At 36.3% G+C, this 138,669-nt stretch overlaps 1 protein-coding gene across 1 annotated transcript; it reads right to left on the minus strand.

The window, feature by feature from the left end:
- Window positions 1–10,462: 10,462 nt before the first annotated feature.
- Window positions 10,463–120,779, minus strand: ZBBX (zinc finger B-box domain containing). Its single transcript, XM_081235840.1, has 20 exons — window positions 120,744–120,779; window positions 113,523–113,639; window positions 109,390–109,503; window positions 106,664–106,754; window positions 100,310–100,358; window positions 99,331–99,440; window positions 92,543–92,638; window positions 60,587–60,739; window positions 55,103–55,277; window positions 47,429–47,549; window positions 38,316–38,425; window positions 37,835–37,935; window positions 36,377–36,456; window positions 34,605–34,744; window positions 29,291–29,598; window positions 25,694–25,847; window positions 24,855–24,968; window positions 21,108–21,365; window positions 12,511–12,649; window positions 10,463–10,746 (listed from the first exon to the last, which is right to left on the minus strand). Exons 2-20 carry the CDS (start codon window positions 113,588–113,590, stop codon window positions 10,620–10,622), a joined length of 2,508 nt encoding a protein of 835 aa, XP_081091966.1. The 5' UTR covers window positions 113,591–113,639; window positions 120,744–120,779; the 3' UTR covers window positions 10,463–10,619.
- Window positions 120,780–138,669: the final 17,890 nt, after the last annotated feature.

Genomic DNA, 138,669 nt, shown 5'->3' on the forward strand with positions numbered 1-138,669 from the left:
CGGAATTAACAGTAATATTTACCATGCATTGTTGTTGTGAAGCCATGAAAATGTTTACAATACATTACGAAGCTCAATGTGTTAGGAAGTTGCTATAGAAGGTTTCTCCTATCAACTTCCTTCTCTACAGATCTTTGCAAAGAAAAAAAATTTTATTCAATCAATAGTCACTAATGAATGATAATATTCACTAATTAATGCTCTTTGTGCCAGATACACGCTGATGACATGATTATGAATGAGACAGCTTTCAGGGAAATTATATTCTGAGGACATGGGTAAAAAGGTGAGCCAATGCTCTGGTAATAGTGAGAAGAAATTTAATGTACAAGGAGATAGAGTGAAGAGGTATATGGCTCCTTTGTATACAGAGACCAGTGAAACTTCTCTAAGAGATATTTGAGGTGAGATCTGAACCTGAAGAGGGAGCTTTGCAAGGATCTAAGGGGAGAGTGTTACAGAAGGGAGAGTGAGTATAATGGTCCTAAAGCTAGAACCTTCTTAAGTTCAAAAAACAGCAATCAGATTGGTGTGGTCAGAGCATGGGGAGCTCAAGGAAGAAGGGCGGGCAGTGAGGTCCTCAAGTGAGGCAGGGGACTGATCATATGAAGCCTTGGTGGACACTGGGAAACTCTGGCTTTAGTTCTAACTGTAATGCGAGGAAGAATTTGAACTGGGGAGGAATGTGATCTTGTCTTCATTTTTGAAAAATAATTCTGGCTGTTTTGTGAAGTAGAGATTTTGGCTCAAGTGTGAGAGGAGTGAATGGGATGGGAGTGGTGGAAGCAGTTGGATGGGGTCATTTTCAGGGTATATTTCAAGACAGAGTTAACAGAAATTACTGCAGAATAGGTATTCACCTGCAAGGAAAAGGAAGACTGAAAGGTAAAACTCCTAATATCTTTGACCCAAACAATTAAGTAAACAGTGCTGTCACTGAAAAATAAATGAAGAAGACCAAAGGAGGAGCCAGTTTGCAAAGAAAATTCAACAGTTCTGTTTTGGACCTACCAGTATCCTAATCTGGAGTTAAGGGGTGATTTTTTTTTTTTTTTTTTTTTTTTGCAGTACGCAGGTCTCCACTGTTGTGGCCTCTCCCGTTGCGGAGCACAGGCTCCAGACATGCAGGCTCAGTGGCCATGGCTCATGGGCCCAGCCGCTCCGCGGCACGTAGGATCTTCCCTGACCGGGGCACGAACCCACGTCGCCTGCATGGGCAGGCGGACTCTCAACCACTGCGCCACCAGGGAAGCCCTAAGGGGTGATTTTTAAGGTGAAATTATGAATTTCGAGTTAGAAAGTATCACTTAGGGAGAGTATCGATATAGGAGGGCACAAGATTGTTCCCTGAGCACATCGATATTCAGAAACTGAGAAAAGGAGAAGGAATTTCAGACAACACTGTAAAGCTGCAGTCTGAAAAGAAAAATCATGAGAATGTTGTGTCCCCAAGGATATGTGAAGAAGAGTTTCATAGAGGTTGGAGGAGTCAACCACATCAAACGGTGCTGAGAGGCTAAGGTGAGCTCTGAGAGATATGGAGGTTGCTATGGACAAGAACACTATGATCAGATGGTGAGAACAAGAGCCTAATTTCCTGGGTCAAAGAGAACACAGGGCGTGAGGAAATGGAAGTGTGTACAGATATATCTCTCGAGAAATTTTACTACAGAGGCAGCAAAAGTGATTGTGAGGGGAATGGTTAATGAGGATATGGGTTCAAAGAAATCTATTTTTCAACGGAACTCACAACAATATGCTGTCCTCTCTCTAAAAAGAACTTTTTGGGGCTTCCTTGGTGGCGCAGTGGTTGAAAGTCCGCCTGCCGATGCAGGGGAGACGGGTTCATGCCCCGGTCCGGGAGGATCCCACATGCCGCGCAGCGGCTGGGCCAGTGAGCCATGGCTGCTGAGCCTGCGCGTCCGGAGCCTGTGCTCCACAACGGGAGAGGCCACAGCAGTGAGAGGCCCGCGTACTGCAAAAAAAATAAATAAATAAAAATAAAAATAACTTTTTGGATTGAGCAAGAGATGGGATGAATTCTATCTCCTTTATTAACAAATCTCACACCAAATCTGTGGTGGGTATTGAAAAGGGTATTCACTCCAAAAAAAAAAAAAAGATAGATGCTTAAACTGGATTTAAACTTTGTACAGTTGGGATTCCATGAAGACAATGCAAAAACACTTCTTCTGAAGTATAATTTATGTTGACTGGTGTTGTATAATCAAGTAGAATAATTTCTCTAAATCTAATTGAAAAACTGAAACACTTCTATTTCTAGACCAGAAAATACCATACAGTGAAAAATTGACCATTTGGTATGATTGTAATCTATCGTTCTTGTTTATAGAAAAATAAAATATAATTTTATCTATTCAAAGAAGTCTCAGTGAGTCAGATACTTTAATTTATGAAAAGATAGGAAATATTTTTTGGAAATATGAAAAATTAAATTGAGACCTTTTTAACTAGCTTTATGTCAAATTTGACTTTTACATAACAGTGCAATGAACCGTTTCACTAATACCAACTAAATATGTTTTTAATGATGTTATAATAAACCTAAAATCTTGAGAGGAGAGTGATGCTGTCAAAGTATAATTGTCTCAAATTTGGAAAATAAACCATTTACCCCTAGTGCAATGTTTATTTGTGGATAAATGGCTCGTTTTCACCTTGGTATTTAGCTGATAGCAGGAAGAGACATATCCTTGCTAAAAGTTCTGTCATCATTATTCCTTATTTTAATCACAAGCATCTGGTTGAGGTTTCATTCCTCCTCTATAAAGAAGAAAATGGGGCCATTTAAAAAACCAATAAAGGGGAATCTGTGTGAGACAGGCTGTCAGACTCATCTGGCCCTGGATGGCAAGCAAGCCAAGGTGAGGCACCTGCCACATTTGTACCATTGCTTTTGAGAGTCCGCTGGGACCTCCAGAGAATACTCTGCCCCAAGGGGAATTTGGTGTGAAATTTCCTTTCATATTTGTCAAGTAGATCAGTCCTGGAAATGAAAAAGTGTCTGTGATGAGGACATTAGGGAACAAAATTAGAATGAGGCTCCAGGTTACTCATTTCCAGCAATGGCTTGTTGAGAATAGAGTAATATTTACACTCCAGTCATGTGTGGGAGGATGGCCTGGAGGAAGTCTAGTAAGAGCACCTGCACTTCAGGTTGATGCTGTCTGAGACGAGGTACCACCTGCACTGTCCCCATACATCAGGGTGATCCTGACATGCCACCAGCCCTTCATACCCTCTCCTTTACTGTCCTTCTCCTCACACCCACCCCAACTTTTTACAGCTCGGTCCTACAAACCTCCTCTCCTTGACTTTGTGTTCCTCCCCTGTGGGTCTTTCAGGGAGGTCTGTGGCCTACCAGACCCACTTCACTTTTTAAAACTGCCTTAAATCATAGCCCTGGGCCTGTTGAGATGCAAAGGCCATGTAACAAGTTGCCCTTCCCTCTCTCCACTCCCTCACCATGGCCTGGCAACAATTGTTTGAGCCTGACCCAGCACTGGGCCCTCCTTAGGCAACCACGTTACCTGGTTTGCAAATATAAACTGGACCAATCTAGCTTCTCTCTCTAGAATTGGAACTGAAAAACCAACTCAAGAGACTGAGACTGTTAGCTGTCTGAGTAGTGCTGAGAGGGAGGCTGTGAGCAGGTTGAGAGGCCTGCATGAACATTAATAAATTAAATCCCTGGGCATAAGCAGAAAGGCCAAGTGAAGGTAAGAAGTCAGTCAGTAGGGAGAAACAGAACTAACGTGCCCCCGAAAATCAAGGATCCATGTGTGTCCATGACCATCCGGGTGGAGAACTGTCTCAGGTCCAGGAACCGTAAATCCCTGTGAGGCCAACTCTTCTGTAGTTCCTGTTCTTGGATTACCATACAATTCCACTTCTCATTAAAATAAGCCCACTTTAAGTATTTTGAGTGGGTTTCCATACATGAGGAAAAAATTCTAACTAGAAGTCAGTTGGCAATACAGGCAGCTAAGGTTGGATAATGTTTGGATACCTTCCAAAGAACTGAGGAGGAGAAACTATCTTCTCTGTGGTTCTCTGGAGTCTGGTCTTAAACCAAAGATATAAAAATCCAGTCACATATCTAACAACATTTAACATTCTGTGACAACATAAATCTCAGAATACCAGACTGAGGGCCCAGAGACCTTCTAGGACACTAGGCCAAGGATCTCTAACTTTTCTCACAGAATTCTTTCTTCAGTTTTACAAAGAACCTCTTTATATAAAGAAAAATATCCAACTACAGATGCTTTTGTTGGGCATCCCCTTGATACTCCCCCACCAGATCAAGAAATGCTAACAGTCCCCAGAACTCAGTTTGAAAGCAATTAACCTCTCATTTTATATGTGGACTATAAAGGATTTAAGCACCGCCCTATGGGAACATAACCACAAGGCTTTACCTCTGAAACCATCTGTAATCTCTGGCTCTACTGTACAAATATTCAGCAGTCCTATAAGAAGAAATTATTTTATATTTGTTCTCTATGTGTTCTTTTGAAAATTTCCAACATCATAGGTTTCAAAATAGGCTAATATTGGAACATTCATCTGAGACAAATATTTCCTACCACAGTATTTTTAACAGAATGCACTGAAAGTCTTTGCTAAAGCAGATTGGATTTGGGTACCAGCCCAAAGACTGAACTTTTAAGAGACGTGGAATGTGTTTCAAGAAGTCCTAAGGTGAAAACTTGAAGCTGAACAATAATGACGTCTCTGTTTTGTGTAACTCAAGTATGTCTTTCAGACTAAAAAAGAGGTACGGTTCCTGTAAGAAATTGAATGCTATAAGCATAGTAGTGTCTCTTAAATTTGACTTATTTAAATCTCAAAAAGTGGTTTCTACCACATATTTCAAACCACATTAACTTCAAAATCCATATATTCTGAAAGTAAGAAGCTGTGGATCAGTGATGAGAATAACATTCTCTAACAGAGAGGCCAGTTGCCCCAGTATCTACTCTCCCCATCTTCCCTAGCAACACAGCCCCAGTTTTATTCTGAGCAGCAATGTGACCACTTAAGCAGCTAGAGTTCCAAGCTCCCTTGCGTCTAGACGTGGCTAAGTTCTGGCCAATAAGATGTAAGCAGAAGTGTTGTGTGAGATTTCCAGAAAGGCTGGTTTCAAGCAAGCTGCCTCAGCGAGGAGGTGCCTATCTTTCTCTCCCCACTGACGGCCCTCTCGGTGCCTCAAACTCAGATTGTGATGGCCAAAGATCTACAACCTTCTCCTATGACGAGGGGACCTTGAGGATGGGAACAACATAGTGAGATGTACTGCCCGAGGAGCTCTTGAGTGCCTAATTCCACACTTGACATACAAGGGGAACACCCCATGTTATTCCACTGTTCTTTGATGTTTCCTATAATATAAAATTAAACCAAATCCTAATTGATCCAGTAGTCTAACTTACAAGATATTCTTCCAGGGCTACAGCATAGGAGGTCAGAGGAGAAAGTAGATGTGATGATTACTTTTGAAGAATAAAATGTGCATCTGTTTATCTCATGCCTCCACTTGCAGCTCCCTTCTTTTAAGTACAGAAGCTGTTTAAGAACTCTGCTATCGTTTGAATAAACAACAAAACGTTATCCTATAAAAGTATTACAATTACCCAAATAATGTGAAATTATATCCAAAGTCACCTTAAAACATCTCTTTCATACTTAACTAATTTTGAATATATAAGGTTTAGTTAATTGTAAATAGGGATAAAATACATTTCCCCTCTTAGAAATCTTTCTAAGCACTTGTATGTTGAATAATGCGTATTTGTTTTCTGGATAGAAAACAATTCACATATTGCTTCCTTCTGGGAGAAATAGGGGCGTATAGAAAGCACTTTCACACCGATGTTTCCATAACTGTTATTGTATAGTATATGTATCTGAAAAAAAAAAAACCCACAAGATAATCCCATCAATCAATTCTTTTCATTTTAAACATAACTGTCACCTCGTGGAGAATATTAAGAAGATTCTCTCCTTTTTCTTAACTATGAAAGACATTTGCATTAAAAGAAGAGGATCTTTATTTCCTTAGAGTTCATCTATGCCTGCTGGTTATTCCCCAGCTAAAGCCATAATCCTGTTTTCAACATCATAATCATTTACCCAGCAAACAATCAGGGTGTCACTAACAAAGAATTATGACTTTAGGTAGGGGATAAACTACAGGCACAGATGAACTCTGAGGAAATAAAGATTGTTTTCATGCAAATGTGGCTAGTAATAAATAACAGGGATGAAAATAATGATGAAACAGAATACTCTATAAAAACAGATTTGAGGAGGTATAAATAGTATGTTTTTTTAAATTTCTCCTTTCTGGAAGTATGATGCACAGGGTGTTTATAAAGTACCAGTGCAATTATAATACTCAAAAACTCTGAATTTGCATGATAGAAGAAATCTATAAACACAGGGAAATAATGTTTCAGAAAGATTTTTAACAAAATTAGATATTTAGATTTTAACAAAAACACCAGTTTTATACAATATTCAATCTAATTGTCCAACTCACTGAATGCATCCTTCACTTTTGATAGTGAGTGATTTTTATGGATCATTTATGTCAACTTGGTTCTAAATTCACTAATCCATCCTTTAATTTGTCTGTATATTCCATGATTGTAGGGTAAACTCATGAGAAATGATGATAATAAGCATGGCAGAGCCCTTTACAGTTCCCAAAGGGATTTTGCACTCGTTACTGCATTTTATACTCACACCATCTTTTTTTTTTTTTTTTTTTTTTTTTTTTATCTGTGCCACGCGGCATGTGGAAGCCTAGTTTTCTGACCGGGAATCGAACCTGTGCCCCCTGCAATGGAAGCACGGACTCTTAACCACTGGACTGCCAGGGAATTCCCCACACCACCTTTTGAGCTAAGTCAAGACAGTTTTTTTCTCCAATTCATGAAGAAACACATTCAAATAAGTGATCTGCCGTCTAGTAAACAGTGTAACCTGATAACCTGTGTTTCTCGCACTACATATATCATGCTGTCTCCCCTCAGGAAAAGTTAGGGACTGAGACAGCTTATCAGTTGGATCCTGCACATTCATTCATTCGTTCACTCGTTACTAATGACCACCCAATCTCAGCCAGGCACATGATAGGGGCTAAGCTAATAGAGTGGTGAACAAAACAGATGTAATCCATGTTCTATAGAAGTGTATCATCTAGTTGAGAGACATACATAAAAAAAACCCCACACAAATAAATTAATAATTATAAGTGCTACAAGGAAAAAGTAGGATGCTGTGAGAAAGAATAAAAGGAACAAGGGAAATTAATTTAGATAGACGTTAGAGAGTCTCTTGAGAAGGTACATTCTGAGACCTTGGAGGCGAGAAATTGCACGTGCCCAAAACCAAGATGAGCTAATCATTGCTCGAGATCTTTCCAACAACTGAATCATAGGGACAAAGAGAACTAGTTTTTCTGAATCAAGGCATGATTTAAAATATTTGAGCACCTTATTTCAGAGATGGAGCCATTGTGTAACATTCATGTGTTTAAGAAAAAATTTCGGTGTACCTCACATATAAAACACAGAATTAGGTGGTCTTAAGGGTGGGGTGTGCCACTGGCCTGTGTTGTGTGACACACTCAGAGTGCACCAGATGTGAATGACTTCAATGAATATCAAACAACATATTAAAACTATCAAATATAATTTAATTTCAATTTGTTTCCATCATGTGTATGGCCAGAGTTATAAAATTACAGAATTTCCTATGGCTATACACCAGAGACAAATCTGCATATAAACTGCTAAATCCTAACATGCATGTAAAATCATATGATTATTTGTCCAATAGTTGCTAGAAGCACACTATACTAACTCTAGAATTAGGAATGTGGTTGTGATTCTTCTAGAATGTCTGTCACTCTCTCAATTCCACAGTCAGAACTAGGTGCATGCCTTTCACAATGATTTTTAAGCTTGATCTCCAAGATGAGAGAGCACATTGAAGCTGCTTCGGGCAAAGTCCCTAATCTTATTTAGTTTTTACTTCCTCATTAGACTAATGGCAAATGAATTAAGGAACTTTTCTAAATGTCTGGTTATGGGAAGCAAATAAAGGCAGAAGGGGGTCTGCTCTGTCCCAGAGGACCCTCATGTTTAATTTCAATGTTGTATTAAAAGTCAAATGACAAAGTCATTGGTACACTCCCTATTTCAAATTCTGGCCAGAAATGTACTGACGACAACCAATTACCAGCTTAATTTTTATTTCAAAATTCTTATATTGTAAAAGGTAATGGCATCTTATAAAATCTCCTTCTGAGCTAGTTTATAAAAAGACTCAAGCTATGGCCAAATACACAGAAGGAATAGTAGTGGTTCTACTTTCCTAATGAGAATAAGACAACATCTCCTGTCATTTTGTCTGAGAAAAAAACATTGGAGTTTTATAAATTGCACCCAGAGGAACAATTTTCTTTTCCATCAAAAGGGAAAAGGAAGATGTCTTAGAACAAAGGAGGAGAGGGAAAGCCAAGAAACTTTAAACCTGAGCAGACATGGTAAAAAGAAAAACAGTATCTTTTCCTTTCTGAACAGATGAAAAGGAAATCTCCATTTAAACTTAGATAGTAAAATTCAGAAAGCTAGCAGCCTCAGGGTAAGAGGCCAGAAGGGCTTTTGACACAAATGGCAAAGATTCAAGGGTGACTCACTGCTGTCTTTCTATGGGATTGCAGTAGAATTACTAAGAGAACAGTAACAATTACAGAGGAGTCACGCTCTTAATTTTAAGATATTTCTGCTGAAAAATTTTAGTCTGATACTATGATTGGCTTCCCTGATTACTTATTGTTCACTTATGTTAATCACTTTTAATAAATGGCATTTTTATGCTAAAAGACATAGAAAGGGCTATAGGTTCTCTTCACCATCATTTTCTATCCTGTCAGTAGATGATGTTTGTGAATGCCAGTACAATTTTTTGATGCTGTGAAAAAAGTATCCAAGATCGATTTACACTAAACAAGCATCAGTCTTGTGTCAGGGGTTTCTACCCAGAATCTCAGAATTTAGAATCTTGGAGTACTACTCAGAAGGGTTTGAACCCTGACATATGACTATGCTGTGGTGATAGCATAACCAACCTGTAGGGATGTTCTTCTGATAGGTCAACAAACTCCTTAAGGGGAAAGTGTCCTAAAGTGTCACAAAGAGACATCCATAAAACTATCCTCCCATGTCGTCTTCTGCTCTTTTTAAAGCCCTTGCGTTATAAAATTACGTAAAACCTTGAACACCTACCAACCCCGAGATCCACTACCACTCAAGACTAGCAAAACACTTCCAAATGTGTTATTTTCTTTGGCTACCACAACAGTCCTTCAAACTGACTATGTTTGAATTAGTCAGTGTTCGCCAGAGAAACAGAACTAACTGTGATGGCTAGCAAATTCAAAATCCATAGGGCAGGCCGGCAGGCTGGAGGCCAGGGAAGAGTTGATGTTGCACCTTGAACCTGAAGTTGGTCTGAAGGCAGAATTCTCTCTTCCTTAGAGGACTTCAGTCTTCTTTCTCTTAAGACTTTCGAATGATTGGGTGAGACCCACACACACTATGGATGGTAACCTGCTTTACTCAAAATCTATTGATTTAAATGTTAATCTCATCTAAAAAATACCTTCATAGAAACATCTAAAATAAAGTGTGACTAAATATCTGAGTACCTTAGCCTGGTCAAGTTGACACAAAAAATTAACCATCACACTGACCCTCCCCAAATAAGATACTTAGGGGATCTTTTCTGTGTTTTACTAGAACAGAGAATGGCAAGTATTATGTCCACTTTATTTTAGGTCCCTTTTTTCTCTTCCAGCAGAAACTTTTGATGTTATCAGAACTTCTATAAATGTCAAAGACACCAAAAGAAAAAAAAAAAAAAAAGGTGTAATCACCAAAGTAAAAAATGGATTCCAGGCTCAATTAATGATACTGCCAAGTATAACTTGGCCATCAAATGTACATTGATGACATAATTATTTAAAATGTAATTTAAAAATTAGTGTTACTTTAAAGATAATCATGTACTAATTTATATAATATTATACATCAAATGTACTTCAATAAAATTAAGTTAATTAATTTAAAAAAGATAATCATGTACTATCTTATGATAAGTTCTTAGAGACATAGCTATAACTTACTTTTTATCAATTTCCTTTTTTTAATTTAATTTTATTTATTTTTTTATACAGCAGGTTCTTATTAGTTATCTATTTTATATATATTAGTGTATATATGTCAACCCCAATCTCCCAATTCATCACACCACCACCACCACCCCCGCCACTTACTTTTTAAATTTCACTAAATTTTACTAATATGATCTGCAATATAGATTAGTATTTGACATACAATATACCGTTTGGAAGAAAAAGCCCTTAAACTTGTAATTTCACTAACTTTTATTAGTCTCCAAACCTTGAAGTATCAGAGACAATAATCAAAATCTCCAGCACCTGGACACATAATCACTTGATTACTTTTTTCAGTTATTCGATTTATTCTGGGAACAAAATGGAAACAGTAATGAACAAATGATCATTAGGTACTCTTTGACCACGGGAGTGTAATGACATGTTGCTCGTCAAGAAAATCTTCTTCCTCCTCATCCGTACTGCTTTCAGAAACTGTCAGCCAGGACTGGGTTTCAGTATCTCTTTCAGAAGAGCTGGAAATACATTAAAAGATCAATACACAATATACAGAACCAGGTTTCAACTCTTCATTTATCTTCTCATCAATACTACACACGCTGAAGTCATCGAAGGCAGGCAGACGTGAGGGGGCCGTCTTAGACTGAGACCATAATTTTCAATGTGCCCAATACACCAAGCCTCCTTGTAGTGAGAGATCCCCATCATTCTCCCTGTCCCAAGAAATAAAGCCACAGTGGAACCAAGGAGAGATTTTATGGTCTCTTGTGTCGTTCACTGATGATTCAGAAGGTAGTTCACAAACTTACAGAGCCTCCGGGTCATCGTTAAGAACATTCATCATTACATTGGCTCTTTAACAGAATCCCGGTGAATAGACTGCCAGATAAATCACCTCTTTTGTGTACAGTAAATTAGGACTATGTGGATAGCCAGTCAAGATATGCCAAAGCCAAAATTCAGAACAGCAATTTTATAGTTATTTTGTTGCATTTTAAGGTGGAAAGGAACTCGTGGAAACTCTAGTGTGTTGCTGTCTGAGATTTGGGGAAAGATGTAGAATGGGGGAACAGAGAGGAGCCTGCATAGTTCAGATATTTTGGTCCAAGTTATCCAGAATTTCAGCCGATGTATGCTATTAAATAATATCCAATAGCTCACCCTGTGACAGATAGAACTCTTCTTTGGATTTTATGCCCAACACAGGCTAAACCAGCATTTCCTAAACTGTTGTCGGTAGACCAGTTCATATCTAACTATGATTAAAAAAAAAAAAAAAAAGTTTTCACTGGTCTGAGAAAAGAAGGACAAGGTAATAACTTTTTCATGAAATTTTTAATTTTAAAGAACTGTGCTTTATTCTATTAGTATATTCTCTTTATATTTAGTACTAAATGTCTTTCCTTTTATGAAATGATGGTGAGAGCATGAAGTTGGTTTAGTTACTTTGTTCCTAATGACTTTTTTAGGGAAAAAAATAGCAACTTTATATTGATCCCTTAAAAAAAATATTCGTGGTGTTAGAAATGCAAAAATCCTCAGACCACAGCTAAATGATTTCCTCCTTCAGAAAGACAAAGTAATGGACTCTTGATTCCCTTTTACTGTAATATTAGACTTCAACCAATCAAAGGAATTTACAATTCAAGGGACTTTTATTCTACATTTATCTCAGTCTTTTTAGAAGAATCCCTCTTCCTTTTTCAGGGAATTCCAGTATGTCAAAAGTAGCCTGACATGATAGATTACTTTTCTGAAGATTTATTAGTATAACCCATGTTCCTTATAAACAGATCACATCTCTAAATAAATGTTCTTATGTAAGGAAACAATGAAGTTATACAGATTAAAATATGCTACCATTAATGATCTAGGCTTGATTTCAAGGAGACTTCTCAATATTCTATTCTATACATTGAGAAAGAGGCTATTAATGCAAAGTGTTGAAATTCAGTAAGTTAATGAATGCAAGCAAGGCAATTGTTTTTCAATATAAGAAGAAATGCTGAAGGATTATTAAATTCCAAATGTTTTTTCATTTTCCTGACACACATTGTGCAGCAGAGAATTATCTCTTCACGTTAAAGTAAGAACTTCATAAGCCTTTCACTAAATCCTGATAATAGGTCAGCAAAGGACCTAAACATTTTACAAAGAATGGCCATATAAAGTACACACATGAGGACAACCTTTCTTTTTGTTGTAAAGATAACTAGTTGGGGCTTGTCAAAAATTTTATTATGCACTGTCTGTACATATAAGCTGCAGATTTAACCTACCTCTGTTCCTCAACTCCACATGGGCCCCTCACACGTGAGCTTTTACAGAAATTCCAGGTAGTCTGACTTGTATTCAGCGAATGGTTGTTGAAGGCTGGTAACTCTTCTGAGGTTAGGCTGTAAAGTTTTTCTGAAGGATCTGAAATATTTTATTTCATGCATTGTCAACACATAAATTCAAGAAACAAATGTACAGCATATGGTGCTGGAAGTTTACTCAAAGTAAACTACAAGCAGTACAAAGATGGTCAGTACAGATTTTCAATCATCTCAATTTTTTAGTGTTGGTGGGGTGGGCTGAATGTGAGGTACGTTTGATCTGAGATTCCAAATGAGGGCATGGGTATTGTCACTTTAATCACACTGATTTATTTTTAGCAAATTCTCCAATTTTTTCAGCTTTGTTGAGATACAATTGACATGTAACATTGTGTAAGTTTAAGGTATACAATGTGTTGATTAGAGACACATATATTGTAAAATGATTACCACCATAGTGTTAGTTTATACCTCCATCATTCCACATAACTACCATTTCTTTTTTGTGGTGAGAACATTTAAGATCTTCTCTCCTAGCAACTTTCAAGTATACAATACAGTATTACTAAATATAATCACTATGCTGTATATTAGATCCCCAGAAGTTATTCATCTTATAACTTATTCATCTTATAAGTTTATACTGTTTGACTAACATCTCCCCATTTCTCCCACTCTCCTCTCCTGGTAACCACCACTTTTCTCTGTTTCTATGATTTTGGCCTTTTCAGAGTCCCCATAGAAGTGATATTTGTATAGTACTTGTATAGTGTAGTATAGACAGTATTTGTCTTCCTCTATCTGACTTACTTTACCCAGCCACACTGATTTTTTAGTATACGAATTTTGATTTTTTGACATTTTAAGTGTCAAATGCCCTGAAAATTCCCAAAATTCCAAAGAAAATCAAGTGAGCCTCTTTAAAGTTACAATAGTGGGCAACTCCTAAACTTGCCTGAATGTTAAATACTTTATCATATCTTTTTATCTTCTAAGAATTAAAAGGTTTGCCCACACACAGTCTGAGGCAATGGTTAGTCTTGGAAAAGCTACCCTTTCTTTTTAGACTTCCTTGCTTTGTTTGGGTAGGTAATAGCCATGTGTATGTGAAAGGGGTGAAGCCTTAAATCTTCTTCCTTTTCATGAATCTGGCCGGTGATTCAGCCTGAGTAAGGACAAATAGTGCAAGCTAAATAAACAAACGTATAAGCAAACACATCTTTATATGAACTACCAAAAAGTCAAGTATAGAAATAAATACAATTGCTATGTTAGGTCATAATGCCCTCGTTTTGTCATTGATAAAGTTGTAAGAGCCATCTAACTTATACATGAGGTTATGTTATGCAGACTTTTAAACTGTTAAAACTACTGGCTGCTGTTCCTCCCTTCACTCTTATGAAAGCGCCAAGATCAGAAGGACCAAACACCAAATTGCGAGTATTATACACTTGACAAAAGATACTTTTGTGGTGGGGGGCTGGTTAGAAATAACTTGAAGTTTTTAAGCAAGCAGAGCTTCCCCTACAGAAGGTAACTTAGATTATTCCTCCTTCAAGATAGAGCTCAATACATTTACGACTGGAAGTGTCCTTAAAATCCCAGTGACTTCTAAATTACGATACGTGGAGAAATTCAGTAGGCTGAGGGATAAGGCTGCGGCTCCCACCACCCCCCCAAAGCAAGCCCGACAGCTTTCCCTGGTCTCGTTTATGTTTGGGAACTCTCTATTTGATTAATTTTGAGAAAAACAAAAGATTCCTCAGCTAAAATTTTTGTCCCATCCCCACTTGCTGGAGATTAGGAAATTGAGGGCCCTCCGGGGATTGATAACTTATTCAGAGTCATGTAACTACATAACAGAAGAACTGGAACTCAAACTAAGCTCTTTTAGCTCATCGAAATAATAAATCACTATGTTCCAGAATCTAATTCTTTAGCATTAGGCTACTATCTTCTCTCCTGTTTTTCCACAAGATGAAAGAAAACAGGCAGGCAAGGTCCCTTCACATACTCCAGTGATAGAGAATGTTACCCGTGGGAAAGCAGTCAATTCAGAATTTGGAATTGGTAGAACCACAGTGCTAAAACCCAATGGTGATACTTAGATCTAAGGAATCCCACCAGGAGAGATATTCAACCTCTGTTAGGCATTTGAGTCCTAACTGAATGAGTGCAGAGCTAATTCAAATTGTGAAAATAGGATGAGACTATTTTTGTAAAATTATTCATTCTCACAATTATATTTCAGAATACCTTGTGAAGTTGGCAGGAACAAAGGTGACATCACTTGACTTTCAAGGCAGAGAAAAATAAAACTGCTAACAAAAACCCTACTGCAGGTTAGCATTAAAACCTAAGAGGTCAACCGTACAAAAACCTAAGTCTTCTGATTTTCCTCATACAGGACCAAGGAAGACTGCATTGATGTTTACATTGGAGATTTTACTTTATAACTGTCAAGTCAGCTGATTGCTGAGGAGTGGACTGAAATTAAATCTTTTCTATCCCTGGAGTAAGAGTGTATGTTCTCTGATCACTGAAGAATCTCTTAAATGCAATAATAAAGAATGGCCAAGGAGGAAAATTGACTAAATACAAAGTTCTACAGTGTATTTCTAAAACTCAGGTCATTTAAAACATGTCCATAAAACTTTATTCTACGGGGAAATAAACACATATGAATATGGGGATATATGTATACATATAGCTGATTCACTTTGTTATACAGCAGCAACTAACACAACAATGTAAAGCAATTATACTGCAATAAAGCTGTTAAAACAAAAAAAGAAATGAAGTAAAGAAGAAAGGCAGGACCAAAGAAACAGGTTAAAAACTTCAAAGAACAAAAACAAAGCAGACAGGCTATTTCCCAATAAGGAATTCATCACCAACAACAAAAACAAGAACTAGATACACATACAAAGGGCACCCCAATGTTCGGGAGGTGTGACACCCAGGACCCTCGCCCTGTAACCTGTGAGCCTGTGTCCAGCCTGCCAGCGTCTTCCTCCTCACCCACTGTCTTGCCTTCTTTATCCTCCATCCCTTCTCTCCTTTGCCTTCACTCTGCCCACACCCTCTCCCTCTCAAGTCATCACAATAGTGATTTGAAGGAAGGATTTCACACTGTTTAAGTGGCACTGTGGTCTGGTGGTAAGACAAAGGAATGTGGGGCAGACTTGCCTGGGTTTGTGCCTGGGGACTTCTGAGCACCCAGGGGAGGCAGTTATTGCACCATCCAGAGCCTCAGTTACTGTAGCCACACAGGGGGGACTAAAAGCAGCACCGGCCCCATCTACCTCATGCCCCATCTACCTCACGGGGTAGCTGTGAAGATCAAATGGAGCAACATTTCATGGAAGAATAAACAGTGATTATTACTACCCACAGAATGGTTTCATATTCCTTACATCAGAATGTATTTAATATGTTGACTTTCACTTTTATGTGTCAATTTTTTTTTCCCAAAATTCAGATGCCCTAAAGCAAACAGATTGCCATTCTAACCCAACTTAACCTGACTGTCTTTACAAGGGTTATCTAGTTAATTAGCTAACTATAAATCCTGATTAGCCCCTTTACAGTTTAATATCTTACTTGATGGTCAACCTTCTAATTACTCAGGAAACTACTGCCTCACTCTTTTACTTCACAGGCAGTATGGCTACATCTGCTAGTATCAGGTAGACTTTTATTCTTTCTTGTTTAAGAAAAAGTCTTTTCCTCTCTTTAATTACTTGCCTCAGTACCTTTGGGCTCATACAAGTATAAGATTGCCATGGAAATGTAAGCACCACAAAAACTCTTAAACCACAAATCAGAATGAGTTTAAAACAAATGAATCATTTTTAACTATTTAAAAGATGAATGCTTTACTGTGTATTATTACTGATACTTTCTCGTAATGCATATCTTCTGATATTTCCAAATTCTTCAGGCTATAACAATATCCAAAAACTGAAAAAGTGCCTTGGTAAGTAAATTATACTGATATATTGAGTTCATTAAGGGAGTGACTATAGTTTTATTTACAAAGATATTTGTGGAGGGAGTAAAAATACGGCCTGAGCTATAGCTAACTATAATCCTCAAAGTGCCCAGAAAAAAACATAGTTCTAGAACAGAAACAGCTTTTATATGTTTTTGACTAAAAATTGGACTTGTCAAGTGCACCATACCTTACTGTATGTCAAAAGCACCACCCATTGGTTTCTTATATAATTTAACAGTATTTTCAGGACAGACTACGTGCTGGGCACTTAAATGTTAAAATGCATGTGTGTGTGCATGTGTGTGTGTGGAGAGAGAACATTTTTATAAATATAATATTTGATATATACCTGTACTCAAATTCAATCATTGAACAATTTTATGATAGGGCCTATTATCATCTTTCATACATGGAAACTGATGCAGCGTGAGTTTAAGAAAGTAATTTGCCCAATGTCAAGAAGGTAGGAATTGGTGGTTCTAAGTTTCAGAGCTGGACCCCTGGCCCCAGAGCCTGATTCTCAACCACCCTGCCTTGTTGCCTCTTGTCTCCTGATTCAGCAGGAAGTTGTATCTGCAACCTGCATACATGCACGCGCGCACATCCCTAGCCCCCTGCCAGCCCCACCTCCTTTTGAAATGGCTCTACTGTCAGCTTCAGCAATCAGAGTCAAAGGAGAAACTACTCAATGTATTATAGTTATTTTCTGTTTTTTCTTCTCCAGGCTCCTTGGCTCTTTTCCTAGAGCTTAGAGGAAGCTGATGTATCTATCCTAGAGCTAACAGAAAACAAGCCAGAAGGTTTGCTGCTCACAAAAAGGCAGGTTTCACAGGGATGCGAACTCATATATATTTGCTTAAGAGTCCAATTGTGTAGCTGTGTCTGTGTGAGACCAGACCTCATGAAGTTTTTCCAGAATGCACCATGAGTAGTGACATGTAGGCAGAATTTTTCTGCCCAGTGATGCTGAACAGAACACAAAAGCCTGTGCTGAATCAGTGAATTTTCTAGAATAAGGGCTGATTGCACCCTAGCATCTGTCCCCTCACTGACTGTTGGGACGATTCAGCTGATGTGCTGTCTTCTTCCTTCCTCAGCTCCAGGTGAGTGTCTCCAAAGCTGTGCACTCATCCAAGGCCAATCTTCCCAGATAGAAAGAGAGCTGTTCCTGGGTAGAGTATGTATAAGTGATTGCATTCTGCTCCTGAACTATCAGAAAGGCCTGGCAGTTCACAGGCTACATAGTGGGTGCTTGCTTTTATATATGAAAAGTTATGTATTCTAGTGAAAATATTGGTGTTGGAGTACGAGGAAATAAGTGACATGGAGAAAAAGTGAAGCATGTAAGGACAAACCTGACAGAGGAAATGGAAAAGCTGAGAGGTTAGAAACAAAAAAAGACTACTGTTTATAAAATACTTCATTTGTAAATAATGGAACTTATCAATTTATCAAAATAAAAAACCTTTCACCTTCTGATTTAAAATTGTATGATTATTCTTTTGATCCAGTTCAGACCTGACATGCTTCATTTTAGAATTGGCTTTTAATGTGAGAATTACCTCCAAGGATATTTCCATTTGATTTTTAGTAATGTGGAGTCAGGCAAATGAATGACGGGTAAAGATGGATCACAATCTCTCCTCCCCCAATCCCTAATGAAATGAATGGAAAAAGCAGAAAAATAAAAAATAAAATAAAATCATAAAAAGAACCAAAGAAAGAGGTGCAAGTTCACATAATAAACTTTGACAAGGGACAACCAAAGGAATAAACAGAAGATTCATTAAGGTATAGCTGGGGGCTACTGCTGTCCACCCCCTCCCCTCCCCACCCAGTAAGCACACAAACTAGTAACAGGAAAAGGAGAGTCATCTAAGGTGCTGACAAGTCTCACCAATACCACACGAATTTAGAGAAATGTGTGTGAAGGGGAAGTAAGGAGAAAACATTATAAATATTTTTAAGCCCTAAAACATCCACCAGAAGATCTCAGCAGAGGCAAGAAAATTGCAAACTCGCAGGTGTCCCCCCAGGGACAGAACACAATTAAAATCAGGTCCAGTAAAATTTGGTGTTTAATAAAATCCAGAAAAAAAGACAAAAGAGCCCAGATCCTCCAACAAAAGAGGTTAAACTCCCCAGTCCTTCATGTATCCTTCCTGTGCCTTTGAGCCAGCAGGATACAGAAAAGAGTGCAACAGTCAACCCCCAAATAATAGCTCCAAAGAGAAGATTAACACATCTCAGTACAAGTGGAGAGAGTTTCAGGGAGAATGCGGTCTCACTATATCAGAAAAGACAGAAGATATGAGCAAAGACACCCACAATGCATGTGAGCAAGTAAGATACATGGAACTGACAGCAACTAATTATGCAAACAAACTGGAATCCAAGAATCCATAGCACACAAAGAATGATTAAATGAAAGACCAATCTGATAGATAACAGATCAAGACTATAACAAAATTCCCCCGTAAGTCCTTGGGCTACAGAAGAAATAATGAAAATGACATTTTTAAAAAGAATAAAACTAATATCAAAGATCAAACAACAGCATGTCAGACATCAAAAAGGATAATAAATTAAATGATCAGTTTTTCCTGGACTGTATCTTGCACCAGAAAAAAACAAGCTATAATGAACATCACTGAGACGATTTAAAAAAATTAGATATGCACTGTGGATTAGAGAATTATAGTGTATCATTGTTAAATTTCCTGATTTTGATCATTGTACCATGGTTATATAAGAAAATGCTATTGTTTGTGGAAAATACACTGAAGTATTTTTTGGAAAAGGGTCATGATGTTTATAACTTCTTCTCAAATGGTTCAGAAAAAGTGTTGTGTTTGTGTGTGTGTGTGTGTACATATATGCAAATGAGGTAAAAGACAAACAGGTGGTGAACTGGGTAAAGTGTATATGGCAGTTCCTTGTACTATCCTTGCGTTCTTGCAAATTATCTGTAAATCTGAAATTATATCAAAGTAAAAATTACCCAAAAAAGTCAAAGCAATACCTGTAAAGGGCTAATTTATTAAGTCAATCAATAAAGAATGGACTAAAACCAGCTGAAAATTGAAATTCTGACATAGAAGATGTCAGTAAATGCAAAGGAAGATAAAAACAGGTTAAAACAGTTGAAGAAAATGTAAGAAGATCCAACATAAACAAAACAGGTCTCAGCAGGAGAAAGCCAAATGGAACAGAAAAGCAACTCAAATATACAATAGCAGACAATTTCTCTGAAAATAAGGAGGAACTTAAGTGCTTTAAGAATGCTGAATTACTGACACTGAAACATAATCCTGGTCCAGTAACTAAATTTCAAAGATTAAGAAAAAAATTCTTCTAACATCCAGTCAGGAAAGAAGCAAGTCACATGCAAGAGAGAGGGTGAAGTAAAAAATTGGAGACCTCAGACTATTTCACAGCAAATTCAGACCCAGGAGACAATGAACCAGTATGTTCAAGGTTGAAGAGAAAAGTGACCCAAGGAAATTACCCTCAGTCAATTTGCCATTCAAATACAAAGGTAGCAGGCATTCTCAAACATGACAGGACTCCAGTAATAGAGCTACCATGAGCTCTACCTGAGGGACAGAAGTATTTGACAATTAAATTCAACCAAACAAAAGTTAAATGGAAAAACCACACCAAAGGACTAAATAGCACCATATCGAGGGACAGAGGACACTGGAGAAATGTCTACTGAGTGCAGAGGAGAAAAGCTGTGATCCACTAAATTAATCTAGCTAACTTGCCAATTGACCATAAAGATAAAACTCAGACATTCTCCAGAATGCCACAATCAAAACTTCTAGAAATGAATCAAAATAAAAGGTTCAAAATTGGGAAGTCTTATAAAAATGCAGAATCTCAGGCCCCATCCCAGACATAAGAATCAGAATCTGCATTTTAACAAGACCCCTGGGGGATCTGCGTACACATTGAAACTTGAGAAACATTGCTTCAAAAGATCAAACCAGGGCTTCCCTGGTGGCGCAGCGGTTTAGAGTCTGCCTGCCGATGCAGGGGACGTGGGTTGGTGCCCCGGTCCGGGAGGATCCCACATGCCGTGGAGCGGCTGGGCCTGTGAGCCGTGGCCGCTAAGCCTGCGCATCCGGAGCCTGTGCTCCGCAACGGGAGAGGCCACAGCAGTGAGAGGCCCGCGTACCGAAAAAAAAAAAAAAAAAAGATCAAACAGCTCACTTCTCAAAGTGTGTTGGGCAATGGCTTTTATAAAGCAACAGAGATTAGCCACTCACTGAGTTTGTAGGAAGGAGAAAAAAAAAATTTTTTTTCTGTCCGCATGAAGGATGAAGGTCCTTAAGCCACAATTTAACTGTGTATTATGTGAGCTAAGGGGACCTCTGATATGGCTGGGCACCCACATGTTTTATAACATTTTCAGGGTGACATCGGGGGATAGTCAAGAAAACAGACACAAAGCTTGATGGTTAAAAGAGAAGGGAAAGGCTTGTTTTCTTGGAGCATGATATGAAGAATCAGGTAGAAGGCAGAGTTAATGTTGTCTAGGGTGAAAAAATAGCATTACCTGCAGGATTTCTCAGTGCATTTAATTCTTTTTCCAAACTGTCTAAGTTTTGTTGATCAGCAGTGTCATCTAAGAAAGGCTCGTCATGGTCAGTATCATCAATATATTCAATTTCTGAAATTTCAGAAGCAGCTCTAGAGAGTGATCGAGCAGCTGTATTTCTTGACTGGGGATGAGAAGAAGAAAGGCGGCTGGAACTTCTTTTCACAGAGTTGCAAAGTGGTAAATTTGCTCTTGAAGTTCTCTGTGATGTCCAGTCTAAAATTAAAAAAAAAAAAATTTTAAATCAACTGTTTTTAAAATTCTGAATGAGTGCTTAAAGACATAAAAGACCAGTCCCCTGAACTTAGAACAGTTAAATTCATGCAACAGAGTTTATGAGAAAATGAACTTTAGATTATCACCCATTTTGGTTTACCTCAATTTGTGAATCCCAAATTACTTTCCCTATGTCATAGAGAACACTTCTGGGTTATTCTTCCCTAATTTTTTCTACATTCAGAGAAAGACAAGCTAATTTTAATATTAACTAAAACAAAACATCTGTAAACCCAGTCAATTCCACAACAATTCAACACCCCAATCTTATCATGTACCCCATAGCCAACCACTGTGCCCTGTATCTTAAATTCTAGGACAATGCCACACTGTGATTTGTAAGAGGATAGGATAAACAAGGTACCTAGTGAACCAATTTTATTTGATGGTGTGTAACATTCTTCTATTAAAACAGATATGGAGACAAAATAGACCAGTATGCAAAATCTTTTAGAAAAACACAGGCTTTAAAGAAATTGAGAGCACATCTCTAATTTTGCTAAATATGAGTTCACTCTCAGCCACTTTATAGGGCGCTTCAGTGGAAAAGTTCCAGAAGCACAGATCTGAGTCAGGTTATCACTTTGTTCCAGTAGGGCAGTGACCACTTTATCTTGACCTATTTCAAAGGTTGACTTAGTTGGTTTCTTCAATATGTGTGTTACTTTCATAGTAGGAAAATATAATCCGTTCAAAACATACTAACAGAACATAACTATATATATCATTTGGTACTGCTCACAAGCTTCTTTAAAAAAGGCCAAGGGAATGAATATTCAAGGCATAAATTTGGAAATGCATAGTGCAGGTATATTTTTAATATCCTGAATCATAGTTCTGATTTAGATAAATATATATTAAATGTAAATAATTTATAAGATAATCTTGCATTCTCTTAATATAAATTGCCTTTGTGTAAAATATTGGATTCTTTAAAGAAGTGCTATTGTCATTATCATAAAAGTCATGATTTGACTTAACATATGCCATATAACATTATGCCCACTCTATTGACTCAAAGGAAAATGTAAGATTTAGAAGGGTGGCTACAGGCAATTGTCATGTATTAAACGGTTAATGATTATTGAGTCTGTTTTTTATTTTTAACTTAAAAGATCTATTTTGAAGGTAGCTAGTACCCTAAGAAGAATCTTAATGCAGTATGTAATTATTTAAGCAATTAAAACTGACTAAGGTAAGTCCCAAAGGGCACCAATTTTAATGAACATTTCAGAAATCAATTTTGAAAACAATTTTTGTGGGAGTGAAATTGTGAATAAATTAAGATTCTGACCTTTTTGAGTCTGTGCTCAGAGACAATTCTGAAGAAACATAACTGACAAAAACGTGCCTATGTTTTTTAAAAAAATAAATGTAAATATCCCTAAGATTTGTTTTAATGACTAGAATTTGGAAATGATTTTACCTGTAATATGTAAGGAATCAATATTTTATTTATAGCCATCAAGAAAAGCAAACTTGCCATTCCCAAGAGTGAAGTAGTAGTAGGAACAGTAAGGGTGGAAGTAAAGGTCAGAGAGTATAACAGTAATTCAGCTATATAAATAGAAACTTCTAGATCTATGGAGAAAACCACACCCTTCTATTTGTATTGTGCTATGTCTCAGTCAAAATTAAAAGGAATTTAAAACTCGTTAAAATAAACAAACAAGGACACCAAGGGGGGAAATCGGCGGGGGGGATGGTGGTGGGATGAATTGGGAGATTGGGATTGACATGTATACACTGATGTGAATAACATGGATGACTAATAAGAAAAAAATAAATAAATATTAAAAAATTAAAAAATAAACAAACAAAAGAAGTTATTAGGAAGAACTGGACTTCTGCCAACACAGGCAAACATGAGGTGAGAAAAATTTAACACAGAGTACAAACGCTTGTTGATAAAATAAATGCAAATTCCTGGACCTTATCTCAGCCTTAATGAATCAGAATCTCTAAGAGTGACAATGAAAAATCCTCATTGCAACAGGTTTCCCAGGTGATTATGCTCATGCTCACATTCGAGAGCCTTTGAACTGGACTCTAAGCTCTCAGGCTTCTGGGAAGAAGGCTTAATTTATATCACCAGCACCAGGCCTCAAGCAGGTGCTCCTTCAAATGTTTTTTATAGTGAATTATTGACTTCAACAGATCACTCTAAGTTTATACTTAAAGGCATTTGGCTACTTACATATAAAGATTTGTCTTAGTAACAAATTCTCATAGCATGCATGTGAACTTGTTTTTAATCAATATATAGTGACTTTAAAAGTATCTTTTACTGCCTCAGAAGGAAGCAGCCAGAGTATTTAAAGCTGCCCTAGACGTTGATGTGAGAATAGGTATCTAATTATAGAGCCAAAAAACATTTATCATAAATGAATGGATTTTCCACTAAAAAAAAAAAACCTTTAATAATCTGACAGGTTTTCAACATAAATGAACATGGAAAGAATCTCAGCTAGCCAAGTAGTTTTAATCACAGGATTTAGGGCAAGAGAGACATATAAACCTTACATATTTGGGCAAATCATATGTAATTAAATTTCTAGCTTGAAGGTGGCCTTCAGACGAAGGCAAACAGTCCCCTTTGTCAAGTGTTTCTCCTAAACCATGGGCTCCCCAAGATCAGGGAACGTACCTTATGCAACCATTTTCTCCCAGGGCCCGGCACAGTACTGTCATACTCAACACGTGTATTGAATTGCCTTAATTCCTCAGTCATCTATTACAACTTCATATGAAATTCAGCACAAAGCAAACCTACTTCAGAAGGTATTTTAGGATAACAATAATGATCTAATAATAGTATTGATTTAAATCATGCCAAAATTCTCTGCATACCCTCACTAGGAAAATACTGCAATGAGCATGCAGTATGTCGAAAGAGTTATCTTATAGAAAATCTTGAAATTATTTTGGCTAGAAAATAGAGTTAATGAACTGAAATCAAGATTCCAGGGCCAAAATATTAAGCATCAGGTTTAAAGCAGAGGTTTCTTAACCACAGCAGCAAGTAGCAATCTTATGGCTTTGTGTGATCATAATACGAATCAAGAAGAGGAGTATGCAAAATCTAGTATAGATATACTCTTTCCTGAAAGTGTAATGAAACCCAGCATGTATTTTATAAGCGTTGTTCAAAATATATGCCATATCCTGAGCTACATTTTAAAAATATTATTCTCTAATACACTGTTACAGAAAGGAGCTAAGACTGTAAAATTTATGTTTTTGAGAAGAATAAAGACTACTCTTGGTTTTTTGGTTTTGTAAGAAAAGTCCAGGACAGTTTAAATGAGTAAGTTTAAATTAAGTAACTGCAAAAAACTAATTTTCAGGTGCCTAGTAGACTGCTAAGAGACAAACTAATAAATGAAGTGAGCCACCAATATGGCACTGCAGTCTTACAGCCAATCTTACCAGTCTTTTGCTGTGTTCTCCTTGATGGGTTCTGGGCTCTCTTCAGAACACCCAAGGCAACTGCATTATCAGCATAGGCACTTATGCTATGGTCTGGGATCCATTCTCTGTCTCCTAAAAATGGAAAAATGGTAAAATTATATAAAGTTGAAAAAGAGGAGACATCCATATTGTTGCTTTATTATACGTATTGCCTTACTGGATAATATTTAGCTAAATAAAAAACATTTTTAACAGTGAGGTATATATTATGAAAGAAAACAAAAGGACTAAATTCTAAATTGCAAAGATATTGCACACACACACACATACAAGTTTGAACAGAAACAAATATTTTAAAAAGTATACAGCAATATAACATAAAATATAATCATTTGTATGTGAAAAAATATATTTGAATACATAGGAAATTTAAGAATACAGGAGACACCAAGACATGGCTTTAAAAGGAAATTATGGATATGTCTCAGAAATCTCACAGATCCTAAGATTTTAAGATGGCATTTAAGAATTATCGTACAATACTTAACATTGATTGATTGCTGGTCAATCAAGTGAGTTGAAGAATTACTATTAATTTATTAAGGGCCACACTTCTAAAATACAAAAATAATCTCTCTCAGTCTCATTATAGCCATGTCTTCTGACAATAGCCTTAAATATAAATATATGGCAACTCAAACAGGGTTAATAATTCCAGCCAGAAAAGAAAAAAATGATTTATTTGTTGAACAGAATTGCCCAATAGTTCCTAAGATGTTGACAAACTGTTTTAAAAAAAGGTGTCAGAAAACTGTTAGCTTGGTCCACAGGCCGTCTGATTTTATGTCTGAATTTACCTGCAATTGTAATCCTAGTACTGGAGTAGCTGCATTCTAAGCTATGAGAAGGAAGTAAGTTGAGTCTTTCATTTTTATCACAAACAAAGAATCTTTCAAGTCCTTGATATTTTTCAGTTATGGGCTTACTTCTGAGGGCTATTTCTTGTAATAACTAGGAAGCAAAATATTCAACAAAGTTAAGTTTATTTTATCTCATCCACACAAACCAGCATGTTCATTCACTGAGCATCTACTATGTTCTTGGCATGGATTCTACCCACATCAAGTTTAGGTTCTAGTTGTGGAGACATAAGTAATCACACAACATTTATATAGAGTAAATTCGGAAAAATGCATAAACCACAATTACAGTAATAATCTGAAAGTTGCCATCAAATCTAAGGAGGTCAGAAGTTCATGAAAAAAAAAGTAAAGTTTTCCTATCTCTTTCCTTTCCTTTATTTTCTTCCCTCAGTGTCTTTGCACATAAATTACTCTGGAAAATAGAGTCTCTCTCATATGCTGTGCTTTTGTACTAGTAGTGTCTTTGTCTATACATAAAATAAATTCAGAGAAAAAGTAAAATACTGATGGAAACAAATCTGATCTGGTCATGGTCACAGAGAAAGTCCAAGTTAACAAAACATTCACCATGAATAAAATACACAAGTAGGAAACTGAGGCAAGGGTGAGCTAAGTAATTTGTGAAGTTTATACAGGTAGAAACTAGCAGACCTAGATTTTGAATATATAGATCTGGCTGATCTGAAGCCTAGGCTTACTCAACCACCCTATGAATTCATATTTTGATATGCTTTCATCCTAGGGAAGAATATAAATATGGGATTAAAAAAGTACATGGGTCTAGTAGGAAACAAATTAGAGATGTACCAGTGAGAGCTCTGGATGGACTTAAAATATAATCAGAGTGGCTATCAGTATTTAACAGTTCCCTAAAGCATCTAACTAATGCCCAGATGCAGTCTGTTTCAAGGTGGTAATCACACAAAGAAAATTACGATAACTCTATTCAAATGTATAAATCATATAAATGATATTACAAAACCAAGCTAGTGACCAATAAAACACTTCCTTCAAAGACAAGTCCAAGTCCACCCTACTCATGACGTCTTCACTGGCTCTCCCAGACACTGATCAAAAATTCACAGGACCCCTTCAGCTCTAGTGGAGCTCATATTTGGATCAGACAATTGAAAATATGGAAGTTTCTTTTAGAGCCTAGGCTAACAGAGAACAACGAGAGTGAATTTGCTTGTTTGCCCAATGTCACCAAGTTAACTATTGGAAGTTTCAGATTCAAAACAAAGAGCCCCTGCCTAGTCCATGTTCTTCCTGGCACATGCCCCTACCTCACTGCTGCTGCTTTACAACTTAGTACTCAATTCCACACCTTTATGAAGAACTCAATTTCTGGAAACTAAAGTGCAAAATGTACTGTCTTATACTCCATTTTGAAGTCAAGTAATGCCATTGCTTAAAATTGCCCCTACTGTCCACTCCTGAATTTTCTACTGGAGCATAACTGATTTCTAAATAGTTTCTGCTCAGGGAATGGTTTCTACTAGGGCAGGGGAAGAGTAAAAGCAGTTCATGTAGAGTCATTAGGGATGAAAAGAAAGTAGATTCTACCACTAAGTGTAAAGCACTGTGGTTCTAGGATATAATCATTTACCACTTATTTTTTTTACAATAGTAGTATAAGAGATCAAAATTAGTAGTTTTTTAACATTTCAATTTTAATGATGAAATACTTTAAATATATAGATGTGTACAACACATAATATAACTTTCTCACACAATATCAGTAATCTAAAAGACTTGCTTCATATATCGATACCAAAAATATATATATTAGACTTTATAAGTAGAATTTATTGTATTATTGTATTGAAGTTTACATACACTATTACAATGTAAGTTTTTGACTATTATTTCATCTGAGTGTACCCATAAAAAGTTCCAATTATCTTAAATGTTTCCAAAAATGCTATCAGACTTATATATACCCTATGTATCCTTTCATATTTAAATTTTAACATCACATTTTTGAGATGTATCCACGTTAATAAAAGTAGCTATGTTTCATTCATTTTAATTGTTACATTGCTTTCCATTAAGTGAATTACCACAAATTATGTACCTGTGAGTTTTGCCAAATGTCTTTTATTAGGTTACAGAAAATAATGTCCCCCCCAGGGCAGAGGTCAGGCAGGCTGACACCCAGTATAAAAGAATTGGGCTCTATATGCTCAGAATTCCTCTCTTATAACACAGCACACAGCATGTGCAGGTGTCACCTAGCCCTCCGCATGATGCCCTGTGGAAACTGGAAAATCAGAGTCCTTGTTTGTTCTGTTTGCAGAAATTCATTCTATGATTAATTGTTTTCTTCATTGGGGGAAAGGGAGAAGCTCAGCTGCCGTGGGCATTGATTTGGGGAATCTGTTATTGGCTAAATTGTGGGAATGTCTTCCTAGAAGGGATTGGGGTTTACTTTTGCTAGATACATCAGGGCATCAATAGACATGGATCAACATTAGTGTTAATTTATTGGCTTGCAGATTCCAAGTAAGGAACGTACATTCAAACTCTAAACCAAAGCTGGATTAAAGTCCAAGATTTCCATTTTTCAGATAAGATATTTATTGACTTGGGCCAGATCCCCTGCAAAAATCAGTTTCCTTTCATCTTGTTGTACCTGTGAATATGTCTCCTTGTGTACTCCTTCAGAGACTGAGCAGACTTTTAGGGACCTAAGGTTTTTGCAGAGGTCTCGATTCTAATTTCTCACTTTGAAAAGGAAAAAGACCTGTCACTAAGTGGGCATAGAAATCCAAACCCCTAAGCAGAAGTAGTAGCAACTCAATATTCATTCTTCAACTTTTTGGTACCTCCTTCAGTTTAGGCACCATGGAGATTCATTACAAATGACTGTAAAGTCTTGTTAAAGTGTTTGACTTCCTCAGTTTCCAAATAATTTAACATTTGACTTGTCCAATTTCTAAATAACTTATTATTAATAATCATAATTACTTAAGATTTTTAGTACATAGAACAGAGATTCAAATATAGTTTTTAAATTTGGCAATAATGCAATAATGAACCGCTTTATCTTTTTTTCTCTAAGAAGAAACAAAAACTACACCCTTATTTCTTTATTAGCCATATTCCTGAAGAATTACCTTTTCAACCTTATATTTACATTAAGGCACAAAAACTGGTTTTATCTACAAAACCGCATTTATTTTTTCATTTTAACCAGTGACTATAGAGTAGAAAGCTAGAAAGGATTTATTACAGTAAATTATTCATAATAATGAATTTCATTTAGAAAAGTAGCAGCACTCTTACTATAGTGCATGAGGTGGGCCTTAAATTATCTGTCATAGAAAATCATTTCTTATAATGGCATTTACCATATTAGAATTTGTTCTGCAAGTCATTTATATTCTTTCTCATGTGAGTTACTCTTCAACTATAATGTCGCACACTTTAAATTCAATAGGAAGTAACATTTAAGAATATATTGTGTCAATATGAATTTTTTATGTTTATTTTAAATTTTTTAATACAATAAACATAATTGATATTTACCAGTGGTGACTCTGTAGTTTTAGAATCTTCAGAGTTTGGCCTCTCGTGGAGATTGCTAAATTCCAAGGATTCCTTGTCCTCTTGAGATAATTTCCCTTTAATGGAGGCTTTTTCTAAATCTGTACTTGGCAAAGAATCCTTGCTCTCAAGTGATATGCAGGAATCATCATACTTTTGACTACTTTCTATATCTATGCTGTCTTCTTTGAAATTTCTCTCAAAAAAGCTGTTTTCCTCTAATTTTTCAACAGCAGGAGAGTAAGCATCAGGATTCACAATGTCACCAAAATCTGCACTTGAAGTTCCTGCTGTTGAAAACACATATTTACAAAAGTTAAATAAATAAATATAAACAAATAAATTGATTAAACTGTTCACTAACCAAAAGTTCTGTGCTATAAACTTTTATCATTAAACACTATTTTTTTAACCAATGCTTCTTTACTGAGTTCTCAGTGTTAAAATACTTTTACATGACTCATGTTCATAAATGATAATTATATATATATATTCAAGCCTAAATTATTTAGAGTAATGGAGGGAGACAAGATATTGTTTTGTAATGCAGTCTTGAAATTGATGCAAATTTTCATTTCAGCCTGTGGTTCAATTCCCACTTTCCTACTCTCTCTCCCACTCAAGTTTTATATCAGCAATTTATGAGAAATAATACAGAGGAAACCTTATTTCCCACATTTTACCTCTTTTGCTTAGCATGACTAGTGATGAGGAGAGGGCAAAGGGAAATCTGTCAGATGAAAGAACAGCAGCATTTAGGGGCACAGAAATGTTTAAGCTGGGACACCTGCCTCTGAAAAACTACAAAATGAGCAAAATTATATTAGTCACCCACCTCATTATGTCTGCTTTAAAAAATCACTTGGTTTAGATCACTGGTTTTCAACCTGGCTGCACAATGGAATCATCTGAAGGTACTCTTTAAAACTGTCAGCGTATGGGCCTGACCCCAAACCTATTAAATCAAACACTGACAGTGGGACTTAAGCACTGTTTTTTGTTTTTTTCTCCCTCCACCAAGTTCTCCAGGTGATTATAATGTGCAACCAGGATTATGAAACATTGTTCTAGATTTTCTTAAGAATAAAAATTCTTTAAAAAGCTTTGTACTATACTGCTTTCATTATCTCTCTCTCTCTCACACACACACACATGCACACACACACATGCACACACACACACATATTTATCCAGACTGAATATAGCTTCATCTGATTATCCCTTATTCTCTTTCCAATATACATGTCTTATCTCTATAAATAGACTGTGAAAATAGTAGAGGCTACGACTAAAATAGTCTCCAGTGATACAAACTCTGCCTTACAGCCCAAAGGACTTACTTGTTGAAATCAAATGTTTATACAATTCAGCAATTACACACAGTACTTAGAACTTCCACTTCCAATATCACCTCTTAAATTGCACAACTACTGTGAGAAATGCAATAAGTTGTATGTCAGAGAAATATTTTATAGAAAAACTTTATAAAAGCTATTCAATTTAATGAAACTTTAATGCTGTACTTTCCTACTAAACTTGAAAAGAAATTATATGAATCTAATATTTTTGCGGATAGAGCTGCCATTTCCTAGGTACAAATGTCTACAACGAACCTCTACAATATTTGTGCAAGACTGTAAAATTCCATTATTAGGATTTATTGCTGCTAAGAAGGTGAGAACACAGCCTCTTAATAACGTTTAAAATGCAATACAGAAAGTACAGATATGATTTAATTTAGTCTCATTAGAAGCCCTTTTAAGTCATAAAAAATAGATGTCTTGGTTCAACATTCAAAAATCAATTATTCTAACCTGTCACATCAACAGGATAAAGAAGAAAAATCACAGGATCATATCGATAGATGCAGAAAAAGCATTCAACAAAATCCAACACTCATTCATGATAAAAACTCTCAGCATACTATAAATAAAGGGGAATTTCCTCAACTTAATAAAGATTACCTAAAAAAAAACTACAGTTAATATTATAATTAATGATAAGAAACTAAAAGCTTTATCTCTAATATCAGGAATGAGATAAAGATGTCCACTCTTACCACTTCTTTTCAACATTGTACTGGAAGCCCTAGCTAATTCAATAAGACAAGAAAAGGAAGTCAAAGGTGTACAGGTTGGGAAGGAAGAAATAAATATGATTTTGTTCACAGATTAGATGATTGTCTATGTATAGATCCAAAAGAGTTGACCAAAAACTTCTGGAATTACTAAGTGATTATTGAATGGTTGCAGGATATAAGGTCAACATACAAAAGTCAATTGCTTTCCTACACACCAATATGGACAAGTGGAATTTAAAATTAATAACACAATACCATTTACATTAGCACACAAAAAATTGAAATACTTAGGTATAAATTTTTTTAAAAATGTAAGAGCTACATGAGGAAAACTAGAAATCTCTGATGAAAGAAATCAAAAAACTAAATAAGTGAAGGGCTAGTTCATATTCATGGATAAGAAGATTCAATTTGTCAAGATGTCAGTTCTTCCCAATTTCATCTAAAGATTCAATGCAATCCCAATCAAAATCCCAGCAAGTTATTTTGTATATATTGACAAAGTGATTTTAAAATTTATATGGAGAGGCAAAAGACCCAGAATAGGCAACACAATATTGAAGGATTGACACTATACAACTTTGAAAATTATCACACAGCTATAGTAATCAAGACAAAGTGGTATTAGCAAAAATATAAAAATAGATCAATGGAACAGAATGGAGAATCCATAAATAGATTCACTTAAATATAGGCAACTGATCCTTGACAAAAGAGTAAAAGCAATACAGTGGAGAAAAGATAGTCTTTTCAACAAATGGTGTTCAACACCATTTCAACAAGTGGACATCCACACGTCCCCAAATAAATCTGGACACAGACCTTACACTCTTCACAAAAATTAACTCAAAATGAATGATAAACCTAAATGTAAAATGCAAAACTATAAAACTCCTAGAAGATAGGAGAAAATCCAGATAATCTTGGTTATGGTAATGACATTTTAAAATACAACACAAAAGGCAGGATCCATGGAAGAAATAATTGATAAGCTGGACTTCATTAAAATCAAAGACTTCTGTGAAAGACACTGCTAAGAGAATGAGAAGACAAGCCAAATATTTGGAGAAAATATTTGCAAAACACATACGTAAAATACTATTATCCAAAATATACAAAAGAACTCTAAAATTTTCAACAGTAAGAAAACAGACAACCCAATTAAAAAATGGGCAAAAGGCCTTAACAGACACCTCATCAAATAAGATATATATGGCAAATAAGCATATGCAAAGATGCTCAACATCATACATCATTAGAGAATTTCAAATTAAAACAAGATATCACTATACAATTATTAGGTTGGCAAAAATCCAAAACACTGACAATGCCAAATATTGGCAAGGGTTTGAAAAACAGGAAGACTCATTCACTGTTGGTGGGAATGAAAAGTGGTAAAGTCAATTTGAAAGACAGTTTGGTGGTTTCTTAAAAAATTAAACATACTCTTACCAACAATTGTGCTCCTTGGTATTTATCGAAATGAGTTAAAAACTTATGTCCAAACAAAAACTCAAACATGGATTTTTATAACAGCTTTATTCATAATTGCCAAAACTTGAAAGCAACCATGATGTCCTTTAATAAGTGAATGTATAAATAAATTGTGGTACATTTAGACAATGGAATATTATTTAGCACTAAAAAGAAGTGAGCTATCCAAGCCATGAAAACACATGGGGGCACCTTTAAATACATATTATTAAGTAAAAGAAGCCAATCTGAAAAGACTATTGTATGATTTCAGCTATATGACATTCTGGAAAAGGCAAAACTGGAGACAGTAAAAAGATCGGTGGTTGCCAAGGGTTAGCAGGGAAGTTTGTGTGAAAAGACAGAGCACAGAGGATTTTTCGGACACTGAAACTACTTTGTATTATTCTATAATGTTGGATACAAGTCATTATACATTTGTCCAAACCCAGAGAATGTACAGCACCAAGAGTGAACCCTAATGTAAACTGTGGACTCTGGGTAAAAATGATGTGTCTATGTTCATTGATTTTAACAAAGTATTGTTAAGTAATTTGTACTACTCTGGTTTGGGATGCTGATAGTGGAAGAAGCTATGAGTTTGTGGAGTATGAGGGTATATGGGAACTCTGTACTTTATGCTTAATTTTCCTATGAACCTAAAACTGCTCTAAAAAATATAGTCTATTCAAATAAACTAAGTATCTTTAAAGTAACACTTAATGGGCATTTGTATTCAGCATTTTCCCAAAGGCAATTGGAACTCCTTGCTCCCGGTAGGTTAAAAATACCTTCTGGCTTAGACCTGGAGCCTTGTAAAGTCCTAAATTCCCATGTGGGTATAGTTCATTGTCATATGATTTAGAGGCTTGTAGCTGAAAATGTTAAAACCAGCATGATTACTACAAATCATTGTTCTCTACCATCTGTTTCCCAATGAAAAGGTAATCATCAGTTTTACAACTAGTCACTTTAAATAATGATCTCTGGCATTTCTCAAATTCTTCACGTAAGATATATTTATTGGTTTTTCTGAAAATCCTAAGTAGATAAAATAAAATCCTAAGTAGGTAAAAGCAGATTAGAAATAATCTAGTTCCCATATTTTAGTTTCGGAAAGTGAGATCTAAGAAAGGAAGTGACATGTTCAAGGTCACACAGCAATTTAAGGCAGAAATGAAAAAAAAAATCTGACTCGCAGGCCAGGATACTTTGCTATGACTGTCTTTAAATGGTGATCTCAGCATCTAGAAATTAAAACCAGACATTAGCACATGGTATTCTAATCTATAGATCCCAAGGGTACTACTAGTAATAACAATGTAGATATATAAACAGATGATTTGCTTTGGTTTTATCACTAATGTAAACTTTACACAAACTTAAATATTTTAGGAAAAGATTTAGTGCAAGGGAGGGAGGACAAAAGAGTGTCAATCAGACTTTTGTCACTAAAAGCCCATCTATGCAATCCTTTAAATGCTAGCTCAGTCCGTAACTTTTAGAGTAGTCCTATACTGGTTGCTTTTTCCTCTGAATACAAATACCATTGTCCATTGACCAAAAAGCGTATTTGATAGAAAATTATATATTTTCAACCAATTTTCTCCTGAGGACTAAATCTTCTGGGTTTAAAATGAACAGCAAAATAGGCAAAGCTTTTATATACTGCAATATCTATTGGTTTTATTAAGTTACTAACATTCACCATTAATAATATTAAGCAACAACAAAAAAAGTTACCTTTTGAGTTATCTTTACAATAAGAAGTGTTGTTGCTCAGATGAAGATGTAAGACGTGTGTTTTTCCCTTGGTGAAAATATGATGTTGATGGATGTCATTTTCATATAGAAAAGTATTCTGATAATCATGAAATGTGCAACTTTCATGTTTAGGGACAAGCAAAAGAATAGAGTTGAAAGAAATTATATATAAAAAAGTTAAAAGACCCAGCTTATTAAAATAAATACAATAAAACCTTAAGGGAATAGGGTTATTCACATTAATTTAGTATTTGCTTCAATGTACTGTGGACAATTCTAAACTACAAGTAACTAAACAGTATTATGAATTTAAAGGAAATAGGCAACTGGGACAAACCTGATTTAACTACAAATTTTTAATTGACAGTTTCTTGTTAAAAATATTCTGAAATAAGTTTGGTTTCTCATGGTCTTTCTTCTAAAAATGGAGTTATCTTTCAATCTCATCAAGCTCATGAAATCAAGGTTTTATTGCTTAAATAAACTTTTTATTTGTTCATCATGAACTATATGAGTTCAAAAGCCTTATGTGGTATTTATATCTCAATTTTAATGAAGATTACCATGTACAAGCATAATTACAATTGAATAACATTTTCTATGAATGGAATAATATATTTAATAATACTTGATATTTATGTAAGCTCTACATAGTACCACATAAAAACTCATGGATTATACTTAACCAAAAAGGTCGTCTTGTGTCACTTATGATGCTTTATGACTCTTAGAAAAGAAGCTCTATGGGCACCTCCAAACCCAAGATGCAAAACTATTGCCAAACTGTAATCAGAAACTTTCTCTGCCTTGTCTAACATGGAGGTCAAAGCAAAGACTTGTGATAAGATATATAAAAGAATCAAGTTAGAGAGTAGAAATCCATTTCCTTAGGGATATAGTAGTGCATATAAACCTCTTATATACTGACCAGAAGTTTGTCTCCTGCCAAAAGCACATTTGCTGCTAAATATCTGGGTCTATGTGTCCAAACGTGGGGCTTTTCGGGTCTGAGGGCATCACTTAGGCCCACTGCTGCTCCAAAATGCTGACAGGGGCCTAAGGTGATCTGAACATATAAACAAAGAATCGGTGTAGGGGCTACTTAATAGGAACTTCATTCTGCTGTTTACCCAACTTAATGCTTTGTAGTCAAAACATGAAATCCTAGCTAAAGTTTCAACAGCAAAGAGGACTTAGAATAATTTTTAGCATTACTAACAGATACAGCTAGATATTATTTTTATTTGGAAATGACAAAATTCTAAAAAAAATTTACAAGCTGAATCATTATAATTCATTATTTAATTTACCACACAGTAGAATCTACCTAGGAAGTAATCTATAGTTTGGGGGTTTTTCTTGTCTCTCAACTTATTAATGTACCTGTTTTTATTTAGGGTTCATAACAAACTGAAGAAAAATCCAAAGAGTATCTTTGGAGAAAGTAAGGAAGTTCATATGAAATATATGACTTGGGAGGCTATTTCAAATAATAACAATTCCTAAATTCAGAAGCATCTATTAAATAATCCAGATATTAGGTAAGAGTATAAACATATCATTATAGATAATTTTCTAATTACTGAATGCTGATAAATATTAGCAATATTGAACCCAAATTTAAACATGGCTTAAATAAAATATATTCTAACATTAAAGTCACATTTTTTTTATGTTGTGAATTTCTCAAGAGAGAGTTAATTTTTTGTGAGTTTTTAATAAGTATCAAAAGTGAATTAGAAAGATCTTACCTTTGTTGACTGTCTGCATCTGCTAACTCAACTTTATAAGGCACGACATTTCCCGGTTCTTCAAATTCTACTTCATCAGTCTTATTAAACACATGTTGTATAATATTAGTATGTTCAACAAATTTATAATACATTAACCAGCTAATTTGTGCATAATATTTAGAGAATTTTTTTTCTCTCAAAGAAATATCATGAGCTCTCTGACTATATGCCATAGAGCATTAGTTCTAGGAGAACTAAACAAATTCAACAGATATTTGCTGAGGGTTTTTGCTGTGTCAGTACAGTTATCACTACTATCACACCCAGAACCAAATATAACAACTTAGGTTTTATTTTGCAACTACTAAGTGCCAAGTAGATCAGTGACTAAGATGTTTTTCATTCTCTGGCCAGCATGTCATACCATATGCATCAACAATTTAATGAAGAGCACACACAAATACACATGCATGTACGTATTTATTTGTTCAGAATCTTCAATTTATCCAGAGCAGAGATAAAAATGTTGCCAGGCATACACACACACACACACACACACAGCAGAAGCTATTAACCTCAAGAAGAAAGTAGTACTTAAAAAGGTACTTCCTCATTGTAGTCCTTCTCTGTGACAACCATAGTAAGAGGAACATTGAGGACAGTGGGTATACTCAGCTACTAGAGGACTAGAAAGTCAGAAATTCACTGAGTTTATCACAACTTAACCCTTCAGCCTGGAGCTCTAGCTCTGACTGGCTCTAGCTCCAGCTTATGCTACCTGGTGTCTTCTAGAGGTTTGTATTCAATTTATTATTATACTAAATCCCTTAAATCTCTTTTTTTGTGGTGGGCGGGGGTGTATGTGGGCCTCTCACTGGTGTGGCCTCTCCCGCTGCGGAGCACAGGCTCCGGACGTGCAGGCTCTGCAGCCATGGCTCACGAGCCCAGCCGCTCTGCGGCATGTGGGATCTTCCCAGACCCGCGTCCCGTGCATCGGCAGGTGGACTCTCAACCACTGCGCCACCAAGGAAGCCCAGTCCCTTAAATCTTAATACTATTTTTCCTTTAAATAGAAAATATTAAATGACATTCAACAAACTAAATTTATACAAATTTTATTAAATAAATATCATATAATGAGAATAGTCTTTGCTAAAAAGCCTGATAACACAGAGAACTAAATAAAACAAACACTAAACTACATTTCTACAAGTTAAAAGAGTGAAATGTTTTCTCATCTCCCATACTATGACACAATATCAATTTAGCTCACAAATTTACTGTCTACATTAAAATAATAGTCTGCTGTATTCCTGTCAGCATATTTAAATTCAAATACTTGTAAATTTATAATACTTGTTATATACTTGTAAATTTATTGCAACAAGAAATCTTGTTGAAAATAACATGTAGTTGTAACTGTATGTTATGAATTTCCTGTTTGTTAAGTAATATGAGTGGTCATTATGAACTTACATCATCCAGTTCGACTATTTTTAGAGATGGTTCAGGTCTCTCTATGTTTAATTCTTCTACTGGCAGAAAAAGAGCTGGGGGTTGTATTTTGATATCTTCAACTAGAAAATAAGATTAAAAATAATATCATCAAAGCATATACCTTACCTGATAATTCATCTTCAAATAACATAGGCAACAATAGAAGAAGAATGTTCTCCTGTGCATCCACACAAAGGAATAAATACTGTCAATTTTCCCAGTTCAAGTAAAATACACATTTACTTAACATTCGATTTTTAAATGAAACTATTTAAACTAAGGCAAAGTAAATCTAGAGAATGGCAAGGAGAGTGTGCATGATTTTGATCTGGAGGTAAAGTGTACACAGTGCAGTTGAGAATGATACAGTAAGGAAAATGAAAAGCAGATGCTGATTAATGCTCAGTGTATATAATTTGAAATAGTAAATTTGAAAATATCTAATTAAGGCTGAACTAACCATCACTATCTTCATCATTTTCATTCTGAGAACACTGTGCCTCACTACTGGTTTTACACTGAGGTATAAAGGTGTCCAGTAGCATGTTTTGAAGTTGCTCCTGTGGAGTTCTACAAAACAAGAAAGAAGCAATTAAAAGCCTAAAGTACATTATCTGAAATTTCTCCACACAAGATCTTGCTTTATTTCACAAACAAGTGAGTCTAAAAAATTAATAATGAAAACCATAGCCATACCTCTAATTCACAGAAGAAAGGTACAACTGTATAACATAATCTTAATCCACTAAAATAATTTTGTAAAACAAATTAACATCACACAAGGTTTTTAATTTCATATCTTATTGTTTTTCCTTTAGGATGAAAATCAAAGTTATGATAGAATTCGGTATTTTTGCAAAAAACCACATGGAATCCATGAAACATATCACACTGTTTAAAAAGCTAATTTACAAATGTGTGTTGTATCTCACAGACTTGGCATTATGTTGATAAGAGAACTGAAGACATTTTTCTGAACTTCCACCAAGCCAGTTGGGTAATAAAATAGGCTTCCACAATAAGAATGTAAGGTGTTCCGGCTGTAGCATCTATTATCTAATTAACAATGAGGTCTGATGTGGCCTGTCTCACATACAAGGCAATGAAGCACAGGAATTCTTAGAGGTCTTGTGCATTTGGTTCCAAAGGATAGTCCCGAACAATGGGGAAGGGAGTCACTTTTTAACTGCCCTTAAACCGCACAGCTCTTCTAGATTATGCATGCTCACTGAGTGCCCATATAAAAGTCAGGGCCTTCTTAATAATATTAACTGGTGACAATAATACAAAAAATGTACCAGGCTATGTTCTAAACAATTTGGGGTACTGAATCTTAACAGGAATATTAAATAGGTGCTAATATTATCTAAGTTTGATGAGAAAATTAAAGCACAAAGAAGTAAACCAATTTATTCAGTCATTCAGGTAGTAAATGCAGCAACGACAATTTGAACTCAAGCAGTCTGCCTCCCTAAGCCCATGTTCTTAATCATTACTCTATATTGCCTCTCTCACAATTTGCAAAGGTACTAAAAATTTAATGATCTCCTGGCAAACTGTGACTATGTGCATTTCCCCAGTATATGTAATGTATATATCAGAACATTCCAAAATATTTACATATTATCCAGCTTTGAAGAGCATGTCATCTTACATCCATAATTTAATTAAATGATAGAAAATATTAACGAGTAAAGGTCAAAGACAAACTGGCATCTGGTCACCAGAAACCTCTTTCCAGTTTGACATAGATATACTGTACTAAAAATTTAATCACTGATACACATAAATGTACTAATATCCAGATACTCCTTCATGAAGTGAAAACTTACCTAATTTTAGGAGGAAAGCCCTGAACCAAAGACTTAGAGAGTCCAGTTAATAGAGCACTGGAGCTGAAGGGGTCCCTTAGATTATTTATTCCAAACTCAATGTTTTTCAGGTGATAAAATTTGGACCAAGTGAATTAAAGTGATTTGCCCACGAACAAACAACTAGTTAGTCAATAAACTAACTCTACATTCTGGATTGGGACCCTAACACAATTGCTTTGTCAAAAGATCATGCCACATAAATAAAAGATGACATATGCTTTAGAATAGGATTACCTCACCAGATTTTCCTCTTTTAAAATTTAAACAAATATGTATTGAGCATTGACCAATTCATCTGGGGAAACCAAATTGACCAAATCATTCCTGTGATGAGTGGTTCTAACACTGTGAATCAGTGTTAGGCTGTTTGCATCAGAATCACCAGAGAAGATCTTTTTGAATGCAGAGTCTCATACCCATCCTTAGAAACACTGATTTTTAGGTCTGTCTGGGGCCGGGAGGAGAAATCAGCATTCTAAAAACCTCCCCCCATGCTTCTGATGATCAGCTAGAACTGAGAAGTACATATAATAACAAAGAGTAGGGGAACTGCAGTAGAAATACCAGCTAATTTTTAATATCCACCCTTAAAATACTCTAAATCCAAATTGTATGATTTCTTTCATGAAACTTTCCTAGCATTTAAAAGATCCACTAGAAACAAAAGAGAAAATAAACCAGTGGGACTACATCAAACTAAAAAGCATCTGCACAGCAAAGGAGACCATCAACAAAATGAAAAGACAGCCTACCAAATGAGAAGATATTTGCAAATCATATATTTAATAAGGAACTAATATCTAAGTAATATCTAAGATATATAAATCAACAACAAAAAACCTAAAGAACCCAAATAAAAATCGGCAGAGGATCTGAATAGACATTTTTCCAAAGACGACATACAGATGGCCAACAGGCACATGAAAAGATGTTCAACATCACTAATCATCAAGGAAATGCAAATGAAAACCACAATGAGATATCACCTCACACCTGCTAGAATGGTTATCATCACAAAGATAAGAAATAGCAAATGTTGGAGAAGATATGGAGAAAAGGGAACTTTATACACTGTTGGTGGGAATGTAATTTGGTGTAGCCACTATGGAAAACAGTATGGAGATTCCTCAAAAAATTAAGAATAGAACTACCATATGATCTAGCTATTCCATTTCTGGGTATTTATCTGAAGAAAATGAAAATAATAATTTGAAAAGATATATGTACCCCTTTGCAGCTTTATTTACAGTAGCCAGGATATGGAAAAAACCTAAGTGCCCAGCAAAGATGAATGGATAAAAATGTGGTTACACACACACACACACACACACACACACACACTATGGAATACTACTTAGCTATAAGCAAACATAAAATCTTGACATTTGTGACAACATAGATAGACCTTGATAGTATAAGTGAAAAATGTCAGAGAAAGACAAACGATTTCACTCATAAGTGAAATATAAAAAAATCAAAAATAAACAAAACAAAACAAAAACAACCACATTAATACAGAGAACAGATTAGTGGTTACCAGACGGGAAGGGGAGTAGACAAGGGCGAAATGAGTAAAGGTGGTCAACTTCACAGTAACAAATGGAAACTAAACTTTTGGTCGTGAGCAGGTTGCAGTGTATACGTGAGCAGGTTGCAGTGTGAAATATAATCTGCACACATGAAACAGATATATAATGTTATAAACCAATGTTATCTCAACTACAACAAAAAGAACCACTGGAGATATTAAGATTGCTATTAAGGTCTATCAACACTTATATACTGGCAGGTAAAATACAAAAATCATTACTATCCAAATCAGAAAAGTGATATAAAAACAAACGCAATAGAACATATATTCATAAGCCTGTTAAGCCTTTTATAAAATATGACAATTATAGGCAGAAATGAAGTCAGTCATTTAACATTTAACAAAAGTGTTCTTCTTTTACTGTATAGGAAACTCAGTGTGAAGGGCCTTGAAAGGCAGCCACTAAAAAAGATAAGTGACCTTGGGATTACTTTTACATACTAATTCCTAAGCTAGAAAGAGGCAATTGACAGATATACACTACTAAGTTTCACACCTGAAAGACTGTTATGGACATAATTCTTTAAAAGAGATATAGACAACTTGGACAATAGTTACATAGGAATAACCAGAATAGTCTATGTATGAACTTAAAATGCTGCCACGTAAACCACAATGGGATGTAACTACACACCTATTAAAACAACCATCAAAAGAAAAAATAACCTGAGAATACCAGGCACTGGCAAGGATGTGGAGCAACTGGAACTCTCACACATTGCAGAAAAAAATGCAAAACTATTCAGTCACTCTGGAAACAGTTTGGCGGTTTCTCATCAAGATAAACATATATTTACCATATAACTCAGCCATCCTGGTCCAGGTATTTACCCAGGGAATTAAAAACTTATATTCAAACAAAAACCTATATGCAAATGTTTATAATAGATTTAGTCATAATTGCCCAAAACTAGAAACCAGCAGGATGTTGTTTAACAGATGAATGGATAAAATATATACCATGATTATGAAATACTACTCTACCATAAAAAGGAACAGACTTTGATTCACTCAAGAACATGGTTGAATCTTAAATGCATTTTGCTAAATGAAGGATGCAAAAAGCTACATATTTTATGATTTAATTTACATGACATTCAGAAAAAGGCCAATGTATAAGGATGGAAACAGACCAATAGTTGCCATGGGTTGAGGAAGAAGGGTTGACTAAAGAAAGAGGAAGCATGAGAGATTATGGGGTGATGGAACTGTATTCTTCAGTACTGTGGTGAACACATGGCTCTAGGCATTGGCAAAAGCCCATAGAACTGTACACAAGTTTATTCAAATTTTAAAAAGTACTCAGGATATGGGCATACCCCAAAGAATGGTAGAACCACTCTAAAGGAGATGGGAAAGTAATGAGTGCCATGGCCTAAGCAACTCTGGAAAACAAGATTTTAACTGGATACTGTAGAAAGCACTATACACAGTGTACTCTAATTGGTAAATTTGTTTCTCACAGTGATATTAGTTAGAGATTCTGAAACTGCTTTACACATATATTAAGGGTGATAAATTAATAAATATAGATACTGAGAGCCAGGATTCTCACTGCAGGTGAAAGAAACCACAAATAAGCGAAGGGAGAATGTAAATGAACCAGTTGATGTTGGTTTGGATGTATGAATATGAACTCATGTTTACTTTAATAGATATCCAGGTAGACAGGTACAGAAGTAAATTTAGTTGTGTGTGTATCCTGGGTTAGTATATATACATGTATCTCCTAGATGTTCTCTGAGAAAACCTAGGATCTGTGACTCCTGAGTAGCAAGGTGCACACCTAAGTTGAGATCTTGGTTTCTGAATAACAGTCTCCAGTAAAAGGAATCAGGTTTCCTTGGAAAAATGATTCCCGGGTTAGGATAGGAAAATTAATCTCAGGAGCTAGAAAAATAAAGAGATGTTCAATGCAAACCAACCAACAAACCAAAAATGGCAAGAACGTATTGAAAGGAGCAAGAAGTCAACCCGAAAGAGCTCTCAATGATCAAAGCAGGAACTTGAGTCAAAAAATAAATGACAATCGTATTGGCTATTAATCCACAATAAAATAAATATCCATGAGTCCACATAAATAAACAATTGAATAAATAAACCAAAGTGGGAAAAGAGATATTCTTCCTTGAAGAATTCCAATTAATAAATGTAGAAGGAATAGAGGAAATAGAAAATCCCCACTAGAGCAGCAGAGTAATAACTGCTACAGGCAAAATCCACTGACAAATGCTAAAATTAGTAGATGAAAGTTTAAATAAAAACAGAATTTTGCATCATCTCAAAGTATCTCCCCTAAAATATTTATTACTATGATGTGATTAAGTCCCCCCCCACCCAATTCATATGTTAAAATTCTAACACTCAGTGTGATGGTATTAAGAGATGAGGCCTTTGGGAGGTGATCAGGTCATGAAGGCAGAGTTCCCACATGGGATTAGCACCTTTATAGAAGAGGCCCACGAGAACCCTGTGAAGACACCATGAAAAGATTTCTCCTACAAACCAGGAAGCAGGCCATCACCAAACTCTGAATCTGCTGGTATCTTGATCTGGGACTTCCTAACCGCAGGAACACTGAGAAATAAATGTTTGTTTTTTATAAGCCGCCCAGTCTATGGTATTCTGTTATAACATCCCAAATGGACAAAGACAGAAATGGGTACCAGAAGTGGGGTGCTGCTATAAAATTCCTTAAAATGTGAAAGCAGCTTTGGAGCTGGCTAATTAGTAAAGGCTGGAAGAGGTCTGAAGTTCATGCTAGGAAAAGGCTACATTGCTATTAATAGACCTTTAAAGACAATTCTGGTAAGGGATCAAAAAAAAGAGAGAGCTGTAGAAAAAGTTTCAATAGTCTTAAAGAATACCAAAGTAATCCTGAATAGAATGTCAGTAGTAATATGGATGGTAAATGCCATTTTGATGAGGTATTAGATGGAAGTAAGGAACAATTTATCATACAGTGGAGGAAAGGCAATCCTTGCTAATAAAGTGGCAAAGAGCTTAGCTGAATTGCATTCATGTCCTAGTGTTTTATGGAAGGTAGAACTTGTGAGTAATGAAATTAGACATATGGCTGAGGCAATTTCTAAGCAAAGTGTTGAAGGAGAGGCCTGGTTTCTCATGACTGCTCATAACAAAATGCAAGGAAGAGAGAAATGAATTAAAGACAGAATTAATCAAAAGAGAAGCAAAACTTAAAGATTTGGAACATTCTCAGCCTATTTATATTTATATTGAAAAGTATGACACAACCTATACAGGAGAGAATAGGAAGTATATGGCCAAAGGATCATCTCACAGAGAGATCAGTTAGCCATCTAAACAGAAGATATGACCTATTATCCAAGACAATGGAAGAATGATCCTGAAGGCAATTCAGAAATCATCAGGGCTATCTCTCCCATCACAGAGAGCCCCCATTAGAGCAACAGCCCAGTAAATCCCTGGGGGCAAGGCTGCCCTTGTGACCCCACACTAGAACAGCCACACAATTCAAGCCCAGGGGAGTCACAGGCATGTCACCGAGTTCAGAGTCATCTTAGGAATGGGGCCACTCAAAGCCACAGGGCAGAACCAACCAGAGCCTTGGGGGCCCAGCCCCTGCCAGGCAAAGCTCAGGGCAGAACTGCTGCCTCAGTGTGTCCAGAAGTGGGGCTTCTATCCCAGTGGGTCTGGACAGCAGAGGATACTCTCAAGATTTAAGGTCTAATAGCATTTGCCTCATTAGTTTCAGACTTGCTCAGGACCTGTTATTTCTTTTTTATTTCCAATGTCTCCCTTTTAGAATGGGAATATCTATCCTATGGCTGTCCCACTTTTGTATTTTGGAAGCACAGAACATGTTTGATTTCATACATTCACAGTTAGAGAGCAATTTGTCTCAGAATGAATCATACATTGAATCTCACCCATATCTGATTTAGATGATACTTAGATAAGACTTTAGAATTAAGACTTTAGAATTTTGAGTTGACGATGGAAGGAGTTAAGACTTTTGGAGCTATTGGGATAGAATGAACATATTTTGCATGTGAGCAGCACATAAACTGGTGGAGGGTAAGGAGCAGAAAGCTCTCTTCTGAATGTTTGTGTCCCCACAAAATTCATATGTTGAAATTCTAACCTCCAAGCTGATGGTATTAGGTGGTGAGCCTTTGGGAGGTGATTAGATCAAGAGGGTAGCACCCCCATGAATGGGATTAGTCTCTCCCCAAGAGAGAACTCTAACCCCTTCTGCCCTGTGAGGACACAGTGAGAAGACAGCCCTCTATAAACCAGGATGCTGGGTCTCTCCAGTCACCAAGTCTGCTGGCACCTTGATCTTGGACTTCCCACCCCTAAGAACTGTGAAAAATAAATGTGTGTTGTTTATAAGCCACCCAGTCTATGGTACTCTGACAGCTTGAACAGACCACAATGTTAATTATGAAAGGAAAAGAGTGGTTTTGCAGCAGGGAACCTTGGTGAGTACCACATTAACCATGTGTTCAAGGTTAACATCCAGGTGATGAGATATACTGATAGTATGATCGGGTGATATCATGAGAAGGGTACATCCTCTCTGTGGCATTCTTCCTCAAAATGCACAACCTCAATCTAATTATGAAAAAACACCAGATAGACCCACACTGAGTATATTCTATGAAATACCCAGCAAGTACTCATGTCCAGGTCATGAAGACAAGGGAAGACTGAGGAATTGCAATGGATAAGAAGATAGGACAAAACTGCAATGTGAGATCCTGAATTGAATCCTGAAACAGAATAAGGACATTAGTGACAAAAACTGGTGAAATCCAAATAAAGTGTGTAGTTTAGTGATTTATATTGTACTAATGTTAATTTCTTGGTGTTGATACACGCACTATGATTATATAAGATGTTACCATTAGAAAAGCTGAATGAATGGCAAGTGGAAATTCTTCATGTTGTTTTGCAACTCTTGATTGCATGTCTTATTTCAAAATTAAAAAAAAAATTAAAAGAAAAGAAATCTGCCCATGAAAAACAGTTGAAGGGGTGTGGGGGCAGATGGTAACCTGTCAAACAGAAGCTTCAAGGGAGTCATGAGGGTGATTTTTAAAAATATGAAGGGATACCATGAAGAGAAGAAATTCAATTTGCTCAGTATTGGTTTAATTGGTAGAATTAGGACCAAGTTAGCAATTAGTCAGAAAAAATTACAGCTCACTAGGAGATATCATAGGAAGCAGAATGTTCCAAGGATGGAGTGGGCCATCTCGGGAGATGGTTTTGTACGGAACCATACTGGAAGTGAAGCAAGGGCTCAAAAACCACTCCTCAGGTACATTCTAGACAGGTTTTGTAACACCCTGCTCCTCAAAACGTGGTTCAGAGACTAGCATTATGCACGGCAGTATCACATGGGAGCTATCAGAAATTCAGAAATGCAAGATCTCAGGCTCTACCCATACCTACTGAAGAAGAATCTGTATTTTGCCATAGTCTCTAGCTGATTCATAGGCACAATGAAGTGTGAGTAGCACTGCTGTAGGGCAAACTGAGCCCATGGCCTTTAAAGGTGCCTCCCAATGTGGTTCTTATATTATGGTAAAATTATGAATGACTCCAACATGTACTCAGTCATCATTTTGGTTTGATATTCAACTTTTAAACCATTTACGAAATGCTACATCTAATGATATGGTCTTTGAATAAAATATATTTGAATACTATTAATAAAACTATAAAATCAAAGGTCTGCTTAACTTAAAAGTAACTTAAGAAGTAACTTAAAAGTTTCTGAAGAGTACAGCCTCAAAAATTATCTCTCCAAAGTAAGCTTTCATTTATCACGTTATTTTTGCTATTATTTTTAAATTCTTTACCATATTTGTGCCTTGTTTCCCACGTACACATTTCCATTTCTCAAGGCAAACCCTAAATCAATCACACATTACATACATAAATAGAATTAAAATTCTTATCAGAATGGTAGAAGCTTCACAGGGGTTTAATATTGCTTTAAAATTATTTATGCAAATGTGAAGTGCATAAATAACATTGCTACAAAAAAGCATGTCACACACGGATCGTAAATAGCTTTTACATTTCTTATTAATAATGCAAAAAATCAGAAAATACCTTCTGTATTTTTTAAGCCATAATTTTTCCATGTAGGATAGACTGTCTTCTTTAAATTCAATCCTAAGTGGTTCTGTCCAAATTCTCAGATTAGTTTGTACTTCACATTCTTCTAATGACTCTATAAAAATAAACATAATATGCATAATTAAGGTAACCTAGTCTACAAATTACCACATCTTCTCTCAAGATATAGAACTCACCATTTTGGAGGCAAATGTGCTTTGACATTTGTCTGTATAATCAATAGTTCTAAGCTTAAATGATGCAAAAGTGTTAAATATTGATGATTTATTATATTACTGTATAGATAGTTTTCTTCAATAATTTCTTGAAATGAAAAACATCTTATGATTCACAAGGTTGTTTAAAGCAACTAATTATTTTACACGATAAAGATAAATACAAATAGATTCATTATATATTCCATAAACGCACACACACATAAAGGTATGTGTTAGAGCCACTGACAATAATATTTACACATTATGGGAAACAGAAAATAAATAACTCAAAATGGCACCTGGAGGAGACAACTGTCCTCATGAATTTATATCTACATGGCAACTTACTTCCAGATGCTTAAGATGTTTCTGAAGTACTACTAAATTAAAACCACCATTCAAAGATATTTAAAACTGATGGAGATTTCTGGGAAAGAAAGCAGCATAAATAGAGTTACTAGTCTCTCCACCCTCCTAGATATTAGCCCTCTCTCCATAGTGACCACAACAGGAGGAAAAATGTGGGAGAAGATAGAGAAGTAGTGAAGAGGGGAACAATTATTTTTTTATAGACGGAAACTAGAGAATAATCCCAAGCTCATACTGCAGCCTTTAATAAATAGCTTTTAGAAACAGCCAAATGCCAGCAATAGAAATAAACCAAAAGAATGTAAGTCATCCACTCCTATTCTTCCCAAAGTGTACAGCAGTGTTGAAGAAAGCAACTGGAGGATGTTCTGAGAACCACCATCAGATCGCATGAACTGAAAGAGTAGGAGTCAAGGACAAGAGCAAGTCATAGAAAAAAGGAGAGCCCTCCACTGTGAGTCCTCCTTTTCATAAGAAAACAAAATATTTCTCGGCAGGGAAACTGAAAGAGAAAAAAAATGAGCACTCACTTTTTTTTCTGTCCAGGTCATGGAGAAGAGTCACTTGGCTTGAGAGATAACCCCCAAGTCTAGAAGAGTGATGAGGAGGAAGGAGATGAAGCAGCTGACCTGTGACCCACTCTTCTCCCATCACCAATGGCACGTTCCCAGGAAATAAAGATGGCAGGTGGCCTGGGTTAACGTGCTTGTGAATATGCTAATAACTAGACTTTCTGGCAAATAGATTAATGATATTTTCTAGAACGAGAGTCTTTAGCTACATAATTCATTCAGCAGGATAACCTTTGTTTCAAATTGCTTACATAAAACAAATAGAACATGTGGATTCATGAGTCATGTCTCCCTGAACAATGCCACACAAGCTATGGAACTGAGGTTTTGGTTTGCTCCCTTGTTTAATGGTTCCCTAGCTACCTTTTGTGTGAAGTTGTGTAAGACGTCCCATTGTTCATATTGAAGGGATGATGGGTATTTTCCTTAATAGACAATGCTTTTAAAAGTCTTAAGGTAAATTTGCCCAAGGTATTTAAGGAACAGCCAGGAGGCCAGTGTGGCTGAAACAGAACAAGCCAGGGAGAGAGTAATAGGAAGTTAGATCACAGAGACAGGGACTTCAGATTACATTGAACCTTCTAGGCCATTGTAAGTATTTGCCTTTCACACTGAAGGAAATGAAATTTTACAGTTCACTAAAATGTAATCAAGTTAGAAATCAATAACAGAAATCACTAGAACACTTGAAGATTCAAAGCTAATGGCCAAGAAACACAGGAAAACATACTCAATGTCATTTGTAATGAGGTACACAAATGAAATATACAATTTCATCTCTATCAGACCAGCAAAAATTTTTAAAAACTGACAGTTAAAGTGTTGGTGATAATGGGAAGCAGCCAAACCATTTATATACTGCAGAGAGGAGTATAAAGTAACACAAATACTTTGGTAAAAAAATTCAGGTTTACCTAGTATAGTTAAAGACACAGACACCCTATGACCCAGCTATTCTGCTCCCAGGAAGAGACACCTAGAAATGTGTACATATGTGTATTAGGAGACCTGTGCAAGAATATTCAAAACAGCAGTGTTTGCTGGGTAGGGTTAAGAGAATAAGTGATGTTGAAGCACTCAGAAACTAAAACTAATGGAATGCTGTTACCAACCCTAGGCTTGAGAGGACCAAGTAGAAGAAATTTGTAAGAAGTCATTGAAAGCAAGGGCTGTGGATGAAAGGTCATCTAAGTGCTGCTCTGTAACATAAGTAGAAAATGCAGTCACTGCAAAATCTCAGCACATCAAGGAAAGGAAAAGTAAGTACCTCTACCTCTTTCTTGCCCCAAATGGGAGTCAACCTAAACAAACATCAATATTTAAACAGGTAAACAGTGGTGTAGTCATATAAAGAAGACTTTTAAGCATAAGACACTTAAGCAGGGAAAATGAATGAAATACAACTATGCACATCTTTATGGGTAAATCTCAGTAAATTATGTTGAATAAGTTAAACAGGTTGAAAAAGAGTACATATACTAGTTTTCCATTTACACAATGTTTAAATACATGCAAATTTAACAATATATTGTTTAGAGATACACACATGCAGTAAACTGCAAGGAAATCAAGGGAATGAAAAAATACAAATCCAGGCTAGTGATAATCACTTAGAGGGGAGGGAAGAGGAAGAGAACAGGTTCTTATTGTTTTGTTTTTCTCCATAAGGTATGTAAATTTTATAAATGTTCTTTTTATCTACTTAATATCTTAGGGGAAGGAAAATATTTACGAACACATACATATAATATACACGCACATAAACAATCACATTTATAATACTCTGAGGCAAAATAAAATCACATATTATAACAGAAGTCCTCATCTTAATGATTTCTCCATGGCAACCACACTGTTGACCTCATTTCTTTACTTAAAAACACTGTCCTCCATGGGTTTTTATGATAATACACTTCACCAACTTTCCTCCTATATCTATGCCACTCTTTGTCTTGTTTGTAGCCTTGTCTTTCCAAGCCACTAAATGTAATTCCTCTCTAGATTGTTGTGCTACAACCTTGCTCTCTGAGGTCCAGCCATGCACATCTACCTTCAGTTCCATTAACACAATATGCTCTCTTCATCATGGAGCCTTTGTACATTCTAATTTGTCTCCACTCTCCAGCTCATTTTCTAGACTTCAATTTGAATCTTGGCTTCTTAGAAATCCCTTTTTAATTATCAATCAGGGTACTGACAGGAAAGAAAAAACTCAAAGGGGTAATTTGAAGAAGATCAAATGAAGGAACTAACTTATAATCATGTTAAGGTTAAGGGAACAAGTGATGTTGAAGCACTCAGAGACTAAAAATAGTGGAGAGCTGTTACTAACCCTAGGCTTGAGAGGACAAAGTAAGGCAAGTGTTGTAAGTAGTCATGGAAAGCAATGGCTGTGGATGAAAGGTCATCTGAGTGGAGCTAATGATATATGCAGACAAAGCAGTAACTGCAAAATCTCAGCACATAAAGGAGAGGGAGAGTGAATACCTCTACCTCTTTCTTCTCACCCTTCAGTGTTCTGCTAGTGTCTCCAACTGGTCAAACCCAGCCAGAAGCCAGAAAACAAGGGAGTTCACGTGATGCAGCCTCTAAGGATCAACCTCTAGGGGCACAGAGTAGGGCAGAAATGGGAAAGAACGGATCTGGAGAGACAGAGTCTTCTTAGTTTGCATCTAAGCATCCATTTGTCTGTCTGTCTCTTCCTCTGAAAACCAAACCAAACCAAACAAAACTAACTCATGTCTGAAGCACAGGGAACACAAAGTTCTAGAGCCACTATGTATCACAGGGAGATTTCAATTTAGTGATACTCCCAACTAAATTTAAATGTTAGATACCAGTAGTATGTGTCATATTATGTATCAGGAAAAAGAGAGGTGAAAAAAACCCCAATTACTCATAAATAAATAAAACTTAGCTGCCATGGTTCTTCATTTTGTAGTTGGTTTTGAAGCCTACCTTGATTTGTTTACCATAGTTTCCTTCTCTCACCACCCATTCTGTTTACCTTACTGTCTGCCAACCCCTTTTACCTGGTAGAGTGACTAAAATCTTCATTCTCAAAAGATTCAAGACCATAGAAGCCCTCTTTTCATTGTCTTGCCACATTTTTCCAATGAACATTATTACTGGACACAGAAAAATTAAGTATGCCACTGAATGGTTTGCAGATGAAGTCTATCTTTTCTTTATTGTATGATAACAATCTAATTGTTCCTTCATACTTGTGCTCAAACAACATGGTCAGTACAGTGACCCTTCCTGGCTATTAACTCAGTGCTGATGAGCCCCAAATGGCAGTGGGTAGTCTCAGCTTCCTGTTTAATGGAAGTTTTGCCAGAGTTTCATGTAATATAGAGCCCCTTGTAGGAAAAGCACCCCAAACTCACAAGATGTTGTTTCTCAGCTGGAACCCATACTGAACCTTCAGCAGGCCATTCCACAAAACTATCAAGCTAGCTGGATAGTGCTGCACATGGTAAGATGAGTGAATTCCATGAGTATGAGCCTATTCCTATACCTTTTTCATAATAAAATGAGTGTCTTGATCTAAGACACTCATTGTGTAAGACATCACAGTGACAAATAAAGCTTCTGCTGGCAGATACACTACAGGAAGAGAAGGCAAATCCTTTTCTGAAATATGTAGCTTTTCCCATGAGGAAAAATTACTGCCCTACCCATGATGGAAAGGGTCCAATATAATCATTCTGTAACAGATACTCCCTGTTCACAAAATCCACTTAGCATCATGCCATCAATCTAATGGGCAAACATTATCTTCTGTGCAATAGCAAGACAATCAAGGTTCTTTGGGACTATATAATGCTAGAAAGCTGGAGAGTTAATGTAGGTCTGAAGCAAGACTGTGAAGGTATACTATAACCTCTGCCATATGATATCAAACTATCTCTGACTATATTTATTAATAGAAATAGAAAAGAATAAATTTGTCAAGGAGCAGTAAACTATAGCCCTTGGGCCAAATCTGGCCTACTGCTTTTGTATGGCTTTCAAGCTACATATTTTAATGGCTGAAAAAAAAATCAAAAGAAGGATAATATATTGTGACATGTGAAAATTATGTAAAATTCAAATTTGTATCCATAAACAGGGTTTTATTCGAAAATAGTCACACTCGTTTGTTTATATATTGTCTTTCATGATACAGTGGCAGAGTTGTATGGCTCTTCTGAATAGCCCTCAAAGCTTAAAATATTTACTATCTGTCACTTTACAGAAAAATCAACCCCTAGGCTAGGTCAATAGCTGTCTCCATCCTCCAACCATGGAGAATGTGTTGGTTTTCTCCAGCAAAGACACTACATCCAGAAAAGCAACTGTGACCTGTATCATCATCGGATCAAGTTTACTCTAATCTGTAGTTATTTTCCAAAATCATTGGCTTTTGTACCAAATAACTAAGTTAAATGGAAATATAATAAAAAGCAGTATTCCTGCATCTTTCAGGTCTTTGATGCTGGCATTAATCTTTGCAATCCCCAGGTATTGTTTCTGGCATGGTATTTTATTAGCATGGACATTGCAAGGGAGGGAGACAGTTCTAGGGTCTTCTACTTACGTACTACCATAACAACCTTCATGCCACAGGTCAGACCATCAACATAGGCATTATTCCTGTTACTAAGTATATCTGTTCCCAAGAATCAAGACTGGGAAAATAACCACATAATGGTCCCACAGTCCCAATGCACTATGAGACAGAATAAAGACAAGATTCTATCTATCATTCCACTTCCATAAATCTCTAAGACTGACTGGTGGATTATGGTGGTACTTAGGGTCTCCAGGGTCTCTAACTGTCAGTTCAGACCCAGAATCTAATAACCCCTCTGAAGGTCTGGGCATTGCCTTTCCTCAGTGCATGTTTATCCTGGTAAATAGCCATAAGTTCTGTAGTGAAAGTTTAGAGGAAGATTCATAGTGTACCCTGTGACCACACTACAAAATCCTGCAAAGGGACCCAGACTCTACCTCAAGGGGCTTCAGATTTGTGGTCTGGCTTAGGGCTGAGAACTTTATAATAAACTCTGAATCCCCAGTATGGTAGCTCAAGTTGGGTCTCTGTGCATCAGGATGGAAATTTTCTACTCAGATAGGAAAAACAGGAGTCTACACAAACTTTTTAATTCTTATATACTCCAATTAGCACCACAGATCTCTGTGAATTGAAACAATTTAATTACTAGCCTTCCTTGCCCCTTATTTTGGTAATTTTTCCACTATAACTTTGATAATTATATGCCAACATCTGGCCTCTACTATTCCAGGTTTCCATGATTCCTTTGAAATCAGGCAGTTCAATTCCATTTAAGCATCTTTATCCACAATCTTCAGCCTATAGAGGAAAGCTACAACATATCAGTTCTTCTATTATTTTTAAATACTATGTCTTCAAAGTGGACAATCAAAAAGGTATTTCTATAGAAGACTTAATCCTTTTCAGTGTAAAAAAGTAAAAAATACATCAAAATGTGAAAGCACAAATAAAAGAGCACATAAAATAACATAGTCAATGAGAGTTATGTTGATGTACATGCTAATACAGGGTATACAAATAAAGTCTTGGAAGTATTAACAAAATTGATGTATCATGAACAAATGTAGGAAAAATATTTGAAAGAAAGAACATTATTTAGTAAAAAATCAGATTTTAATTGGGAATAAGGTGTGTGATATCTTGACATTAGGAATTACACTATGTTACAAAAGAGGACTAATCAGGAGAGGTCCTTCACTGGGAAAAAATGAAATAAAAATCATAAAATTGAATGCTGTTAACTAAGTTACATGATTTAAGTTTATTATCTAATATTTTATTTTTAATGAAAAAAAATTGTAAGCCTCAACAAGATTCTGAGTAATAAATTAATAAATTGAATACTTCTAAAGGTATGATTTCCCTCAAAAGGTACTGGGAAACAAAGAAAAGATACTGTACACTTCGGTCATCCAGATCTTCAATGTCTAGAATATGGGTGTGAAAATTACCAAGGAAAAATAAAAACAAATATTTCTTCAAAAAGAAAGAAAAACAAAAGACAAATTAATTATCCCCCTGAACTTCACAGCAGTCCCTGAAATATATTTCTCAAGACACATACAGGAAAATTCTCTATTCCTCTCATCTCAGAGATCCTCCTGTTTTATGTGTTGTAATTACAGTTCAATAAAGGAATAGTTGTTCTGACAAAACTTTCTGCTAGAAGAGGAGCAGAGAGTCTAATTCTCTATTCATTTGATAGCCTGAATTTACGTAGGAAACAAAGGCAAATATATCCCCAATGCCCAATTCAGGAGGTTATAAATATTAAACCACTAAACCAATGGTCATAGAGTGACTACTCCTTTGAAGAGTTATATCAAACTACTATCCCAATGTTTCAGTGTTTCTGAACACTGCATTTATATTCACGGAGAATGGAGATAAAATAAATTCAGCTTTATTTTAAAGCATTCATTTTATTATAAAAAAAAAAAAGCGGTACCTGGTTTTGCTGCATGTAACTTCTGTTTCTCATTGTCATCATTATGCCCAGTTCTCCACTGATTTAGAACTTCTTGAAAGGATTGGGCAGAAGCTTCTTCAACAAATGGCCCTTCACACAAGAGCCTGTCTCTTGGATTTGCACATTCTTCTTTTTTTGTTGTTGAAAGTTCTACCTAAAACAATTAATAGTGTATCTAAGTATGCTATACTAAATGTTCTGTATCTTACAATACAGGTAGCATTAATTACTGAGCATTGTGAATCACACATTATTTTTAAACTTAGAATAGAATGTTTTTAAGTTGTACTTATTTATGTGCTTTACTGATTTCTTTAAAACTATAGACAGTTTTAAACGGTCTCTTCAGAAAGTACTAAAACTAGAGCCTACAGGACTGAGGGTTTAGCATTATGTTATCCACCAGTGTTTTCCCTGGAAAGCAGTGATAGCCTTGTATCTAATCCTACTTCTCCAGTCGCCTGTTCCCTGCAACCTCCCCACAGCAGAAAGAACAGTTTCTTAACATGTAAATCTGATGTCACTTCTCTGCTCCAAACCCTCCAATGACTCTCTGTGAAACCCTCTGTTCCTACTAGGACTTACAAGGCTGTACACAACCTTGTACCCCCCCTGCCTTTCACTTCACTTCCTTTAATTCTCCCCTTCATTCAATCTGCTCCAGCTAAACTTATCTTCTTTCAGTTCTAGGAACCCATCAAGCATATTCCACTCGAGGGCCTTGTGCTAGCTATATCCAATGCCTGGAATGGTCCCTCTTCATATCTTCACACAGCCATTCCACTCATTTAATTCGGCCTTGGCTCAAACGTCACCTACTCAGAGAATAGGTGATGACGCTACTGATGACCCTAAAAACAAAGTCCCTTTCTCCCCAACTTTCCAATCCCTTATCTGTTTTATTTTTCTCTCAATAACTTATCTCCATGGGAATTTACTCTACATGTTTGTTTATTGCTGGTCTCTCCCCATTAGAATGTAATAGGATCAGGAATGTTGTCTGTTTCCTCAGTGCCAAGAGTAGCGCCTGGCACAAAGTAGGTGCTCATTAAAAGTTAGCTGAATGAATGGACAAATTAATGAATGCAGATGAAAAACTGCCTGCTTCTCAATGTAATGACGGGGGGAAAGGACGAATTCCATACAAAATATAGATCCACTGTGAACACACAGAAGAAAATAAAGGTAGGATTTGGCAGTTATCCAGTGAATCAGAGAAAACTGCCAAATTAGGAAACTAAAGCAAAATAAGTTCCGCATCAATGCTGAATTATCAAATGTGGATTACCTACACTGATAAAATTGCTAAATCTCCATTGTGTATCTTCTAGATACAACAGTAGAATCCTCTACGTTCAGCCCTTAATTGCAAATAACCAGGCAGATTGTCAGAGGACAACTGAGAGAAAATCGTTAAATATATGCATATATAAAATTCAGTATAAACAAAAAGCATCTGGAACCTACAGACACTATGCTAGTCGTTGACACAGAAACACAGAAATAGAAATAGGAGAAAAGAGCAGGAATTTAACTCAGATAAACAAGAATCCTATGGACAAAAAGTGGCAGGGGCAGTATTCCGGAGTGAGAGAATGGTATATATGTTAAGGCATGGAGTTAAAGAACACAGTGGCATGGAACTGTATGCAGTTGTGTTGCTATAGCAAAAAGTGGGATATGAGAAAATATAAAGGGTGGAAAGACAAGTAGGGGCAGATTGTAAAGGATCCTGCCTGCCACCCAGAGAAAATTACACTTAAACATGTTGGAAATGCAGACCTACTTAAGAGTCCCACACAGTAGTGTGGGAGAGAAAGAAATTGGAGAACAGTGAGTTTGGATGCAAGGAAACCAATTAAAATTTACATCCATTTCTCAATATCTATCAAAATTACAAATGCAAAACCCTCTTCACCTAAGAATTTTAGGATTTTATCATATGGATATACTCATATATATGCAAAACAATATTTTTCAAAATTATTTTTTATACTATAGTTTATACTGGCAAAAGATTAAAACAGTATAAATGCTGATCAGAGAAAACATAGTTTAAAAGTTATTTTAGGGCTTCCCTGGTGGATCAGTGGTTGAGAGTCCGCCTGCCGATGCAGGGGACACGGGTTCGTGTTCCGGTCTGGGAAGATCCCGCATGCCGCGGCGCGGCTAGGCCCGCGAGCCATGTCCACTGAGCCTGCGCGTCTGGAGCCTGTGCTCCGCAATGGGAGAGGCCACAACAGTGAGAAGCCCGCGTACCGCAGAAAAAAAAAAAAAAGTTATTTTATATCCAATACATGGAATATTTTACAACCACTATATAGTATGAGAAGGCTGTGGAATACACTTATATGGATAACAAAACTACTGTTTAGTGTAAAAAGCATGTTTGCAGAGTAGTATGCAACATACTAATATTTGTGTTAAGAAATACATACATACAAAAGTAGAATAATTATTAACTTCTAGAAGGGGAGAGAAGAAAATGCACTTTAAGCAAAACCTAATTTCAGTATTTGGAATAGCAATAAGAATAGAAGTGACCAAATGTTCATGAGTTTTCAGATAGTTTTAAGATGAGATGTGGTAACTGATTGGATATGCAAAGGAGAAAGAGAAATGACTATAGAAAATAAATGTTCCTGGGCTTCCCTGGTGGCGCAGTGGTTGAGAGTTCGCCTGCTGATGCAGGGGACACGGGTTCATGCCCCGGTCCATGAAGATCCCACATGCCGCAGAGCGGCTAGGCCCGTGAGCCATGGCCGCTGAGCCTGTGCGTCCGGAGCCTATGCTCCACAATGGGAGAGGCCACAACAGTGAGAGGCCCGCGTACCGCAAAAAATAATAATAATAAATGTTCCTGCTGGCTTGGAAAGCTAGAAGAGAGGCTGCCACCAACAGTAACATCCATAGGTTTTGGAGAAGACATGATGAATCTCGTTTGGAAATACTGAGTCTTAGAAGTATGTGGGGAGGTATTTACAGGTATTCAGTAAGCAATATGTGAATGCGTGGGTATATGTATGCTGCACTCATGAAGATGCACTGAAAACTCAGTGCTTAATACAAAATGAGTCAAGTATTCCGGTGATTCTAGCAGCTTTCCAGGGCAGCTCCTTTCTAAGCAATGAATCAGAGACATAAGACATTTGCATTTTACAGCTGTGTCTATGGAATACTTGGCTTCCATGCAGCAGTGGCAAGATAGGAAAAAGCCAGAGGATAGTACATTGGCTCTTAAATGTTTCAGCTCAGAACTGTCACATGTCACTTCCACTCAGAGTACATCAGGACCCTGCCCGATTCTACAGGGGCTAGGAAATTTGAAGAAGCACATGGAATCCAATGCTGTGCATCCATTACCCCTCTAGGCTACATGATACCCCACAAAATACGTTTTAATATCCCCACTTTCCAGAAAAGGAAACAGAGAATCAAAAGGCTAAAGTAAACTGCCCGATGTTACAAAGCTAGAAAACCAGAGTCAGGATTTCAAACCCAGGTTTCAGTCTCTAAAATGAAAGTTCTTTCATGAACTGCACCCATTTCCATGGATATCCACTGGCTTGAATCCATAAGAAAAGTCCTAAGACAGATATCAGGCTTTAGCACCATTTTGACTCTTCCAGGCATTCAAATTGCTTGGTAAGCCAATTAAAAATCAGATTCCTGGGCCCAACCTAGATGTAAAAAAAATCGAAGTTTGAGTGGCGGGCCAGGAATGCACATTTTTTACAAACTTACCCAGTGATTCTGATGCTTATTGCAGTTGGAGAACCTCTGCTCTTCAGCACAGAGTAGTACCAAGCATATGAGGGGGATACTTCTTTAGTGTGTGCACTGTGTACAGGTGCACACCTGAGGGTCGACAGGAGGGATGCCCAACCAGGACTACTCACCAGAATGACTGAGCAGGTGTTAAAACCACATGTCTGGACCCACCCAGAGAGATGCTAAACTCAGTCATGTGTGTTTCTCTAATGTTTCTCCAGTTGATTATAATGTGCATTCCTGGATGAAACCACTGAATTAATGGCTTTAAATTAAGACCAGGGGTGGAGGGTCTATACAGCATACACAGTTACCAATGGGGACAAGAGGCAGCATTTATTTTAGGGATTAAAAGAGCAGGCAAAAGAGTAGCTCTATAGCTTTCTAGTAGAGCTAGTTACTTAAATCCTCTCTGGCTTTCTCATCTGTTAAGTGAGATAAAAATAATGTAAAACTTATATGGTTATTTTGATTATTGGATAAGATAAAGCAATTAAAGGATTAAGCCTAGCATACAGTGTTTAATAAATGTTAGCTGTTGATTTATCACTATCTTTATTGGTAGGATAAATTAGATAAAATGGCAGGCATGAAGGAGAAACCCTTAAAACCACAGCCTCTGGGTAATGGTTAAAAGCAGGTAGTTTGGGGTCATAAGGCCTGGGTTCAAACTGAAGTTCCACTATCAATGATATCTTGGGCAATTTTAAAAAACTGCTTTGCCACTATTTTCTCATCTGAAAAAAAGAAAAAATTTTAAAGGGTAAAAAGAAATAATACACGTAAAATATGTAGGATGGTGTCTGGCACATAGTCGGTCCTCAGTACATTATTATTCTAATAAGACTGTAACTCACTCAGTGATTATTCACAAGCACCCTTGGCAGGTCTATTAGTGAAATTCATGCCAAACTGCTAACCTTCCTGGACAATTCAAGTATAGTTTCTCCGCTGTAAAGAGGTCCTACTACCATAGAGCATGTTTTCTTTTATGTTCTCTGATCAAGGGTTAGGAACTCACAGGACTGAAGTTCAAGTCTGATTCTGTCACAAAGTAACAAGCTGTGTGACTCTGGCCAAGTTACTACTTCTGAACTACAGTGAAAAGGCAAGTGGCATCTAAAAGAATGAGGATTATTAATTACAAGGATCAAAATTTGAGGAAGTTTCTTTCTTGCTAAAGAATCAATACAACAAGTCTATTATTAAAACACAAACATGAGCTGATGAAAGCTTACCTAGTACATCATAGGATCAGTAATCAATCTGAATGATCACACAATTTGGTATAAATCTGATTTTAAATAACTGTGAAATTGCCTGTCACCTAAAACACTTGGCAAGGTTTTGTATTTTTAGCCTCTCTGAGATCCTGATTAATATAAAATTGTTATATTGCACTGTGGTTTTTTTTTAATTCTCCCAAATATTCATTTCCTGATGTGGTGAAAATGCCTGGAAAGCAATATGATCAAAGGATCATTCATCAAAAAACTAGTAGCCAGAGAAATCAATCTCTTTAAAAGGATTTTTACAGTGAAAGTGTTTCTGATTAATAAAAAAACAAATTCATATTAACCAACAATGTGATCAAATAATCTCCAAAACTCTACAGCTCTAGTTGAGTATATGAATGACAGTTTCCATGATCAAGTATGACAGAAAATGTCTACTGTATTTTCCTCAGCTTACCTCAGAGCTGCTCCCCTGAAGAAGAAATTTGGTTTTATGCTGACTTTTACTAATCTCTTCTGTAGAATGATTCTCCCCTTTGGGTTCATCCAGACTAACTTTCTTTATAAACTGATGGGCAACATCCAATACACTGGATAATTGAGATTTTGCCTATAAATAAACAAAATAGGAATAAAAAGCCTAATATGTCAGCTTAAGTAATTTAGATATATTAAATCATGTTTTCATTATTCTATGACTAATAAAATTCAATGCATTTTATTTAATATTTAAAAATACAAATTGCCATTTACATCAACCATATAATAGTGACAGTTGCCATCTACTGAAGGGCTAGTTTGAGCTCATACTATCCTAAGTATCTTAAAAACATGTCATTTAATCCTCAACTCTAAAGCATAACTATTTTTATCATTGTTTTAGGGATAAAGAAAGGAAAGTTTTGAGGGTTTAAATAACTTGCCCTTGGTCACATGGTGAGTGGGTGGCAGAGCTGGGAAGTGACCCCAGATGTGTATAATTCTAATGACTCCTAGCCCTTCCATCATATCGACCCTAAATAGGTAGGTGTGCTGTTTTGCACACATCATGGCTAAAGAACTAAATATAATCTAGAGGGAGCCTGAATAAGCAGTAATCAGTATTTTGTTGGTGATAAAACATCTTTAGAAGGTATCAACTACTCAAAAGTGCACATCCAGAAGTGCCCTAGCAAACTCCAAGTTGTTCTTCTCGCCATGCCTTTGCTCATGAGTTTCACTTACCAGGAAGGCCCTCCCTCCTCTATTATCTTCTTTGCCGGGCACACTCCTACCTCACCTTCTAGATTCACCCCAAGTTACTCCCATGGGTCCAGGCACCTCTCCCTGCCGCCCTCCCACAGATGCATGAGGCGCCCATTCTCTGCACCCTCTTCCTACGCTGAGGAGATCCCTACCAGCCCACACAGTATTGATTTTATATCATCTTTTGATGTCTGTCTACACCATAAAAGTTCACAGAAGAAAAACATCACGTCTTCTTCAATCTTTGTGTGGCTACCACAGTGCCTGGTAAATAGCATATGGCAAAATAACATAAAAATAAGGTGTTGGGGGAGGGAGAGGGAGAATTACAGAATTAAAATAAATAACTGGGAAACAAGAATTTAAAAAGCCTTTTCAAGTGCCTTCAGAGTGGCCGGAAAAGAACAGGCAAATCCAGGAAGGCCCTATTTTCTAAAGGACTTCCCATCAGCAATAAGCCTGGTTTGCCCAAGGAGACCCTGCAGGATTCTGGATCCCATCTGAGCTTGAACCAAACAAACTCCAGAGGGAAGATGCAGGCACTTCAGACACTCTCTGAAAACCTGACATTAGGAACACAAGTAATAGGTCTTACTTTTAGCAAATGTTCTCAAGATAGAGGAAAACTTCAGCAGGGATCAGAAATGATTATTTTATACTCTCCCATGAAAATGTGCCTATTTTAAAATTTTTATCTAGCTACCTATTTAAATAGCTAAGACTACTTTCCAGTTATGATGTTTAGTAAATCTATTAAGATTCACTGCAATCTGATTCTGGAATAAATCAGTGAACATCAAATTAACTAGTGTTACTTCATACTGAATTAATAAACTTATCTATGAAAAATGACTAAAATGACCTATGCACACATATTGCTGTCCATATACAAACCTATGGCATCTGCTCCAAATTTTCCCAAAGATCATCAAAAAGCCTTTACAGACCTAAGCAGTCCTTATTTTTAAAAGAAGTTCATATTTATAATACAAAATTGTTGTCTATATTCAATATACTGTGCCTTAGATCTCCATGGCTTATTTACTACTTGTTGCAAGTGTGTACCCTTAAACAACATCAGTCTTAACCCCTTCATGGCCCCATCCCCTGTAAACACCATTTTGCTGTTTTTTATGAGTCTGACTTTTTGGATTCCACATATAAGGTATATCATACAGTATTTTTCTTTCTCTGTCTGACATATCTCACTTAGCATAATGTGTTCAAGGTCGATCCATGTTGTCTCAAATGGCAAAAGGATATCCTCCTTTCTCAGGGCTGAATGATATTTCATTGTGCATATATACCACATCTTTTTTATCCATCCACCTATTGATGGGCATTTAGGTTGTTTCCATATCTTAGATATTGTGAATGATGCTATATAGAAGTGTATCTATCTCTTCAAAATCCTGTTTTAATTTCCTTTGGCTATATATCCAGAACTGGAACTGCTGAATCGTATGGTAGATCTATTTTTAATTTCTTGAGGAAACTCCATATTGTTTTCCATAGTGGCTGCACCAATTTACATCCCCACCAACAGTGTACGAGGGTTCCTTTTCCACCACATCCTTGCCAGCACCTGTTGTCTTCTTGAGGACATTACTTGGTTTGGGGTTAGTGGAGATTATAAAGAGGCACAAAGGAACATTTGGGGAGTGATAGAAATACTGTGTATTTATTTATACTGAAGGTTACACAAGTGTATTGTAATGTATTTTCAGAACTAATCAAGCTGCACACTTCAAAGGAGTGCATTTTACACAACAATGTGAACATACTTATCATTGCTGAACTTAAAAATGGTTAAGATGGTTATGTTTATATTTTTTGTATTTTACCACAATTTTTAAACAATGTGGACAGAGAAATAATGTGTGATTTTATTGTACATAAATTAAACCTGAATAAACTTGATTTATCAAGAAAAAAAAGGAAATTAAGCCAATGGTAAAGTTTCATTTTTCCAGAAACATCTGCATTTTAACAAATATTTTTTTAAGAGAAGTAATCCAATTTAACCTGATTTTAAATTCCCTAGAATAAAGTACTATTGACTTCAAAGGTGGTTAAAATTTCTAGTTTACATTTTATATTTTAAAAAATATCAAAAAATAATAGTATTTTATATAAAATTATCAAGATAGAATTAACATTCAAATATATATATACATATTTAAATAGCACAGAACAAAGATTATTTCTGTCCTCAAATGAATCTTGCTATCAATGATTCAGTAATTTTTATAACAGTTTTAGGTAACATATTAAGAGACCCTTAAATGGCCAAAAAAATGAGTTTATTCTTTTTTTTTTCTTTTTTTTTTAATTATTATTATTATTTTTTAGTTTCTGCTTTATAACAAAGTGAATCAGTCATACATATACATCTGTTCCCACATCCCTCCCCTCATGCATCTCCCTCCCTCCCACCCTCCCCATCCCACCCCTCCAGGAGGTCACAAAGCACCGAGCTGATCTCCCTGTGCTCTGCGGCTGCTTCCCTCTATCTATCTACCTTACGTTTGGTAGTGTATATATGTCCATGCCTCTCTTTTGCTTTGTCACAGCTTACCCTTCCCCCTCCCCATATCCTCAAGTCCATTCTTAAGTAGGTCTGTATCTTTATTCTCGTTTTACCCCTAGGTTCTTCATGACATTTTTTTTTAATTCCATATATATGTGTTAGCATACGGTATTTGTCTTTCTCTTTCTGACTTACTTCACTCTCTATGACAGACTCTAGGTCTATCCACCTCATTACAAATAGCTCAGTTTCGTTTCTTTTTATGGCTGAGTAATATTCCATTGTATATATGTGCCACATCTTCTTTAACCATTCATCCGATGATGGACAGTTAGGTTGTTTCCAGCTCCGGGCTATTGTGAATAGAGCTGCAATGAACATTTTGGTACATGTCTCTTTTTGAATTATGGTTTTCTCAGGGTATATGCCTAGAAGTGGGATTGCTGGATCATATGGTAGTTCTACTTTTAGTTTTTTAAGGAACCTCCATACTGTTCTCCATAGTGGCTGTACCAATTCACATTCCCACCAGCAGTACAAGAGTGTTCCCTTTTCTCCACACCCTCTCCAGCATTTATTGTTTCTAGATTTCTTGATGATGGCCATTCTGACTGGTGTGAGATGATATCTCATTGTAGTTTTGATTTGCATTTCTCTAATGATTAATGATGTTGGGCATTCTTTCATGTGTTTGTTGGCAGTCTGTATATCTTCTTCGGAGAAATGCCTATTTAAGTCTTCTGCCCATTTTTGGATTGGGTTGTTTGTTTTTTTGCTATTGAGCTGCATGAGCTGTTTATAAATTTTGGAGATTAATCCTTTGTCAGTTGCTTCATTTGCAAATATTTTCTCCCATTCTGAGGGTTGTCTTTTGGTCTTCTTTATGGTTTCCTTTGCTGTGCAAAAGCTTTGAAGTTTCATTAGGTCCCATTTGTTTATCTTTCTTTTTATTTCCATTTCTCTAGGAGGTGGGTCCAAAAGGATCTTGCTGTGATTTATGTCATAGAGTGTTCTGCCTATGTTTTCCTCTAAGAGTTTGATAGTTTCTGCCCTTACATTTAGGTCTTTAATCCATTTTGAGCTTATTTTTGTGTATGGTGTTAGGGAATGATCTAATCTCATACTTTTACATGTCCCTGTCCAGTTTTCCCAACACCACTTATTGAACAGGCTGTCCTTTCTCCACTGTACATTCCTGCCTCCTTTATCAAAGAGAAGTTGACCATATGTGCGTGGGTTTATCTCTTTGCTTTCTATCCTGTTCCATTGATCTATCTTTCTGTTTTTGTGCCAGTACCACACTGTCTTGATTACTGTAGCTTTGTAGTATAGTCTGAAGTCAGGGAGCCTGATTCCTCCAGCTCCGTTTTTCGTTCTCAAGATTGCTTTGGCTATTTGGGGTCTTTTGTTTTTCCAAACAAATTTTGAAATTTTTTGTTCTACTTTTGTGAAAAATGCCAGTGGTAGTTTGATAGGGATTGCATTGAATCTGTAGATTGCTTTGGGTAGTAGAGTCATTTTGACAATATTGATTCTTCCAATCCAGGAGCATGGTCTATCTCTCCATCTATTTGTATCATCTTTAATTTCTTTCATCAGTGTCTTATAATTTTCTGCATACAGGTCTTTTGTCTCCTTAGGTAGGTTTATTCCTAGATATTTTATTCTTTTTGTTGCAATGGTAAATGGGAGTGTTTTCTTGATTTCATTTTCAGATTTTTCATCATTAGTGTACAGGAATGCCAGAGATTTCTGTGCATTAATTTTGTATCCTGCTACTTTACCAAATTCATTGATTAGCTCTAGTAGTTTTCTGGTAGCATCTTTAGGATTCTCTATGTATAGTATCATGTCATCTGCAAACAGTGACAGCTTTACTTCTTCTTTTCCAATTTGGATTCCTTTTATTTCCTTTTCTTCTCTGATTGCTGTGGCTAAAACTTCCAAAACTATGTTGAATAAGAGTGGTGAGAGTGGGCAGCCTTGTCTTGTTCCTGATCTTAGTGGAAGTGGTTTCAGTTTTTCACCATTGAGGACAATGTTGGCTGTGGGTTTGTCATATATGGCCTTTATTATTTTGAGGAAAGTTCCCTCTATGCCTACTTTCTGCAGGGTTTTTATCATAAATGGGTGTTGAATTTTGTCGAAAGCTTTCTCTGCATCTATTGAGATGATCATATGGTTTTTCTCCTTCAATTTTTTAATATGGTGTATCACGTTGATTGATTTGCGTATATTGAAGAATCCTTGCATTCCTGGAATAAACCCCACTTGATCATGGTGTATGACCCTTTTAATGTGCTGTTGGATTCTGTTTGCTAGTATTTTGTTGAGGATTTTTGCATCTATGTTCATCAGTGATATTGGCCTGTAGTTTTCTTTCTTTGTGACATCCTTGCCTGGTTTTGGTATCAAGGTGATGGTGGCCTCATAGAATGAGTTTGGGAGTGTTCCTTCCTCTGAAATTGTTTGGAAGAGTTTGAGAAGGATGGGTGTTAGCTCTTCTCTAAATGTTTGATAGAATTCGCCTGTGAAGCCATCTGGTCCTGGGCTTTTGTTTGTTGGAAGATTTTTTATCACAGTTTCAATTTCAGTGCTTGTGATTGGTCTGTTCATATTTTCTATTTCTTCCTGATTCAGTCTTGGCAGGTTGTGCATTTCTAAGAATTTGTCCATTTCTTCCAGGTTGTCAATTTTATTGGCATAGAGTTGCTTGTAGTAATCTCTCATGATCTTTCTACAAGAGACCCACTTCAGACCTAGAGACACATACAGATTGAAAGTAAGGGGATGGAAAAAGATATTCCATGCAAATGGAAATCAAAAGAAAGCTGGAGTAGCAATTCTTATATCAGACAAAATAGACTTTAAAATAAAGACTATTAGAAGAGACAAAGAAGGACACTACATAATGATAAAGGGATCGATCCAAGAAGAAGATATAACAATTGTAAATATTTATGCACCCAACATAGGAGCACCTCAATACATAAGGCAAATACTAACAGCCATAAAAGGGGAAATCGACAGTAACACAATCATAGTAGGGGACTTTAACACCCCAATTTCACCAATGGACAGATCATCCAAAATGAAAATAAATAAGGAAACACAAACTTTAAATGATACATTAAACAAGATGGAGTTAGTTGATATTTATAGGACATTCCATCCAAAAACAAAAGAATACACATTTTTCTCAAGTGCTCATGGAACATTCTCCAGGATAGATCATATCTTGGGTCACAAATTAAGCCTTGGTAAATTTAAGAAAATTGAAATTGTATCAAGTATCTTTTCCGATCACAATGCTATGAGACTAGACATCAATTACAGGAAAAGATCTGTAAAAAATACAAACACATGGAGGCTAAACAATACACTACTCAATAACGAAGTGATCACTGAAGAAATCAAAGAGGAAATTAAAAAATACCTAGAAACAAATGACAGTGGAGACACGACGACCCAAAACCTATGGGACGCAGCAAAAGCAGTTCTAAGGGGGAATTTTATAGCAATACAATCCCACCTTAAGAAACAGGAAACATCTCGAGCAAACTACCTGACCCTGCACCTAAAGCAATTAGAGAAAGAAGAACAAAAAACCCCTAAAGCTAGCAGGAGGAAAGAAATCATAAAGATCAGATCAGAAATAAATGAAAAAGAAATGAAGGAAACATTAGCAAAGATCAATAAAACTAAAAGCTGGTTCTTTGAGAAGATAAACAAAATAGACAAACCATTAGCCAGACTCATCAAGAAAAAAAGGGAGAAGACTCAAATCAATAGAATTAGAAACGAAAAAGGAGAAGTAACAACTGACACTGGCTGACAGTTTTTATCTTTCAATATTTTGAGAATGTCATTCCACTCTGTTCTGGCATGTAGAGTTTCTGCTGATAGCCTGATGGGGGTTCCTTTGTAAGTTACTATCTTTTTTCTCCTGGTTGCCTTAAAAATTCTTTATCATTGCCTTTTGACAGTTCTAATATAATGTGTCTTAGAGAAGGTCTTTTTGCACTGAGATAATAATGTGTTCTCTTAATTTCCTGGACTAGTATCTCCAGATCCTTCAGATTTGGGAAGTCCTCAGCTATTATTTCTTTAAATAAACTCTCTGCTCCCTTCTCCCTCTTTTCTCCTTCCAGGATACCCATTATCCTTATGCTGCCTTTCCTCATGGAGTTGGATATCTCTCATAGAATTTCTTCATTTTTAAAAGATCTTAGTTCTCTCCTCTCTTCTACCTGAATCACCTCTATATTTATATCTTTGAGTTCACTAATTAGTTTTTCCATATGGTCTCTATTTCCAGTACTTTCTAATGCCTTCTTCATCTCATTTATTGAGCTCTTCAGCTCTAGATTTTCTGTTTGTTCTGTTTTTCAGAGTTTCAGTTTTGTTAAAGTATTCCCTCTGTTCATTAATTTTATTCCTGAGCTCATTTGAACGGTCTTTCTGAGTTTTCTTGTAACTCACTGAGTTTCCTCATGACAGCTATTTTGAATTCTCTATCAGTTAGATTGTATTATTCTATGACTTTAAGTTCGATTTCTAGAGAATTGTCATTTTCTTTTTGTGATACTGTGTTATCGTGGTTTTTCATGGTGCTTGAGGAGTTGTTCCTCTGCCAGCTCATTTGAAGTAGCAAACACCTGTCTTATTTAGATAAAGCTTTTTAGCTTTGATTCTAACAGTTAAACAAGTTAGTATATATTAGAAGCCTTTCTTTTGTTTTTCAGTAGGTGGCACTACAGCACAAGTTTTTGGTTTCTCTTACCTGAGCTGCATCTGGCTATGTTTGAGAATGGGCACTTTCCACCCTCCACTGCCTCTGTCAGAAGTGTCCTCAGTATCCAAGTTGTCACTGTTTGGGTCTCTGGGGTTGCTGGTGCCTTGCTGTGCCAGTGTCACCGCTGTTACTAGCATTGCCACTGGGGGCACCAGGGTAGTGGGCACCACACCGCATCCAAGGTCACCCGGATTGTGGGGAGAGTAGCATGGGTCATGAGCACCCCTGCTGCATCTGGGGTTGTCAGGTTCAAGGATGCCACTGCCAAAGGTAGGGGGAGGCCAGAATCACAGGCACCCACCATGGATTGAGGGATCATGGTTGTGGGCCCTTGTCGCCAGCACTGCTACCTGGTCCCCTGTGGCCATGGGTGCCACTGAAGTTGGGATTCTGGAGTTATGTGCTCTGCTACTGGGTTCTCTGGGGCTGTGGGATCACCTGCCATGGTCAGAAGGCTGGGATCATGGGTACCACCTCCACTGTTCCAACAGTTCTGCCTCTTCTTTGTGTTCCAGTCCACTCACTTCCAGATGTACAGATGTGTGGAACTCTCTGGCATCCTAGTGTGTTGGACAGTGTGTTTGCTGAGTTATGGATGTTTTACTAGTTGTAGACTGAAGGAGACAGAGCATCTCATGCTACCATGATGTTGACATCACTCTAAAAGCAAACTGTTTATCCTTTTGAGATGATGTTTTCTTCCTTAACTAACCACAGCAAAAAAAAACCTCACGTCTTCTGGGTGCTCTTATAACTCCCAGCTTACATCTATGCTGGATCTTTGCTTTTCAGTGTGATCCATATATCAACAGTATCATCATCACCTGAAAACTTGCTAAAAATATGAAATCTATGTCCCACTCAGACTCACTGAATCAGAATCTGCAGTTTAATATGTAATTTAACATACATTAAGGTTTGAGAATCACTATGTCAGAACACTTAGTCAACTGTGTTACAGTTGTTTGAAAATATCTATCTTCTCTTTTGTGATGATGAGTTCCTTGATTCCTTGAGAGAGGGGACCATGTCATATATATAAATGTGTACACACACATATATATATATATATAATTCTCCTCCCTGCAGCCCTGTCCTTCATGCTTTGCAACTAGAACATTGTTTGATGCTGGTAAGTACTTGAGAAATATTGGTTGAATCTAATTTAACTGACTTACTGAGATAAAAATGACAAAAAATTCCATTTGAACATTCATTCCTTATACCCAAGCTATCTGAGTCAATTTCAACACAGGCAAAATAAGTGGCACTATTAATAACAGCACAAAAGGGCAAATCATTTACCTCTCTAAGCCTAAATGTTTACACCTGTAAAATGAAGACAATCTCTACCTTGCAGGGCTGTTGTGAATACATATCTTTTATGAAAAACACCAGCAGAGTGATGACATAAAGAAATGCATTCAAATGACTGCTATCATTTTATCTAGATCACGATAGCATACTATTTGTCTGTAAATAAGATAAATAGTTTAAATATCCAGAAAATAGAATTCCTGCCAAATTCAATAGACCTCTGACTACGGTATAATGAAGAGGTCAGTAAATAATTCTATCACCATAAAACAAATGGTAAACTGGTTAAATTTGTTAAAAACCATTTCAGAACTCTGGAAACCAACCAAAAGCAAACAAATTAAGAAATATTTATTCAAGAAAAACTATGCTGAAATTAATGAAGAACAGTAGTAAGGCTTCCCTGCATGGGGCTACTCTTATATTAAATGTCCCTTCCCATGTCTGTCAATTACTAAGGCAAGACTGGCCTTGCTGAACAGGGAGTGTGCCTGATTCCCAGGGGAGGACAGTCTTGAAGTTACATTGGCATTATCAGTGAACTAGAAAATTTGGTTATAAATGAATGGGGAAAACCTTCGGTTCTGACAGCCTGAGGTTTTGGTCCCAGTTAGGAAGAGCAGTGGACCAGACAAACACTTAATGGAATGATCCTGAAAATGAGATCTATATAAGTGCTGATTAAAAAATGGAAATCACAGAAAAAACCCAAGTGAAAATTCTTGAGTATGACTTATATAAACTAACAATAGGTTTGAAATGAAAGGAAGAAGATTCAATCAACTTGAAGACAGACCAAGATAAATCATCTAAATTGAAAAGAAAAATGTAAAAGATTAAAGAAAATGAACACAGCTTTAAAGACTTATGGGACAGCATCAAGTATCCAACATACATTTAGTGGGAATATCAGAGGGAGAGAAATGAGCTTAAAAAATATGAAGAAATGAGGGCCCCAAATATTCATATTTGATGAAAAATTATCACTTCAAAAATCCACAAAGCTAAACAGGTCCCAAGAAAGATAAACATATAGAGATCCACATCAAAACATATCATAATCAAATTACTGAAAGCCAAAGACAAATAGAAAAATTTGAAAGGAAAAAGGGAAAAATGACTCACTACATATAAGGCTACATCAGTATGAATAACAAGCTGATTTCACATCTGAAAAAATGGAGACCCAGAAGGTAATGGAATGATACAAAATGCTGAAAGGAAAAACTGCCAAAGATAATTTTATATACAGAAAGAGGATCATTCATTTCTAGCATATCAGCCTTACAAGAAATACTAAAGAAAGGTTTTAAGGCTGAAAAGTATTAAATCTACCAGAAGAAAGATAGAGGCCTGGAAGCATAAATACATGAGTGAATAGAAAAGATGCTTAAGTATTTATTTTCTCTTTTATTTTCTTAATTTCTTTTAAAAGCATAAAATCATATATAGCAACATCATTAGCATTATCATTAACACTATGGCCTTACTGATTTTCTGCCTAGCTGTTCCATTAGAAATTTCAATACCTCCTTCTCAGAAATTAATGAAACAGCTAGGCAGAAAATCAGTAAGGCCATGGAAAACTTTAATGACACCAAGTAACTTGACCTAAATAACATTTAAAGAACCCTCAACCTCACAACATCAGATTACGAATTCTTTTCAAGATCACATGGAACATTTTCCAAGACAGACATATGCTCCACATAAAATAAGTATTAATAAATTCATAAGAATTGAAATCATATGAAGTATGCTCTCTGATCTCAACAAAAATATATAAATCAGGAACAAACAGTTTTGGGAAATAATAAAATATTTAGAAGTTGAACAACCCATTTCTAAATCACCTTTGGATGAAAAATAAGTCACAAGGAAAATTAGAAAATTGACTGGAAATAAAAACACAACATATAGAAATGTATGGTATGCAGTAAAAGCAGTGGTTAAAGTGACAGTTATAGCTTTCAGTGCTATTTTGGAAAGGAAGAAAAATCTAAAATCATAATCTAAGCTTCACTTCAAGAAGGCAGAAAAAGAAAAGAAAAAAGTTCAAAAGGAGGTAGAATTCACAAAATAAGGATCAGAGTAGAATCAATGAAATAAAAACAACTGCAAAAAAGTCAAGGCAACTAAAATTGGAAAGACTTAAAAATTTATAAACTTTTAGCTAAACGGACCAAGAAAAAAAAGAGTAAAATGCAAATTAACAAAATCAATAATGAAATAAAAATCATCACTATAGACCTACAGTAATTTCTGGATTATAGTGGAATTTGAAACATTTATGCCAGCAAATGGACAACTTAGATTGAATGGACAAATTCAATGAAAGACATAAATTACCAAAATTGACTCAAGAAAAAGAAGAAAAGTAGAATAATAAGGTAAAGAAATTGAATTAGTAATTGAACATTTTCCCATGAAAAAAATCCCAGACTCAGACTGCTTCACTGGCAAATTCTATCCAACATTTAAGGAAGAAATTAAACCAATCCAATACAAACATTTACAGAAAATAGACAAGGAAATACCTCTAAATGAATTTTATAAAGCTAATACAACCCTGATACCAAAGTAGATAACCATATTTCAGGAAAACAAATCTACAGCTTAATGTTCCACATGAATGTAGATACAAAGTTCCTTCCCAAAATATTAACAAATTCAATCCACCAACATGTAAATTATGCATCATGACCAACTGAAATTATACCCCAGTAATTCAATCATAACATCTGAAAATCAAGTACTGTAATAAGCCATGTTAATAAAGGACAAACAGCATGATTATTTCAGTAAGAGCAGGAAACACACACAACAAACAGGAAAAACAAAGGAACTTCCTCAAACTGATAAGAGCATCTACAATAAAACCTATAACTAACATCAGAAATGGTGAAAGACTATATGCTTTGCCCTTAATCAGAAACAAAGCCAGGAAGTAAACACTTACTACTTCTTTTTAACATTTACTGGCAGCTCTAGCTAACACATTAAGACAAGAAAAAGAAATAAAAGGCATCTAGGTTGGAAAGGAAAAAGTAAAACTACTTTTATTTGTAGAGGATACAATCCTTTATGTAGAAAATCCCAAGGTACCTAAAATAATAACTATTATAATAAGTGAGTTCATCAAGGTCACAGGACTCAGGATCAACATTCAAAAATCTATTTTATTTCTATATACTAGCAATTAACAACCTGAAAATAAAATTAAGAAAAGAATTACATACATAGTAACTTCAAAAAGAATAAAATACTTGGGAAAACATTTAACAGAAAAGCACAACAACTTAAGACTAAAAACCACAAAACATTGACAAAGGAAATTAAATAAGATCTAAATAAATGAAACAAAATCATGTTCATAGACTGAAAGACAATATTGTTAAGTGGCAATTTTCCCCAAACTGATTTGTGGACTCCATAAAATCCTTATCAAATTCCCATGAAGATTTTTCTTTGTAGCAATTGACAAACTTATCCTATTATGTATATGGACACAGTGAGATATCATCTCATACCCATTAGGATAGCTACTATCAAAACAACAGAGGATAGCAAGTGTTGGTGAGGATGTGGAGAAATTGGAACACTCGTGCACTATTAATTGGAATGTAAAATGGTTCAGCAGCTATGGAAAATGGGGGTTTCTCAAAAAATTAAATATAGAATTACCATATGATCCAGCAATTCCATTTCTTGGTATATATCCAAAATATCTTGAAGAGATATTTTCATACCCATGTTTATAGCAGCATTGTTTCTACCTCTTGGCAGTAGCCAAGAGGTAGAAATAATGCAAATGTCCATCAGTGGATGAATGGATAAATAAAATGTGGTATATAGATACAGTGAAATATTATCAACCTTAGAAAAGAAGGAAAACTGATATGCCACAACATGGATGAACTTGAGAAAATTATGCTAAAGGAAATAAGTCAGTCACCAAAAGACAAATATTGTATGATTCCACTTATATTAGGTATCTAGAATAGTCAAAGTCATAGAAACAAAGCACAATGTTGTTTAATGGGGATGAAGTTTTAGTTTTGCAAGAAAAAGTTCTGGAGATTGATTGCACAATAATGTGAATATACTGAGTTATACACTTAAAAATGATTAAGATGGTAGAATTTATGTTATGTATGTTTTACCACAATTTAAAATTTTTTAATGTATATGGAATGTAGAAGATCTGGAATAGCCAAAATAATTTTAAACAGAAGAAAAAAATTGGAGAACTTATACCACCTGATCTCAAAACTTCTTATAAAGCTACAGTAATCAAGACAGTGTAGTATTGGCATAAGGCTAGGTAAATAGACCAAAAGAACAGAATACAGAGTCCAGGAATAAGACCTTATGTTCAAATGACTTTTAACAAAGATGCCAAGGAAATTAAATGGGAAATAATAGTCTTTGTAACAAATAGTACTGGGCCAATTAGAGGGCAATATGCATAAATATGAACTTACAGACACTTACCTCACACCATATACAAAATAAAATGCATTGTAGCTCTAAATCCAAGGGCTAAAATTGTAAATCTTATGAAATAAAATATAGGGGAAAAGTTTAAGGACCTTGGATCAGGCAAAATTTTTAAAGATGACACTTAAAACATGACCCATGACAGAAAGATAAATGAAGGCTTTGTTATGAAACTTGTTCAATGAAACTTGATCTGAGAATGTCATATATTCTATACCAAAATTCCATCAGGTTGTGTGTTTGTTTTTGTAGTAATTGACAATCTTATCCTAAAATTGACAATCTTATTCTAAAATGTATATGGAAATGTAAAAGACCTAGAATTTGAATTTTTCAATTTGCATTAAAAAATAAAGTTGAGCCGGGCTTCCCTGGTGGCGCAGTGGTTGAGAGTCCGCCTGCCGATGCAGGGGACACGGGTTCGTGCCCCGGTCTGGGAAGATCCCACATGCCGCAGAGCGGCTAGGCCCGTGAGCCATGGCTGCTGAGCCTGCGCGTCCGGAGCCTGTGCTCTGCAAGGGGAGAGGCCACAACAGTGAGAGGCCCGCCTACCGCAAAAAAAAAAAAAAAAAAAAAAAAAAATAAAAAAAATAAAAAAATAAAGTTGAGCCATAGACTAGGAGAATATATTTGAAAATAATATATCTGATAAAGACATATATCTAGAATACATAAAGAACTCAAACCTCAATAAACAAAGACAAATAACTCAATTTTAAAATGGTCAAAAGATATGAATAAACATTTCACCAAAAATATATAAATGGCTAATAAGAAAATAAAAAGATGTTCAACATCATTAGTCATTAGAGAAATGCAAATTAAAACCACAATAAGATATCATTACACACATAGTAGAACAGCTATAATGCAAAATACTGACATTACCAAGCTTTGGCAAAAATGTGGAGAAAATAAAACCCTCATATGTTACTGGTGAGAAATGTAAAATGGCAGACTTCCCTGGTTGTGCAGTGATTAAGAATCCACCTGTCAATGCAGGGGACACGGTTTGAGTCCTGGTCCGGGAAGATCCCACATGCCGTGGAGCAACTAAGCCCATACACCACAACTACTGAGCCTGAGCTATAGAGCCTGCAAGCCACAATTACTGAGCCCACGTCCCACACTACTGAAGCCTGCGTGCCCTACAGCCCATGCTCCACAACAAGAAAAGCCACTGCAATGAGAAGCCCACACACTGCAACGAAGAGTAGCCCCCGCTCACCGCAACTAGAGAAAGCCCGCACGCAGCAATGAAAACCCAACACAGCACTCCCCAAAAAACAAAAAAGAAATGTTAAATGGCACAGACACTTTGGAAAATAGTTTGATAGTTTCTTGAAAAGTTAACAAGTACTAACCTTGGGACTCAACAATTCCACTCCTAGGTACCTACACAAGAGCAGTAAAAATATGTCTTCACAAGGACCTGTACACAAAGAAATATCCCTAGCATCATTATCCTAACAGCCAAAAGTCTTTTAAAAAAATCTATATGTCCATCAATTGATGATTGAATAAACAAAATATGATATATCCATACAATGGAATATTATTCATCATTGGAAAGCAATGAACCACTACAATGAACATGCAACACTGTGGAAGAACCTCAGAAATCTTATGCTAAGTGAAATAAGTCAGACACAAAAGATTACACAGGAATGATTCCACTTAAATGAAATTTCTAGAAAAGACAAATCTATAGCAACAGATAACGGACCAGTGGTTGCCCGGGGCTGGAAGTGGTAGCAAGGATTGATTGAAAAAAAGTACCAGGAAATTTTTGGTGTGATAGAAATGTTCTAAAACTCAATTGTAGTGATTATTACACGGGTTTGTAAATTTACTTTAAAAATCATTGAATTGGTATTTCCCTGGGGTGCAGCAGTTAAGAATCCACCTGCCAATGCAGGGGACACGGGTTCGAGCCCTGGCCCAGGAAGATCCCACATGCCGTGGAGCAACTAAACCCGTGCACCACAACTACAGAGCCTGCGCTCTAGAGTCCACTAGCCACAACTACTGAGCCTGCATGCCACAACTACTGAAGCCTGTGCACCTAGAGCCTGTGCTCCACAGCAAGAGAAGCCACCACAATGAGAAGCCTGCGCACTGCAGTGAAGAGTAGCCCTCGCTCACGGCAACTAGAGAAAGCCCATGTGCAGCAATGAAAAACAAACCCAACGCAGCCAAAAAATAAACAAATAAATAGATCTATTTTTAAAAAATCATCAAATTGTACAGTTATAATGTGAATTTCAGAGTATGTAAATTAAACCTCAATAAAAGGAATTTAGACTAAACAATAAAACAATAGACAAGACTAGGCTGACTTCAGCAGAGACTTGTATTAGGGTGAATGCTCAGTCTCTTGTCATGTCCCCTTCTATCATAATTTCTTCCTGACCCACAGCAGTGCTCATCCTCACCAGCCCCACCATGGAAAATACAACTGCTCAACTTATTTCTGCCCTCTGGGCCACGGTTCGCTGGACAATAAGTGGGCACCAGGTTGAGCTCATGAAGATTTAGATTTGAAATCAAGAAAGCAACATTGGTCCCTCTGTCATTGATCCTCTATTATGTATCTTCATAATTTGTTAATTACAAGAAAAAGAAGTAGATATACAGGAAAAAATAATAAAAGTGGAAGAAGGAGTCTGCCTAGTCTTTCAACAATTTCCAAAATCCAGTCCTGGTTCTTACCATGATTCAGTTACTTGACCTCTACTCTCATACAATGAGACATCTGTGAGGTCTTTAATAACAAGAAAAAATTCTTTTTGACCAAGTTAGTGTAAAGGGTCCTAACTAATGCAAGGATCAGTGCTTCCCAATTGAGGCAAGGAAACCTGAAGATGTGGGGAGGTGTTTTGTGTTTTCACAAGCATTGGAGAGCATTATTGACATTTAATGGATGATAACCAGGTTTAATACATATTCTGAAATGTGAGGAATGGTCCACCTCAAGAAAAGTTCCTGCCCCAAACACTCAAGAGATTCCCATTGAGGAATAGTAACACAGACCTAGACTTACACTAGCAACATTTTTTAAAAAATTACAGAAACCCAGTGAAAATAAATCATCATGCCATCATACTAAAAAGTAAGAAATAGAGGTTCCTTCCAATTCATGAATACTACTTCTCACGGGTAACCACTATTAACAGTTTGGTGTATATCCCTGCAGCCTTTTGTCTTTGCTTAGAAGAACACATCTAGATTTTCAACACAAAACACATTATCTTTCACTTAAAAATATATCAACTATCATTTTAAGTAATAAGTAACCAATGAACAAGAATGTAAAGGTTATTGTTATAAAATACTTAAAATAGATAACTATAAATGTTGTGTCATAACACTGTCTGATATGTATTATAAGATATTTTCAAATTTTAAAACTCAAATATTTATGTCAAAGACGGTTCTGCCTATGTTTTCCTCTAAGAGTTTTATATTGTTCAGCCTTACATTTAGGTCTTTAATCCATTTTGAGTTTATTTTTGTGTATGGTGTTAGGGAGTGTCCTAATTTCATTCTTTCACATGTAGCTGTCCAGTTTTCCCAGCACCACTTACTGAAGAGACTGTCTTTTCTCCTTGTATATTCTTGCTTCCTTTGTCATAGATTGGGTGACCATAGGTGCGTGGGTTTACCTCTGGGCTTTCTATCCTGTTCCATTGATCTATATTTCTGTTTTTGTGCCAATACCATACTGTCTTGATTACTGTAGCTTTGTAGTATAGTCTGAAGTCAGGGAGCCTTATTCCTCCAGCTCCATTTTTCTTTCTCCAGATTGCTTTGGCCATTTGGGGTCTTTTGTGTTTCCATACAAATTGTAAAACTTTTTGTTCTAGTTCTGTAAAAAAATGCCATTGGTAATTAGATAGGGATTGCACTGAATCTGTAGATTTCTTTGGGTAGTATACTCATTTTCACAATGCTGATTCTTCCAATCCAAGAACATGGTATATCTCTCCATCTATTCGTGTCATATTTGATTTCTTTCACCAGTGTCTTGTAGTTTTCTGCATATAGGTCTTTTGCCTCCTTAGGTAGGTTTATTCCTAGGTATTTTATTCTTCTGTTGCAATGGTAAATGTGTATAGCACAGGAAAAAAAAAAAGAAGGTACAATCTGTTTGCAGGACATTTATTAAGTTAACCTTAGAAATACATTTCAATATACATTAGGTGCAGACAAATACTGTTTGATTCCACTTATACAAGGTACCTAGAATAGTCAGATTCATAGAGTTAGAAAGTACACTGGTCGATGCCAGGGGCCGAGGGGTGGGGGTGGGGTAGGGTTGAAGAGGAAGAATGGAAAGTTAGTGTTTAAAGGGGACAGATTTTCACTTTCAGGAAGGTTAAAAATTCGGGAGATGGATGATGGTAAGAGTTGCACAACAATGTGAATGTACTTAGTGCCACTGAACTTCACAGTTAAATATGGTTAAAATAGTATGTTTTATATTATGTGACTTTTACCACAATAAAAAAAACATTAAAAAAAACTCGAAGATAATTTTATTTCCATCTTCATGAAAATTTACATATAGCAGTACTCATAGGTAGCAACTAATAGGAGGCAGAGGGGACTAAAATTGAATAAAATTACCTGTGCAACTTCTCTACATGCCAAAAATGTTTAAAAAACAAAACAAAACAGCCTTCAGGGCACATAGTAAATCATATAACTCACTGTAAGAGTGAGGCTTAAACTAAAGCCGAAGAATGTGATTTACTACTGGCATTTCCAGAGTCCCCCACAGCCTTCACTACACTGCATGATGGTAGGATTTCATCTGGTAACTGTTCTAACTTCTCGCCTGAGCTTTTTTTTTTCTCCCTAGAATGATACTATCTTTCAAATTACACTCTAGAAGAATTCATCACTCTGACAATGTATCATTAATCAAAGTAAAGAGGGTTGATATTTTATAGCATTTTGGAATGGATGGCACCTTATAGAAGTTAAGGTCCCACAGTAAAAGTTTTAGCTTAGTTAGAAAAATGATATACTTTATGGTGGTGTCAGTGTTTCAAAACTCTAGCACCATCATCCCAAACCCTGGTTATCCAGCAACATTAATAATCATGTTGACATAACCATGCATCCTTATATGATCCAGAAGTTCCAGCTCAAAGAAGTTCACATGTGATTTAGACCGACGTTACTTCCTAAGTTTGAAAAAAAATGAAATGTCTCTTTTCATGGTCCTAACTTTCACTGATTTTCCAGTTGCAAAATTTTAGAAGGGATTTACTGCAACCACAGCCTTGTATTAAAAGTGGAAAACTCTACTGATGTGTATAAAATGGATGACTAATAAAAAAATAAATAAATAGATAAACATTTTTTAAAAAATGGAAAACTCTAATTCCTGTAGAAGAGTTTTGTTATTTCATTGGTACTTGCTAGGCAAATAGATAATAGAGGTAGAGATAGAGGTGTACACATATACACATACACAGAAAAAATTGTGTTACATGTACACAGAACCCAAGAAACATTATGAATTCACTGGTTACAATAACTGTTGAACACAGTTGGAATTTGGATAGCTTTTAACTATAAAAATCATTTCAGGAAGATGAAATTATGCAGTAATGGAATTTTTTTAAAAGGAATATATATATATATATGTGTATGTATATAGGATTTTTTGGCCTTACTTTTGAGAAAACACTTCCCCCCCATATAGAGAATATTTTCCCAAGTACAGTTTTTTCTGGTTTCTTTGATGTGAATTAACTCATATGCAATTGGTAAATAGGGGAATGATGTCAGTATAAAACTATGGAGTTTTATTGATTCTTAAGTTTTTCTTTTCCAGCACGTTACTGTTTTGAGGCAATTGGGGGCAAGCTGTCTCACAATTAAAGCCAAAATCTTAACAATATATAAAGATCTTAGGGGGAAAAAAAAAAAGCTGAAAATCTATAAAAATGTCTGCCCACAGTGCAAGTACAGACTAATGACTTTAATGACCATGCATTCCACTAAGTTAAGCTATCTGGAAAAAATGTGAGTGCAGATAAAGAAGTAATAAAGATATTCTCTGATTTAAAACAATGGATTAATAAAGGAGGCAAAAGTTTGATTCAGAGTTTTCATTTTGACAAGAATGACATCATTAGAAGTGAACCAGGACCTATATCACAGAGAAGGAAACACAAGTCCTCAAGGAACATGTGCCAGTGGTTTTATAAGGATGGTTAACTGTTTTTGTTAAGGCTCTGATTACAAAATGCCATGGGATTTGAGTGGCCTTCCCCTAACCCGAATTTTTCCTGGAGCCCTATTAGGTAGGGGATTATCCAGAATGGGAAGTTTTTCAGAAATTGTATATTGTTACGGCAGTAATACATGTACACTAAAGAACTGTGCTTTAATTTATAATAAAATATACTTTTTTATTAAAACTCATCAAAACATTTACTCAAGGTATATTTATCCAAAGAAACCTCTGCAGATTATTTTGCTAGCATATTTCTATTTATATATTTATTTATATATGTATATATATATATATATATATATATATATATATATATATATATATATATATATATATATATAATACAGTGCATGATGATAATGTAAGGATCCTGTTAACTAAAATCAACAATAACAAACCAGACTAAATCTCTCTGAGTTGGAAGCTACATAGGAAAGAAGGAATACTAAACATAACAAGCAGATAAATTTTCTCAAATTATCATGTATCTATGATAAGATGCAATAAGCCCATGAAATTTCCACCTAGTAAAACTATCTTTGCAGAGCAAAAATTATTTATAAAAATACATAACTATAAACATCCTAACTCAATAAACAAGAATGAAAAAGACTGAGGTAAGAGGCGGACGGGCTGGACAGATGGTATTTGTCAAGTGGAGTAAAATTGGAGCTTTGTTTTCCCTAGACACTTCAAGGACCAGGTTAATGACAGGAGCTGAGCTCTGCTGGAGTAAAGAGATAAAATGACCACTCTTGAGGTCAAGGAGACCTCCCCAACTGCACATGTGCAGAAAGGCTCCTTGGGGGTCCAAAGGGCGGGGCGCCACCCCATAATAGGTGCTGTCAAACCTCCCACTAGCCTCTGTGCTGGAATCCAATTGGTAAAACGCAACATGCGCAGACATGTTGGGGAGTGTCCTAGAACAGGTCAGATGTGGGAAGAGAAGTGAGATAATTGGTCAAAGGTAAACAAAGACCGGGACTAACTGCCCTGTACAAATGATTTAACCATCTCTTTACTACACTCCTCCTCATTAGGGAGGACGCCCACACCCTTTCTCTCCAGGTGTGTATTTCTGCCTTCTGTCTTAAATAAAAAAACAGTTTCTCTGTGTTCTCCCCCACATGTTGCACTGTGTCTCTAATAATAATCTTTGTACCTGTTTTTACAGTTTTTGCTTCCTTAAGAAATTGCTTTTTCAAATGGGGCAAGAGCCAGGGGAACTTTGCTTCTAGCCTCTAGCCCCTTGTAGCTAGGATTCCTGGTTTTCATTCGGGCTACACAGGTTTGATTCCTGGGCAGGGAAATAAGACCCTGTTGCTGTCTCTCTGAGATCAAGATAGAGCTTCATCTCTCAATTTTTTCACATTATTAAAATATATACTCTATTCTTAGAGCAAATTGTTATTTTGCTTTTCTGATGAATCCACCTTTACAGATAGTCTTAGTACAAATTTATTCCCTAAAAATAGGCTTTACCATAGGGTCAACTCTGAATTTTCCATGAAAGTTGAAGTAAAAGGTATCCATAAATAAAGGACTTGACCAAAGTTTTCGTCTACTGTTAGGATCAAAAGAAAGAAAGAAAAAAGTCAACTTCAGGCCAGCAGAAAGGTAAAGAAACAAAGGACAGGAATTTCCATATAGCAGACACCAGAAAGAAAAAGAGTTTGACTAAAAGTCCCCATATAAATACATGAAGAAACAGGAGAAAACTAAATATTTATAGGATGAAAGAAAATTGCAACAGAGAAACTCACAACAGAATCATGTTTCAAATCCAGTTCTGCTCATCATATTTCTAAAAACAGATACGAAATTTGCATGAGTAGTACAAAAATGTCAATGGTATAAAGAACTACTTATTGCAAGCTAGTTAGGAATCAAATCCTGGAAGTGTGAAATTCATTTGACTAAAGTTGATTGCTTATTCCAGCATCATTTCAAATAACTTTAAGTAGAACTTAAAGGACCCTTAGATTTACCTTTCCTCTAAAGGTCTAATGGAAACCACAGGTTTTATTAATCAAAGATTTGTGTTATTATTCCTCCTTGACACATAAGGGATAATAAAAAAATAAGCAAGTACCTGGACACAGGCCTCGGATTATAAATGCAATTGACTATTCAATAGACAGTAAATGTCAAATAAAAGTAATCTGGACTCAATATTTAGTACTATCATAAAGTAACTTGAGAGTAACAAAATAAAACACACTTAATGCCATTAAACTATTTAAAAATAAGATAATATAGCATATAAATGTAATAGCTAAAAAAATAATATATTGTCAAAATTTTTAAATCACTTGATATTAAGAAAAATAACAAAATGTGATCTCAGCCTTTCAAATTTTATTACAACCTTAAAAATTCTATTTAGAGAGCAATCTTAAAAGTGAGCCAGAATAGCAACAAGAAAACAACGTAGGAAATTCACACCTGCAATCTGCTTTCTATTTGCAGTTTTGATGCCATATAATTATGCACTATATTAATTAACTTAGCAAGTACTTACTACTGTTTTCAACTAATATTACATGTATAATGCATCCAGATGAGTTAGCTGCTTTTAGCAATTATGCATATTTGAGATACATGAAGAACAAATGATTTAATATGCAATGATTTGAATAACAGATTTTTAGGCATAGCAGAATAAACTCACTAATAAATAACAATCAATAGTTTTTCATTCATTTTCTTATACATAGTAATGCTACTACTATGTATAAGTAGTACATCACAATTGACAATTTTTATCCCATAAATACCAATGAACATAAAATATAGTAAAAAAAAAAAAAAAAAGAAAAAACTACTGTAAAATTGTCAGACTCCATGAAAAACCTGTAAGATAATATGGGTAGCACCTGTAAATTATAAAGACTCCTCAAATAATCAGCATCAGTGTGACTGATTAAAGGTTCAGACATGTGGTTAGACTAATGATTTTTTTTTAAACAACACACATTTATTATCTCATGAGTTCCATGAGTCAGAGTCTAGTTCCAGCTTAACTGGATGCTCTGCTCAAGATCTTAGAAGGCTGCAGGCAAGGTGTGGGCCAGGCTGCATTCCTTCCTGAGTTTGGGGTTCTCTTCCGAGCTCACAAGGTTGTTCATAGAATTCAGTTCCTGAGGCTGCAGGACTGAAGTTCCGGTTTTCTTGCTTGCTGCCAGCCTGAGGCTGTTCTCAGTTCCTAGAGGCTGCCCACACTTTCTTGCTATGTGGCCCTCTCCCTCTCTCAGGCCCTCTCACTACAAGGAAGGTTACTTCTTTACAGCCAACTAGAGGATCTCTCTGACCTCAGGGAGGGCCTCAGTCTCCCTTTTAAGAGCTTTCATGTGATTAAGCCAGGTCCACCCAGGATCAGCCCCTTTTTGATAACTCAAAATCAACTTATTTGGAACCATAATTACATCTGCAAAACCCCTTGACCTTTGTCACATTCTACTGGCAAGTCACGGGTTCTCAGACTAATGATCTTTATGGTCCCCTCTAATATTGAGCTTCTATTATTTTCTATTTGGATAAGGAAGAAGTCTGTATTTTTCTAAAATTTTACCTCACTGTATTTTCACAAAAGTCTTCCAAAATATGTACTACTATAACACTTTTAAAAAATCCCTAAAACCAAAAGTAACCATTTAATTAATTCTTTAGAGTCATTATCATTAAAATACTTTGTTTTCTAGATTCTAAATTTAGATGGTCTAAGAACTGCATTGAATTTTTACAAATACTATATCCTGACTAATAAAACCTAATGCATGGAGCACCTGCTATGAGCAGAATACTTTTATATTTGTTGTCATTTAATCAGATCCTCACAACATCTCTGCAAGCTTCTGAGCTTGCATATATGAGTTTTATCTTAAAGATTCTTTTAGCATAAATATTACAGAAACACCCTCTTTTCCCTTTGAGATGAATTCAGGCCACCTCTGCATTAAACCCTAGCACTGCATCTTCCTTCTCCACTGCATCTGCAACTCTGTCACTTGATTCTGTAATATAATCCCTGAACCATTAATGTTCTTCCAGTTCTTCACTGCTGGTAACAGAAGCCCTGTTCTTACTTTTCCACACACTTTTCAAATGTGGTCTTTTCCCTTTCCCTAGCTTTTCCTAGTACTGGCATCTAAAAATATCATCATCACAGATATGGTTTCACTGAAGTGCAGGTTATTAAAATGTCCCATATTTAAAATATGTCTCACATCTTGAAACTGTCTTCTCGAAAATCCTTATCAACATTTCTCCAAGGAAGATGTAAAATTGCCATAAGCACATGAAAAGATGTTCAACATAATTAGTAATCGGGAAAATGCAAATGAAAACCGTAATGAGATACTACTTCGCACCCACTAGGTCAAAAAGTGAGATTAATAACTGTTGGCTAGGGCATCGAGAAATCAGAACTTTCATATTCTGTTGATAGATGTGAAATGGAGCAGCCACTTTGGAAAACACTCTGGCAGTTCCTCAAACAATTAAATATTAGAGTTACCATACAACCCAGCAAGTCCACCACTAAAGATACAGCAATGAAAAATTAAAACATATGCCCACAAAAACCTGTCCATAAATATTCACAGCAGCATTATTCATAACGGCCGAAAGGTGAAAACAGCCAAATGTCCATCAGACAATGAATGGATAAACAAAATGTGATATATCCATACAATGGAATGTTATTTGGCCATAAATAAATGAAGCACAGATACATGCCACAACATGGATGAAACTTGAAAACATTATACTAAGTAAAGGCAGCTAGTCAAAAAGACCACATATTGTATGATTCCATTTATATTAAATATCTAGAATGGGCTAATCCATAGAGACAGAAAGTAGATAAGTCATTGCCAGGGGATTACAGGGAGGATGGTAGGGGGGATGGGAATAGTAGCAAAATGGTAGAGGATTTCTTTTTGAAGTGATAAAAATGTTCTAAAATTAACTGTGGTGGTAGTTGCACATATCTGTGAATATACTAAAATCTATTGAATTATAAACTTTAAATGGATAAGTTGTATACTATGTGAGTTATATCTTAATAAAACTGTTTTTAAAAAATTCTTGTCTATGATGCCTCTATAAGTGCTCTTGATCTATCTTTTGGGTAAGCCATCATTCTGTCTTTAGAAATTTTAGTTAATTAAAGACTTAATTGCAATGCCCTCCAAGGAGTCTACCTGGGTAAACTAAACTTTCAGACTCACCAGGCTGTCAGCAAACCACTCTTGGAAACAGTCTGCTTACAAGGATAAGAACAAGAACAACAGTTTATCAATGGGACGGCATCAGTTGTTATTCTTGGGAGTCTTGCAATAGTTCACGCAGAAGTACAGCTCAGATAGATGAGGGACAGACCTGGTTTAGAAGCCTTATTTCCCACCAGGGTCAATCCCCATCTGCAGGTTTCCAGAGCCCCACAGCCCACGTGCCAGCTACAAAGCTCACCATGTTCAGGGAGCTGTGGCTTACCCCAAGTATTTATAATCCTCCCATTAGATGCAATTTGCCAATGAGGAGTCATGTTTACCATGAATATGTTGTCTAGGAACATAGGTGACATTAGGACCTTTATCTGTTTCCCAGGAAAAGAGCTAGAAAGTTAACTAAAGGTCAAATTCTCAGACACAAGAGGAAAAGCTTTTCTTAACCCTTCACCAACATAACATATTAACATACCGTACGTTCTTTTAATTGTCCAATCTTTGGTTTTCAAAATTTAGAGAGAAACTTTGCCACTTAAAATGTAATTTTAAATTATTTCACGAGCTTGATCATATCATTCAGGTTTTATTCATGCTTTCACTCATTCAAAAATGAGATTTTTACATGCCAGGTACAATGTTAAGCACTAAGAATACAGTGATGAACATGACAGAAATAGTTCCTCTCCTTACAAGATTTGAAATTTATCAGAAGAGATAAAAGAGTAAAAAGTCAATAACAATATAGTTTTAAAAATCCTTTGACAGGGCTTCCCTGGTGGCACAGTGGTTGAGAGTCTGCCTGCCGATGCAGGGGACACGGGTTCGTGCCGCGGTCCGAGAGGATCCCACATGCCGCGGAGCGGCTGGGCCCGTGAGCCATGGCCGCTGAGCCTGTGCATCCGGAGCCTGTGCTCCGCAACGGGAGAGGCCACAGCAGTGAGAGGCCCGCGTGCCGCAAAAAAAAAAAAAAAAAAAAAAAAAAATCCTTTGACAGAAGTTCAAAGTTATAATCATATTGAATCATAAAGAATTATTTATATTTAAGAAAGAAAAGCATGCCAATACTCAGTTGTTTATATATATTTTAAATATTTTATTTTTTCTTATGTGTAATACTAATATTTATAAATAGCAAATTTATAAATTTTTTAGGATATTGACATTACCTAGACTCTAAAATCATGTGAATTTATGGTAATTCCTTTTTGAGGGAACATTTACTCCCCATCCTTATATTTCTATCTTATTTGTGAGACTTTGAGAGAAGAAAGTGAGTGTGCTGACCTCTGCCCTTTCTGGGTTCTCCAAGGGTTACCTGTCCAGAGAGGGATGTATTCCAGTCTAGATCTCCATTAAGGAGTTTTTCTGGGTAGGTCCTGCCCTGTCAAAGGGAAAAGTCTATAACATTGGGGTGGGGGGTGGGGAGGGCAAAAAGTTCAGTTCCAGGAAATATCAGGAAGCTGATCTGTCTGAATACCCATGCTACAACCACCAATTCTGATTGTATCAATAATAAAACTGATATTTTGATTTCTACCTTCTGACTCTAATACCTATTTCTCAATTGGTTTAGAACATGGAAAGTGAAGAAAGAGATGTTATATATTGCCCTTCAAAAATTGCAGTACACTCTAAAACTGGCCAACAATTATCTATACTGTAATCTCATTCTGAATTACATATTGTCACAAGTCAGGTTGGCCAAGAAACAAATTCTGAGATTTGCCTGCCTCACTTTTACTGGGGAGTTCTCTGAGAAGAACACCTGTGGGCGAGTGAAGGAAGCAGAACTGGGCAAAGAAGAGAGTTGAATTTGATGCAATTGCCAATCCCAAGGGAGGAGCTGTGATGGTCCATCAGAGTTGTCCCCAATTGAGGCAAGACGTAGCTGGGAATTTGTACCCTAACATAGACCAGATATTGGCCCAAAGGATGGGCTGCCTACAGGGATGGAGTGTAGGCTTGAAGGTGGCAGTTCTCTTTGGGCAAAGGCAATTCCAGGGGAGAGACTCAACTATGATACAAATGCAGGCAACATTCCAGGCAGCTAGGGTAGTGAGTATCTCATTTCTAAGGAGGAAGATCTGGGTGGCACACATAGTATCTACATTATGTGTGTACACATCATTTAAAACGGGTAGATTAGGATCATCCAAGTAAGCAACCACGATATTATCCAAATGACCAGCTATGGCATAAAATTACTGTATTATCCTGAACATTAACAGAATAATGGTAGTGTGAGCCTAAAAGCTGATACTGGTCATTGTCAAGTGAAAGAAAAAAAATCTATCATTTTTCTACCAAAGTCAGAAAGCATAAATAGTATTATGACAACTGAGGTTCTGCCTGGTAATTATTTTCCTGTAGGTATGGTCAAGCAAACAAATATTCCCACTTATAATCCATATTTATGTAGGTATACCTTACTTCGTAGATAAAAAAGTGAAGAGGCTGCATATAGATGCCTCATATTGGAAAACATAGAAATTCCACCTCAGTTATCTCTTCTCTCATTACTAACCACCCCTCTTCCCAAGGTCTCTCCTTTCCAGTTAAGAAAATCTCCATTCTAATTAAGAAAATATATATTCCAGAATCTATTAATGATTTTCTTAATCCAGCCTCCCCTTGCGCATGTCATACTTCACAATGAAATGCCTTTTGTTTGTTCCCCCCCACACCCCGTTTTCCCTTATCTCTGATTAACCTTGTCTCTTCTTTGATCTTTTGTTGTTAAAAGGAAATACGAATTCCTGATATATTGAGGCCTTATTTTTCACCAATGTGAGGCTTACCAAGTGAAAAACCCTTTTGTTTTACCTTTAGTGTTGAAAATCATTCTAAATACAGAAGTAGAATTTTCATCCTTAGTAATTCCCCTCATGAATTTACACATCATTTTGCAGATAATTAACTATTTCACAGAGGTTAGAGAAGGTTAAAAAAAAAAAAACTTGTGCTGAAATCACTTCCAAGTATTAATCAATCATAAATAAAAAGAAAGACCCTTTGAAATTATGTTAGTCAACATGGAAATGGTAATAGTTTGTCTTCAATTTTTCAGGGATTTATCTCTTAAGTGAAACAAGATATGCCAGGACAAAATGGTCCTTACTGACTGTGAACTTTGTAAAGACTTACTGGTATGTAGGCTGGGGGTTGAAATGATTAACAACACTCAAAATAAGCTATTCTTCCTAATAACCAGAAATGCCAACATAGGTTAAATAATATAAAGTATAGCAATCATTAGCCTAGAATGCTTGCTTTTTATATAGTAATGCTTAATATCAGATATAGGATGTCTACTCTAACTTCTCAGATTAGGTATGAATTCAACAGTCAACAAAAAAAAATCTCATGACTTCTTTTTCTTTGTCTTCACAGTTTGCATATTTTTAAAATTGAGATACAGTTGCTCTACAATATTATAAAGTTTTAGGTGTACAAAAAAAAAATCTCATGACTTTAACAGTTACCAAAGTGGTGGAAAACTAAAAATGCTATGGCTGGTTAATAAGAGCGAAACAGAAAGAGGTATCCACTCGCTGCTGAACAATGGCCATCAGGCCAAGATACAACAGCATCAAGAACCTTACCTTAATGCACAGGGAAGAATGATGGAAACAAGAAGAAAAAAAGCAAGATGACTGAAAAAAAAAAAAAAGGGCTAAATAGTGCACAGAAATAATAAGAAAATGGCATATAGCTAATGGCACAATGGATTAAATTCAAGATGGGATGGCAGAGAATGGGTAAGGCCATGATAGAGGAGCAAAAATAAAGTACTAACCGGAAGAGCAAATCTCTGAGGATGAATGTGTAGCAACATACATTACATCAGCTAGCTGAGACCTCCTATTAACTGTTATAACAGCTACTGGTCAACGTAATGGGCAGGAGTCGTCAGTATATAGTGAGACTCTGTCCACTGTACACTACTAAGATCGGAGGGAGTAGGTTATATATTCTGAAATAGCTTCCTTTAAAAAAAACTTTTTTTTATTTTAAAATTTTAGTTGAATAAAATAAAGGGTCAAATTTACTTGAATTATCCAAAAAAAGATCACTCCTTCAAAGTATTTCATTACTTAGCAATCTGGGTACATAAAATGATGTTATATACAAAGAGAGTAGTAACCATGTATGTTTAGCTCCCAATACAGGTGGTCTCTGTTTGCTCTTTTCTAAGGGTCAGCCTCACAATCTGACTTCCCCAGCAGACAATGAAATTCTCAGGAAAATCCTCAAGATAGCACTAAGTAGCAACTTTGGTCTCCACAGACTAGAGGGCAATCCAGAGGAGTAACATAAATATAGAAGATATATAGTTATTTATCATTATTTAACTTTAAAATATATACATAAGAGAATCCCTGTATTTGAAAAAAACTCTCAAGGATTCATTATTACTTGCTATGCTCTTTGATTTGTATACATATTATGAAATTCATTTATGTTAATTTCTAGAGATGAATGCATCTTCTACAATTAGAAATTCACTAGGAACTTAAATACCATTCTGCTATTTCTGGCTTACCAACCTTTCCTTCCCTGCAACCAAAACTAGAAAATGTGATGCTGGGATGAGATGAAGCTTATACTCAGTAAGTATTAATTCTCTCACTTCAGCATCAATTCCACACTTAGAATTTTATAAGAATATAATTTACAAAAATCATGTTCTTCTATGTTAAGATATCGAATATATCCATTTTAATGACATGGAATAGAAAAACTCAACGTTTACTATACATATGCTATGTCACATTACTTTTAGTAAGCATGATTTGACCCATGTCATATCTGCCTCTGGATTACAATAAACCATATCATGGCAAAGTCTGACTGTGTTTTGAAATTGAATGTGGGCAGGGGGGAGGACTGAGAGAGAGAAGCAGAAAGGGACAGAGGTCTGGAAGAGAGAGGGGAAGGAAGGGAGAGAGAAAAGAGAATCAGACTTAGATAAATCTTGAAGGTCAAATACTGAAGTTGAGGGAAGGAGCCATGTCTGATTCTTCTTTGTACCCTCCACACCAGCTAGCACAGTGCCTAAATTCACTGAGCGGTAATTCAGAAAATGTGCTGAATAAATCACTGAATGGAAAATTCTGACAAGAATTCACAGTGGGATAATTACACTCCTTACCCTTACAATGGAGTGCCTTTAGTTAAATTCTCTATTATTTGCATATTAACAATTACACTCACTTTTGTATACATTAATTTTCATTTCCTATGACTGTCCAGTCTTAGGATACTTCCTGAGGCAGGGGAGTAGTTGGTGGATTTCTTTTTGTTTTCCCTCCATCACTTCTGCCAGAAGGCTCTAAACACTGACTAGCCACTCAAAAGTTAACAGACTTCGGTAAATACCGATAAAAAAGTAAGGTCAGGGCTTCCCTGGTGGCGCAGTGGTTGGGAGTCTGCCTGCCAGTGCAGGGCACACGGGTTCGTGCCCCGGTCCGGGAGGATCCCACATGCCGCGGAGCGGCTGGGCCCATGCACCATGGCCGCTGGGCCTGCGCGTCCGGAGCCTGTGCTCCGTGGCGGGAGAGGCCACAGCGGTGAGGGGCCCGCGTACCACAAAAAAAAAAAAAAAAAAAAAGTAAGGTCAGTTTTATGCTTTGCGGTTATCATGACGTGGGTCATCAGCATCTGTGAGAGCTACCAATATTTATATATGTTAAAGCAACATGTAATGATTGAAGTCTACCAGTAATCTTTATAAATACAGATAATATCAATATTAAAATTTACAAGATAATATTTAATCCTTCAATCCATTATACAAGGTACTCGACTCTCACTTTTATTTCCAGGTCCTTAAGAGGAGGATCCTAGTGTTATTCATCTGTGTAGGGTCACTGCCTAGCACTGACCCTGCACAATGAATGAAATCTATGACAAAACAATGCATCATCAAACGTAACTGGTATAATGTTATATCAATATTTAACCATATTTATTGTTTAAGTATTAGAATCTTAAAGCCATCTGACAGGGTTTGAGTTTAGGCATTTCAAAAAACAACAACTATATGAGGATAAATAAAAGTTTGTGATATGTAGGAGGAAAAGTAGAAACCTGAAAGATAAGCTTATTTAAAAAATAGTGGGGGAGGACAAATAAAAGACAAATTTTTTAAAAATAAACATGAGAAGAAAAAAAAGATTTCTATTTATAAACTAGATAGAAGTAATACTTAAAACAAATCATGTGTTCGTATGAAACCACAACAGATAAAGATATTGTCTAATTTTTAAATGTCAAGTTCACAGATAGAATGTGTAATGTAAAAACTCTAATCAAGCTAAGTGTTCCAGGAGCTATATTAAAGCACAGTTTAAACAGCAAAATAAAATCCAGATTAGCATTCAGTAAAATAATTTTAAGTTATATGTAAAGACTGTAGATAATAGAATTTTCCAATTAATGCAAATCATCCTAAATTCTAGTCAATTAAACATGTTTTATATGTCTTTGTGTTGAAACATTTTATAAATACACTACAAGTAAAGAGTTTTAAAAAGTCATACCTGTAAAAGAGTTGTTCTGTGGAGTTTCAGTGCCCCCTTTTGATGAATTTTAGCAAAGCATCCTGAACAATAATCTTCTCCACATTCCAGGCATACCTTAAAAGATATTGAAAAATCACACAATCTTATAAAATATGACTTTGAGAAAATACTTGCATAAAAAATTCATTGCTCTCATCTTTACTTCTCCAATTACACACCTAGATGTCAGCAGAATTGAGAAGCCCAAGGAAACGGGACAACATTTGTCCCAGTTAAGATGTAACTTTGAAAAAAATTAACTTGTAAATTTTAATTACTCTCATAGCAAAATAAATATAATAGCTGTAAGTAGGTTTTAGATATATGTGTTAGGTGCATGTATGTATGTACAATTTCTGAATAAATCACTAAAAAAGTGGCAACCTCAGATCAAACTTCTTAACCTGGTAAAAATTAACAGCAATATCTCTGGGTCAAAACTATTTCATTATGAGTTCTTTTATCTTTCTGTATGGATTTACATGACACAATTAGTTTCAAAGGATGTGTATACTATTTGTGTCCAAAATTCCCCACAGTGAAAACCATAATTCAAAAAGAGACATGTACCAAAATGTTCATAGCAGCCCTATTTACAATAGCCCGGAGATGGAAACAACCTAAGTGTCCATCATCAGATGAATGGGTAAAGAAGATGTGGCACATATATACAATGGAATATTACTCAGCCATAAAAAGAAATGAAATTGAGCTATTTGTAATGAGGTGGATGGACCTAGAGTCTGTCATACAGAGTGAAGTAAGTCAGAAAGAGAAAGACAAATACTGTATGCTGACACATATATATGGAATTTAAGAAAAAAAAATGTCATGAAGAACATAGGGGTAAGACAGGAATAAAGACACAGACCTATTAGAGAATGGACTTGAGGATATGGGGAGGGGGAAGGGTAAGCTGTGACAAAGTGAAAGAGCGGCATGGACATATATACACTACCAAACGTAAGGTAGATAGCTAGTGGGAAGCAGCCACATAGCACAGGGAGATCAGCTCGGTGCTTTGTGACCGCCTGGAGGGGTGAGATAGGGAGGGTGGGAGGGAGACGCAAAAGGGAGGGGATATGGGAACATATGTATATGTATAACTGATTAAATTTGTTATAAAGCAAAAAAAAATTATATTGCTTATAAGACGAGAAAAACAATTTAAAAAAAAATTCCCCACAGTCTTCTTTGAACGGCACTACTTCACTGGTGATTCTCAAAATGTGGTTTTAAAAGCATTCTTAGAAGATTCCTCAAAGGAAAAAAAGTATAAGAAAAAAAACTGGATGGATCTTCATCAACATGTCAGCAATGTTTATGACTGGTGAAATGATTACAGACAAGTGTATATTTGTCTCGCAAGTTCTCTATGGTGCTAAAATGTCATTCTTTAAATTTGCGGATAAGTTGGAAAATGTGATATACCTCTACCTGTGATGGTGCCAAGCAAGGGTGAAAGTGAGAAAAGGAAATGGAATTTTTACTGCAAGAGTAATTACTACTGTGCAGACGTACAGCCACTCTAACACCCTTTACAGTATGATAAAAAATAGTGCAAATGGCTAGTAGCCCCCCTTTTCTTGAGTTTGGCCTAGGTTGAGAACATCCAGTAGTACAAATAAGAAAGCATGAGGCCTGGAGAGAGAGTGTCAGAAAGTCTGTGCCAAGGAGCTCACACTCCCTTTAGCTCTCTTTCATTTCCTCCCCGTTTAGGGTACCCACCACCCTTCTCCCCCTCCTTCCTCTCCCCTCTCTCAGGGTATAATAAGCATAAAGCAGCTGGGGCAGACTGGGGAGAGACAGACCAGGTTCTTCTGCCTTGTACGGGTCACTGGTGACCTGATGCGCAATTCAGTGACACTTCTCAAACTGTACCATGCATACAAATCTCCTGGGATTTCCTTACAGTGCACACGCTGGTTTGGGAAGTCTGGAATGGGACCCAAGATACTGCATTCTAACAAGATCCCAGGTGATGCCCATGCAGCTGCTGAGTGCAGACCACACAGGGAGTAAGAAGGCACTAGAGTGTACTGGATGAAGAAAAGGAGACTAAACTTAGAGGCGTATAAATTAGGAGTTTGGGATTAACAGATACACACTACTATATATAAAATAGATAACCAACAAGGACCTACTGTATAGCACAGAGAACTATTCTCAATATTTTTAATAACCTATAAGGGAAAATAATCTGAAAGAGTATATATACAGGGCTTCCCTGGTGGCGCAGTGGTTGAGAATCTGCCTGCCAATGCAGGGGACACGGGTTCAAGCCCTGGTCTGGGAAGATCCCACATGCCGCGGAGCAACTGGGCCCGTGAGCCACAACTACTGAGCCTGCGCGTCTGGAGCCTGTGCTCCGCAACGGTAGAGGCCGCGTTAGTGAGAGGCCCGTGCACCGCGATGAAGAGTGGCTCCCACTTGCCGCAACTAGAGACAGCCCTCGCACAGAAACGAAGACCCAACACAGCCAAAAATAAATTAATTTTTTAAAAAAGAATATATATACATATATATATATATCTTTGCTGTGTACCTGAAATTAACACAACATTGTAACTCAACTATACTTCAATAAAAATTAAATAAAACCCAGTAAGAGTCCATTAATTTTTTAAAATTGTATTGCAAGTTCCCACATGATGATGCAGTTACCTACAATAATGTAGCCATGTTTATTAAATATGAAATGATTAGGACAACACTCCAAAAATAGGTTAAAAGAGTAGGAAGTGGTACATAACTAAACTGAAACTAAAAAGGAAGGGTCAAATAACAATAACAATATCCACAACATTCAGGGAGCACTTACTCATTGTTCTAAGAGTTTCGTATGTTCCATCTCATTTAATTCTCACAATAACCCCATAAGGTTAGCATGACCATTGTACCTCCATTGTGAAGATGAGGCAACAAAGGAACATAATGATTGAGAATTTGTCCAGTCATACAGCTAACGGAGTCAGGATTTCAACCCCAGAGTCTGATTCAAAGCTTAAGCTCTTACTCAAGACCCACATTAGTAATAATCATTGACCATTAATTTCAGTATTAATCATTTATTAGAAAACCTTCATAAAATCTGCAATAAAATAAATCCAAAATGTCAAATGATTGCATGGTCTGGTATTTATCAAAATCCAAATGTATTTTTCAAATGTGATTATAGCTACACAGAACTGGATTTATAATTTTAGTGGAAGAAAAATAAATACTATCCCTAGTATGGGAATTAATCCTAGCCTTTCAACTCCTGTTTCAAGAGCTATAGTCTCTTAGAGAAATGATGATACAAACATAATCTAAATCCATAATTTTTAAGTGAAAAATTAAAAGCTATAATTTCACATACACATATGGAAGTATTATTGTATTAACGTAGACTTCAAAATGTATTCTACAACATGTCAGCTAATATTTTAATGAATTTCTCATAAATGTTCGGCACCATTTTTACAATGTAATATAGAGGACTGAGAGTCAGTTTCAGCATATAATTCTAAGCCAAATATTTGCTAACAATAGACTTTCAATGAAAGTAGTCAAACGGATGTTATACTGGAAGATCAAAGCTGGAGTCACAGAGTAAGCTTATATATTTTGTTATACAAGCATATTTGGATTTAAATTGGGTTAAAATGACCGCCAACTGGAAAATCTTTTTAGGTAGTTTGTATAACTGGCAGGAACATACTAAAAATGTAGATAAGGACGCCATTCCACCACAGATGCTTCTTTGACGATGGAATACTAAAGTACTGTTTTAGCAAATATCTTTTTAATTTGTTCAAGGCTAGATCACTTATGCTAAGCCTTCAGAATCCGTCTGAGTTTAATTAAATTATCCACATTTGCCAAATTAATATGTAATTTTTAACTATCCATTTCACTTTTGTTATGTAGAAACAGCCTAAAGCCACTGGAATTTCTTTTAAAAATAAGAAATCTGCAAATTTGGGGTTTTATTTTTACCACCAACATATATGAATGCAACATATATAAAATGTGCCAACAACAAAAGGCATACAATTTACTATCTCTTCTCAATGTGCTAGGCACAATGCTAAATACTTCACATGCAGTAACCATTATCCTCATTAACTTTGAGGTCGTTATACTACTGTTACCCGTTTTGTCCCATTTTACAAATGAGAAGACAGAAACAAAAGAATTAAGTCATTTGCTGAAGTTCACATAGCTAACAACAGGTAAAGTTGATATTCAAACCCCCAAAATGTAAGCTCTTACTCCCCACCTCCCATCCCTGTACAATTTTCCCTGATTAAGGTCCTGTCATAAGATATAGAAAGGTTGACTCTGATTATCCAGTCAGCATGACCATCTAGAATGATGGAAGCTAAGAACACAAGGTAACCTCAGAGTTCAACACTATAGAGTTCATTACATCTACCGAGCTTGAATTTTTAAATAATTTTTGTGCTTTTAACAAGTATCATGGGATATTATTTTCATTTCAAATCAAAGAACATCCTTTCTTAAAATCTTAGTAAATTCTTTAAGAATGGTTAGGGCCTAAACCCTGACTTCTATTTACAACAGTTTTCAGGCAAATCAGTTTTGTAATCACTGCACACTTCATCACTCTCATCTGCTTTCCAGCCAAGGCACATGTCATTTATATTGTCTGGGAATGTCCTTTGCTTGCTTTCCCTTCTCTCTGGAAAAACAGATCCTTTATTTCCAAGTCAAATCTTATCTACATATGCCATATTGTTTGAATTCCATGGCCTTTAAAAAGTGCTCAACATGGAAGAGGATTAATAAGAAATATTGACTCATAGCTCCTATGATTTTTCAGATCACGAACAGTGGACTGCAACAATTCAATTCTGCCATAAGACCCTTTTAGCTTTCATACTTCAAACTTCAGGAATATTAGCATTTGTTTATATTTTCTAAACTTTTCTGGATAGGTATAACTTGTTAAAATTCCACCAACATATCAAGTAAGGAGAAAAGTAGTATGATGTATGATGTAAAAGTAAGAGCATTATACCAAGAGACAGGGTTTTCCATTTAATATTATTAGTGCTTTATTAGACTTAAAGCACTGTAACTCTCTGAGTTCAGTTAAAACTGCCATGAAATAAGGCTAGTAATACAATCTTAAACCAGAAGTGATTATAACTAAATTCTCTGAAATTTAATAAATATTAGTTATAGTGATCCACAAACATTCATTATAATCATTAAATTCTTTGGGGGAAAACTGCTTCCTAGGTATGTATAATTTTTTTTTTTTTTTTTTTTTGGTGGTACACGGGCCTCTCACTGTTGTGGCCTCTCCCATTGCGGAGCACAGGCTCCGGACGCGCAGGCTCAGCGGCCATGGCTCACAGGCCCAGCCACTCCACGGCATGTGGGATCTTCCTGGACCGGGGCACGAACCCGTGTCCCCTGCATCGGCAGGCGGACTCCCAACCACTGCGCCACCAGGGAAGCCCTGTATAATATTTTAATTGCTAAATACATTGGATATCTTCCTTTCAGTTAGTTTCAATGATAACAGTGTTTTCAATAACAGAAAGGCTTTAAAGAAATGACTCATTCAACAAACATTTGTTGAGTACCTATTAAACTGCAGGCATAATTCAAGGTGGTAAGCACACAGCAGGGAACAAAAGTAAATCCCTAAGCTCATGAAATTTACATTGTGGGTGAGTAGAAAATAAACAAATAAACATACACTAAAGGGTGATAAATGTTATGTAGATGAATGAGGCAGCTTCACAAAACTATAGTCATCTCAGCTGTTGCTATTTTATAAAGAGCTGTCAGGACAGGTAATGTTTGAGTTGACCTTTATTGGTATGAGGAGACCTTGTGGGGAGAAAATTTGATGGGTAAATATTAAGAGTTTAATTTTGAACACACTAAATTAATGATTTTGGTTAGACATCCAAGTAGAAGTGTTGATTAGGCAGTCTGAGTTGAAAGTTCAGGGGAGAGATATGAGTTAAAGATGTAAATTTGGGAACCATCAAAATAAAGATGGCCTTTAAAGCCAAGAGAGTAGATGAAACTACCTAAAGAACAAGTATAAACAGACTAGAGAAGAAGCCTGAGGACTAAGCCCTCTGGCACTCCAACATTAAGGGGTCAAGAATACAGAAAAACAACAGAGCCCTACACAGAAAAATACATACCATACGATTCCATTTATATAAATTTCAATAGGTTTAGCACCACTACATGTATGCTGCTAAAAATCAGAATAGTAGTTGGCTTTGTAGTGGGAGTTAATTGGAAAAGGCGCAAGGGAACCTTCTGGGGTATTCTATTATCTTGATGGGGGTGTATACATTTAAGATTTGTCCATTTCGCAGTAGGTAAATTATACCTCGATAAAAATAAAGAGAGAGAGAGAGAATAGGAGGAGATAATGTGATGACAGCAAGTGTAGACAACTCTTTAGAAATGTTACTAAAAGGGGTACAGGGGGAGATGTGGGGATCAAAGAAGAATTTCTGTTCCAGTTTTGGTTCGAGAAATACTGCAGCATGTTCTTGTGCTGATAGGCACAATCCAAGGGAGAGAGGACAAAAGTTAGGTGGTGTCTTTAAACAAGAATGAGATGATGAGATTCAGGGTATCGTGTAGCATCGGCCTTTCCTGGCAGCCTGCACACTTCACCCTTAGTAATGGTCATGAAGGAAGAGACATGTCTACCAAGCAGGTTAAGTCAGGACAGGTGTATGAGCCCATGTGAAAGTCTGATCTTATTCCAGTGTACGTACTAGCAGAGCGGCTTTGTTCTCACACTGCCCACAAACCTTCCATTTTATCTTGGGTTTTTCATGTTCAGAAGAATTTGCCATTTTATAATTAGATGGTTGTTTCACTGGCTCTGAAAGGGAAAAAAAAGACCAATCACGTTAAAATACGATGTTCAGTTTTCTGATTGATAAAGGAAATTATGCACATTTCTAAATTCTCAAACAGTATATAAATATTAGTTGCCCAATGAGAATGGCATGTAGCCAAGTCTAATCTTCCCAGTAGACTAGGGAGCCCACAGTCCCCCTCCCACCCCCTGTGACCACAGGGCCCCACATATCCACCCATATCCATTCTGCTGTAAACTCAGTTGAACTGGACATGTAAAATTACAGAATGTTAAAAACTATGCTTTGGATAGAATTCCCATAGCGTTCTGCCCCATCTCTGGATCAAACTAAGGCCCACACAGAACAACTTCTATAATAAATGTTATATATATTTCTATAATTTGTTCTATCAAATTATCTTAACTATCCAAATTAAATGTTTATCCCCTATTTTAAAAATCTTATTTCTTTTAGAATTACTGTAAATTCAAAATTGATTTGTTTTTTGCTGTTTTCAAATAATGTATTAAAATATAAAGCAATTTTCAATATTCTTTTAATTTCCCAGAGTAAAATTTCAATCTATAATTTTATACTGCTAACATTTTCTTCCTAGAGTTTAAGGAACAATGCTATGAAAGTCCTCACTTTTCAAAAATACTATTATTATGATCATATCCTAAGTTGATGTTTGACATAAAATAAGCACCCCTCCCCAAAATACAGACAAAATATATTTTGAGTATCAAAGATAAAGAGTCACCATTTTTGGGTTTAGAATCTTTATGCTGCATGAACAGTTCTAGCACTTAAATTTTCTATGTAATTCAAATGTAAAAAAAAGAAATTATACCTTCAGCATCTAATAATACAGTGGTAAACTGTTTACCTTGAAGCTGCTCCTTCAGTAATTTTAACTTCACTTTTCCAGCAGAAAGCTGTATTAATAAAATAGATATTGTATGTCAGGTATACAAACTCAAATAAAGTTTAAGTTACTAATAAAAATATTACAAAGCCATAACATTTTGGTACATCTTGAACAAAACAAACATTTTGAAAGAATAATATGAGATCTTTAATGCATATATAGGAATTTTAATTAAATCAAGAGAAAATTCATAAAAGAAAAATATATTTTGGAAATATATATAAACCAGTTTTTTAAAAAAAACATGTCACAAATTATCCTTAAACAAAAATTGCATATCACCATGAAATGATTTTAGGAAAGCACTAGCATTCAAATATTGTAAAGGCTCAGTAAGCCTTTTCTATCTCTGATCTTTCTGAAACACACAAAGCCTAATATTTGTGTAGACTGAATCTAAGCTGAATTCTGACTAAGCTATTCTGCTCACATAACTGTAGAAGCTAATATTATTATCTTAATTGCCCAAATTAGAGAACCACATATTTAAGTGTCATAGGCATAACCTTCAAATATATTATTTGTGATCCCTGACTTTCCCAAGCTGTAGCCAAAAAAATTGAGTAAGTAACAATTATGGATAGGTATTTCAAATAAATGATCACTTAAAATCCTTGGATCTTAAGAGCTTAAGAAACGAAACAGACTCGCCAATTGCACATACTTGCCTTGGTCTTATTAAAACCAACATCTGAAGTACACAGACATTCACGGAGCATGGCGCACACTTACACACACACTGTCGATTCATGCCTCATTTTCAATTTTCTGTTTTCATGCTCAATTGCCCAATTTGTACATAAGAATATGAGAATAATGGTTGCCTCTATGTCTATGGTTGTACCAACTGCAGTCATCTTTGAAAATTTAGGCCTAATTATTTTCAGTGAATCTAGTGGTTTTGCTTCAAAAGGGTATTTGTTTGTTCCCATTCTTTAAGGAGCTGCTCAGATGCTATGTACCAAACACAGCAGACAAGAAAATAGAATTGAAATAATCAGTTTTTATGTGAACCACACTTTTATTTTTAAACTGGCAGTGTTGTACAAGTTGCAGATAATTTAATCCTATTTTTTATAACCAAATTATGCAATACTATTACCTTAATGATACATCTGAATTGCAACATGATCTATGTGTTTATAGGCTACCTGGGCAGAATGCATATACCAAAGCAAAATGAATTCATTATTAGGGACATGTTATACTTTGTTCTTGTTATTGTGAATAATATTTTTCTGCTCTATGAATATAGCCATATTTACTTCCAATGAATCAAACTGCATACAAATATTTCAATGAACAAACTGCTAGCTTACTATTTTTAGGCAAATAGAATTTCCTCCTAAATCTGATTTTTATCTGTTGGGGAAAGAGATGAGGGTGGAGTAGGGTTGGACCAGGGATACACACACACACAGGCAAATACCATAAAGATATATGGATATGGATATGCATATGTGTGTATATATAAAACACCAGGAATTCAATATACTGAAGCCTATACCTTATTAACCCACTTATGACTCCACCAGGAGATGCTGAAGGGGTCCTATCAGGAGTCAGGGCAGCTTAGTGTCTCTACCACACAGATATATCATCTGGGCCCTTGGGGTCAGACTACGTTGTATTCATCGGCCTCGCTGGCATTCACAAATGCCTCCATCCTGCCACTAATGTCCTAATCCACCGTGCTGGGCCCACACTCCTTCCACAAGCCACCTTTTCAATATCCTCATTCTCAATCCAATTAGCTACTCAACCTTTGCCATTCTCCACTACTTGTCCTTCCGTCCAGGCTGCTCTGCCCTTCCATGAAGTCCTTATTAAAGAGTCCTTTAACTATCTTATGCCTTAAAAATTTCCTTAAAATATCTCTTCCAAAAGTTCACAGTAACTGGACCCACCTTTCCTCACACACAACCTTCTCCACAGAACTCTCCAGAGGAAAGAGCTCCATTTCTACCCCCTTTCACTCACCAGGAGAGAAGGAAAATGTTTTCCCTGTTTGTTCCCCAGTGCTGCTTCCAGAATACTCTTCCGCTCTCACCATTAGGCGAAGTTGCCTCTACTGAAGGTCCCCACCATCCACTTACTGCCTTTATCAATACCCAGGATCCTCTTCCACCTGAAACCTCAGCAGTCTGTTCAGTATTTCTCTCCAGCACATTTCTGGGTAATGATCGTGGAGACTTTACTGTCCATGTTCACCTGACATCCTGATGCTGAAAACCCTCCGACATGCTGACTACTATGAACATCTAAGTGCCTCCTCAGCCACCTGACCATGATGACCAAACCTTAGACCTAAGCAGCAATCTGAATGGTTATACTTTCAAAATCCCAAACTCAGAGTTTCTCAGTGCAAACCGCAATCTCCTTACCTCCTTCCTCTTAGACCTCCCATTATCTACCAACCATCGTGATGAAATAATAGCAACTGGCTCCCCTACAAATCCATGCTGAATAAGCCCCGTGGGCTCTTATGGCTCTTCAGCAATCCATTCATTCATTTGCTACTAAACCTCAAACATGATTCTCACATGATTTGGCTACTCCAAATCTTCTCCATTCCAAAAAACTCAGATCCACTCCATTTCCTTTCCTTAATCTGAACAGATGATCTTGCCTTCAAATTTACTAAGAATGTCAAGGTCTTCCTCTTATTATTTTTCCATAGCTTCCTGCCTCACCACCTGTCAAAAACAACCTCTAAAAATGTACCTTTACTGCCACTTGTTTTCTCTTCCATTTTTCTTGTCTCAGAGAAAATGTGCCCTCCTTCCCTTGGTCAGGCCCTCCTCAAGGAGCTACCTCTTCAAAGCCCTCAGCAACTGGCACCTCTCTCATTTGAATCTTCAATCTTTCTTCCACTAGTGAATCTATCCCTCAGCTACAGATTGGCTCACATCTTCCCCCTGATTCTATATATATATATATATATATATATATATATATATATATACACACAGTATTTATATATATAGTATTTGTTTATATATTTTTGTATTATATACATAAAGTCTCCTTGATCCTATTAAAGCCTTCAGAGATCACCCTCTGTTCTCACGTTTACTGAAACTTTAGCCTTTACTCATTGCCACCTGCCTTTCTTTTTCAACCACTTGAAATATATTTTTACATCTGATAACAATCCAACCATCAAATCAAATATATTGCTTTTAAAAATTCTCATTCTCCATAAATAAACATTTTAATGTGATTTTCAGTTAATATTACAATTGGTTTCATACATATTATCTCACACCTTGCTCAAAACTCTGTGAAGTAGTCAGCAAGTACTGTTATGCGTGTTTACAAATATGGTAACAGTAGCCCAAGAAAGGTTACGTCATTTGTCTAAAATCACAAAGCTCATGAGATGAGTCAGGATTTTAATCTATATAGTCTAGCAAAGGGTTTCTTGTTCTTGGTACCACTGACATTTTAGGCCAAATAATTCTTTGTTGTGGGGTCTGCCCAGTGCATTGTAGAATGTTCAGCGGCACCCCTGGCTTGTAGCCACTACACACCATTAGCCAAAAAAAATCCCTCTCAGTGGTGATAACTAAAAATGTGTCCAGACATTGCCAAATGTGTCCTGGGGGACAAAATTGCCCCCGGTTGAGAAACACTGCTAAAACTAAACCCAACTTTTTCATTATGAATACATCAATCAAGGTTGACTTCTCCATTTTTTTTCTAAAAATGTCCTCCTTTACTTTCATCTCCTATGAAACATTACATTACATTACATTACTTTGACTCTATTTCTCCCATTATTTCTCTTCTCAGGCTCCCTTTACTGGAGAGCTGGCAAATTATCTTAGAACTAGCCTGAAAGCCTGCATTTCAAATCTTGGCCCTGACCCTTGACGTGAGCAAGTTATTTAACTTTTTTGATGTTAAATTACTTCATTTGTGGAACTGGAAAAAATAGCAACTGCCTCTTAAGAGTGATATAAGCACTTAGTGAGATATAACAGGAAAAGCACTGTTGACTGGTATAAAACAGATAGTGAATAAATATTCAAGTTCTCTTTGCCTCCATATTCTCTGGGCTTTATCCTTCATACCTGCCCTTTATCCTTTACACCTTTCTTATCCTTTTTATAAATTCTTAGGGAGCACATTTACTCTCTCAGCTTCAACTAACACATGAGAATGCAAACAAAACTCTAAAATCTTTGAAATTTGCTAAGAGAGTAGAACTTAAATGTTTTTATTAAAAAAAACAAGGTAAATATGGATGTGTTAATTACTCGATAGAGGGAATTCACTCACAATGTATATGTATATCAAATCATCGTGTTGTACACTTTAAATATCTTACAATTTTACTTGCCAATTATACAATAAAGCTGGGAAAAGAAAGTAAGAGAAGGAGGGTAGAAGGGAGGGAGAGAAGGAGGAAGCCAACTATCTAGCTTTAAATCTAAACACCAGAACTTTTTTTTCCAGCTCCTTTATTTATTCTATCTCCTAAGCAATTCATCCTGGAATATCAGTTATATATTTGACTTCTTTTCCTTTCTCACTGTTTTGGGTCCATGTTTCCTTTATATTTCTTCTGCTACGTTCTCATTCAGACTCTTCTCATCTGACCTTTTAATAGACTTGTAAATAGTCTCTCTGCTTCTATATCAGTGGCCTCCAAAGTAGCATGTATGCATGCCTGAGGGAGCTCAGAAAAGATCAAAGAGAAGAAAAGAAGCATCTATTCATGTTTATATCATCCTTGATTAATTTCCATATTTTGTTTTACAATGAACATGACATATTAGTAAATTAGTATGTATATAAATAAATTATATTTATAAGCAAATAAAAAATTCATGGATAGAAAGTCCATGCTCAAAATATATTCTTTATTGCAGTGGTACATGATCAAAAGAGTTTGAATATCATTTGCTCTATACTCTATTTATATAAACTTCAAATGCACTGGATATTAACAAGATCAACCATCATACATCATTACCTTAAACTTGCTACTCTCCTGCTTCAAAGTTGTCAGGGAATTCTGTTCACCCAGTGAAAAAGTCAACACTCCTGAGTCTGGTATTCAGGCCTCCTACCCTCCTGCCCTATCTTATTTCTACTCCCACATTCTGTAACTCCCCAACCCCCCATGCTTTCATCCTCAATTATGAGGTTTATGGGAATGGGCATTATGACTTATTCATCACTTTTCCTTACAAATATATCTAGTACACTCTCAAATACTTGTAGAGGTAAACTATTATTTCCCAAGCACAAATGATTCATACACTACATGGCAAAAATTATATAGTGATTTTTCCTATAAATATTTTCATATGTGCATAATCTTTTACATTAGGTAAGGATATTCTTGAGAACAAGGATAATTCACTATAAGACAAAGAAGGCACTTAATAAATTCTACTGAATAAATAAATCAATAATCACAAAGAGTCAGCACTTTTAATATATTATATTTACAACAACATCTAAAGTATGGAACACTGTCTCAGAAAGATAATGAAAAACGCAAAGTGGATTATAAAACTTTTAATGCAAAAATTAAAGAAACATGTCTCAGTAAGAGAATGACACTAAAGAATAAAATGCCTTTTCTAAGCCAAAAAGGTTAGAAGTCCCAAGATGTCTGTAGATGCCAACTGACCCAATGAAAGTTTAATAATAGGCATATAAAAAAGAAAAAGCTATATAAGTTAAAACTTACAAAGTCACAGATTTTGTACTAAAGAATCCAGAAGCAAAACAGTTTTCTTTACATAAGGACACTCATTTGCCTTTAACCTTAAACATTATGTAATGTTATATTTTACAATACACAGTAAAGATAAAGCAATTCTATAGTTGGGAAATTTTAAAGCATTTTCCCTTGGGTATCTTCACATATAGAATCAACAGTTTATGAATAATTATTATTCAAGCAGAACATAAATACATTAAATAAATGTGATATAATAAAAAGGCAGAAAAAAGTCTGTCCTTTGTTTTATCAAATAATTTCGCTTTCACCTTAATATAGAACTACATAGTTCTATTTCACATACTTAAAACCAGAACTGAATGGAAAAATTCAGTTTAGAAAATTCACCTGAAAATTAATTTTTAAAAATCAACTTTCAGATGAAAAACAAAAACATATCTGAATAGTGAAAGTTGCATATTAGCCCATAAAATATAATTGAAATCCAATAACATGCAAAGTTGTTAAAACAAGAATAGGAGTTTCTTAAGTATGGAAGGGAATGCAAGATCTGAAAAAATAATTTATATCTTCTCAGCAAACTGCCTAAGAATCAAATGGTATTTTCTTACCTTAATAACATTTCCTTTATTTTGTGACATCATGCATGATTGATTACCCAATCTGCCCACTTGTCCAGATTTCCAGTGACATCCACTTGACCTTCAATATATATGAACAGAAGACAAAATGTAATTACTAAATATATTTCTCCTTTTAATGAAAACAAATATATTTTCCCTGTTTCAGAAAATGGAAATTCAGTTGTTAACATTTAACAGACCACCACAAAATGAAAATGAAATATCAATAATGCCACAATATCCTCAGTAATTCTAAAATATAGCTCTATTACATTTGGAACTTTTGAGAAGAAATGAATAAAAGTGAAATGTCCAAACATAGATGAAGAATTTCATTTTTTAGACATTTACAATGACTAAAGATAGCTTTACTGATTTATAGGAAATTTTACAGATTGTCATGCAGTTTTAAAAGCTAAGTGTTCACAAATGTAAAGAGAAAAAGGAAGCAAAACAAGACCTCCCCGAATTCAGCAGATCTACTATGTGATGAATTCCTTATTAAGACTTCAAATTAGCTCCCACAGCAAAAGGTACCAGAACTTGCAAAGAAGGCAAACTGTCTCGTTTTACAGTTTTCAAAGCACTTTTATTTCAGCCTCACAAAATCTTTTGAAGTCAACAGAGCAGGGAGGCCAATTCCCATTTTAAACAATAATGAGAGAAAAACTTGCCCAAAGCCACAGAAATAATAAATCATAAAACCAAGATTGGAAAACCGGACTTTCCATCTTCCTGACCAGTGACTGGCAGGTTCTCATTCTGGCTGTGACATTTACTATCTGTGTGACCTTAGAAAGGCATTTAACTATTCTGAAAACCCAGTCAATCTTTAGAACATTTTTGAAAACATCTAGAAAAGGTTCCTCAACTAATGAAAACTTACTCGTGGGGGCTGATTTCAGGAACTCTGATTCACAGATATATTCATGATCCACTGAGAAGCCTAAACTAAATCCAAATTAGTGAAGATTTAAAAAAATAAAAGGGCTTCCTGGTGGCGCAGTGGTTGAGAGTCCACCTGCTGATGCAGGGGACACAGGTTCGTGCCCCAGTCCGGGAAGATCCCACATGCTGCGGAGCACCTAGGCCCGTGAGCCATGGCCACTGAGCCTGCGCGTCCCGCACCTGTGCTCCGCAACGGGAGAGGCCACAACAGTGAGAGGCTCGCATACCGCAAAAAAAATAAATAAATAAATAAGAAAAAGAAAGAAAAGGAAAAACCAAAAAAACACAATATAAAAAGAGAACTGGCCATTGGATCATTAGGATAAGAGCAGCAAGATATAGAATAAACTTTGTCACCTGGGATGTACTACATTGAGATGACTTTGATTAAACCAATACTCTGGTTATTAGAAAGGTTGTGTGTATAGCTCATGAATACTTTTTCAAAGAGTTAATCTCTAAAGATAAACATTACTAAAACTATAATAAACCTTTGAATTTTCTTTAATGGTTCAGAGGGTACTTTATAGATATTTGATAATCATCATTTTGAATACTAAACAAAAGCAAATTTAATACACAAAGAGTCTGGTAATATTTAGTACCACCAAAAGCATATGAAATATGCCCACTCATTCTCTGTAGGAGAAAGTTATACACTTTTGAAGCCTATTTGAAAGAAGTTCTCCAATGTCTACCAAAATGTAAACTGCCATATACTTTGACCTAAAATTACATGGGTGGAAATTTATCCCATAGATACTCTTATATAAGTAAGCAAAAATATATGTAGAAGCATATTCATGGCAGCATATATAATCACAAAATACTGAAAACTTAATAAAGATATGAAACATAAATGCTATTATAGCCACACAAAGAAATACTAGGCAGCCACTAAAAGAATGAGATCACTGTGCACTGACGTGGCAAGAGCACTAAGATATATCAAGTAGAAAAGTAGAATGTGACTCCATCCACAGACTTTTATAGATGAACTCATTTGAAAAATGTAAAAGACATCTCAGATACAAACCTACACACACACACATTCAAACACTTATATATACATAGGCTTGTACAGAGACAAGAAATTTGTGGGAAGAAACATTTTAATTGTTAAAAGTGGTACTACAAAATGGGCTGGAAGTCAGCCTAAAGTGAAGAAGAGATAATTTTCATTATATAACTATCAGTTATACTTGATTTTAATTATATTTATGTATTATTTTTACAACAAAGCAAAATGCTCAGTAAAATTAGTACAGATATACAAGCATAATGAGAAGTCTCATTAATAAAATTTCAGCTAAAGCACATTTGCTAAAAATATTTCAAACATATGTGAGGGTCTGAATGATTCTTATCTATATGCATGTTAACCCCTGCCCCCCAAGTCTTTTAATAAATAAAAATGCCCTACACATAAACTGGCAATCTCTTATTGATGGCAATTTTATGGGAGCAAAGGGCAAGTTCTGCATTGCTGTCCTCAACATTCCAGACTATAACTGGTTCAGAAGAGGAATGTAACAAGAGAAATAAGAACATGTAAGACCAAATAAGTTTCAGAGGAAAGGGACACAAATAGAAAAAGTAGGGGAAATTTAATATTGCTTGTTCATCAGAGAAAGCCAGAAATGATTCATTCAGGATGGATAGTCATTGGAATGACAATAATATGTAAAATAGTTCTTGACATAAGGACTTCAGTTTATAATAAAATTCATTTTATTCCTCTAAAATCCTCTAAAAATGTCACCCACCCTCTTTCTTCCTTTCCTTTGCTCCTTGTTGTTTGGAATTCTCGTAGTTTTTTTTCCACCTCTTTGTTCTCCAACTCTAACTGCACTTTCTCCATTCTCAGTTCTTGAGCATTTCTGAAAAAGATTTAAATGCAAAATGTTCATTTGGGGTAAACAAACAAACCCCCCAAAAAGAAAAATAAAAGGCAAAATAAGTTTATATTATGGTTTGCCCTTAATTAAAATTATGAATAATAAATATGTGAAAAACTATTTTAACTACTTCCTTTGTAGTCTTTGAAATATGGTTTCTAAAGTTAGCATTTGCCTTCAATTAATATTCTCCTGAAGCAAGGTATCTCTTCAAATCTTAGACTTTTGTTTTATTACATTGTTAGAGGTCTCAAATCATAATTCACGTTATACATGAGCTATGTCTTTATATATGTACAGATATCCATGACACACAAATAGAAAATAAAATAAAAATTATTTTCTAATTTTCATACTGTCTTTAAAGGATTCAGGTATTAATACTTTGAATCATAGTGTTTAAAATAACTATTCTGTATGGGCAGAATACACATTTTTGCTAAATTAATCATCTTGGAAAACTTCGATAAATTTCTACCTTTATGCCATGTATCTATAATACTAAAAGAGAAAGAGAGAGAGAGAAAGAGAGAGAAGGGCCTGCTTGGAGCCTACTAGGAAGAAAACACCTATCAAGTGTTTTGGAACAGGAGCCATCAAAGGGATAAATGGGAACTGAGCCAAGCATCACCTATTGTTTCCACTGAAGGAAAGCAATAAGAAGAAAAGTTTCTGAGGACAAGGTAGAGCCCCCTTACAGATTCCTGTACAAGAGCTTTCGTAATAATATCTGAAGTTCATCAAGCTTTTGACACAAGCTATTTTCTTCATTCTACAATTCTGGTCCCTTGTCAGCATTAGTCACTGAGTCTCTCTTTCATAGAAGTAAACCAACCTAGTTCTCTAGCTTTCATTCTCTATCATGAGTTTAAATCTCTTCCTTCGTTATTTCATTAGTGTCTTATTATAATCAAGTAGTGTGGGCTACTTGGGTATGTGTGCCATGGCAAGGAACCAAAATAAGAATAATGAAGATAAGAGAGGGAAATAATTGAGAGGGGGTGAGCAATCCACCAAAGAGCAAGCGGGCCAAAGATATGTCCCCAAGTGGACAGTCCAGGAAGATTTATGGAAAGTGACAGGAGGCGAAAACTGTCTAGAGCGTTCAGAAAAGCTGGTGAAGATATTGAGAGAGAGAGGAATTATTTTCATTATATCTGTTCCACAAGGAGTAATTCAGCCCCTATTACAAACAAGCACTGTCATAAGTGATAGGATGTGAGACCCAATGGAGTTTCCATCATAGAAAGGAATGTAGACAAGCATGAAGGTAATTGAAGTATAGTATAATGGTGTTTTCATTGGAGAGGTACAGGGAGATACCTGAGCACACAGAAAGGGCATATACCCAGCCCCTGGGGCCGTAGGAACAGTACCTGGTGGAAGTGAAGACTAAGCTGAGTTCCAAGGGATGAAAGGACTTAGCCAGTCAAAGGGAAGTGGTGAGAGCAGTGTTCCAGGAAGAAAGAAAAGTGTGGGTACAAGTAGAAGAGAGTGATGTGTGGGTCCAGGAACTAGAAGTTCCATGTGCCCAGGCATTAAGTGCAGGATGGGGAGAGTGGCAAGAATTGGAACTGCTGAGGTGGACAGTGGCCAGATTATGAAGAGCTGTGTGGGCCATGATGAGGAATTGGGATTTGTATTCTATGAGCAATAAGAATTTGTAAAGGTTTTAAGAGAATTGAGACTTGATAATACTTTTACTTTAGAAAGATCACTCTGGCTGTATAATGGAATATTAATCAGAGGGTGTAAGGCTGAGTGCAAGGCAGCCAGTTAGGAGACTATCTCAGTAATCCTAATAACAGAGAGACTGTGCTGGTCTGACTGGACAGAGACAGTGGAGAGAAAAATGGGAACATTTGAGAAATATAAGAAAATAGACTTAACTGAACTTGGAGACTGACCAGAAGTACGTGACTGACCAAGGAAGGGACAAGGAAGGAACCTGAGGTAATCCCAAGAGCAACCAAGAGGGCAGTGATGCCATTTCCTGAACTAATTCACTCTGGGGTGGGCTGGGGACACAGTTCAGGATTAGTGGCTCAAAGTCTCAGTGGCCCACAACACTTTCCACATGGCCTCCAGAGGAAGAGTTCAAAAGCACACATGTGATTCTGTCACTTGTTTGCTTATAAAACTTTTGATGTTTTGAAAGTCCCCACTACGGTAGAGGAAGGGGGTGCGACTGAAGAAAAGCAACTGGCCTACTGACCAAGTGGTCAAGTTGATGGTGCAATTCCATGGGTCTGGAGCAAGGCAAAAGATTCTTCCTGGAGACATCCTTAGACACAGAGCCAGAAGGGCAACTAAAGTTGATCCCACAGGGACTGTGTCAACACAACAAATCCAAGAGGCAGAAACAGCCCACAGAAATGGTGTGGAGGTTGGAAAAGAGTAGAGAGGAATTGGAGAACACCAAAACATAAGACAACATTAAGACAATTGTTGAGACAATTGTCAAATAAGAAAGACTTGGAACAAGGAAAGGGCAAGAAGAGAAACTCCAGAGTAACTACCATAAAATGGGTGTTCCCGCCCTAGTTTCTATGGGTTGTGGTTCATGGATAGACCAGGGAGACATGCAGGCCAGGGAACAGTGATTCCCCTCGTCTCCAAGATAAATCTCAAACTCCTTAGTGTGGCATACAAGTTAATTTATTAGCTACATGACTTGCCATTCTCACCAATTTTGTTCTATAAATCTTAGTAAACTGGATATGTCTGAAAGTCCCCAGACTACGTGTCTGTGTGCCTTTGAACAAGTTTCACCCAGTAACTACTCAACTAACTGCATCTTTCAGGCAAAGCTTGGAGACCTCCTCACCCCTGGCCTAGCAGTTTGGGCCATGTTCTCATAGCTACCTGTGCTTTAATATCACACCATGTTTCACACTACTTTGTAAATGTAATTTTACTTATTCACATCCTCCACAAGCTACCTGAGGGCAAAGATTGTGACTTTCTTCTTTTGTACCCATTGTTCCTTAGCACAGTGTATAGACTATGTGTAGTTAACAAATGTTTGTTGGATGAATGTTTATAGGTATATACACACAGACTTAAAACTTATCACCAAAATGCATTGTCCCTTCTCTTTTTGCATTAAAAAAGTAAAAGTGGTAATACTAGCAATTGGATAGCTCCCCTCCCTACCAAAAACTAGTAAACCTAATAATGATAATGCCATATAAATTTTTCCAGTTGACAAAATGCTTTTCCACACAGTATCTCAAAAGTAAAGGGAGAATTAGGAAAGCTATGAAGACACTGAGTAACCACAGGACTATTTATCTGGATCAGGGAACTCAGAAACTAAAATTAAACATTGACAGTCTGCCCCCAACCTATGATGGCTGGCCCTGAATCATATTTGAGAGGAAGGCCTTAGGAATTCCCAGTGGCTCTAGATGATCTCAAAGGGAAATGATATAGTGAACCTTCTGGTACCCCACCATGTCCTGAAATTTCTAGGATACCCAGAATTGCTTGACTCAGGCCGAATGCATCTCCAAAGCAACCTACGACAGAAGGTATCTGTCCTGGGAAAGGTGAATTCAACGTAAAGTCCTTTAACAATGCAAAGTGCAAAGGTAGTTAGTGATTTCTATTCCCTGTTTAAAGGTCTCGTCTCTCGCTTTAACAGTCTCCCTAAATTTCAATTTCTTTCAGTTTCTTCAGGGTGATTCTTTTCTAATTTTGTATAAGTGTTACAAAAATATTTGTAACTTTCTGTTGTATTGCTTCAATAGTTGATGAACCCAATTTGCATAGATTCTTGTGTCATAAGTATTTTTAGTCCTCATTTTTAAACCATTATAGATTTATAATATTTCAAACCTACTCTCTTAAAATAGAACAATGTGAAGAAAATGGAGATGAGAATTCACAAAATTTTATCTCAACTCTAAACAGCCTCATATGAAAAGAATACTTTAAATTATAAAATACAGAAACTTTAGCAACTATTCTATTTAAGTACTAAACACATATGCACTTACTTATATTTTAGCTTTAAAGAATTTCCAGGTTTTCCCCATGGAAGAACCACAAAATCTTTGGTGTTCATGATTAATGTCTTAGTATTGTCTAAAAATTATCGTGATTTGCGAAAACTTCTGAAAAAGTAACAAAGGCAAAAGAATTATGTCAACATAAAGTGGTTAACGTTACAAATTTGAAAATACATATAACTCAGGAAAATTTTTAAACAAGAAAACATTATGAGGGAAAAAATCGAATCAATGGTTAAACAACAAGAAATTATAAATGATAAATGCATTGTGTTATACAAATATTTATATGCTAATATAGTTATAACTATAACATATCTGATGGAACTAAAATTTTACCAATAATTATATAGCAAAAGACTGTGGAAACTGAAAGTGAAGAATGAATTCCTTAAGACAAATAGAGCACATATTCTGGCTCTTTCTATGATTAAGATGATAACAATATATATCAGGTATTTGTTCCCAGCCAAAAATAATATCCAAAGCTAGGTAGGCAGTGAAAAGAACCTTAGAAACACAATACAAACTTGAAAACCTTTTTTTTACATATACAGTAATGTAAAATGAGAATTAAGGTATGCAATAATTACCCAAAGGCATTCAAGTATACTCATTTATCAAAGAAAAATTTAATGATGCTCTTTGCCTAAGATCAAAAATTAGCATATTTTGAAAGAATTTTTCAACAAGAAATGAAACAAAAAAGATTTTTTGCCTAACTCCAAGTTAGCCAGAAAATTAAATTATTCAGAACACCCTATTTCCTGAGTATCCCAATTACTCACGGTTCTATAATAATTTACTCTGTAATGTTGAACTGCTGAATCACATGCACAACTATTAGATTTTTATATGAATAAAAATTTCCAAACACTCTTAAATATGAGGCAATATAATAGAGTCCATAGTCATAAATGCCCAAACCACTTGATACCGTCATTTTATATATGTGCTCCCATGTGCTCATAACCCCTATAAATATTTATTAAGGCTCTGCTATATGCACAGCACTGTACTGAGAAACATGAAGGAGTCAAGGCCCAAGGAGATCTGTTCTCTGGGCTCAAATAGTGTAGAGTCAAATAGGGCATATAAGACCTATATACAAAGCCATAAAACAAGGTAGGAATTACAAAGGCTATAAAACTTACAGATATAAGAGGGGAGCAAAAGAAGAGAATTCAAGCTGGCTAGCATTTAAAGTGGGGCTTTAAGGTGAAGGGGGGCTAATATATATAAAGATATGGATGGGATGAACTTTCCTCACTGCTAGAAGAAAACAGCTCTTGAATGGAGGGGGGAAAGTAGGTGTAAACTTGGAAATGTAGGCTGAGGCCCAATAATGGGTGACGTTAAATCCCAAGTTAAAGCATTTGGAATGTGTTCTGTAGCTAATGAGAATCACTGAAACTTTTAGAAGGAAGAACAGGAAATAAGCCTAGAAGGTATGCTCAAAGACTTAAGCAGAGAAGACATCAGAACAGGAGTAATCAAGTGTTAAGTCTACTGTGACATTAAAGTCAACACAATCGAATGAATCGAATCTCTGGGAGATTATTTTACAATTCCAATGATGCAACCACTGATCAAAACATTTTTGGAATGCCTCTTTTGAGACTGTCTGCAGAGTCCATCATATATCCAACAAACACACAAATCCACTTTGCTATACCTCATTCAAAACTAAAAATGATGGTGGCCAGCAGAAGCAACTACTTTGTTCACTCAAATCTAGTTTCAAATTACTCTACCTCCAGAAATCAGATTTAGCCTGAAAGGGTAGATGTTTAATTCCTTAGAGGAAATTCTAAGGGAATTTATTCTCTGAAGAGAATCCCATAATGGAATTATACAAAATAATTTTATACGGTAAGTAATGTAATGGCTGCATCATAGGACAAAGTATATTTGTGCCTTCAATCGACAGTTATTTAGCTGCTCCTTTGTGAGCCCTATTGTGGGTACTGAAGTCACAATGGTAAATAAGACATGGTGTCTTCCCTCAAAGGACTCACAGTCAAGGAGAAATAAAGACAATACCGTGAGACATTCTGAAAGAAGAAAGTACTTAGGAGAGACGTCTAAGTCAGATTCATTTCTCAACCACCAAGTCCTGTCTCTCAAAGCCAAAATCAGTGTCAAAGATGCCACAGGAATGAAAAACAAAATTTGGTTTGCTTCTGCCCCTTCTTTGTAGGTAAAACCTTCGTCTCATTTCTATCAGAGACTACAAAAGGCACCTTTTAAAAACTTCTAGGACATAGAGTAACAGAGAGTCTATGTATCCCTTTTTGATCTAAATCAGGAAATCCAACAGCTGGACACTCATCTACTGTCAGTTAAGTTTTTCTTGAAAAGTTCCATAATGTTATCATTACCATTATCATCAAAAAGTAAAATAAAAGAATCCCCAAAGTTAATATGTCTGATTAATTAAAATAACTTAAATTGCCTTAACTTCATTTATGCATTGAGGTATACAATTTTAAAGCTGAACTGATACACAAGGACTGAAATGAATGAAAGAAAAATCTGTAAATTTCATTAGGATGAGATGATTCAGATTTATAGCTCTGCTGATAATGTGATTTAGCCAATAAATAGCCTTATTCAGGGGGCATTTCACTTCACTGAATGCAATTAGTAAGGCTTCTTCTCAATTAAATGTTTTATCAAGCCACAAACAAAGGCCAATTTTCTTGCATGAAGAAAAAAAGGAAGATTATAATTGTGAGTCATGCTCTTCTGCCTGTTTCCTTTCCTGAAACCAACAGAGAATTAGTCACCGTTCTTGGGACAGCAAGGATATAACAATGTCAGCAGGAAGAATAGCAAGGCACAAAGCTTTAGTCACTTAATGGAACCATGGAAATACAGATATACTCTCTGTTATGCAAACCTCATAATTCCATGTGTCCTTGATCAATAAATTTTTTCTTATAATTGAATACCAAAAGTTCAGTAGTTATTTGGAAAATTTGCTAGTTACCTGATTTATTAGACTGCATCATTTTTGTCCCCAGCCTTCTTCTTCCCCAGACACATACACACAATATGACCCAGAACTGCCCATGACGGTTTGAATGATCCTTCTACATAAGTTCCCATTTTGGGAAAGCAACCCAAGCATCAAGGCCTGCCGCAACAGAATGGAAACAAGGAATTTATGCTCTATAAATCTAGAAACTCAGAGTATTCAAGAGCTGCCCTAGACTCAGAGAATTTACCATCACACCATTGGCAGAATGGGATATTTGGGAAACCACTGTTTTCATATAACTGAAAACTTATCTAAGGTTAGTTGATTCTTCTAACAACCCAGATCATCTTAGAGCTGAAAACTTAAAAGCCAATAAATAAGGATTTTTCTTTACTTTAGCACATATTTTCAAGGGGTCTAATAAGCAAGATTTGGGGGATGGGTATTTACCATAGTACTTAGAAATCAAAGGCCTAACCAAGAAAAGTTAAATGAAAATGAATTTAATTAAAAATAGTTAAATTAATAAAAGAATTTTAACAGTTTCTCTGCCTGATATAATCCTTATTTTAAATATATATGTGTATATATATATATTTTTTTAATCTAAGGAAAGGACTAATCTAATGACACATGGTCCTTAGCATAACATCTTATGCTTGAGTGCCCTACTAAATAAATATATGTCATTTTCTCCTACCATAGACCCTGAAAGTAAATCAGAGATTAACATCCAGTCTGCATTCAATCTTTCAACCAACCAAAATATTTGATAATTAAACACTGCTTCAGGGCACTAAATGGTACCCAAGTCACCCACTTTTTACCTTCTATGTGCCAGTTCCCTTAAGAACAACTGAAAAAGTTTGGCTTTAAATATCAAGGGGCAAGATATCCTTTTAAGATAATTTCCGACTAAAAATGATAAGTAGTTCCATGGAGAATAACAATGAAATATTACTAAGCCCTGAAAAAGGATGAAATAAGGCCATTTGTAGCAACATGGATCGACATAGAGATTATCATACTAAGTGAAGTAAGTCAGAGAAAGACAAATACCACATGATACTGCTTATATGTGGAATCTAAAAAAATGACACAAATGAACTTATTTACAAAACAGAAATAGACTCACAGACATTGAAAACAAACTTGCATTTACCAAAGGAGAAAGGGTGGGGGAAGGGATAAATTAGGAGTTTGGGATTAAAGTATACACACTACTATATACAAAATAGAAAACCAACAAGGACCTACTATATAGCACAGGGAACTATACTCAATATCTTGTAATAACCTATAATCGAAAAGAATATATATATACATATATATATATAACTGAATTACTTTGCTGTACACCTGAAGCCAATAAAACATTTTAAATGAACTATATTTCAATAAAAATTGTTTTAAATAAAATAAAAATGATAGGTGATATTAAAAGATGCTGGGTTTAAGTTCAGAAGATCTTTGTGTCAGAGGGTCTCTGAGCTTCAGTTTGTTTATCCAGTATAAAAAGGTAGGGATCTCCCCCTCCTAATTTGCAGAATACTGAACAAAAGGTCTCTGATTCGTGGCCTATAAAGGGCTTCAGAGAGTTCAGGGTTAGAGAAGGGGGCAGCCTTAGAAACTACCTTGAGAAGCAAATGAGAGGAGCATCAAGGCTCTGCTTTACCCACAGCTGCCCTGATTTCATCTATTTTTACATAACGAGCCTCTGGGTCAGACTTAAGAAACTCTTCTAGAGCTTAAAAAAGTTTGAAAGGCACAATAATAAAGTAATATATAATTATTATTCTGTATCAACTAAAAACTTTATATGATTATAAAAAAATACAAGTTTTAGGGCCTTCCCTGGTGACGCAGTGGTTGAGAGTCCACCTGCCAATGCAGGGGACACGGGTTTGTGTCCCGGTCCGGGAAGATGCCACATGCCGCACAGCGGCTGGGCCAGTGAGCCATGGCCGCTGAGCCTGCGCGTCCAGAGCCTGTGCTCCGCAACGGGAGAGGCCACAGCAGTGAGAGGCCCGTGTACCGCAAAAAAAAAAAAAAAAAAAAAAAAAAAAAATATATATATATATATATATATATATATATACAAGTTTTAAATTTATAAATCATACCTTTTAGAAACCTGTCCTTTTATATATTTATAGTTTATTTCTCCCATCCATTCTCATACAATCTACTGTTATCCTAGGTGCTCTCTTGTGAATATTTTAGGCATGGGAAAATTAAGGCACCCATCCAAGATTGGTGGCAAAGCCAGAAATTACAATTTTATTCTCAGTCCTGTTAGCTCCTCTTAGGATTTAAAACCTAAATTGTTCTACATACTTAAAATAACTAATTCATATCATTCAGATTCTCCCCCCTTTCATACTCTTAACCTATCATAAAAAGGAAATTTAGAGTAAGAACTGTTTTACCAAAACTATTTTCTAAATTTTACAGCAATTTATTTAAACACCATTGAAACCCTTTTGAGTGTCAGATTGCTCTGAATTTTGCCTCTAAATAGTTCCCCCTAAACACAGGAAAAAAAATACCCAGCACTCAGCTTGGTACTTAAGATTCTCCATTATCCATTATGCCTTATGCTTTATTTTCCACGTCTCAGCTCACCAAGCTTTATTCTATTCAGGGCCCAGTTCAAAGGCCACCTCTACCATGAAGGTTTCTTCCATCAGAAACGAGCTTCTCTCCTTTAAGGACATAATGTGTATTACACTCACTTGCTACTATATTCTGTCTTGTGTTATTTTTGCTGCTTTGCTTATATAGATGTTATTTCCCCAAGTATGGCAGATATTTGAGGGTAGTCCTACCACTGATCTTTGAATCCCTAGCAATTAGTAGAGTATCTACACATAGTGTACTGTCAATGTGCTAGGTTTTAGTATTTAATATTTTTCTACTGCTTTGAATTTACTGTATAATCAACTCCATGAAAAAAAATTTAAAACAAACACACCCTCTTTCCCAATTCAACAAATCTTTTTGTTTTCTTTTCTCCATGTGCCAGGTATCAGGTTAAGCACTGAGGAACAAGGTGAACCAGACAGGTACAGTACTAACCCTCACTAAACTTACACTCTGGTGAAGGAAGTAGGAAAAAATTTAAAAGCAAATAAAATAATTGTAGGAAGTATTAAATGTTTTGAAGGAAATAAAGGACCGAGATTCTTTCAAATAATTAATTTGTAATACAACTGGCAATATTATGGGAGGTCAGGGCAGACCTCTAGTAGCCTCTAAGATAAGGTGCTAGAGGGAAGTAGAGGTGTGTGCATTGTGTGTTTTCTCATCTTCCATAAGCATACAGTTTACATAGTTTTAATCCTGGGTAGGCATCAACTTTATAGGATTTTTTTTAATGAGTCTTGATAACTCCACAAATAAAAAATACATAACTGAACCTATACAGTATATCTAAGCTCCTCTAATGCTGATGGGAGGAAGAATAAAAAACTTCCACAGCTTCAGATTTCTCAGGAATCTGGCACCCCTCACCGTGACCTTTAGGGAGGAGTGGACTTCTAGAATGAAGTGTATGCATGTGGCCGCCCAGGCAGAAAGAAGGCTACAAAAGAAGGTGTGATAATAGTTTGTCAGGGAACCAAATTTTTCAAATAAGACTCAAAAAGACTTCATTCGAGGGTTTCCCTGGTGGCGCAGTGGTTGAGGGTCCGCCTGCCGATGCAGGGGACGCAGGTTCGTGTCCCGGTCTGAGAGGATCCCACATGCCACGGAGCAGCTGGGCCCGTGAGCCACGGCCGCTGAGCCTGCGCGTCCGGAGCCTGTGCTCCGCAACGGGAGAGGCCACAACAGTGAGAGGCCCACGTACCTCAAAAAAAAGACTTCATTCGAAAAGGCTGGGTTGTAGAAAGGGTACAAGTGATGTGACGAAGGCCCGGGTTTCACTGTTTAGGGTTCACCCTCGTTCATGTCTCCATTAGCATCAAGGGCTGGGAAGTCTTTGCTTTGGAAAAAAAGAAGACTCCCAACTCCGGGAGTCTAGGCCGCTTCCTGCAGCCCGCGGGCCTGGTACTGTGTCGGGCACAAGCCAGGAGCTCAACAAACACCCGCTGGGCCGGCGCCCCCAGCTCCCCTGGGGCCCAGTCTCCTTTCCCGCCTTCCGGCCCGCTCCCCGCACCACCCAGACCCGGCGTGCTGCCCGCTACGCCGACTGCGAGGCCCGCCGCCACCGCAGCCAGCCGACCCACCTGGAGCCCGGAGACTTGTGCGTCGCCGTCGTCTGCCGCAGCGAGCTGCCTGGAGCTTCCGCCTTGGTCTCCTTGGTTACCGCGTTACCTCGGTACCCATAGCAACCAGAAGGCTTGGTACTGCGGCTCTCGGCCCGCAGAGGGAGCAAGGGAGCCCTGCAGAGAAGCAGGAAGAGGGAGAGGAGGAGAAGAGAAAGAAAGGGCAGGTGCCGGAAGCTTTGTGCTAGAGTGGGTAACACTTGGCTAACACTTACTGAGCCCCTACCATATTTCAGAAAGTTTGAATAACAACCCAAAATTACAAAGCTAGCAAATGGCAGACGCAAGAAGAATTAACTCAAGTAGTTCAGAAGTCCCACATACATACTGTTCAGTCACTCATCAAAGGTCACAATAGGCAAAGTCAGGACTAGAATCTAAGTCTTTGACAAGCCTAGAACTCTCTTTTCCTTATATCAAATACAGGACGCATGGGGGTATGTGAGTTTAAGAGTTGAGAGAGAGAGAGATAAAGGGGGGGGGCGGGGAGAGAGAATATCAACTCACACTTCTCCAACTTTTCCAGAGTGTCACCTGTGGTGAACTTATTTTTGGCTTCCTAAATATGCTGTAGTTTTTAATGTCTGTTTATATATATGCTGCAAGTAGGATGTCTCGTTGGTTCTGCAGTGAGTCAGTCAAAAAAAATTCTATGCTTCTCCACACTGAATCTATCTTGTTACTGGACTAATAATCTCAAGTATTATAGTTAAGACACTAACTCTTGCACCACTGCTTTCCACATTAATGTGCCTGCCAATACTCATTTAAGAACACATCAAATATTTTCCATTGGCAGTCAGCTATATAAGATTATAACCAGCATGGATAAGAAAAGACAATGATAGTCATGTGGCTATGACTGGGCTTTGAAATGAAGGCAGACCTGAGTTTGAGTCCTGGTCCTGCCACAACTCACCTACTATGCGACCTTGGGGAAACTGTAAGACCCAGTTTAATTGATTAAATGAGGTAAGGATACGTTTAGTTCACACATGGTGTAACATGGAAGAGTAAATGAAACAATGTATGGTAAGTCTTTGGCACTAAGCCAGGCCAACAGTATGTGCTAAATATTTGAAAAATATGGTGGTTTTGAGGCTATGGTGGTTATCTTACTGTTCATGGTATAAATTCACCAAGTCTTTCCTTTAAATCTAATACAATGACAACTTTCAAGTGGATGTGTAATACTACTAGAAGTTTCTTGTGCAAGACTGTGTTTCTCAGACAGCTATGCTCTTTGAATGATCAGGAATGGTATTTCCAGTATGCATCCCTTGATTCATTTATTCAACAAATATTTATTGAGAGTCCACTGTTCCAGGTTCCAAAAATACTGCAGTGAAGAAAACATAGCCCCTCCTGCTGTCCATCTTATAATTTTACTGCCAACAGAAAGACAATAAACAAACATATAATTATAGGTCAGGGGCTTTGAAGAATAAGGATCAAGAAATAGAAAATAATTGAGCCCAAATTTAGGTTAGATGGTCAGAGAGGTCTCTGAATGCAGGGATAGAGGAAGACATGGGGCAGTCAGAGCAAGGAACTTTCCAGACAGAGGGAACAGTAAACAAACTTCAATTCTGACTCAATCAAGAGCAGTATGTTGCATAAAAACTCTGATCACTTCTGTACAGTACTTTTTTTGCTTCAAAAAAGAATTTTTACAATGCATTGACTGGCGCAATAGAAAATTAAACTCATAAAAATATTGTATAAATTATTCTGGCACTTTTCAGAAGCCTTAAATGTACATTATCATACTTATATTTAGGGAAATATCTTAGTTTATGCCTACTTATGCAAAACAAAGCAGAGCCAAAAAATAATCCCATACCAAGTTACATATTAAAGTGAAAAATATGAAGTGCTTGTTTTTCAAGACCATGATTAGTGACAAAATGAAATGAAACATGTAGAAACAGTAACACCTCTAGAGATAAAATATCCTTTCTGCTGAAGCAGAATGCATTTAACTGGCACACCAGCAATTGTGCAAACAGGTTACCACGTCTGTATCAGGAGGACAGTATTCCTGAGAGCTTGGGCAAATCCATGCTTCATTGTGTCAGTCTGAAGACAAGATCTGAATGCAAGTTTTCTGAACAAGAAATTCAATTTAAAGAGATAAAAATTAACCATGAAGAAATTGAGAGCACAGACTTACTGAATTCAAAATCATAACTTCAAGGTCATGCTTAAAAAGACACATTCCCTCTCTCTCTCTCTCTCTCTCTCTCTCTCTCTCTCTCTCTCTCTCTCACACACACACACACACACACACACACTTCCATTAAGCAAGCCCAGCTCATCAAGTAACCTTATTTTGTACTTGGTAGACACTACCTGGAGGACAACTGTGGCTGGTCTCAGGACTTTTTTGTCACTCACAGGTAATAAAAGTTCTTAGATGAGTAATAAAAATGTCCAGTCCCACATAATTGTCAAAACTCTGCATGTGACTTAACATTAAGGCTGTTCTGTTTCACAGTGGTTGGGCCTCCTGAATGCAGGGAAGCCTGGAGTCAAGCAACCATTAAGAAAATCTTGGGTTTCCATTCCTCATCATCCATTCATGTTTCAGTCTTATTGATTGCCTATGTTAGGATCACAGGAAAGGATGAGGGTTAAAACAGAACAGTCTTAACTTGCCTGGTATGAGCCTCCCAGGTGTTTAAAGCAGACCATTCTCCAAAGACCACTCCACTCCATCCAGTGGGGACTTCTTACCTGCATTGCTCTGGATGCAGGTGGCACGTTCTCCTCAGACCTTTGCTTACTGAGCCCCTAGGCATCAAGTGATCATTCTCACTTCTCTCTGTAGGATATCAGCGGTCCTCCTGGAGAGAGTTATGAATGACCCACTTTCTCTTACGTTTTTGCATGTCGCATGTCAGACCTATAGAAACGCTCTTTCATCCTTTGCCCTGCCACGCTGTGGGAATGCAGGACAGCCACATGCTCACCTCTCTTTGGCTCAAACACCAGCAACCCACCAGCCTAACAATTGTACTTCTGACTCCTCAGATGGAGTAAAAAACCAGCCAACTGTGTCCCCAGCTGCAGGGACCCATTGATGTACATCTTACCAGGCTTGAAATGACAGTCAGGGACTGTCAACAGACATTATCCAAAACCTGGAAATAAGTTAAAGGAATAACTACATGCCTTTTCAGATACACTCTAAGAGCCTACTCAAAGGTTATCTTATCCTCTAGGAAAATGTACCTTTGTGTGATCATCTTTTACTAATCATAAAGCTCTGTCTCTGTGAAGTTACATGTTAATCGGTAGGGTTTTTTTCATCTACAATTTTCACATCATTTGCATCTAGATTTTTGAACCATCCTGGTAGTTCCATCCTTAATGAATAAAAGAAACATGTAAATTCTATATTTATAGAACATCATGTTCTTAACTCTTGAAATTATATTTTGATAGTAGGTACCAAGCCTTCCTCTTCTGAAGGGAGATGGGACACAAGGCAGACCAGAAACTGGCCCAAAACACTCTTTCAATCTTCACTCCACTCTTGGCTTCTCAAACTTTTTTATAGTTAGAAGTTGATGGTCAGTTCAAGATTGTAAAACAGGTTTTCCACCATCTCCCTTTTACACGTCCTGAAATTTAGCTTTACTTTGAAGTGGAGCATCTACTTTCTTCATGCCCTGGCAGACACTGACTATGTGTCCTATTACATATGTATGGGATTTTTCAAATTGTCAAGGATAGCCAAGCTTTAGAGGCAACATAAAATTACAAAAAGATTTCTCAAAATGTAAATTAGTATGATATAAATATATTTAAATATACCTTAAGGACTAAACTTAAAAAGGGAAAAGAAGAAACTTGTAGTTAGGAGGTAAGATTGTCCTTTTAAAATTTTTCTCAGCATTGTAATTTCTGGCTGTCACCTATGACACAGAATTCTTCAGCAAATAAATTTCCATAACGCAAGGTAATGATCACTGATGTTTCAAAAGTGGAGGAAAATCATCAGGGCACATGATAAATTCCTGCTTCCTGCAATGTGCAGTCCTTTCCCAGTTGAAAAATAAATGTATAAGCTTTTTGGATGGGCATAGTGTTTTTAACCAGCATTTATTCAACACCAGCTCTATTGCAGACACTGCCCTAAGAGGGACAAAAATAGGAACAAAGACTGTATCTCTGCCCTTGAGGAACCCATTGTCTATTGAGGGAAGTGAGAGATAACAAATAATTAATATGTAATATAGCAAGTATTATATTCACAAAGTATGGGAGCAAGACGTGTGTGGCATGGCCAGAAGTTCTGGGTGGTTCAAACATAGCATGTGTGGCAGGGAGATAGGATAAAAAGCTGTGCTGGGGTCAAATTTAAAAGCACCTCAGACATTACACTGTTCACAATGGAAATTACAAAATTGTTTTAAAACAGAAATTAATCATCTCAGTATGCTTATAACAGCATCTTTTAAAGATAATTCTGGTGGTAATGTAAAAATAGAGCCAAAGGAGAAAATGGAGACAAAGAGACACGTTTAAAATATGGTTATATTAGTCTGAGATAGAAATGATGAGTCTGGAATAAATCAATGCAGAGGGCACAGGCCAAAGATAATAGATTCAAGGGGATTTCATAAACTCCAACAGGATTTGAAGACTGAAGAAACATGGTTGTTGAAGAACAGGGAAGAGTTCACAGAGTGAGGGTTGAAGAGATGGCACAGAAATGAGTTCAGTTTTGAAGTTTTTACTTTTGAGATAGCAATTGGAAATAATCAAAAGTAAAATATAGGTCAAGTTGTTGGGAAAGTGATGGGGTTGGCCATGTATATTAGAGTGTCATCAGCATATATAGAGTAACCAAAGCTAAAGGAGGAGTTTTGAAAACGTCCCGGGAGCCTTCAAAAAACTATGGAGGAGGGCTTCCCTGGTGGCGCAGTGGTTGAGAGTCTGCCTGCTGATGCAGGGGACATGGGTTGGTGCCCCGGTCCGGCAGGATCCCACATGCCGTGGAGCGGCTGGGCCCGTGAGCCATGGCCGCTGGGCCTGCGCATCCGGAGCCTGTGCTCCACAACAGGAGAGGCCACAACAGTGAGAGGCCTGCGTACCACAAAAATAAGGGGAAAAAAAAAAAAAAAACTATGGAGGAGGTGGTTTTGAGAGAGACATTCATCCGACATTGCTAAAACAGATGGGTATGAAACTCATACTTGGACTTTTTTATCCAGCAGTGTTCATTGCAAGGTCCTCACAAATGAGCATGACACCCTGAATGAATTTATTAATGTGATCCTCAGTTATTCTCACTGTCATTCATATATTTACCGCTGAGAAGCATGGACTACATAAGTGGTAAAAAAAAAAAAAAGAACTGGCATTGGTCCCTGAAACATGTGTTGCCAATACAAATACACCTACATACAACTTAGGTAAACAGGTTCAGAGTAGATGAAAATAGAACTCCAGGTGAGCCAGAAAGACACTTTATTTGAACATAACATTATGTTCTTTCTTTTTTTTTTTTACTATATCTTCTAATTTAATATGAGGTTAGTATTTCTTGGTTCCATCCACAGATGAATAAACACCTATAGTGCACCAATAATCTGCGCCTTGTTTCCCTCCCCTTTGCCTGGCAACAATCTGTGAGCTTTGGCAGCCATGTTTTCCTGCACTACCCAGCCCATCCTTGTAATGATTTAGTGGACAGAGTCCATAAATACGTGAATAAATTCAAACAAGATTCTTTCTCGTGAGAATGTATATTTGAGACTGAGAGAGTGATTCTTGGGTTAACAATATTCTGCCATGTCAACTAGAGAAAGAAAAAAAAACGGAAGAAAGGACAACAGGAATTTTAAAAAGTTAGAAGGGAGGGAATTTTATGGAAGCTTTCCCTTTCCTGAGGACTAGCTACATTCTAGCTTTTGGGTTCCATGATATACTCTTATATCCTTAAAATAAATTCCCCTTTGTTACTTAAACTGGCATGGCTTGATTTCAGTTGTACAGAAAAAAGAATCTTGACTAAGATGACTGTCAGAATTGTAATACTAAAGTAACTTCCTTTATAAGGCAAGTCCAAAGTTAGATTCCCAGAGAATTATTTTAAACAACGGTTGAACATTAATCTATGTCTCTCATAATGTTAAATTAATATTTCTATATATACAAAGATAGGAAGGTCATTTGGCATTCTTTTGAAGCCATTATATCAAAAAAAAGAGTAAAATCTCTTTATTTTTTAATCAGTTTAATTTCTTAGTTTATTTACTTTAAGTGTAGCTGTGCTAGTTTTGCTAGCAGGCAATTGTTTATAATTGATGTAGCTTTAGGGAAAAGCTAACCTTAAAAAGAAAAAAGCTGGCATTTCAGAGAAAAAGACATTCATTTTGATCCTTGCCAAGTTTTAATAAGTGTATCGTACTGTCTTCTTGAGATTTATGCACTGTTAGCTGTACTTCATTTGGAAAATTTGCATTTTTTCTCTTATGCACTCAAGCTGGGAGGCACAAAACAAGAGTTATAAGGTTTGTTTGACATGAGATGTCTAACAGTAAATTTCATCAACTTTATTCTACAGCTCTGATCCCCAAAGGCAGATTTTTCATCATATTTTGTGAAATATTTTATAACAGCCTTACCTTTTGCAGAAGTTGCTCCCAAAATATTCCAAAGGAGCTGTTACAACTCTCTCCACTATAGAACAAACTAGATTTACCATTCTTATGCCCACTGTGAGTTAACATGACCTATGTATCCATCTTCACATTAATTCAGAAAACCATATACATCTAATGTAGCCAGCTTTCATGAAGGTGTAGACATTCACCAAATACTTCTTGAGGACCTATTATGTCCCAGTTACTTGGATAAATAATGGCTATAATGATGAACAAGACAGATTTGTATTCTATCCTTGCAGAAAAGATAGTTTAGATGGGAGGTACAGACAAGAAACTCAGAATATTAACTTCTAAAACTGTATGAGAAATAACACTCTAGAAGCACAGAGGAAGGAAACTAACCCAACAGCTGAGGTTCAAGAAAGGCTTCTTAGCCTAAGTGATGCCCTATCTGGTTTTGGCCCAGTTGTTTAGTAGGAGCTCCAGACTGGTTTGGGGGGATGGGTGAAATTAGGGAGTATTCTGGGTAGAAAAAAAAAGTATATGCAAACATCCCCACGATGAGTTAGGATATGGTTAAGTTTAGAGAATCTAAAAATGTCCAGCATTACTGAAACTTGAAAGGGACTTAGGAGAAGTGGGGAAGAGGGAGAAAAGAAGTGACAGTCACACAACTCTGGCAAAGGGGAGAATAAAAGCCCATTGCTACAGTCAGGCAGATACTAGTGGCCTAGGACAAGATAGCATGATTAAAAGAAAGTTTAAGGATTCAATATTTATATGAAAAATTCATCAGTGGACTTGGAATTGATTAGCTGAGAGGCTGAGGAATAAAGGGTGATCCCTAGTATATATGGACCTGAAGATAGGCTTTTTGTATTTATGTTCATGAGAGATATTGGTCTGTAGTTTTCTTTTCCTGTAATGTCTTTTTCTGGTTTTGTTATAAGGACAATGCTGATCTCATAGAATGAACTAGGAAGTATTCCCTCTGCTTCTATCTTCTGAAAATAACTGTACATGATTGGTATAATTCCTTCCTTAAATGTTTGGTGGAATTCACCAGTGTATCCATTTGGGCCTGGTGCTTTCTGTTTTAAAAGCTTATTAATTATTGGTTCAGTTTATTTAATAGATATAGGCCTGTTCAGATAGTCTATCTCTTCATATGTATTGGCAAGTTGTGTCTTTCAAGAAATCAGTCAGTTTCATCTAGGTTATCAAATCTGTGGACATAGAGTTGTTCTCTCATTTTGCCTTAGGTGGCTTGGATAGAGGCTTATTGATTTTATTGATCATTTCAAAGAACCAGCTATTTGTTTCATTTATTTTCTCTATTGATTTCCTGTTTTCAATATTATTGATTTCTGCTCTAATTATTATTTCTTTTCTTCTGCTAACTTTGGATTTAATTTTATCTTATTTTTCTAGTTTTCTAAGGTAGAAACTTAGGTGATTGATTTTAGATCTTTTCTTCTAATGTATGTATTCAATACTATAAATTTCTCACTTTAGCACTGCTTTCACTGTGTCCCACAAATATTGATAAATTGTGTCTTCTTTTTTATTTTGTTCAAAATATTTTTTCATTTCTCTTATATTTCTTCTTTGACCCTTGTGTTATTTAGAAGTGTGTTGTTTAATCTTCAAGTATTTGGAGACTTTCCAGCAATCATCCTGTTATTGATTTCTAGTTTAGTTTCATTATAATCTGAGGGCAGACACTATATGATTTCTATTCTTTTTGTTACTGTGTGTTTTATGGCCTAGAATGTGATCTATCTTGGTGAAAATCCATGTGAGCTTTATAAGAATGTATATTCTGCTCTTGTTGGATAAAGTAGTCTATTGATGTACTTTATATCCAGTTGATTGATGGCATTGATGACTTCAACTCTGTCCTTGCTGATTTTCTGCCTGTTGGACTTGTCCATTTCCGATAGAGGAGTGTTGAAGTCTGCAACTATAATAATGAACTTATATATTTCTGCTGGCAAGCAGAAAGTTCTTCCAGTTTTTGCCTCACATATTTGAACACTGTTGTTAAATATAATATATAAATATTAAGAACTGTTATGTCTTCTTGGAGAACTGATCCCTTTATCATAAGGCAATGTCCCTCTTTATTCCTGATAACTTTCCTTGCTCTGAAGTCTGCTCTGTCTGAAATTAATATTACTTCTGCTTTCTTTTGATTAGTGTTAGCATGGTTTATATTTCTCCATCCTTTTACTTTTTTGTATATGGGTCTTTATTTTAAAGTGAGTTTCTTTTAGACAATGTATAGTTGGATTTTTGTTTTTGATCCACACTGACACTCTTTTAATTGGTCCATTTAGACCATTGGTATTCAAATTAATTATTGATATAGTTAAATTAATGTCTACAAATTTGTTACTTTTCCTTTTTTTTTTTGCTCTTGTTCTTTGTTGTTATTTCTATCTTCCACTTTTTTCTACTTTTTCTGGTTCTAATTGAACACTTTACATGATTCCATTTTCTCTCTTCTCTTAGTATGTTAGTTTACCTTTTTTAAAATGCTTTTTAGTTGTTGTCCTAGTATTTATCATATACATTTAGAACTAATCCAAGTCCACCTTCAAATAACACTAAACTGCTTCACAGATAGTATGAGTACCTTATAATAACAAAATAATCCTAATTCTCCCCTCACCTCCATTATATCACCGCTATCATTCACTTCATTATATATACATATGAATATATATATACAATATTGAATACATTGTTGCTATTATCATTTTGAACAAACTGTTGTCTGTTAGCTCAATTGAGAATAAGAAATATAAAAGTTTTTCTTTTATCTTCACTTATTCCTTCTCCAGTGTTCTTCCTTTCTTTGTGTAGATCTGTTTCTGACCTATACCTTTTTCCTTCTCTCTAAAGAACTTTTTTAAAACATTTATTTCAAGAAAGTCTACTAGAAACAAATTCCTCAGTTTTTGTTTATCTGAAATATTCTTTACTCCTCCTTCCCTCCTGAAGGATAATTCTATGTTAACTCTTAAATTACAGAATTCTAGGTCAGTGGGATTTTTTTCTCAGCACTTTAAATATTTCATTCCACTGTCTCCTGGCTCACATGGCTTCTAAGCAGAAATCAGTCTTTACTCCTCTCTAGGTAAGGTGTTTCGCCCTCTGGCTTCTTTATCTTTGATTTTTTTATAATTTGAGAATGATATGCCTAGCTAAAGTTTTTGGCATTTATTCTGCTTCATCCTCTCTGACCTTCCTAGATCTGTAGTTTGGTGTCTGACATTTATTTGGGCAAATTCTCAGTCATTATTGTTTCAAATATTTCTCTCTTTCTTCTCCTTTTGGTATTCCCAGTGCATGTATGTTACACCTTCTGTAGTTGTCCCATAACACTTAGATATTCTGGGGTTTTTTAGGCTTTAATCTATTTTTCAGTTTTGGAGGTTCCTATTGAGATATCCTCCTGTTCAGAGACTCCTTCTTCAGCCATGTACAGTTCACTAATAAGTCTATCAAAAGCATTCTTCATTTCTGTCCCAGTGTTTTGTTTGTTTGTTTGTTTGTTTTGCTGTACGAGGGCCTCTCACCGTTGTGGAGCACAGGCTCCAGATGCACAGGCTCAGTGGCCATGGCTCACAGGCCCAGCTGCTCCATGGCATGTGGGATCTTCCCAGACTGGGGCACGAACCCGTGTCCCCTGCATCGGCAGGCGGACTCTCAACCACTGCGCCACCAGGGAAGCCCTGTCCCAGTGTTCTTGATTCCTAGCATTTCTCCTTGATTCTTTCTTAGAATATCCATCTCTCTGCTTACATTGCCCATCTGTTCTTGCATGATGTCTTCTTTATCCATTAAAGTTCTCAGCATATCAGTCATGCTTTAAATCCTCTGAACTGATAATTCCAACATCCCTGACATATCTGGGTCTGGTTCTGTTGCTTGCTTTGTCTCCTTGAACTATGCTTTTTGCCTTTTAGTATGTCTTGTAATGTTTTTCCTGATAGCAGGGGATGATGCACTTGGTAAAAGGAACTGGTGTAAGTAGGCCTTTAGTAATGTACTGAAAGGTGTGGGAAGAGGGGAAATGTTCATTTTATGACTAGGTCTCAATCCTTTAGTGAGCCTGAGCCTCTGGACTGTGATCTTCCCATATGCTTCTCAGTTGTTCCACCTCCCCTTCAGCTGGGACAGAATGACTGAAGCAAGCTGGAGTTGGGTATTTCCCTTCCCCCAGGTCAGTTAGGCTCTGCTAAAACCCCAGCAGGTTAGACTCTCATTAAATAATTTTTCCTAAGGGTGAATCTTCTGAAGAAGAACAGAAAGCGCTGGTATATTTAAAAACAAATTTTTCCCCTCCCTTTGCCAAAAGCATAAAGGGTTTTCCTCCAATATTCACTGTGAGAACCTGGTAGAATTTCAGGAGGCAAAACACACAAAAGTGTGTGGTCCCTCCAATGACTGGGTCCTTCTGGAGTTTTTAACTTTCTGAGTTGTCTACACTGCACCTCCTTCAATTCTTCAATTACAGTTCAGGTTTCTTGGCCCTGGCACTGGTTCCCCAGGATGTTTCTGGCCCAGAAACTTGTGATTCTCTGTATTTGCCTATGGGTCTCTATAATTTGGAGGCAGTGGTTGGCCCTGTGACCTCACTTCTCTTGTGTATCTAAGAAGCACTGTTGATTTTTCAGTTTATTCAGCTTTTTACTTGTTGTTAGGACTGAATGGTGACTTCCAACCTTCTTGCCAGTAGAAGCTCACCAGACCAGAAACCAGAATCCTCTGTTTGTTTTTTTTAATAGTTCATATGAGACAATCATAAAAATTTTCAAATCTTAAATTTGCATTTACTTCATAGTGAGTTTAAACATTTTCTAATGGCCATTTGTATTTCTAGTTCTGCAAAGTGCTTCTTTTCAACATGATTGATTTTTAATTGTTACCATTTGGTATCTACTGTAAATAAGGTCATCTTTTCTTTCACCCAAATTATTGAGATATATACTTAAAATGTAATACAATAGGGCTTCCCTGGTGGCGCAGTGGTTGAGAGTCTGCCTGCCAATGCAGGGGACATGGGTTCGTGCTCCGGTCCAGGAAGATCCCACATGCCGCGGAGCGGCTGGGCCCGTGAGCCATGGCTGCTGAGCCTGCCCATCCGGAGCCTGTGCTCCGCAACGGGGAGAGGGCATAACAGTGAGAGGCCTGCGTACCACAAAAGAAAAAAAATGTAATACAATAGATTACACACATTTTAAGTTTACAGCCAATGAGTTTTAACAAATGTGTACATGTAACTACCACTAAAATCAAGATAGAGAAAATATATATCATCCCCAAAAAGTTCCTGCTTGCCTCTTTGCAGTTAATACCCCCAAACAACCACTGATCTGCTATCTTCCACTGTGGAATAATTTTTCCTGTTCTAGAATTTATTATAAACATAAACATAAAGTTTGTTCTCTTTTGTGTAAATCTTCTTTCACTCAGAATAATGTTTTTTAAATTTTTCCATGTTGATGTGTATAACAGCAATTTGTTCCCTTCTGTTGCTGAGAACTATTTCACTGGATAGATATACCACAATTTGTTTATACACTCACCTTTTAATGGATATTTAATTGTATCTAGTTTTTGTCTCTTACAAATAAAGTTATATAAATACTTATGTGAAAGTATGAGAGTTCAATTTGCCACCACTTCTTTTACGGGCATGACCTGGAAATTGCATGTATGCCTTCCGTCTATATCCCATTAAACAGGGCTTGGTCATGTGACAACACCTGGCTGTGAGGGAAGCTGGAAATATAGTCTGTATCTGGGAGACCAGGTATCTGTCTAAAACTCAGCGTTTCTATTACAATGGAAGAAAGTCAAGATGGAAATGTCAGAGATTGTCTTCATGTGAAGAGGAGAAATCTAATCTGGCTTCTAGATTTTGGATGGGTGTTGGTGCCATTATCTGATTTGACATTTAAGTGGATGGATGAGTAAACTGTTCACTATAACACTCTGATGTATTTCCAGCACTGATCAAAGCTGAAAATATAAATTTGGGCATCATCAACATATGGATGGAATTTAAAGCAATAGGATGAGATAAGAGTCCCTAGGGAGTAAGTGTAAGATATGGTTTCTATCTGATGATGCAATGATTTCACCAACTGCTTTCAGAGCACAAGCTAAATATAACTATCACTAGCAGAATTGTAGTTAGCCTAAAACAAAACAAAACAAAAAATCCTTTTACCTGGTAATATAGTAAACTACTTAAGGATTACATTTCCCAGCCTCTCTAAAAGGTAGGTGTGGCTGTGTGACTAAATTCTTACCAACAGAATGTGAGTGAATTTCCAGTCTGGATGCCCATCCCCAGACAGACTCTTCTATAAAAGGAAAAACTAACTTCTTTCCTATTTAAGCCACTATATTTGAATTTATTTTTAGCAGCTTAAGTTTTTATTTTCAGGATCAGATGGCCAGATTTAATAAATAATATTAAAATTTGTCAAAGGCAATGAGTAAAAAATTTGGATATTGACAAAAATTCACTATGAAGTCAGGAAGTTGTAGACCTGGTGTTTCTTTTATTAAGTTCTGAGGACCTTTTCCATCAGGATCACCACAGATCCTTCTTATTTTTTCCAATACAGATTTTGGGGCTCCACCTTGGATTTACTGAATCTCTCTCCTAGAATCTTCATTTTAATAAGTTCCATAACTGACTTGATATAAAATTTTTGAAAATCAACTTTATAGAAGGACATAGAGTACTATTTTCCTCCCTCTTCAAGTAAATTAAATCTAACTTTGTAGTAAGGATTTGTCCTTGGAGTAGAAAATTTATTTTACTGTAACAATAGTCAGGAACTGGTCTAGCAGATTACTGTAGCAGCTTAAGTTTTAACTGATTCAAGAAGTATATCCAATTATTTCCTATGCTCAACTAAATGAATCTCCATTGCCACTCATTTTATTCATTCTTATTGATTTTATCACAATCTTGGGGGGGGTTAGCATTATTTATTTGGGTTTAGTTTTCAAAAAGTATCAGGTTGCTAGTATTTCTAAACTGCTCCAAGAAATAAAGATACTACCTTACAGAATATTAATGAATATTTTCTTCATATACTTGCAATTCTTTCCAGTCATTGCCTCAATTAATTCTTGATGCTAAAGTTTAATAAATAATATTAAAATTTGTCAAAGGCAATGAGTTAAAAAAAAGATAGCTAATATGGTTGTCCTCATTTCACTGAAGAGGAAACTGAAGTAGAGATATTATTTGCCTATAAAAGAAAACCAAATTAATGGAGAAGGTGGAAGTAAAATGCAATTACCTCACTTCTGTCTTTATTGAACTATTGAATTACAAGTCACAACCAATTAAAAACATGACATAAGAGCTAAGCAGTATAACCTGTTTATCATGTAAACTATGGGCCTCAAAAAACTGCCCATTAGCAGTTTGTAAAATGTTTCTTTTAGTGAATTTTATTGACCTTTTTCACTATTAAGTTTACATAAGTATACATAGATATAGACACATAGGTGAAGATGTAAAAACTATTTTTAAAATAGAAAACATATTCACTCTAAATTTTCCACACTTATCAAATCTGTTTATATCTGGATGTATTTTTTCCAGCCCTTTCTCTATCCATATCGCTAATCATTTAATTTTCACATAATTGTGATCAAATATAAATTCAGATGGCATCTAAAAAACATAGTGTTTCTCAGCACAAGTGAAATTCAACAGAAATCCATTGGGTGGAGTTGTACTATAGCTTAACATTTCGAAGTATTTCTCAACTGTGTCTTTTTAACTTTTTCTCCAGTCTTTATATAGTTTATGGCTAAGCAATATTTGCTATTTGAAGATCTAAAAACTATTTTATTCCAACTGGAAATTGTTTGGAGATTATTGGTTTAGGCATTATTCTCTTTTCTGATTGTGTCTAATACAAGTCACATGCAATTTAGAATAGTCCTTCAAAGAATATAGTTGCTTATTTTCCAAAAAAATATGCAGATTAATGAGATTAAATAGAAAATAACAACTGGCTTGGTAAAAAAAAAAAAATGCTGCTCTGTCTTTTCACCTCTCAAACTCATGTTTTTTCTGCCATCCAAAAAGACAGGTAAACATCTGATATTCCAACTCCTCTGAGACAAAATGCTACGTACACCAAATATGCAAGGTTTCATTAATGTTCATCCATTCTAATACATGCCACAGAAAGTTGCCAAAAGTTTTACGTATTCTTGAGGAACAAGCTCTCAAAAAAAGTTTTGTACCTGCATACACAATCAGGTTAATCTATCTCTGGCAGAATTTTGGACTTAAGTGTGCATTAATATCAAGGACCCAATCTTAGAAATTCTGATTTAGCCATAAGAGGTGGATCTCAAGAATTTCACAGGTACCTGCAATAGTCCAAGGATCACATGTGAAAGCACCACCCTGAGGGAAGAACAAAGAAGATGGGGACTTGGCCTGAGTTAGTTCTCAGTCTTGAGCCATGGGAGGAAATAGAGGCATATTAAAACTGGCCTGTGACTCAATTAACCCTCCAATTCCATTCATTCATCTTCTGAAGGAAGAACTAAAATTTTCTCACTTACTCCCTAGGGTTCATTCCCCAACTCTCAAAAATGCACCAGCTACTTATGCCATTTAGAAGAATGAAGGCCAAGATTGTAGTGGGAAAATGATGAGATATGGGAATTTACAGATTGTTCTAGATAAACATTTTCTTTGATTCGTTAGGAATTACTAAAATTCTTTCTTAGGAAAAGATAATGTTCTGGAATATTCTGCTTTTTTTCTCAGTTTGTATATAATACTTATCAATTTTGGTCCTAGCTGATTTCACCAGTAGTACTGGTCTTTTTATGCAGGAATAAGGTTGTGAATTTTCTTTAGCTGGGTATACAGTAAGTATAGGCAGGATTACCAGTGTTAGAAAGCAGCCTGGCACCATGGAAAGATCATAAAGAATCCTCAGATCTGAATTTGAATCTTAATTCCATATGTAGTAGCTGAGTAAAAAAGGGGTAGGTTCTTGACATCCATGAGTTTCACATTTGTAAAATATCAATAATAGCACTTTAACAACTTCATCATGATGGTTGTGATGAAGTTCTCAAGACAGCAAATAATAAAAATACTTTGTAAGCTGTGAAATGTTTTGAAAATCACAATAACCTTGTTTCTAACAACATATTCACACTTCCAAGTCATTATCCAAAAGACCACTGGCTGTAAACTATGCATATGAATTGAAGGCTGGGAGTCTGTCAAAATGTTCATCAATGAACAATTAAATCAACACTGAGCACCCTTTCTGTTTTCAGTGCAATGTCAACTCTGATACAGCCATTAAAGATATATTCCTCATGGGCTACCCTGGTGGCACAGTGGTTGAGAGTCTGCATGCCAATGCAGGGGACACGGGTTCGAGCCCTGGTCTGGGAGGATCCCACATGCCGCGGAGCAACTAGGCCCGTGAGCCACAACTACTGAGCCTGCGCGTCTGAAGCCTGTGCTCTGCAACAAGAGAAGCCACGACAGTGAGAGGCCCCGCGCACCGCGATGAAGAGTGGCCCCCGCTCGCCACAACTAGAGAAAGCCCACGCACAGAAACGAAGACCTAACACAGCCATAAATAAATAAATAAATAAATAAATAAATAAATAAATAAGAACCTATTCTAATATATATATATGTATATATATATATAATATATATATATATACATATATTCCTCATGGTCCAGGTGATTACAATAGAATTATAAAATATTAGAGTGAGAGACACCTTGTAGGTGTGTTTCTTGATCATAAGACTCACTTGGGGTGTTTGTTAAGATCTCCAGTTTCCTAGCCCCCACATCAGATCTAGTGAATCAGAAACTCCAGGAGACCTGAGAATCTGTATTCTGTAATAAATACAAGGATATTGTTATGATCAGAAACAAAAACCTAGGAAACCGTTTCTAAGCCACTTTTCTCCAAACTCCTATACAATGTTAAGTATCACTGAGACAATACCCTTTAACATTTTGTTGACTTAAAAAAAAAATACATGCACTAGGTGAGAGCTGCGAGTTAAGTTTTTTGGGGGCAAAATGAAGACTGAAGCCCTGGAAAGCACGTTTCAGATAACTCTGAGAAACTGCTCGAGGTGAGCAGTGGAGCCGGGATATATAGGAGTTTTTCAACAAAGGATAGGTAGCCGGGAACGTCAACAATTATTGTTAATTGAAGAAAACCAGATATCTCAAATTAAGGAATTTAGCGCTTTTCTATGTATGGGAAGATGCAAGAGTCTGGGTTCACTGAAATCATTTATCTGATGTGCACCTCAGCTCTCTGAGGCCAGTATCCTGACACATCCTGAGTTTCCTCAGGGTTCACTGCAGGGAGTGGCTGCAGTCTGTTGGCTGCTAGACGGCAGGGATTCTTTTCAGCCCTGAGTTTCCTCGCCTCACGTTGGAGGGTTGCAATCATTGATGACTGTGATATCTTTTGTTTATTGATATGGCAGGAAATATTCCATTTCTCGGTTTCAAAGGGATGTATTCTATCATTGGTCTTTCAGTCAAAGAATTGGAAAGACAAGATCACACACATGAAACAGCAGCAAGCACTGTAAGTGGTGAGTTTTGTGATGATACACGCTGATGCTATGTGCTGGACACCTTTGCTCGAAGTAATGTGGACAAAGACATACCTAAAAAATAAAAGCATCCAATTCCAGGTTAATATTTGGTCTGGAGAGCATGACATATGTGCTTCTACAGTAATAAATATTCAAAAGGAGTAAGGTTTTTACTTTCTTATTTTTATGACAACATCAATTAACCTATGAGTGGCATCTTTAGAGCTCATACCACACCCATGCCAGACACTGTAGAAAGAAACAGGAAAAATTACATGTTGGTTTCCTCCATTCACATGTGGCCCTGAGCTTCCTCAGAGCAGGCACCATGACTCATTTTTCTCCTGGACCCCTTTGCTCTGGGACGGAGAAAGAGCTGCACCTCCTTTCCCAACTCCAGCGTATAGAAGACCAACTTGGGTCATGTTTTAAGAGGCTTTGAAATGGCTAAAACGTCAACACCTTGCTTTACTTGCTCCCACCTTCTCCCTTCTCCTCCGCCCAGTACAGGCTGGACTAGGAAAGCACCAGCGCCTGCCCCCTTACCATGACCCTGCCATCCTTCTCACCCTGGCTTGCCCACATAATTGTGAAGTCTACATGGCCC

Source organism: Mesoplodon bidens (assembly GCF_964165515.1).
Source record: "Mesoplodon bidens genome assembly, chromosome: 5".
In the NCBI taxonomy this organism is placed as follows: Eukaryota; Metazoa; Chordata; class Mammalia; order Artiodactyla; family Ziphiidae; genus Mesoplodon; species Mesoplodon bidens.

What these genes read in the sequence shown, in the direction of transcription:
- ZBBX (XM_081235840.1), bottom strand. Translation starts at nt 113,590, where the DNA reads ATGAACACCAAAGATTTTGTGGTTCTTCCATGGGGAAAACCTGGAAAT. An exon ending in GAGAACACAGCAAAAGACTG is followed by an intron (nt 21,366 to 24,854) that starts GTAAGATTGGCT and finishes TTTTAATTTTAG; the next exon opens with ACTGGACATCACAGAGAACT. An exon ending in TGCACTGAGAAATCCTGCAG is followed by an intron (nt 12,650 to 21,107) that starts GTAATGCTATTT and finishes AAAATATTTCAG; the next exon opens with ATCCTTCAGAAAAACTTTAC.